At 43.3% G+C, this 118,043-nt stretch overlaps 25 protein-coding genes, 1 non-coding gene and 1 pseudogene across 30 annotated transcripts; 14 read left to right on the forward strand and 13 right to left on the reverse strand.

The window, feature by feature from the left end:
- Nucleotides 1-1,445: 1,445 nt before the first annotated feature.
- Nucleotides 1,446-3,995, reverse strand: LOC129601348 (uncharacterized). The gene is made up of 2 exons (XM_055500145.1): nt 3,697-3,995; nt 1,446-2,991 (listed from the first exon to the last, which is right to left on the reverse strand). The coding sequence occupies exons 1-2, from the start codon at nt 3,749-3,751 to the stop codon at nt 2,129-2,131; spliced, it is 918 nt and encodes a 305-aa protein (XP_055356120.1). The 5' UTR covers nt 3,752-3,995; the 3' UTR covers nt 1,446-2,128.
- Nucleotides 3,996-5,092: 1,097 nt separating this feature from the next.
- On the forward strand, nt 5,093-8,590 carry LOC129601353 (uncharacterized). Its single transcript, XM_055500149.1, has 3 exons — nt 5,093-5,645; nt 6,063-6,293; nt 7,120-8,590. The coding sequence occupies exons 1-3, from the start codon at nt 5,399-5,401 to the stop codon at nt 8,397-8,399; spliced, it is 1,758 nt and encodes a 585-aa protein (XP_055356124.1). The 5' UTR covers nt 5,093-5,398; the 3' UTR covers nt 8,400-8,590.
- A 1,270-nt stretch (nt 8,591-9,860) lies between these two features.
- Nucleotides 9,861-11,526, forward strand: LOC129601354 (uncharacterized). 2 transcript variants are annotated; one of them, XM_055500152.1, is made up of 4 exons: nt 9,861-10,068; nt 10,158-10,362; nt 10,553-11,030; nt 11,107-11,526. In XM_055500152.1, the coding sequence occupies exons 1-4, from the start codon at nt 9,914-9,916 to the stop codon at nt 11,277-11,279; spliced, it is 1,011 nt and encodes a 336-aa protein (XP_055356127.1). In that variant the 5' UTR covers nt 9,861-9,913; the 3' UTR covers nt 11,280-11,526. The 2 variants fall into 2 exon arrangements, with proteins under 2 accessions (XP_055356127.1, XP_055356125.1); XM_055500150.1 differs by having other exon boundaries at nt 10,553-11,526.
- Nucleotides 11,527-11,845: 319 nt separating this feature from the next.
- On the reverse strand, nt 11,846-13,521 carry LOC129601355 (uncharacterized). The gene is made up of 4 exons (XM_055500153.1): nt 13,328-13,521; nt 13,212-13,256; nt 12,671-12,905; nt 11,846-12,245 (listed from the first exon to the last, which is right to left on the reverse strand). Exons 1-4 carry the CDS (start codon nt 13,519-13,521, stop codon nt 11,922-11,924), a joined length of 798 nt encoding a protein of 265 aa, XP_055356128.1. The 3' UTR covers nt 11,846-11,921.
- Nucleotides 12,303-12,376, reverse strand: Trnai-aau (transfer RNA isoleucine (anticodon AAU)). The gene has a single exon. It is a non-coding gene; the product is annotated as a tRNA-Ile (tRNA).
- A 549-nt stretch (nt 13,522-14,070) lies between the features above and the next one.
- LOC129601349 (uncharacterized) lies at nt 14,071-17,654 on the reverse strand. The gene is made up of 3 exons (XM_055500146.1): nt 17,109-17,654; nt 16,032-16,957; nt 14,071-15,622 (listed from the first exon to the last, which is right to left on the reverse strand). The coding sequence occupies exons 1-3, from the start codon at nt 17,591-17,593 to the stop codon at nt 14,595-14,597; spliced, it is 2,439 nt and encodes an 812-aa protein (XP_055356121.1). The 5' UTR covers nt 17,594-17,654; the 3' UTR covers nt 14,071-14,594.
- Nucleotides 17,655-18,802: 1,148 nt separating this feature from the next.
- LOC129601345 (uncharacterized) lies at nt 18,803-21,355 on the forward strand. The gene is made up of 2 exons (XM_055500142.1): nt 18,803-19,963; nt 20,651-21,355. The coding sequence occupies exons 1-2, from the start codon at nt 19,258-19,260 to the stop codon at nt 21,148-21,150; spliced, it is 1,206 nt and encodes a 401-aa protein (XP_055356117.1). The 5' UTR covers nt 18,803-19,257; the 3' UTR covers nt 21,151-21,355.
- Nucleotides 21,356-22,682: 1,327 nt separating this feature from the next.
- LOC129601356 (uncharacterized) lies at nt 22,683-24,218 on the forward strand. The gene is made up of 2 exons (XM_055500154.1): nt 22,683-23,591; nt 23,719-24,218. The coding sequence occupies exons 1-2, from the start codon at nt 22,925-22,927 to the stop codon at nt 24,216-24,218; spliced, it is 1,167 nt and encodes a 388-aa protein (XP_055356129.1). The 5' UTR covers nt 22,683-22,924.
- Nucleotides 24,219-25,223: 1,005 nt separating this feature from the next.
- LOC129601344 (uncharacterized) lies at nt 25,224-28,955 on the forward strand. The gene is made up of 6 exons (XM_055500141.1): nt 25,224-25,434; nt 25,509-25,679; nt 25,763-25,886; nt 25,955-26,418; nt 26,744-27,562; nt 27,935-28,955. Exons 1-6 carry the CDS (start codon nt 25,353-25,355, stop codon nt 28,792-28,794), a joined length of 2,520 nt encoding a protein of 839 aa, XP_055356116.1. The 5' UTR covers nt 25,224-25,352; the 3' UTR covers nt 28,795-28,955.
- A 260-nt stretch (nt 28,956-29,215) lies between these two features.
- LOC129601336 (uncharacterized) lies at nt 29,216-31,973 on the forward strand. The gene is made up of 2 exons (XM_055500130.1): nt 29,216-29,481; nt 29,697-31,973. The coding sequence occupies exons 1-2, from the start codon at nt 29,397-29,399 to the stop codon at nt 31,403-31,405; spliced, it is 1,794 nt and encodes a 597-aa protein (XP_055356105.1). The 5' UTR covers nt 29,216-29,396; the 3' UTR covers nt 31,406-31,973.
- Nucleotides 31,974-39,180: 7,207 nt separating this feature from the next.
- Nucleotides 39,181-41,088, reverse strand: LOC129601350 (uncharacterized). The gene is made up of 4 exons (XM_055500147.1): nt 40,645-41,088; nt 40,523-40,576; nt 39,761-39,983; nt 39,181-39,664 (listed from the first exon to the last, which is right to left on the reverse strand). The coding sequence occupies exons 1-4, from the start codon at nt 40,857-40,859 to the stop codon at nt 39,401-39,403; spliced, it is 756 nt and encodes a 251-aa protein (XP_055356122.1). The 5' UTR covers nt 40,860-41,088; the 3' UTR covers nt 39,181-39,400.
- Nucleotides 41,089-43,002: 1,914 nt separating this feature from the next.
- On the forward strand, nt 43,003-44,568 carry LOC129601341 (leukocyte elastase inhibitor-like). The gene is made up of 2 exons (XM_055500135.1): nt 43,003-44,093; nt 44,221-44,568. The coding sequence occupies exons 1-2, from the start codon at nt 43,079-43,081 to the stop codon at nt 44,394-44,396; spliced, it is 1,191 nt and encodes a 396-aa protein (XP_055356110.1). The 5' UTR covers nt 43,003-43,078; the 3' UTR covers nt 44,397-44,568.
- A 9,526-nt stretch (nt 44,569-54,094) lies between these two features.
- On the forward strand, nt 54,095-55,703 carry LOC129601347 (serpin B9-like). Its single transcript, XM_055500144.1, has 3 exons — nt 54,095-54,110; nt 54,183-55,244; nt 55,374-55,703. The coding sequence occupies exons 2-3, from the start codon at nt 54,230-54,232 to the stop codon at nt 55,547-55,549; spliced, it is 1,191 nt and encodes a 396-aa protein (XP_055356119.1). The 5' UTR covers nt 54,095-54,110; nt 54,183-54,229; the 3' UTR covers nt 55,550-55,703.
- Nucleotides 55,704-58,224: 2,521 nt separating this feature from the next.
- Nucleotides 58,225-60,552, forward strand: LOC129601357 (uncharacterized). Its single transcript, XM_055500156.1, has 3 exons — nt 58,225-58,472; nt 59,272-59,447; nt 59,914-60,552. The coding sequence occupies exons 1-3, from the start codon at nt 58,397-58,399 to the stop codon at nt 60,550-60,552; spliced, it is 891 nt and encodes a 296-aa protein (XP_055356131.1). The 5' UTR covers nt 58,225-58,396.
- Nucleotides 60,553-65,929: 5,377 nt separating this feature from the next.
- Nucleotides 65,930-67,870, forward strand: LOC129601352 (uncharacterized). Its single transcript, XM_055500148.1, has 3 exons — nt 65,930-66,177; nt 66,335-66,510; nt 67,014-67,870. Exons 1-3 carry the CDS (start codon nt 66,102-66,104, stop codon nt 67,689-67,691), a joined length of 930 nt encoding a protein of 309 aa, XP_055356123.1. The 5' UTR covers nt 65,930-66,101; the 3' UTR covers nt 67,692-67,870.
- A 1,143-nt stretch (nt 67,871-69,013) lies between these two features.
- Nucleotides 69,014-71,940, forward strand: LOC129601358 (leukocyte elastase inhibitor A-like; annotated as a pseudogene).
- Nucleotides 71,941-72,466: 526 nt separating this feature from the next.
- LOC129601337 (adhesive plaque matrix protein-like) lies at nt 72,467-74,323 on the forward strand. Its single transcript, XM_055500131.1, has 3 exons — nt 72,467-72,778; nt 73,074-73,299; nt 73,681-74,323. Exons 1-3 carry the CDS (start codon nt 72,615-72,617, stop codon nt 74,077-74,079), a joined length of 789 nt encoding a protein of 262 aa, XP_055356106.1. The 5' UTR covers nt 72,467-72,614; the 3' UTR covers nt 74,080-74,323.
- A 58-nt stretch (nt 74,324-74,381) lies between these two features.
- LOC129601338 (leukocyte elastase inhibitor A-like) lies at nt 74,382-76,389 on the reverse strand. The gene is made up of 2 exons (XM_055500132.1): nt 75,149-76,389; nt 74,382-74,746 (listed from the first exon to the last, which is right to left on the reverse strand). Exons 1-2 carry the CDS (start codon nt 76,251-76,253, stop codon nt 74,562-74,564), a joined length of 1,290 nt encoding a protein of 429 aa, XP_055356107.1. The 5' UTR covers nt 76,254-76,389; the 3' UTR covers nt 74,382-74,561.
- Nucleotides 76,390-77,908: 1,519 nt separating this feature from the next.
- On the reverse strand, nt 77,909-79,776 carry LOC129601359 (alaserpin-like). The gene is made up of 3 exons (XM_055500157.1): nt 79,749-79,776; nt 78,420-78,661; nt 77,909-78,352 (listed from the first exon to the last, which is right to left on the reverse strand). The coding sequence occupies exons 1-3, from the start codon at nt 79,774-79,776 to the stop codon at nt 77,909-77,911; spliced, it is 714 nt and encodes a 237-aa protein (XP_055356132.1).
- A 15-nt stretch (nt 79,777-79,791) lies between these two features.
- LOC129601360 (leukocyte elastase inhibitor-like) lies at nt 79,792-81,689 on the reverse strand. Its single transcript, XM_055500158.1, has 2 exons — nt 80,609-81,689; nt 79,792-80,095 (listed from the first exon to the last, which is right to left on the reverse strand). Exons 1-2 carry the CDS (start codon nt 81,687-81,689, stop codon nt 79,911-79,913), a joined length of 1,266 nt encoding a protein of 421 aa, XP_055356133.1. The 3' UTR covers nt 79,792-79,910.
- A 2,803-nt stretch (nt 81,690-84,492) lies between these two features.
- On the reverse strand, nt 84,493-86,193 carry LOC129601339 (leukocyte elastase inhibitor A-like). The gene is made up of 2 exons (XM_055500133.1): nt 85,121-86,193; nt 84,493-84,852 (listed from the first exon to the last, which is right to left on the reverse strand). The coding sequence occupies exons 1-2, from the start codon at nt 86,118-86,120 to the stop codon at nt 84,677-84,679; spliced, it is 1,176 nt and encodes a 391-aa protein (XP_055356108.1). The 5' UTR covers nt 86,121-86,193; the 3' UTR covers nt 84,493-84,676.
- A 938-nt stretch (nt 86,194-87,131) lies between these two features.
- Nucleotides 87,132-88,370, reverse strand: LOC129601340 (uncharacterized). Its single transcript, XM_055500134.1, has 3 exons — nt 88,287-88,370; nt 87,538-87,614; nt 87,132-87,417 (listed from the first exon to the last, which is right to left on the reverse strand). Exons 1-3 carry the CDS (start codon nt 88,318-88,320, stop codon nt 87,184-87,186), a joined length of 345 nt encoding a protein of 114 aa, XP_055356109.1. The 5' UTR covers nt 88,321-88,370; the 3' UTR covers nt 87,132-87,183.
- Nucleotides 88,371-91,549: 3,179 nt separating this feature from the next.
- On the reverse strand, nt 91,550-94,504 carry LOC129601346 (cleavage stimulation factor subunit 1-like). The gene is made up of 3 exons (XM_055500143.1): nt 93,767-94,504; nt 92,695-93,031; nt 91,550-92,211 (listed from the first exon to the last, which is right to left on the reverse strand). Exons 1-3 carry the CDS (start codon nt 94,232-94,234, stop codon nt 91,733-91,735), a joined length of 1,284 nt encoding a protein of 427 aa, XP_055356118.1. The 5' UTR covers nt 94,235-94,504; the 3' UTR covers nt 91,550-91,732.
- Nucleotides 94,505-94,864: 360 nt separating this feature from the next.
- Nucleotides 94,865-103,998, forward strand: LOC129601334 (mitochondrial chaperone BCS1-like). Its single transcript, XM_055500127.1, has 6 exons — nt 94,865-95,613; nt 100,117-100,256; nt 101,021-101,234; nt 101,682-101,896; nt 102,386-102,503; nt 103,541-103,998. Exons 1-6 carry the CDS (start codon nt 95,135-95,137, stop codon nt 103,866-103,868), a joined length of 1,494 nt encoding a protein of 497 aa, XP_055356102.1. The 5' UTR covers nt 94,865-95,134; the 3' UTR covers nt 103,869-103,998.
- Nucleotides 95,918-99,666, reverse strand: LOC129601335 (glycoprotein 3-alpha-L-fucosyltransferase A-like). Its single transcript, XM_055500129.1, has 6 exons — nt 98,657-99,666; nt 97,915-98,021; nt 97,375-97,687; nt 97,263-97,312; nt 96,594-96,812; nt 95,918-96,333 (listed from the first exon to the last, which is right to left on the reverse strand). The coding sequence occupies exons 1-6, from the start codon at nt 99,287-99,289 to the stop codon at nt 96,213-96,215; spliced, it is 1,443 nt and encodes a 480-aa protein (XP_055356104.1). The 5' UTR covers nt 99,290-99,666; the 3' UTR covers nt 95,918-96,212.
- Nucleotides 103,999-105,333: 1,335 nt separating the features above from the next.
- LOC129601343 (uncharacterized) lies at nt 105,334-109,431 on the reverse strand. Of its 4 annotated transcripts, none has more exons than XM_055500138.1 (7): nt 109,126-109,431; nt 108,345-108,433; nt 107,759-108,082; nt 107,422-107,583; nt 107,160-107,348; nt 106,282-106,882; nt 105,334-105,784 (listed from the first exon to the last, which is right to left on the reverse strand). In XM_055500138.1, the coding sequence occupies exons 1-6, from the start codon at nt 109,143-109,145 to the stop codon at nt 106,311-106,313; spliced, it is 1,356 nt and encodes a 451-aa protein (XP_055356113.1). In that variant the 5' UTR covers nt 109,146-109,431; the 3' UTR covers nt 105,334-105,784; nt 106,282-106,310. The 4 variants fall into 4 exon arrangements, with proteins under 4 accessions (XP_055356113.1, XP_055356112.1, XP_055356111.1 ...); XM_055500137.1 differs by having other exon boundaries at nt 107,160-107,345; nt 108,345-108,436; XM_055500136.1 differs by having other exon boundaries at nt 108,345-108,436.
- A 3,480-nt stretch (nt 109,432-112,911) lies between these two features.
- On the forward strand, nt 112,912-114,767 carry LOC129601362 (uncharacterized). Its single transcript, XM_055500159.1, has 2 exons — nt 112,912-113,445; nt 114,600-114,767. The coding sequence occupies exons 1-2, from the start codon at nt 112,912-112,914 to the stop codon at nt 114,765-114,767; spliced, it is 702 nt and encodes a 233-aa protein (XP_055356134.1).
- Nucleotides 114,768-118,043: the final 3,276 nt, after the last annotated feature.

The raw sequence follows: 118,043 nt of genomic DNA on the forward strand, positions 1-118,043 counted from the left end.
ACATGATCCAGAGCGACCGATTTAGTGCGGCGCGTCAAATTTAATTGTCAGACAGCGCAAGATTGTGTTTCTTGTCTTTAGTATAGTACCGAGTCACCGACTACAGTTATAATGTGTTTTAGTTTCCTCTTGCTCTCTTTATATCTGTACAAACCGAAATAATTTACTCTTTTCACTGTAATTTTGAACGATTTTGGTAAACACATGCTCTTTAAACGTCGAAACGCACATTTGCAAACTTTCGCGTTCAGTACAAATTATACCTAATCAGCAATGCTGTACATCATATAAAAGTATGGCGTGGAACTTCTTAGCTGGACCGGCTGGCGTGTACTGTGTAGTCTGTACTACCTAGTTAAAACGTAGCTTTCAAATATAGATATTCGCTTGATATGCGGTTGGAAATAGCAGGATAAATGCAGTTTGCGCAAAAGATACTGCGGCCCTGAATATCGTGGGACACGCTAATTAAAAGATAATTGCATTGAAAAGTGCAGATGGCATCAGACCGCTGCAAGACGAAACAACCAATGATGGACTGGCGTGCCGTGCAGTGCAGATTCGGAAGATGCCGGTTATGTTATACATTCCTGCCCAGGCCGCGAGTATCCTTCGTGTTTTCGCTTGTACCTCGGGTTTTGGACTATTGTGGATTTACTACGCACCTTTTATGATGATTAAATTGTACCTATCATGAAATGTATCCGTGTTTTGCATGTGCATGCACTATTTGTACTACCAAAGCTATTCCTTATCAAAATACTGATATAGTCATATCTACGAATATTAATTTTATATTCTGCAGATATAAGGGGTAGCAAACTAAACGTGTTCCACGGTTTCCGGCCTGCTGCCGTCACCCGGCTGGAGTTTTACGTTGTGGCTGAACAGCGCTTATGTACCGCGCCAGATTTAACCATATGTGTGCCGTAACGTCACACTCCAGGCGGGTGACGGCAGCAGTACTGAGGTCGTGGAACACATAGTTTAACTATATATGATATATGTACATGAGATCATAGAAACGCTCTTTCGACTTTATATCCTAATTTGGAAGCAATAATCCCTGGTTGTAACCGTTAAAATTATGAATCGATATTGTATTCACATTACACATTAAAATTGTAGCACACTAATGTTAAGGGAATTTGGCTTGTACCGTAAATTTTTCCAGTAAAATGATAATATTATGAGCCGGTAATAGTAAGTACATATATCTCATATGCTAAATCATTAAATTTAAACGAAAAATACAAGCTCTATCTGTACACAAATAATTCCCTTCATTTAGCACGCGCGCGAATCAGATAGCGAACGGTCAAAAACGGGGGCAAGTTATTGTGAGCCTGACCTCCTCCCACCGACAGACTGGTGACATCTTTCTGGCCACTGTATTGGCTGTCATCGCCGACTGAGGGCCAGTTGTGTATTACGTCCTCATAATATTGCGCTTCTTGAGACCACGCCGGAATGGTGTGACTGTGCACCGGCATTTCGTCCGCTGTCAAGACATGACTCTTCTCACCGCCGGCCACTCCAGTCAGCTGTACTAATGGATCACTCGAATTGATACCGATGGGAAATTTCCCTTGCAAATCCGGTGTGATGGTTCGCTGCAATACAGCCGCCAGAAGCGGGTATTCCCCGTTACTGAACTCCGCGCCGTTACACTCCAACCAGCAGTCAGGGACGTTGTAATCGCGATGATACGCTACTATTGTGCCCACAGGTACTAACGTCGAAACGGTGTAGGCTATCTGAGATAAATGTTCAGACGTCTGGTTCAAGCTGCGCTTCATCCGGTGGAGGTCGTCACCCAGCTGGTCTCGGTTAACGTTGTCAATATCTTTGTTTATAGCCGACGAAAGGTCAGCATGCATGGTTTGGACTGCTCCACACCGTGATCGAACCGAGGTTCTCGTTCCCGCGGATGGCGCTCATGTTGATACAGTGCAGTGTCATCGGTTTAATGACAAACTTATCGCCGTTCCAGTGCACGCTGCCGCCAGCTTCCTTCAGCTGATTGCGCACGGCACTCCAGTCCATCATTGGTTGTTCGCCTTGCAGCGGTCTGATGCCATCTATCGCAGTGAAATTACTGCCGATCTGGAAAAAGGCTTTCATCCACTTATTTCCGTTGCCCATTAGCTCGTTTAGGCTCTTGATCTTCTCGTCTGGACGGATCGCGCCGATAGGCCAGTACATTCTTCCACTGTTCCTCCGTGAAATCTGTGGTCGTAATTACACTCGGTTTAACGATTCGTTGGAAGCGGTTGACAGCGGTGAACAGCTGACTTTCGCCGACGAATTCATCATCCGGAATCGCTCCTTCAAGGAGATGGTCCAAGGTTTCTCTCAACAGCCGGCGCAAATCCGTTTGCTGCATACACATGGTCGGCGTTTCGGGAACGAAGCTGAAAATTTCCGACGCCTCAAACGCTGTGGTATTAAGAGCCACTTCCCGCTTCATGCGACCGGGCTTCGTTAGCGCAAACGACACTTCGAGACCAAAGAGCAGCTGATCCTGAGGATTCTCCACTGCAGTTTTAATATCACTACACTCTTTTTCCGCCGAGCAGATGATACGTCCGAGGACAGTGGTCGGCTGATGCGGAATGGGGATCCATTGGTTCATGACCTTTACCGGCAGTGTACTGTCGATTAACTCCATGCGCATACTGTGGAATGGAATGGTGCGGAGATTCAGGGAGTTGGACAGCAGATCCATTTGTTTTAATTCTGTCTGGATATAATCTCGGTAACTTGCCTCCCAAAGTTGTAGCGCAAAGACTAAGTAGTTCTGATGGTTATTATAGACGACATAGGTAGAGTTGGGGACAAATGTACATGCTGGGGCGTAATAGTACGTCACGTTGGGCGAGCCGTTACTTTCTTTGTAAATTCTTGCTTGGAAATTTCTGTACGGAATGCTTAGGTAAGCGGAGGAAAGGGCCACATTAGCGGAAGACGAATCGGATTCCAGTGATAATACTATCTCGAAAGAATAAAACAAATCAATTCCTGCATATATCCGGTAATCAGTGCACACTTTTTTTTGTAGCGGTACAGGTTGATGCAACGAATACGTAGGATGACTTACTTATCGGCAGTTTGACAGATAATATTTTAATAGTCAACTCGGATGCTCTAAAATTGTGGTCTAATGATTATAATAATTTCAAGAATGTACATAATTCTGAGTGATTCAAATTCCAAATTATAAGCATACGGTATGTGAAAAGTATCGTGTATTTCTTTAATATAATTTTTTCCAAGATTTTATGAAGAACAATTCAGTAAGCAGGTTCAGAAATGAAGTGAATTTCATTAATTTCTATCATCGCTTGCAGATTTTGCTGATCAGATATAAATAAATAGTAGTAACAATTCAACTGTAAACGGCCAGCTGTGACTAGTAATAATGTTTACATTAATTATCGTATTTAATCGCTTGTCACGTTTAAAGTCATTAGAACGTAGCAAAATACTTTCAGTGCACAGGACGGTATTTCTATATTCCAGGCAGACAATTAATTTAAAGGAAGACGACAGAATTATAATTACAAACGTCGTGAAACGACACGGTAACTCCACAATCACTTTTTATCGACTTTTAGTATAAGGCCTTCTCAGACAGCTTAAATTAGGTCGATGTCAGTGTTTTATGTAGGGGCTCGGTTCTTTTACCAAACGTACCATTTTGTGGCAATATCATCCAACACATTAAACCTCCCAGTACAAATCCCAGCATTTTAAAAGATAGGATTATTGAAAAGCAAAACTGCGAAGTTGACACTCATGAGCTTCTTCCCGGGTCTGGACGGTCCGAACAGACTGACAATATTTAAGTATCACCGTATGATCCTTACCAGATCGCCATAAACCATAAAGGATGACCTGTTCGAAAAATGATGTTGCGATATTATTTTATTGTAAGGCAACGAGACACAAAACCGACAGCTGCTATTCACGCGAAGCCAGCTGGCACACGTTAGTTAGCGTTATCTTTTGTTGACTACCGGTCATTACTTGCCAGTAGTACACTAGTAAGTATGTACGAGTATGTGTACATATGCAGTATTTCTCTGTAATTCAATATTATTACTGTAAGAAACAGCCAAATCACGTTCCAAATCGCAACGCGTTGATTAGATTGAGATCGCTGGGAATTTCACATCAAGATTCCAACTTAAGTACATACATCAGATCACGTACGCACTTCAGTTACCTACGTAAGTATTAAGTTACTGGCTCTTCCGCGCGCATCTTCGTCTAACTGTATCTGTGTCATTCGTGCCTTCACGATCCGTTTCGGTGTGGCTCTTGGGCCCTTGGCATAATATTATTTTTATTAAAACATTATGTAGATATTACCAAAATTAGCTCAGGCATCTAATTCAAAGTGACAGCTAATCTTAACCGTTTGTCTACAACCTCGTGCAGGAGCTAGTCCTGATTGTTGTAGACGTTAAGCTGATTAAACAATAAACAAACAAACATATAGACCACTATAAAAGCAAACGCTGTGTCGAATGTGAATCACGTCCGGTATTGACAGAGCACGATACCGATAACGCAAACCTGTTGGATGCAAACGCTTAACCGACGGTTATTACCACAAAGAACTGTTCATTAATTCAAAGCCGTGCTCCGATTAGGATAATGCCACCATCATAAAAATTACAGAACAGGGCAATTTTCAAGAAATTTTCATAAGGCAATTTTTTCATAAGAAATTTTCATAAGGCAATTTAGGCTTGAGAGAATTCATCGTACCCTACTCATTATATCTGTAGTACGTAGATATAAAACGATGCGCACGGGCGCGGATGCAGGGTCATAGGTTACCTGCGCTCTGCAGCGGCACTGTGCAAATCGCTGTGAATAACGTTTGTTTAAGGAAGTCGTATCACCGCGCTTAAAGGGCAAAGTGTTCTTCTCACAAGTTTATTGTCCTACTTATGATTCCACAATCGCCGGTTCGTGAAAATATCGTGACAAAATGTTGCTGGTTCTCCAATCAACAGCAAACACGATGAGCAAAAGGCAAAAACTACACAAAATTGTCAGATCGGATACAGTGCACTTTGGAGGAAAACACAGCTGCACGTGATACACGACAAAACATCCAGTGTACGGACTATACCGGCATTTTACGGATGCCATCCGGTTGCGCAAAATACAGCCGCGGTACAAACCGGAAATGGTCACTTCGGACGCGCAAACGGGAAATGAGGCTTACGGATTATCAACTTCCATAACTGTCCTATTAATCTAAAAATAAGTTTGTTCGGTGATCATATTATAAAAAGCGACCTCGGCGGAGAACTGCAAATTTTCAGTTCATTTTGATTTTTTTGGCGGTTCCGATCGAGTCACTAGCTTTCTTCAATACAAAATGTCTCCTTTTTCAGTATGTTTGTTTGCGATAATGGTTGGGCATGCGTTGTGCACATCCTTTCCCAAATGTACCTTCCTCTTTGAAGGCGGCACGTGTGACTGTTCCGGTCGACCGCAGAACATGATGGACTGGAATCTCCTGCTAAAGAACACTTTTCCCAACACTACCATGATTAATTTTGACAGCACCGGACTGACGCATCTGCCGGATTCCAAGGGCATCGCACTGGCATTTCCAAAATTAGGTACAGAATTCTCATGAATATGTTGAACTATATTGAATATATGTTTTCATAAATATTATCAAGAACATTTTTACATAATTACGTAAGTTGAAATATCTGTTTTAGAATTATCTATTCAAGTACAGATAACACGATATTTAGTACACAGAAATATGTAGTATATTGTTTAATGCTTAACTAAGCGAATGTTGGTGCACATGTTTCGTATTGCGTCGTGAAATTAAGGTAAAACACCTCGCGAAATACATCGTAGTAGCACATCGTGAAATTAATTACTTAATTTAATACAGACTAATATTGTAATTTTATTAGCGGCGGATGATTTGCTTGTTATCCTTTCATCTAAAAAGCATTAGAATTTAGCATGAATCGAAGCATTAGCATTCAAACATTAGCATGAATGTTGTTGTTGTATAGAAACGATCATTGTGGATTACAAAATGGATTGCTTATACTTGCGCTTATGGATCAAGGAATTCCAGTGTAATCCCAAGCGGACCATCAGCATCGTATCGCAGTACTGCTCCGACCTGACCACCAATCCCATCTGCCCGGCGCCGGCAGCAGCCGTCCCAGACCCCAGTCCGAAAGATATCCTACCCACTACCACTGATAACGGCAAGTGCAAGAAGCCACCGTGTAAAGAAGGTAATCATTCTGTCACGAAAGGGCATATTTATACTATTACTGATTTCATGGACCTTCGTGAACAGAAGTAAGTCAATTGTGCATACAAATTACTGTGCATACCAAATTATTGTGCAAACATAATTTGGTAATTAGAAGCGCACGAGTCAGCCGAAATACTGTAGTTATGCTCGTAGTATCAATTCAAATTCAGTGCACCGTACGCACATTTTACACGAAGTTGCAATGGGAATGCCGTTTCGTACTTAATGTTAAAATCTGTTATAAATCTACATAGTAAGTCATTATTGCATTATAAATGAAAGTTTTTCTTTTCGTGCTGATTGATACTTTTTCAAATGTGTTGCATGAAGCTTAAAGTAGACCCCAGTAAACCAGGAAGCACATATCTCGCAAAAAAACTTTTATACTGATGCTTTTTTCTTCGTATCTTCAAAAATACTAATGCATTTGTCTCGTACGTTACAGTATTACAAGTATTTCCAGTCTCTTATACACAAAACTAAGGATCTATGTTGGAACTTGGAATTATAGGATTATATAAATTCGTGTTCTTGACTACAGAGTACTGTAACCTGTAGTTTTCGTTTCTAGAGTGAAATGCGTAAGCAAAGCCGCCCAGATCTCCAGTTTTGTAGTATTATTTTCCGACTTCTTAATATTTTGCTGTCATGACGCAAAACTGACTCTTATAATCATGAGAAAAGTATGGTCGTTGATTCATGGGCCTTGACTTTCGGCCAACTACCCGCTTGTACAGAGTACGTACCAAAACATATGACATCACCATTTCAACATCTAATCAATTCTGTGCTGTGTTTTGCAGATAAGCCACACACCATTGACCTTTCCAAGTCGCTTCTCACGGTGCCCGTGCGTAACTTCCAGACCCGCATCTTCAAGGATACCGCTGACGATAAGAGCGATCAGTACTATCACACCACTGCTTGCACCCTCTACCCAAACTCCTCCCAGATCTTGCTCAACAACGACACCCACGAGCACTTTGTCCTCATCGTCCTGCGCTTATGGGACACCGATTACCTACAAACCGTGCAACGGCTGCTGTCCGAAAAACTCCAGCAGAACATCACCAACATCCAGCTTATTCCGTTTCACAGTCTACGGGTGTTCTTTGTGGACAATCCCTACTCGTTCCAAGTGATGGACCAATGGGTGACGATCATCGATAAACCAGCGGAAATTTTAATTCAGCTGATATGTAATAGTGTCAGTCATTGTCAGTATATAAAGTCCTTCGTCTACGCACATCCGGTATATTTCGCATCGACCCTGGGTGTGACCTTTTCCTTAAGTAAACCCTCCCGGACGAAAACGACGGTGAGCGTCCTACGGGAACACCTCTGGACGTCGCGTCTGTACGAAACCGTAGTGCAGCGTCACGGCCACGCCTCCAAAGTGTGCATGCAGGAACAGGACATCCGGCAGATCCTCCACGAAGCCCTCCAGAACGCTCTGGACGCCACGCTCCCCGACGACGAATTCGTCAGTGAAGACCAGATGTTCGCGTTGGTCGGAGACCTCTTCCGCAGCCTCCGCCCCAAAGTAACCAACACCCGGAATTTCAACGAGGAAGCCTGGAAGGGCGTCTTCTGGAAGGACGAGCACAACCGGCCGGATGAGAAATTCCAGTCTATGCTCAGCGCGCTGGGACCGCAGAGTAAACTGGGACAGGCGCTGAAGAACATGTTCCGCCACGGAACCGATTTCACCGGACTGGATACACTGAAAATCACCACGGATACACAGTCACAGATGGACCTGAACTCGGTGGTCTTCCAGATGAAGGAGACGCCCAGTGGGCTGCTGAACTGGAATGGCCATGCGTTCGTGACGAAGCCGGTGACGCTGTACTGTCTGAATCTGACGGTGTGGCAGAATCAGACGGTGGTGGGGAACGTGACGGTGGTCAGTCGGCCTAAGTACGGGGATCTGTCGGGCACGGTGAATGTGCTGCCCATGGTGTATAAGCCGGAGGAGGGTAAGCATGATGCGTATAAGGTGAAGAAAGAGAAAGACCACGATGCCGGTCAGTCGGGTAGTAATCCGGTGCCGTCGTTGGCACCCTGGAGTCGGTATTCATGAGTGTCCATAGACTGTTTTAATTTTGCGTAGTTAATGTATGTTCCTGTGCATTTTGGCTGACCGAAAGTTGTTAGTCATAAGGTTTTCAGTGTGAATAATTTCAACCTTGATCTTTGCGCTTGCACTTTTTGGGTCTGTAAATCTTTTTTTACTGTTGTATTTTGCATTAAAAATGTGATGTGTTTAGTTGAAAAATGTTCCATTATTATGCATTATATCTTGCAGTGTAAACTAGCTTGGTTAAATGATGCAATACAATAAAAAACGTCACAATTTACAAAAAATGAAAGAAAGTTGATTTATAAGGAAAGCGACCGCGAGAAAATATGAAAGCAAAGATATAAGAAACAGAATAAATTAGTACAAAACACCATCAAGATACTCGTATCCCAGAGTGTCATAGCTAAGTTTAACTTATGTGTTGTCGCCTGAAACTTCATTTAAGTTTCCTCACGATGGTCATAAAAGAGCGGCAAAAGACTGACAATTATACAAGAAGAGAAGCGGAAAAGCGGAATAGCTGGCATGCTTTAAATTAAAGTACTACTCGTAGGCTTTTATACTATATAGTATATATAGTCATGTGTATTACTAAACGGAAAAACATCAGAAATCAAACTCCAGGTTCTTAAAAGTTATGATAATTATGTTGTTCTAAAAAAATTACGCCAAATACATTACGATGGGATGTAAAGTATACGAATGAGTAAACTGCTATTACTGTAAATCTGGCCTTTCTGTAAGAAATACTATAATACTGTGCGAATACCGGGATCTTTCTTTACGAGTAGTTGTGGGAAATCAAGTATTCTCGTTCCACAACTACCGTAAACTTACAACCCGCTACTGCGTAGAGTAACGCGCAATGACTATTATATTGTTTATTTACGAACTGCATCGATTTATGCGCTAATACTTCTGCAGTACCATCCACACAGTCATACATACCTTACATCCACTAACAAACAAGTCTCGATACGGACCGTCAGGTTGCGATTGTACAAACTGGACAGATGAGCGATATGTATTGACACTAAACGACTGCCAGCCACACTGACACACAGCCACTGCGTTACCCATTTCCCACAGCTGACAAGTTGCGCGACGGATGACCGTCGATGAGGTTAATTGATACAGCCTTTAGTCACATATCTGACAGCTACCTGGGTACCTGGGCGGACAGCTGTATGCTTGTCTTGGTCCACACCGGTTAGCATCGCGGAATATTTAGCTCCCTAATTAACCCTCTCTCCAACACCAATTAATACTGGGACCGTGTGAAGACAGAGAGAGCTGCGAGACTGTCATGTCATGTCAATGCACGGATGAACATAATTTAAACAAGCTGGCCAAGTGATTCCGCGTTGACCACCCGCCCACCCATCGCTATCTGTCGCATCGATATAGGGAAAATTAATAAAGATTCCTAGAGTGATTTATTGCGCCGGTTGTACGGTTTAGTTGGCCCAGATCGCGTCGATCATGAACGTGAATTAAAGTGGTACTTGGAAATCATGCAGTGTAATGCGGCCGTGATAGTGTTATTGTACACGCTGTTGGTCACTAACCAGGTGACCTTTGGGTATACTGCTGGAGAACATGCCGGGAAGTATGCCAGACGGGGCCATCTAATGCTGGATGATCTGGAACGGAAGAAAATCTACGAGCGGTGCGAATTCATTCTCGTATCTCGACTTTAATGTACTGTACAAGTACAGCGGCGGCGATATGTATGTATTCGTGTTGCTGTTTTTATAGGAGTCCATCGCACAGCACTTATGAATTCCTAACGCAGTATTACAGTTTCATTTGTCATCAGAAAAGTCCAGGATATTACGGTGATCCCCATTATGATTGCCGGATATTCCACGTTTGTCAACCCGATGGAAGGAGAGATACGTTCTTTTGTCCGGCATGGACACGCTTTAACAACAACGTACAGATCTGCGATTGGCAGCATAACGTAAGATTTGCTGGAATTTTTATCCTTGAATTATTTTTTGTAGAAACTCAAAGGATTTAATTAATTTTAAAATTCTGTAAACTGGTACAATTTCCCACGTAAATTGCTGATGTGAATCATAATTATGATGTGGCTGAAGATGCAATTTACGCCCAATTATTTTTGCAATGGAAAAAGCAATTTTTTGAAGGTTGATGATTACTGCACTTCACGGTACGCCCAATCGCACAGCGACAACAACCGACTTCCGGCCAACAGTTATCTCCTACAACAACCCACCGTCCACACCAGAGTGGAAGCTCTCCCGGAATCACCGCCGCCGACAGAAGAACACGACCGCTACCGCAACAAATACGAACAGCAAGAATACTACAAATCCGTGTACGACCAGCAGGAACCCAAACTGAAATTCCTCATGGACGAACGCCCGGCGGTCTACTACCCCAAACGCACCCTACTCTACCTTCCGCAACCGCACTTTAGCCACCCGGACCCGGTCGCCGACCTTCCAGTGCCGCTGCAGGAAGACAACGCGGCGAAAGAAGCCCCACCCCCGCCGCCGCCCGAACCCGTGGAGGTCCTGTCGGTGGTGCAGATGGTGGTCCCGGAGGAGACGTCGACGCTGACCCCGGAGGATCCGGCGCGGCCGCGATTCCCGAGCGAGCACAGTACGAGAGTGGTGGTGCACGTGATCCCTCGCATGTTATTCCGGTCCCACCCACAACCGACTACGCGGTTTTGCAGAGTCCTCCCGGGTCCGGAGGAGAGGTTGGTGGCGGCGGAGGAGGAGCCGGAAACGGAGTCGGCAGCGGCGGACACGCTGGCCCCGAAGGCCAAAGTCCTGCTCATGTCGCATCCCCAGAGGGAAGTGCTCATCCGGCAGAAGTGGATCATGCCGGTCTGAATGCGGCCTTTGATCTGGGCCCGGTTATTGAGTTGTGGATACCCACGCCATTTAAGAAAATTATTTAAACTAAACGTGCGGTGCAGTAGCGGGATAAAGATTGAACGAACGTTTTTGTGAATGGCGGTTGTAAGTCTGATTGTAAATAAATTTTGTGTATATAATTCTTGCAGTTAGTGTGGCGGATGTTTGTAATAATTTTATGTACACTACAGACGCGCTTGTTTATTAATGTATTTTTTTTATAAAAGCTCTACTTCGGCAGACTGAAATCGTTGACCGATTGCACACTTTACAGAATAGAAATTTCAAAAATACGGTAATAAATATGGAAATCTTGCAGTACTGTCTTTTACAGAACATGAATCATAATAAAATAATTTATTAATCTACTGACACACCGCATCACCAACATTCCGCGATCCTTCTTTTTTAATTTTTAATAGAGTCGTTAACTAAGAATACAGGGCGAATTTATTAAGAACAAAAAGCGTTTCGGTACATCGAAGCGCGTATTCGGATAATCGGATTATACTAGTGCGGTAGTGCCATGTATGATACATGTATATACAAGATGATAATATATTATACAAGTAGTTACACACGACTGACACGAGTATCCATAAAAATACAAATAATTTATGCACACGTACGACTAAGGCGACACACCAAACCTTCTCACTTTTTTATACCCTAAATACGCCGGGTATGCAATTTCGAAATACGGCAGCGCCTGCCGGGTGGTCGGTGCCTGTTTCAGCCGGGTTTGCTGGCGGAAGTAGAACGGGACCCTGTCGATCCGGTTCCGCATCCGTGCCTCCGCGAACATGTGGTACGATTGGCGGGAAAATCTATTGATATCCGCTCCTTCGTGGAAGCGGATGTCCAGTTGGATGGTGTCATTCAGTGGTTTGACAAAATGTGCCTCCCCGCGGCGGTATACCATCGATTTCTTGACGGCGTTGCACTGATCGTCAACCTGCAATATTGGCCAGCTGATGTTTACACATTAACCACGTAATCAGTGCAAAAAAAGTGGCTCCAGGGGGGATCGAACCCACGACATCCGCGTTATTAGCACGGCGCTCTAACCGACTGAGCTATGGAGCCTGGTGATGGCAGTGCAGAAATTAAGTCCTACTAGCAGAATTTGGGCTGATATGCCCGCACATGCTATATACATGTAATTAAGTATATCACAGCCGATAACAGATAATGTACAGCATTTTACCCTATTATACTGCAGGAGCTTTTATCGGTACTTATTGCTGTTATCATGATATTTTTATAATTCCTAGTTTTGATTCACAGTTTATTCATTAGCAGCCAATAAGCTTACACAGTCATCATTACTTATATAAATACGAGTCATATACTGTAGGTGTGCTCATGTAACATACTTACATTATACGGCCAGTCGCAGACGCCAACCCGATCATTAAATTTGAGACCTTGTGGGCATGGCAAAGTGTCATATCGTACGATATCTCCGTCCGACTGGCAAACATGGTATATAACGCACTCATAATGCGGATTTCCGTAGCTTCCGGCTTTCATTCTGGCACAGAAATCCGCTACGGTGGTGATAGTCTGGATTGACGGTCGGTAATAGCCGCGGTGCCGTTTCTTCACTAACTGCCTATATAATCACCCAAAAAATGTATAATATTTTTTTCTATTTAAGGGAATTCTTTACCTTAATAATGTAGTTCTAATAGTTTTACAATTCTAGATATTATTCGTAGTATTATTAAATTATTTTGTAATTTATGTCGCTAGTTTATGTTTTTTTACTACACATTTAGATTTTTTAAATAACTGATTTAATTAAAATATTCTTAATTTATGCTGTTAATATAGTTCAATCATCCAGATTTGCTATGAAAACGCTACCAAAATTGTCTCAGATATCGCAGGATCAAAATGTATGATTTTTATACACTACCAGTAATTCAGCTCGGTGGCCGCGCTGTCGTATGCCGTAGTATCCCTAGAATAAAAACGAAATTCGTCATGATATTCATAAGACCACAATGAAAATAAATTCTGCAAACTGCATACCACAGCGATACGTTTTGAGATATGGCCGGATCGGTTACAGAAGAATCGTTCTGAGGCACGACGACTTCCGCTGCCGCAGTAATATTATTCCCTATGAGTACCGTCTTTCCAATATCCCAGTACCAAGAATGCACCGTCGATAAATTAGCGCCGGATATAATCAAGAGAAAAACACACGCAATTAAGTTGCACATGATTCCTGAAAGTCATGATGTGTACAGCTAGCCAGTTCGGTGTATTATGAAATGTCCCAAGTGGCGACAGTGCAGTGTGGTGTGCCGTGCTATGTTATGTTATATTGGCTGCATTGGTGAGTGCCGAGTCGCCGACAGCTGACCGGAACTGTTCCCAGAGTGAGACGCTTATACCGGCATTTAGTGCAGCTTGGTGTGCGCTTGCCCTTGGCCTGCATTCAGTAGCGGCGTCAGCGTAGCGGTGCGTTACAATGCGGGACAGTTTACTTTGGGGGATGTCACAGCTACCGACGGTGCTGCCGACTAGTGTGCAGTAACGCCGATTGAGTTTCAATTGGAAAACGTGGAAATAGTGCGTGGTTTATATTTCAACTTTATATTGCTATTTTTTCGTAGCCCGTATATACATATAATTGAGTAGTCTTGCTTGTTCTTGTTAACGGTTACTGAACGTAAGAATACTCTTGACATAAAAAGCATCAACCAAAATCTCCGGTGCAATGCGTATTTATTGCACTTAACAAAAGTTTATAAAATTATTCTCGCAGTGCTGCAACATGAAGATTATCAGATGAAACTGATAAAACGGAAAAAGAGCAAAAAAACTGATCTTCGTATATAAAGCTTTAACAATAAAATGAAGTTAACAACCAGATGTGAAGGCCGATAGCTCCGCCTTCATGATTGGCCATTCGCTGTTGTGTTTCGCTGTTTCTGGGGATTTCCACCCTGCACATTTCTGTGGTGTTTTGACGGATCTACAGCACAGCTGCGCTGGCTGTAGGATCCGATCTCATTAGTCTAGTGTTGCTGCGCCACGGTGCGCGAGTTAGATTTCGGCATTAAAGCCTCAATCCGGGTTCGCCGCTGTTTCGCCGTCGAAGGTACGTGGGCGCCCATAAGGCCCCACGTAACACAGATCTATTAGAAGCGAGATCAGCAGCTCTCTGTGCTAGTTTTTGTGAACAGGCAATGAAAACTGATTTATGGTACTGCAAGTACTGATTCTGGATAAAGCGGTTGTCAACTACAGATGACTTGGCAGTAATGATCTTAACCGTTAAAGAGGGCAGTCAAAACTTCAGCAGATTTCGTACGCGACTGCCGGATCTGAACTGCAGTATACGCACAAACCACGGTGTATACACCCGTGAGCTGTTGGCACTTTCCTCCTCCAGCGGGCATACACGCCGCTTGGGCGCCTCACAAATCTCGTGCGGATACCCGGTGTCGATTTCCTGTGGAACCACACTGAAGAACTCCAGGACTTTGGGCTCAATTCCATCCCCGGTTAAACTCGCCGGAAGAACCGCGGCAATTAACGCCGCATTGCGGCGTTGATATTTTGGATGCGAGTGCTTCATCCGCCGCTGCAGCATCTCCGTCAAATCCCACACCGGGTACAGGAACAAGCAGCACGTGGATTTCGCGCACGAAATATGCTGGCGCCGTAATTTCTTTGCCAACCGCCAACATTCGTTCTGCATGGTCCGGTCTATTATGTTGCGGGAGTACGCATGGGATTTGAAGATCAGCTGGCACGGCATCCGCGCGTTGAGGAAGCCGGATTCGTAGTACAGGGTCATCAGGAAGCGGTACATGTCCATGGGCAGGCAGAATCGGAACGTCTCCACGCATCGGATGTTCGATAACTCGATTATGTCGGTGTTACTGATGCAGGTTACTTCGATGTCGGCTAGTACTATAGTATCGGAGCTCAGCGAGTACCTGCTATGCGATTCTACCAGCAATTCGTGTCGCAAGGCCCGCAAGCACTCAAAATGACCTCTGCACAGCAGGAAATCATCGTCGGCACTGGTCTCGATTTTTGCCAGCATTGTCAGAAGTTTTTGGACTTTGTAATACGGTTGCTCATCGAGAAGAGGCACTGTATCTACGCTCTGTGATCGGCGGAATTCGTCGACTACTGGGAAACATGGAACGAAAGAAGGAACATCGAAGTCATCGCATGTCTCGGGTTGAAACGGCTTGATGAACGTTATCCGACGTTGACCCTTGCCTTGTTCTACGGGATGTTTATGGCAGTAGGTCCACTCGCATAACCAGCAAGGTCGATATTCGCAGTATCGCTCCCGAAAAACTAGAAACCGTTTAATTGGCCAGTTAACGCTAAGTAAGTAACGCATATTTTGGCTGTTAAGCATCTAATGGCGAAACCAGCTTTTCAAATAAAAGGGAGACTAAAAGCGTTTGCCTAAAAAGCTGTAGAAAAATTAGGCTTGACTCGCAAGCTAAGTACAAGGAAAAAACAGCTTTATGCAAGCAGTCAAATGTATTCGCCTATCTTTGTTTTGATAAAAACAATGATCTGATCACTGCAAATTACAAATAACTGCGCGTGTAAATTCCAAAAAGCAGTTAGAACGCGTTAAAAGCGTTAATCGTTAAGCAGTCTTACAAGCAATAAAATAAGTACAGGCCATTTGTTGCTGTGGATTAATCAGCCAACAGTTTAATGGATCTAACTAAGATGACGTATACGTTATTACCGTTACACGAGGAGCACTTTCTGAAATGATCCCACTTATCCATACGCATCCAACAGAATTCCATGATATAGAGTAATAGAGGCAGTGAAACCAGCGCCACAATGTTGAGTCCCACCATAAAGCTAAACTGCGACGTTCCGAGCTGCGGCGCCACGGTGGTGTCATTTGACACTCTGGCCATACGTATGGCACTAGTTTCGTAGTTCCACTCCATTTTCACAACCACCACGTAAACGATGAAATTGCACGTCTGCAGGACGAATGCTAACAAGATGCCCAGCTTGGTCAGCGTGGTGGCAATCGGGATGACCAGGAAGTTGCCCACCATGTAGAACCATTTCGACACAAAAGCCATACAGTTGGCGATGATGTACGGTTCATTGCCTTCATCAAAGACCCGTTTATGTGTCTTAATCAACACGATCGCGATGACGAGCATCTCGAAGGCGGTGACGCCTAGTTGCGCCGGCCAGTTGTACAGCCATAGCGTCACGACCAAATTGTACCGGCAAACAATGTAAATAAAGTTCCTCACTGCGCCGCTATAAATATAAATATTCGGCTTGAGAAGTCCCACTAATTCGTTCCATTCAATGTAGTCCTTCTCGGAAAAAATGCAATTGTTAAAGGCACATATTCCCGGGAGATGGTTGGCCGACGGGAAATATTTCGAAATGGAGAGGAAGGAGAGAAACAGAACGCCCCATTTCCATAAAGGCGGCGGTTTCCCGGTTGATACCCAGATTGACACACCCAGCAGCAGCTGAATAATCAGTTGCGGTGCTGACTCAAACTTGATCTCATCGAGCTGCGCTTTCTGCAGAAATAGCAGCTGAAACTTGGGATCCTTTTTGTAGCCGTAGTTGTTTAAGAATTCTTGTGGGTCGTTGACTTGATGACGCCACGTAATCCAGAATGACAAACACCTGCAAAATGTCGTTGACCTTTTCATTCTTCTTTTCTATTGCAAAACTTACAAGCTACAAATTGCTGTGACCTTTATGAATGTATATATTAGAAACTAAAACATATTCGTGACATTTTGGCACTTCGTTTTCCCTGCAACGTAAAACTCACCGGCATAGGACACTAAAAGGATACACCTCCCGAATCCAATGCGCAAAAGTCGGATTGAGCCATTTTAATCCCGGCAAATCAATACTGGCGTTGATGACGTCACTCTGGGATAAAACCAGCGTTGTGTCATCGCTGCGAATCAATTGATCGGTCGTGTGTGACCAGTTCATCCGCACATTGGGAGCCTGTTTCAGACCACCCTGGAAGAATGATCGCACCAGCGACGCCATCACCGGCAGACCCAGCACGCTGGAGATGATGACCCGCCATTTGAAGCGGATCTCATACGGATTCACCGTCCACATGTTATATATGTCCCAGCAATCCGACAGCATATCCAACAGCATCAGAATGACGCCAAAGATCCCAAAGGAAAAGATCACTGTGACGATCTTGGTGCCCATGGGATTCTGGAGGCCGAATAGCCAGTGCGGAATTTTGCGGAGAACAGCGCATAGTAGCCGGTTGGATATGTGTTTTGGCATTGCATCGGCGGTGTCCCATTCGTGATGGTGACCTTTTACTATCGCCGCAAGTTGGTCTCGCCCATCAACATCATCCTACGAAATGTGTCGCTTGCGTTTTTTTTAGTTAGAAGCGCTTGCTGTCGGACTATCGATGCTCGGGTTTTCCACGTGTCAGCAGATTGCCCCGGGCAATCTGCCTGACATCTCGCTCATTTGTTTATATCGTGCGTTTCTTTCGAAGAGTGATAGTATTGTTGCCACTTTGCGCATCGTGTTTATCCAGCTGTACCGGGCGTTTGGTGAAGTGCCATGGAGGCTGTTGATCGCTTCATCTGGACCTTGACTTTGAGGGAGTGGGGAACACGGTACTACATGAAACGGCCTTCTTGGACGATTATGTGCTACGTTTAAGCATCCCTGGCGCTTATTGCTTGCCAGGTTTCTTGACGTCAGATCTGACTTATCAGAACCGAACTGTGTCTCGCGATGTTGTACGACGCAGTCCTCAGAATAAATGCACCTGCCAAATCGCAAAGGCCCTACATAGATACTAGTTTGCCGCATTTCCGGGATCGGAAGCGAAAGCAGTAAATATTGGACAAATGGCACCGGTTGTAGATACAAGCGCTGCGAGTAGGATGTTTAGGAACATTATCTTACACCACTTAATAGGGATACGCTTTAAATTTGTGAGAAAATCAATTATTTTAATACGAGTATACCGAGTATCAATATTCAACGTGCCGCCACATTCTACCACTCTGTTCTATTGTTATTTATGGAAAAACTTAAAATCGGATCAGAAGCCTTTCGTATTTGCGCAATTATGTATCTGATATATGTATAGCAAAGCAGTGCGTAAATTTCGTTAAACGTTTCTTGCTGTTGTAGTAACTGGGTCTGGAACCGATTATGCACTTTATATAGCTAATAAAGTTATCGCTGCTAAACATAACGAGATTTTCGAAAAAATCGGCGATTACTGTACAAATTTCCTCAGCCGGCGCACGTCATTCCTTTGGTGATTTCACATATCGACCAAGTGGGCATTCATTTGTACTCATTTTTCTGGCTACTGTACGCAAGTGATACCAGAGTTCGCTCTACTTTATGAGTCATAAGACTGTGCGTGCGATTTTAGTAAGATTGTTTTCAGTGGCAACCGTTAACCCTCAAGCCGGTTTTCAAGGCAATGCAGTAGACAGTAGTGCGCGACGGTAAAACCGAGTGTACGTCTGTACGGTATCTATAAATGTTGCTGCAATCAGTCGCTGCCTTTTAATACCGAGTGATGTATTGATTTTTCCGCAGACAGCCTGTGCAAGCGTGGTATGGGTTCAAACGCTGCACTTCCGGTCGCAAACTAACGTAAGCAGCAGCGTTTTGGAGAGCTCATAAACACGAAGATAACTGTATACCACTTATACTGATCTACAGTTTTACATGCTGATTTAATTATTTAAGCGTCCTAACCAATCTCATCAACAACACCTTCTGATCCGCTTATCGTTATAAAATGCCGACAAAAGCCCAGTAAAATACATTCGCGTGAAACCCCTACTGCATCCTGCGCAACTTTATTTTAATCCTCCGCTTGATCGTGCAAAATACTTCTAGTGTGCTTGGGCGGATTTCGAACTAGCGCTACGAAAAAGAGAATCCGGATTTGCAGAATATTAATTATGCCGCAACAAGAAATTCGCATTGAAATGGGACCAGGCGGCAGCCAAACGTACACCGTTACCAGCGGCACCGGGAATGCGGATTTCCAAAACTTTGCCAACCAGTTCTTCACCTCCGCCAACCAGTTCTTCGCCTCATCCGGTTCCGGAACTAACCAGACGTTCAACTTTCCCCAGTTCAGCACCTCCAGCAACGTTCCTCCTTTTCCTGGTGCATCCAGCAGCCGCGCTGACGAACCTCCATCCTATAAAGATGTCGTGGATGACGAGAAGGACCAGGTGCGGGATCCGCTGCTAAACAATAAACGGGCACCCAGTCCCGGACCCACGCCCACCCGCACTCAGCCAACCGGTCCCGTGGATGTGACCCATCTCCTGGTCGACCCGGAATCGTCTTTGGAGGATGAGGAGTGCACCGCGGATGATTTCGCCATGACGTGTGTACGGATCGGGGTGATTGTAGCGATATTGGGCGGGATAGCACTTGTTCAGTGGGAGGAGTCCTACCAGGCTAGTGTGCGGGCCATGCACAATCCGGATTGGCGGGCCAAAAAGCAGTTTCATCTGCGGTCGGGGTTCGGGTGGACGCTAATCGCCCTGGCGTTGGCGTTTTACTTTGCCGACGCCTGGGTCAATGATGTCGCTGAAATGTTCAAGAAGTTGTCGGACGTCAATTTGGAACAGCATTTGGAAAATGTTAAGCGAGGTGAGCCGCAAAACTGCTCGTGTCGATTTAATAGCTAAAATATAAACGTTTAAGTTTAACGGGAACTAATAAAAACTTTTTACAATTTTTTTAATGTTTTATTATTATTGTAATTATGCTGTAATAGATATTGTAGATAGATACTTTAATTTACTTTTTTATTAATCGTGTGCTGCTCCATAGCGCATCAAATTTGTTTCTGCACCGCACCAGGGTTCCACCCATTTTTTGAAATTTTAAAACATTTCCTAAAATATTCGAAATTCATTTTGAGATTTTAAAAAAATGGTGGATACAGCTGGCGTGGTGAAAACGATCTTTATGCTAAAGATCGTTTCTGTGCAAAATTAAACTGGAAGAAGATCGCTTTATAATAAAACTTCGGGTACACGTCCATGCGTCTAAGCTTTAGGAATTTTGTTTCCTCGATAACTCTTTAAACGGATGTTGCGCTCACAAACGGTTTCACGCCAGTGTACCGATATAATATAAATAATATATATAATACAAATCGTTTGGCAGTACTAGTAAAATGTCATAAAAAATGCAAAAGAGTGTCCGGAATCGCGCGAAAGCGGAAGACGAGCTGCCATTCTACAATGTATATTCGTACGAGTAAACAAATTTGGTACCATGTGAGCACAGGCACATGCACTTCCCTCAAGTTTGTCATATTTGTTATTTTAGGCAAACCAAAGTTAACGTGGTACATGAAATGTTTCCACCGTGACACCAGCACCACGGTGGTAACGAACGCCGATGGAACCATGCGCACCGAAGACCGCAACGACCAAATCACCACGTGGACGGGACTAGAATCCTTCCGGTTCTCTCAGTGGGCGGACGTCACTCCTGATCAAACAAAAAACTTTGGTTCCATTAACAAAATCACCTTTCACAGCAAGTACGTTCTAGCCAATGCGGCAACGCGACAAGCGTACGAAGCACAGAAGAAAGCGTTTATCGACGCCAACAAGCCTCGTGGTGCGGAGTACAGTATCGAGGAAATTTTTGAAATCGAGGGATTTGAGAAGGAAATGCTGGTGGAATCGGGAGGTTCCTGTAGAGCAAGTGCAGTTGTCTACTTTTTCTTTGTTCTCACCGGTCTGATGTATCTTTGGCGGTATGTCGTTAACAGCGGTGTACGTCGCGTAGCCTATACTCACGTCAAACAATTATCGATTTAAATTGTTGTGTATTTTAGATATTGTCCGAGATGTTTTAATGCATGTCTGGTCTTTTTAGAGCTTTTTTAAATGGTGTATTTTCTTGCCAGTTTGGAAGCATGGTGGCAGTCGCAATGCTTCGTTTAGTTATGTGGATTTTGGAGATACATAGATATATTTCTTAAATCTCTAAAGCCATTATTGGCATTGTATGTGCGCTTTGTGTTGAATTTGATATGAAAGATTTCTTAAATCAGTACCCAGTCCTCGTAAACGGAATTATGCCTTTGTAAACGGAATTGTCTTTTGCAATTAACAAAAGTCTGTCCGGTTAACGGGAGTCAAAAATCTGGTCGTTTAACACGAGCTGATACATGCATGTTATGATTCTTAGTTAAAACATTTAAAGAACCCAACACCATCGACGTTATCGTATTTTAAGCATATATACGTAATTACGTATACATTATAGTGATTACACCGTCAGGTTGTACAGATATTTTGATGATAACGCCATGTTAAAATGAAGTACAGAAATAAATCTTTGTTCTCTTGTAAAGATCTTTGTTTTATCTGTACTGCATTTGTACACTGCAGGATCAAAACTAGAATGGAGTTCACAAGGCAGTGCACAAGACTTAGTAAGCTGCGATTCAGTATGTATTACTATGTATGTACATGGTTCCTAGAATTTGAAATTTTACAAGTAATAAGGAAATGAAAATACTGCAGGCAGTACATTTTGTGGGTACTTGACAGGTCTATAGTGGTGCTACATTTGTACCTAATACAATGGATTCAGTATGCAGTGGGTACTTGCTGTACAATACAGAGGGGCTTGTACTTGAAATACCAATCTACGTAAAATGGTTAACCCCGTGACCAGTTATTGAACGCCGATATTCACAATTCCGCTAAAAAAATACAAGTAGTTCAAATACAGTAATCGCAAGAGTTCTACGCCTGATCACATGATGCACAGGTTTGTTCCCATTCTGGCAGTGCGACGGAGAAAAAGCAGCAACTGATCAATGAAACACTGTGAGGAAAAGGACTCTTAAATGAAATTTCGGGATTCCGTGCATACAGAGTACAGCAGTACACAAGGGATGACCTTTATTTACAGGTCAACATATACACTGCATCCGCTATACACTGCATCCTACAGTGTATAGCGCAGGTGACCGGTAAATAATAGCCATGTGTGTATCCTTTTCGATCTGCTCGGGGAGGCCGGATGGTCGATACCTACTTTTCTTTTCTCATGGGTCTATTAATTTTCATATGGCAGTAACATACGTGTAACAAACCGCGCGTGAAGCTACGTGAGCAGCTTAGCTATCGTCCTTCACGCTGGGCTGTATTGATTTTCCGGTTTAACCCAAGCCCGGTACACCACCACCACCGCACACTACTCTACTCTTGCGCTATCAGTCTCACCATAAACAGCGTTATGGAAAACGGAAAAATTAACTAACTGGATTACTTTATTCCGACCCAATACTATGTCGATTTAATTGTATCGTGACCAATTTTATCAAAGGATTGCGATTTGAATGTCCAAGGCGATTAGTTCCACATTCCACTGCATCAAATTTTACCCAGTCTCGTAATTAAGTGAGCCTAATCTTGTAAAAGTATTGCTTCCTGCTCAACTTAAGTTGCCGTGCCTTCATGCCAAACATCCGCTTCAGCCTTTCTGGTCGCGATCAAACGAATAGTAAGCGTGCGACGCACAGCTCCGTTGTTACTCCGCGGGAAGGCAGATAGAGCATCTCATACTTTATCTTTTACCATGCCAGAAATTCGGATCGAAAATGGACCTGACGGAAGTCACACCTACACGGTAACCGGGAATGCGGATTTTCAAAAGCAGTTTGTCAACCAGTATTTCGGTTCTGCCAACCAGTACGTTGTCTCCACCGAGTCGGGATCCACTAGCCAAACGTTCAATTTTCCCCAGTCTGGTGCATTCACCAGTCGCGCTGACGAACCACCTTCCTATAAAGATGTCCTGGATGATGAGAAAGAGCAACTCCGCGATCCGTTGTTGCACAACAATCGCGCTCCTTGCCCGGCTTCCCGCCCCACCCGCACCCAACCCTCCGCTCCAGTAAATGTGGCCCACCTGCTGGTCGACCCCGAACCGGATCCCGAAGATGAAGAGGGCGACAAATATGATTGTGCGATGGCATGTATGCGGATCGGGGTGGTTGTGTCGATCCTGGGTGGAGTGGCACTGATTAAGTGGGAAGAGTCCTACCAGGCTGATGTGTTGGCCTTGCCCGACCCGGATTGGCAGGCCAAGAAGCAGTTTCATCTGCGGTCGGGCTTCGGGTGGTTCCTGGTGGTACTTGCGCTGGTTTGCTACTTTGTTGACGCTTGGGTTAATGATGTCGCTGAAATGTTGAAAACTTTATCCGACACGAATTTGGAGGATCATTTGGAAAGCGTCCGGCGAGGTAGGCTTAAGCGAATTACAGTACCGACAACTATCTTTGTCACCAATAGGTTGTCTAAAATTCGTTTAAGCCTTTACTTCATACGCGCAGTGTAATTAAGGAACCACAACTATTCGCTTTATTATAGGCAGACCAAAGTTATCGTGGCATATGAAATGCTTCCATCGTGACCGCAGCACCGCGGTGATAACCAGCGCCGATGGATCTAAGCGCACTGAAGACCGCAACGACCAAATCACCACGTGGACGGGTTTGGAATCCTTCCGGTTCTCCCAGTGGGTGGATGTAACTCCTGATCAGACGAATGAATTCGGTTCCATTAACAAAATCACCTTTCACAGCAAGTACGTTTTAGCCAATACGGAAACGAGACAAGCGTACGAAGCGCAGAAGAAAGCGTTTATCGACGCCAACAAGCACCGTGATGCGGAGTACAGTATCGAGGAAATTTTTGAAATCGAAGGATACCAGAAGGAAATGCTGGTGAAATCTGGAGACTCGTGTACCGGGAGTGGTTGCGCTTATTTTCTGTTTGTGATTACCGGTCTGATGTATATTTGGCGGTTCGCTGTTAACGCCAGCATACGCCGCGTAGCATATACGCACATCAAACAGTTATCTGTTTAGATCACTGTGCATTTTGGGGGGTTGCCCAAGATGTCTCTCAAGTCTGATTTTAAGAGAATTTTCTAGACATATTAGTGTACCCCTTCTAATGGTGATGACGCCTCAATGGTGGTCACTGACACACTGGTCACGGTGCGAGTACCGAGTAGGTTAGTAATGAATAATGATGCTCGTAGGAATGAAACCTGCAGCATGTACAGATATGTAGTATCATCACTAGAGTAGTATGTGCATGTAGTAGGCAAAATGTAGGGTGTGCTGCGTACCGAACCGAAATAGGTTGGTAGTGCTCCTCGTAAAGAATGAAACCTACAACATGTACAGAAATGCAGTATGCACACGTTGTATGCAACCTATAGTATGTACTACGTAACGAACTGAACAGATTTGTAATGCTGAAGAAATTTTAACTGCTTTAAATAATGTTGAGTGGAAGACAGTATTGTCGCTAAAAAGTTTTTACCACGAGGATCATGTACTGTTGTTGGAAGTGTAAATACTTGTTGATTTTTTGGTGGTGATTAATATTTTCCTGTTTCTTTCTTCCTGTGACGTGTCTGCTGCCTCGAATTGGGTTTGACCCAGACCGCTTGCGAACGTTAAACGATCAAATTAAACAATAATTTTTACATTGTTTAACAGTAGATTCTGATGCAAAATTTATTTACTAACAAAATGCAGTAAAAACAGCATAAGCATCTCAAGCTAAGTAATTAATTTACGTTTACAAGTTTCAGATATGGACAAATACAAGCTTATACTAGCTCAGTTTTCTTATGTTACTAGTACTCAGCGTTCCTAAATCGTGAGCCAACAGCTAAATTAATGCAAATGTACTAGTACTATCGACTCGTTATTAGTTAGACGTGTGACATTATCACAGTTGCATCGCAATGATGATCGCATCCACCGTACAAGAAAACGATTGCGATCAACCCTACCATAAAAACACACAGATACAGTACTTACCCACTTCGTTCTTAAACAAACAATTATGTACTTACACTGCACAGTGTACGGTAAAACCAACTGCAAAATAACCAAAACTACTTGAGCATTCTCTCCACCTCGTAGAAGTGCGTTCACAGACATTGGCCGATAGTGCTGCAGCCCATCGGGATAACAACGTACAACATGTTTATTACATTATTATTCGTGCCATTACACCTTACTTTAGCGAATGCAATCGGGGAGTCGCTTTTGAATCTGCCATCAGGCAAGTTCATCCTCCAAGTGCTCTCCAGATGTATGCGATCAAGTTTAATATATGGAAAAAAAGGTTGTTTTTAGCTGCAAGAGATTCGCCGGAAAGCGATAGAAATTCGTACTTCAACGACATCATCTGGAATGATGAAGATGACGGAGAACTGCACCAATACGCCAATGCCACCGGATATCTTCCAGTGGAAAATTATTGGCCCAATAACGGAAAAAATATTCCTTATGCCATCGAAGGGTTCAGTCAGTTTTCTGTGCTGGCTCGCACTGCTATACATTTATGTATTTCCTGGGATTTAAACCGGTAATTATAACCGTTTTGACAGGTCCGGAACAGAAACAAGTAATCAAGAAAGCTCTGCGCATAATTGAATGGCGAACCAGCTTGTGCATCACTTTCAAAAAGCGCAAACAAGAACGGGAATATATACAATTCTATCCGGGAAGGAGGTACTGCAGTATTAGCAGTTTTGTAAAATGCTTTTTATATGTAAATGTTTACGCCGTAAATCGTGTAGTTGCAAAGCGCACATTGGGTACGTTTTCGGACACGCTGCCAAAGTACAGCTGCACACGGACTGCTTCTCATCCGGCATTATCCAGCACGAAATCCTGCACACGCTAGGTATGTTCCACGAACATAACCGGCCCGACCGCGACCAGTACATCTCCCTGATCGAACACAACATTCGCACCGACCTGGATAAACGGAACTATGAGATCCTGCCGCGCATGGCCACATACGGCATGCCGTATGATGTAGACTCGATTATGCATTATGGGAACGGTGTGGAAATTTCCAAGAAAGGCCGAACAGCTATTGTAGCCAAAGTGCCATCCGACAACATGGGACAGCGGAAGGGTTTAAGTGTTTTGGATGTGGCTAAGCTGCAGAAAGCCTATCGGTGTTCACTGGACGATGGTGCATTTGAAGGACGACTGTTGGAACGCATGTTGGATTTGAATTCGGATCTTACTCCAGGTTAGTCGAAAAGCTGCCACAGTAATCGCAGCAAAGGAAACGATAATCAAATTAAAAGCCAATGTCTTTTTTGCTAATGCTAACTGCAGCCCCAAAGTCCGGGAAATTAGAATTTTGCTATCGGACATCGTATAACGTCTTCTTAAGACTTTTCGTTTTTTCTTGTTTTCTTTACTTTTGGTAAACACTCACCTTTAGTCGCTAAATCACTTTACCTTTAGTAAAGTTTTTTAAAAATCTTTTAGCTAAATTGTTGATTTTTTTAAACGAGAATTTCATAATTGTCTATGTGAGAGCACTTCAAAGAAACATGACGTTTTTTTAGGTGAAGGGACGGTGATGTTGGAGCCGTTTCCGCAGTTCTCCAGAGAACCAATGGCACGCGAGCACTGTGCCCTCCAGTTTACAACCAACTGTCGACCATCGTGGCCATCCACACCCAGCAACTGCACTCACACACAGAGCCTAGATATTACCTGCAATAACCTGGCACGCGCGCATGAACTCCGGCAAATGACCGCATCTATGTCGTCATTTCCGTTAAAAGCCACAAAAATCGATGTGTACGACGGCGGCCAAATTAACGTCGACTCTTTTGCTGCCATTCGAAAGCAAGTTGTGGTCTTCGATTTACGCAACTGTACGAACGAAACAGCCACGCAAAAGCTGCTGACCATGCAGTTTACGAATTTGCTGGATTTTGGTCTAATTAATTGTTATAATTTGGAGATCAGACGTCTCGACTTCAGCTTATCAAATAAGCTGAAGATGATTGCGTTCTCCAACGTGACAATCCAGCAACTGGAAAGGGATACATTTACCGATCTCCCGGCTTTACGCTTGCTGTCATTAGAATATGGACTAAACAACATGGAAAATTTTAACAAGCCTCTACGCGAATATTTGAACCGCCTTCATTGTAGCTGCGAGTTCAAATGGTACCGGCAGTGGTGGAGTAGCAACCGGCAACTGTTGCGAGTGGCGGCCGAGGGTGAAATTTATCGAACCGCTAATTCGTGGGGAAATGTTGCAATTAGTAAGGAAATGCTGTACCTACCGATTGACTGCGATGCGGTGTCGTTTCCATCAGGCCCAGCTTCCATTAACCATTCGCAGTATGGATTTTCAATCAATGCACCGAACTGTGAGTATTCTACTTTGCATTCAAACTGAAAACATGAGATACCGTAATTGAAGCGTTTGTATAGGCGTTCATCATTCGAAATCGTTCGGTTTTACAATCGTTTTTCAATTTCTTCGATCTTAATAATCGCAAGTTGACAAAAAATATTTTTAAGCCACAACTTCTTCAGTGTTATGTTAGTATTTCTATAAAGCTCACAAAACATTCATTAACAAACACATATGTGCGTGCGGTTAACTGGAAAGCGCGCCAACAGCAGTTGCACTACGAAAATCAGTTAAAGCATTGGAACTTTTTGAACTCTGATTATGGTTAAAGGATTTGCAACCCATACACCTACGTGTATTACAGCGATTTAAATTCTGCTTTTAGATGCCTTAGAAGGAAAGCTCAGCTGCACATCCGAAAGTGGAGAATCCGATGAACCCTTCCCGGATTTTTCTACTGAACCGTTAACCAAAGAACAGTGTGACCTCCAGTTTAGCACCCACTGCGCCCCGTACGGCGGCAAACGATTCAACTATTGTGGGACTTCCGCTGGCATGGCAATCGTTTGCGGCCGGCAAGCAGATGCACAAGAAATTCGGCAGATAACTTCGAACATGGCTAAATTCCTTCCGCGGGCAACCTTGCTAGATTTGTATGACGGATCGCATCTATCCTTCGGGACATTCTCCCCAATCCGCAGACAAATTGTGCTGCTCGGTTTATTCCAGTGCATCGCTGCTCGATCCACTGGCAAACTTAAAGAAATGCGCTTAATGAATTTGCTACAGTACGGATTGTACAACTGCTATAATCTACAAATCCTCAAGGATGATTTCAAGTATTCCACGAAATTAAGGGTCATCGAAATGAGGAACTCAACAATCCGGACGTTAGAAAGCGATACATTCACGAGTTTGCTATCCTTGCGAATTTTGGCTTTGGAATTGGGGTTGAAGGACGCTACTGTTTATAACAGAGATATTCAAAACTATTTGTACCGGTTGCACTGTTCATGTGAATTTGCCCCATTTCGGCACTGGAGAAAGAATAACAGCAGGCTACTGGATCACGCTGAGGATAAGGAAGTTTATGTGATCCCGCGCGCTGTCGGTAGTTTACAGTACTCACGAGCTGACATGTACTTGCCGGTTAACTGCGCAATGAATCCATTTCCTTTCGGAGTTGGCTCCATAAATTTTAGCCAGAGCGAATTTTCGTTGCATGATGACAATCGTTACTGCTGAAATGTTTTCTACTGCCAGTTGTGCTAGAAATGTCAGTAAATTATTGCGCGTGTCCTTACTGCTGCCGCATGGGCATCTTTTTTATACCAGTTTAAGCCTTATGATTACTTCGTACCGGTTATAATTGTTCACTTGCTGTGATTTGCCATATAAACAATGTATTTCACAAGCCAAATTATTGCTTTAGACTTATGGCTGTATAAATACGAAAAAAAAACTAACTGTAAATTCCACTGTGAAAAGCGCGACGGGAAGGAAATGACGCATGGTTAACAGGGATCGACATGGTTGATAATTTGATATCTGCTTTTCTCACGAACCTATCTCTTGATATGCAAGGGACGGTCTACACTGATGCCTCTTATCTAGTGAGCGTCATCGCTTTATTAACAAAAACCGGAAGCGTCTGGTACAGATTCGCAAGATATTCCTGCTAAGCTAGCAAGCTTGGAATGCAAGTAGAAGATTTATTATCTCAAAAAATATTATCCTCGCAGCTGTCACATACTTTGCTTTTTATTTTTTGACAGCAATAAATTGTCAGAGTTTTTAGCCCATAATCCGTAAAGGTGGTTAACCTAATTCTTAGCAAAACTATAAGGATGGACGCCAGAATAGTAAGCAGAATGCTGATTGGCGTAACCTTTGGAGTGATCGCGTTGCAACAGCTGGAAGCTACCGACCACCGTAAGTAAAAGTTTTTTAGATTACAAGTACTGCAAAAAGCTTGCAAACGCGCTAGCATAATGAAATTTTACTAGTTCAGCATTTATGTGAAATATTCACAAGACTTATATCTGAAAACTTATACCAGACGGTCTCGTTCTGTAAAAGCGCAAAACAGAGCCTTATGACGTATTGCTGAATTGGTCAAAAATTAAACTGCAATCGTAAACTTGCAGAAATCGGCCAGATGGCTGTGGATTTATTTTTGCCGGTAATAACGGTTCCATACAGCAACGTCCAAATAACTATCTTCAAAAGCCCAGCGGCCATTTATTACTACGCTCCCGCATGCGCCTTAGTGCCTAATTCCACCTATGTATTCTCCAGTGTGAACTCGCATCAGAATTTTGTCGTCTTTTCCGTGAAGCTTCGCGATGCGCAGTACCAAGAATACCTGGAGGCCGAAACATCGCTGCGGCTACACGAAACCATCAACCGGACCAATCTGCAGATGATCCCATTCCAAAGCATGCGCTTCGATTCCACGGATACATTCTCCAGATTAGCGATATCCAATCAGTGGATCTCGGTGGGCCATCAACCCGGTATCGTTCTCGGCCGTATCATGTGCTCGACCAATAAAGAATGCAACGCAGTCAAAAAATCTTTGGACGATCCCAACCAGCAGAACCACATCTTTGCCAATATGGAAGTCACCTTCGCTCTGAAAAAACCCTTACAGATGCGGAAGCGCGTGACGTTGACCACCGCTTTTGAGCACTCTTCACTGTTCGGTTCAATGGAGCAGCGTTTCTCGCAGGCTACCGATTCAACGGTCTGCATGCAGGAATCCGTTCTGCGCAGTATGATGCGAGAAGTACTGAACGGGATTTTTGAAAACCAGTTAGCGCATGATGAATTTGTTAGCGAAGACCAGATGCACAAAGCGGTCAGTCACGCCGTGCGCATGGTTAAACCAAATATCACGTCCACGGATTCGTTTCGGTCTGAAGATTGGCTGAAAACGTTCTGGCCGAGGGTCACCGACCGCCCGGACGAAAGAGCCAAAAACCTGAACGCCCGTGTCGGTGGCGACAAGACCTGGATGAAGGCCCTGTTCAAACCGGGAAGCAGTTATAAAGCCATGGAGCCGGCTCGTTCGGGGCTGGACTCGCAGTCACAAATGGATTGGAGCGTTATTGCATCGCAGCTAGAAGAAGCCGATGGGTTGGTTCAGTGGAACGGCGAGTCGTTTGTCACCACACCGATAACGTTGTACTGCATCAACTTAACGTGGTTACTGACCGCGGAGAAAATTCTAGGGAATATTACCATCCTGACCAGCGTCAAATCGGGAGACTTGACGTCAGCTGTGAATATTCCGGCAGCTGCGTCTATCGACAAATTTGTGCAGCCGTGGAAGCGGGAGACGGAGCGATGGGAGCAGGCAGAGAAGCGCATGCTGGAGATGAGAAACTCGGTTACAAACTTGGTACCGGTTGGGTCTATCATAGCGCACTACCGCAATGACAGTCTACCGGAATGCTGGTTGTATTGTAATGGCAGCAGCTTTAACGATTCACTCTATCCGTTATTAGCCAGTTTCTTACCAAACAATACCACGCCAGATTTCAGAGGGCGGATTCCGGTGGGAACGGGTGCGGTTTATAGTAAGGAGATCGGATTAACTGGTGGAGAAGCTAATCATACGCTGACGGTGGACCAACTGCCTCCTCATCAACATCGCGTTAACGTTACCGGGACTAACAACTACAGTGATGGGATTTACAGACTTTACAATTCATACGTAACCGGTTACCGGGATAACAGCGACAGAAATGGAGCGTCTCATGGAACTCTTCTTACGGAACCAGTTGGGAAGGGACAAGCATTCAACAATCTACAACCGTTCTTAACAACATCGTTCATTATTCGCGCTTGTTGATACCAACTGCTCTGCAAAGTCTGTAATACCTGGGTCACGGATTATGCTCTACAATTGCAGTTTACGCATGTTTACTGTATGCTAGTGCTGCGGATACTTGTACCGGAGAACCAAATACCAGTATGTGGACGGCAGAGTTTAACTGATAAACATACTTGGCTATTCTGTTGGTCGGGTGTTACAAAATAGTCTGTTGTTAACACTTACATGTATAATATTTTAAACTTGTCCGCTTCAGAAACACAAACTTTTATGCTGGTATCGAATTTTGCGTTTTTTTTTAACGCTGACAGGAAACATGAAGATGCAGTATACACGAGTATGTGTCTTCAAAACTGAACCCTTGCAAAACCGACCCGATTTAACACGATAACCCGTTTATTTTCTGTCTTAAATAAAAATCTTCTGACGTGTAAGATTTTGGTAAGGAAATCTGTATATTATTTGGACGTACAAGATCCGCCTTTGGTCTGTTTGGTCTGTCGTGTGGTTTGCTTAGCCAGTATAAGCGTTGAGTATAAAAGGCCGGCGTACTCTGTCATTCCCCTTCGCATTGCTGTCATTTGCAGTTCGCAAAAACACCCAGCGAAAGTATAAGTATCGTTGTTGTTTTTATTTTCAAGAAAATCGCTGCTCAAAACGCGATTGTGAATTTCCACACTCGTGCGGCGAGTGTAACGGAAACCACCGCGCCATGAACTGTGGCTCTATTAGAGCCGGAAACGGTTCGCATAATATGTGACTGGATTCTGTAGAGAGCGAAAATGTTTCTTGTGACCTTGTTAATTTTTCGTTAGATTCTGATTTGTTAACTCGCTGTTCTCTAACAAAGTCGTTTGCTAAATGGGTCAGCGCACTGGGCGATGATCCAGATGCAGACTTTATTTTAAATGGCATTGCTTACGGATTCAGGTTGGTGCCCGATTTGTCTCTTGTTTCGCCAGTAGACTGTCCCAATTATCGCAGTGCGCTAGATCCCGTTGCCAACGCGGAACTGAATAAGCTCTTTCTCGAAGAGTTAGAACAGGGCCGTATAATGGAACAGGACATGAAGCCTCTGCGCATTCAGTCAATAGGCGCCGTTCCCAAGAAGGGCAGTAGTTCATATAGGCCAATCACTGATTGCAGCAGGCCAGTTGATTGTTCTCTGAATTCATTTACTCAGTCTGAGACGTTCGCCTTTGAATCTATTGATAACGTTTTGGAATTTAGCACACCTAACTGCTACTATGCGGTAGTGGACATAAAAGCAGCATATAGGTCAGTTCCTGTATATCCACCGCACAGGCAGTTGCAAGGTTTCTGATGGTCCTTCGCCGGAAGACCGCCAGATGTTTATTATGTTGATTGTTTTCTCTGTTTTGGCCTTTCTAACGCACCATCGATTTTTCAAAGGATCTCTACTGCTATTGCTAGAATTTTGAAAAAGCGCGGGAGGAAAGTGGTTGTTTATTTGGATGACTTTCTTGTTAAAGGCGACACTTTTGAAGAATGTGAAGCCATAAAACAAGAACTCATTAATTTGTTAATTTTACTCGGTTTCTTCGTTAACTGGGAAAAAGTGCAAGGGCCGACACAAATCATCACCTTTCTAGGTGTTGTTATTGATTCAGTCAGACAGCGTCTTCTGTTGCCTGATGATAAAATTAATGAGCTTGTCGCACTTGCACATAATCTCAGTGAGCGGAAAAAAGTTACGAAACGTGAAATTCAAAGTTTTGCGGGGAAAACGGCATTTGCCGCAAGGGCACTGTACGGTGCGCGTACGTTCTCCCGCATATTTATCGACTGCGTTTGTGTATTAAAGCAGCCAACCGATCGAATGCGAATTACAGATAAGTTGCGCAATGAACTAAAATGGTGGACAATTTTTGCGCCAACCATGAATGGTTTATGCATGCATCGTTTTTCGTGCGAGCGCACAGTTAAAACCGTAACCACAGATGCTTCGTTTTCGGGATTTGGTGGGTGCACACAAGGAACCTGGCTGGCAGGAACTTGGGATGACTCCCGGAGTGTGCCGCCGGGGTTCACACAGAATTGGGTGCCGTCACCTGAGTTGCACAGCGCGCTTGTTCGAAACATTAACTTTTTAGAATTAATTGCTGTTTGTATTTGTTTAGTTGTGTTTGCGCCGCTGCTGCAGGGATGTAAAGTAATCGTTAAATCTGACAATACGCAGACAGTGGCCTTTATAAACCGTGGAACTACAAAAAGCGCCCCTGCCTTGCAGTGGCTTAAACTGGTACTGTTCGCCAGTATACAGTTCAATTTCCGTGTGTTTGCGGTACACTCGGCGGGAGCACAGAATGTAGTGGCAGACGCCCTCAGTCGCCTGACAGAAAGTGTAAATTTTAGTAAAATTCTTTTTGAAAATGTTAATTTTTTATTTCCTGGGACACGCTTACCGATCGGTTCGTTTTGCAGCTACCCAGTTAAAGGCACTGGAAAGCGAGCTGACGAATTTACGCCATGGTGCAATGGCGCCAAGTACCAGGAACACTAGAATGTCCCAATGGAAGCGGTTTATTTTATTTTGCGACGAATTTTCTTTAAATAACTTGCCAGCAGAGGAGTATACTGTTGCCCTTTATATAGCTTACCTTGCACGCACACTTGAATATAATACTATTCTTAACTACGTGTTTTCGCTCTCATCTTATCACCAAATAAATAACTTCGTCTCGCCCGACTTGAATAATTTTCTGATCAAGCAAGCGTTAGCAGGTGTACAACGGTCACGTTATAAACACCCAAACAAACGCGCACCAATTACGCTTGAGCCTTTGTACTCTATTAATTCCCACGTTGGTTGTCTTCCAAATAAATACAGAACAACATTTTGGGCTGCCTGTTTAGTCGCCTTTTTCAGCATGTTACGCAGCTCAAATTTGTTTTTTAATGACACCGGCATGCATTTAAAAGTTTCTGACGTTACGCTTCGCCCATGTTCTCTTGTGCTCTCTGTGAATGTACTTAAAACAGCCCGCCATCTTTCGGAGCGTATTTCGGTTCCGATACCGCGCTTAGCAAAAGGTCACGCTTTGTGCCCTTACCGTGCTATTAGGGACATGCTGGCCAAAAGCAAAGCTAGTGGTGATGATGCTTTGTTCAGTTATTGTGTTGACGAAATTGTTATGCCCCTCTCCAGTTGCAGGTTCAATGAATTACTACGGCTTGCCCTATCCTCCGCCTCCATACCCGCCAAGAAGTTTTCCGCGCACAGTTTTCGCGGTGGCGCCGCCACATATGCCGCCGAGCTGGCCATTCCCTCCGATGCACTAAAGGCACAAGGGAATTGGAAAAGCCAGTGTTTTGAAACTTACATTCAACGGACAGACGCCCTTCGTCGCGACTTCGCTACTCTCATAGCCAGTGGCGTTAACTCCTCCTAGCTGCTCTTCCCTCTTGGGGGTTTGGGTGTTTCGGCTCGGCGTGTTACCTCGCCCTGGATGTTTTGGCAATAAAATCCATTCCCCCTTTTACATAGTTATGTGTTGTGTTTAAGCGCGATACCACAAGTACAAATAATATGTTGAAACTGGAGGAGGTACAGTGAATATGGGCTCTCGAACATGGTGAACTACAGTATATAATATACAGTAGCTGCAGGGCAGAACGACATGTAGAGTTCAGTACGCAGAAAATTGCAGATGTCGGCATCAGTATGGCTGCTGTGAATTTACCTATGAGCTGCAGTCCAAAAACCATACAACTGTGTGGTTTTGTAGAAGTACACGTACGTACTCGAACGCGTAATGCATGAGTTGAATTGCCGCAAAAACTTCCGTAAAAACAACACCTTGTGGCTTGTGGCAACATAATTGCGCCCTGAAGCAAATTACATTTCACACAAGTATCAGCAACGCCAGAAACGATGTAAGGGAAGAACGCAGGAAGCGGCTAGTACGTGCTATAGTGCAGAAAAGGTTTCAGATTCAAAAGAAAATGAATACAGCGTGAAAGTTTAGCCAGCTTTTTTAAAATGCGCATTTCAAATTATTTATTGTGTACCATTTGCAGCAAGATTCCTCATTGGCTGCTTGGCCTACAGAATCCCACGGAAACCAAAGTTGTTACGGTTATCGTATCTTTCGGAATTTTCACAATTTTTTCTGATGATACTTGACATGCTGTCCGACTGTTGGGATATCTACAATATGTGGAAAGCCAATCCATACAAAATAATATTTAAATGGCAGATTCTCATTTCCACAGTACTCGGTCTACCGGTTCTGGCATCGCTAGTTCGCGCGTTCCTTCTTGCACGCTTGCGGAGCGCACCGAATGTCCGAACGAACTGGGGGAATACTACGGATCGACTGATCAGGAATGAAGAAAAAGTACTGGTGTTTTCGGAAGCTGCAACGGTGAACCGTGGTATCAAGGCTTGCGGACAGAGCTGCCAGACTGCAGCATTTTTCCAATCTTTTTGGGAAATATACCCATTAAGTGTCATAAGCAGGCAAGTTAGTTTAGTCGAAGCTTGTACTGTATGCTTGCCTGGCCAATAATGTACCAACTGTAGCTACTAGCTATTCTCGCATTTTGCAGTCGCTCGTACCGTTGACTGATTCTTTCATGTACATGTACAGTGTATATACAAATTACTTGTACAAATTACTTATACACACAGACCTGCGCCTTATACAGTTATGCATGAAGAAGTAGTCCGTATTCACTCAATTATTCGTGTTACTCTTCGATGCCAATAAATTGTTCACGTAGATGTTGGACGTTTTGGACCGTATGGAAAAACCAGAAAAACAACCCTGAGGAGTTTCTACATTCATACAATTATAAAAAGGATCCTAAATTCCAGCTTCTTCTCCTGCAAAAAGCTCAGCTTGATGAAATTAAATTCGAAGCCGCACCGCAGCTGGTCATTCAGTTATTATTAGGCGCTTCAATCTGGGTGGCCACTCAGACGGCCCCGCCCGTTTGGAAATGGGGTGTCCTATTCCTCTCGTTCTTGTCCATCTCCAAATATTTTCCCTCTGTCAACCATTTGCCGGGAATCTGTGCATTCAACAACTGCATCTACGTCGAAAAGGATTATATCGAATGGAAGGAGCTGGTTGCGATGCTGAAACCAAATATCTATATCTACAGCGGAGCCTTTAGAAATTTTATTTACATCGTGTGCCGGTACAACCTGGTGGTGGCGTTGTGGTTGTACAACTGGCCGGCACTTGTGTATGTGACGGGGTTTCAAATGATCGTCATTGCGGCCGTTTTGTGTGCGTTGCACAAAAAGGAGTTTCATGAGGACAGCGAACCGTACGTCATGGCGAACGGTATGGCCTTCTGTGCCGAATGGTTGTACGTGGTGGGCAACTTTCTGGTGACCCCGATTGCCACGACTATGACGAACCTCGGCATTCTTCTGGCTTTATTTTGCAGGCGTGCAATTTCGTGGTGTACGCTGTTTTGTTTAAATTAGGATGGGGCCATCAAACCAGTGCAGTCCACATATCGGCCGATGTGGCTGAAGACCACACGGTTTCTCTGCAACAGAACAGAGACTCGGATCGTGAATTTTATTTTATGGTGATATTTAATACCATAACCCTCATATCACTGCCCCTGCTATTGCTACTTATGGAGTGCTGCTGGAAACGTATGGATCAGTGGAGTCACTTCGACAATTGTGAACTCTGTAAAGGTGCGTAAGGCCGTCCGCTGGAGGCAGTTAACGTTATGTTAAGTAATCAGTGGTTGACCGTATCGAGCCTCAGATGGGATTAGTACGGGTAGACCCTTCTTTACCAAACTCCAGGAACAAGCAGATGCACTAACGTGATGAACAGGCTATAAAACAAGGTTAAACGAATTACGAATATTAGTTCAGTTTGCTTGAGAAAGTCTCTATTTATACCGTACTTCGGTAACTTCGCGTGGCTTTCTCCCATTACACAAGTTTTTAGCGTTCTTGTGTTTGCCATCTGCAATGCAGCGATCCCATATGGACGCAGTTTTGAGGGAATTTCTTGTGCTGCAGGTTTTCGTGCTCAGTTCTGTCAGTATCGGCCGTGCTGGTTGTGTGAATGGACTTATTGCCATGATCATCCTCTAGAGCAAAGTAAGATCCAGCGTAAGATACCTTTTATGAGGCCGTTTACACGGCAAGATGTGGATGATGTTGATTTTCCTGAACGGCGAAGCAATGAGGAAGGCGTGCAACTGCTCCCGAATTCTACATACTCCAGCATATGTAAAATCTTGAAAATGCTTGGAGATGTACAGGTTACCGACGATGAGGACTTTCTACTGTGCCGAGGTCATTATAGGCACCTGCAACAATTGAAAAGCGCAAATTTAACAACGACCGTTAACGATAGCTACCGGTTTGATAACGCAAGTGTGGTGCTGGCAAATGTGCAAATAGATCACTCACGGGGAAGTAAAGTTATGGAGTTAAGAAAGAATGGTGAGGAGGAACCTTGGAAGTTTAGGCTGGACCCTTTGGATATGTACAATTTTTTAGTTACGCTGTACTCGAATGAGCAACTATTGAACGCGCACATACCATATCAGTTGTTATTTAAGGCCCACGCTTACACGCAGGGTATTACAGCTGCTGTTTGCCAGAATGAGTGCTGGCGTCTTGTCAAACGGCTTCGGAAGGAGCATGTGTCCTGTTCAAAAGTCGCTTGCTGCTTATTTGTGCGCCCTGTTGACGAACTGATTGCACTGTTGCCGGCGCGGCTCGAGTTCCATCCTGTCTGCAGTCTAGAATACAAAACCCTGCTTGTTCAAGGAATTCTTCCTCCCAGCTCGGAGCTGACCCGGTTTGATTCATTCTACATGGATCGGCCGGGGATAGATCATAGAGCACTGGGGTATTTCGAAATAAAAACGGACGAAATGGATCTGGATACGGATCGCAGCATAGGCGAGATCATCAATGAAATTAGAAGGTTTCCACGCAGAATAGTATGTCCTTTGGAGCAAGTCTCAGCAAGAGAACGACAACCAGTTTAATGGACAAACACGATGGTATATGCCAAGACGATGCAACACCGGCAATAATAATGTAATAGTTTAATGGGTAATTGTTTTGAACAACGTTACCAAATTGTTTTGAACAACGCTACCAATACCAACAACAAAGGTTTTTTGTACTGGTAGTGGTGTCGTAAGTTTTTACAGTAACTGCAGTACTAAATTGCAGACTGATGAAATTAATATAATTCTGTTTTCTTAGAATCTTTGTGTAGATATCATTATTTGTATTATAATTATTACGGCACAAGGGCCGATGACCCCATTATAAACCGATATTAAGCCAGTAGCAGCAAGCCTATTTACAAACATAAGCCTTACTTTCTAGTATGTGTACCCTTGGATGTTTCAATTACCTACATAGGTAGTTAGCATTTTAATAAAAGCAAAACATCTAATGCTGCACATTCTGTATAAAAATGTGTAAAATGGTTTCACCGGTTTACAGCAGAAACTTCTTGCATTTACAATACTCTAATCTTTGTCAAAAACAGCCCGGAATTACAACTGTCCGAACTGTATTAAAGCTAGAAGGAATTCACTGTACTACTCCCAGTTTTCCAGTACTCCAGCACTACTGTAGTGTAAAGAACTCGCATAGATACTTGCAATTTGTTTCTATAATGCCTCGTAAAAGCACTTATATACAAAACATAAGATTTGCATTCACTTGTATATATTTATATATTGTCAGTTTGTCACTTACATAATGTATATTTTTGTTTTTTTTGAAGTGCGCATTTAGATACAAGATTTATTGCTTTTATAATAGAAGGCAGATACATCGGCAAATGATTTTGTTACTAAAGAAGTCGAACTGTTACGATTTAATACGCGTACCACAGCAGCTGTACTGTATAGGCCATCTTGTATTTTACATACTGCAAACCATATCCATACAAAATTTAAACATTCCCCAATTCCTTCTTGATACTGTATGTATTCACAACCGGTGGCGTTGCATTTGTGCATAAATTATCCCAGCATTCGTCAATGTTCGGAACTATAATCGCCTTTAACATTATCCTTTTGCTTCTCTTTCTTTCCATTTGGCTCCTTTTCTTTCTCTTTGGCTTTCGTCTTTACCGCTTTCGTTTTAACCGCTTTCGTCTCCGCTCCGGCATAGTACAAATCCTGATCGTAGTGATCTCGCGGTGCATCGTAATAATACGACCGTGGGCTGTCATAATTATAATTGTAGCTGTTTCCGTAAAAGTTTTGGTTTGGATACACGGGATTGCAGTAAGAATCCACCTTTATCAATAAACTGTACATGCATCTTTGTACCAAACAAATTAAATCACAGGACCGCAAAATTAATCCTGTTGACATGCGGAGTCGCGGACATACCTGATTTGGCCAATCGCACACTTGGAGATAGTTGTTGAACTTGAGCGAGGCCGGACAGTCCATCTTATCGAAACGTCCATCGGCCTGGCAGATGTGGAAGACACGGCAGTTGTACCCGGGATTGCCGTACATTCCCGGTGGGTGTCCGTAGCAACCCGGAGACTCGTAGCGGTAGATGGGACGGTTGTATGTCACTGGCCGGTAAGCCGGTCGATATTCGTACCTAACATAATTCAAAGTTTTTAGTGAAACAGTTTTGTCATGAGACATTTAAGTTCGGTCAATCTATTTGTACTGCTCGATCAGGAAAATGAAAAAGTCAACAAAAAAAGCTACTCGTATAAAATGTTAAGGCAACCGTATAGAAACAGTATACTGAACAAGTATTTTGAGATATTTGCTAATCAGGAGCCCCCATAATCCCTTATCATACCAAATACGTATTTCATAGACGCAAAATCGAGCGCACAGAACAAATATTATACAGCAGAAACAAGTAATCCGCTTCTATTGAATAAAAACTTATGAATACGGGATCGACCACCTTCAAACGGAGATTCATAAATACCGTAGATAGGCGACGGATTTGTAAACAGATATTAATATATAAGATAGGTTTATTGCTTATGCAGAGATTATCTTAAAATTAGCCGGCAAATTATGATTGCCAAACATTAGCTTTCCTGCCTTGGATACAAATACTTTATGCTGCACGTTAAACTGGCAAATTAGCTTCCGAACTTAACATGTTACAGTGTGTACCTGGCATATCTCGGTCGGTAAGCCGGTCGATAAGACGGTCGATATAAACTGTAGCTACAAAACAAATCAGCTTAATCCTCATCCAGCATGAACCCAACAACACGAACACCGGCACAACATACTGCCTTAACGGATATCCGCTCTCCGCTGCCTCGAAGAACCGGGCGCTACTCGAGGCATTCCGCTTGGCCCCAGGATTCCCACTCCGGCCCACCTTCTTTATAGAGAACGCCGGATTTTTCCTGACCCGTTTAAGTTGATCGGCCCAGGAATACTTGGCATGCACGGCATTCCACGACACCATAAACAACGCCAATGTGGCTATTCCACAGCGCATGATGGAGACCGATTAATCCGCTATCTGATAAAGAAGGCGCTACAATGTATCAGACAGTGGGCTTAACATGCCAACAGAACACTAGTCCGCTTAGTCGCACACTAACCATCCCCGCTCTTCTCGCCTCTCTAATTTATAAAATGCCAACCAGCTCCGACGGTTACCACTGCAGGCACTGCTGTATCTTCACACCCCGCGGCCCACATTCGCCATTGTGGGGGGATTGTTAGTCCGTTTGGTCGGCGCGTCGGTGTATTAGGCGATAACGTAATCAACATTGATGGGAATTATGTCCGAACGGCTGTCTGTATTAATAAGCGAATAGCCTACGCACCGCAATAATCAACAATTATACATATACAACGAGCCACCACCGTCTTTTCCCCCGGCATCGCTGTTGTCCGCGTAAATGACCTCCAAGGTTTGGACAAAGATGCGCTGATGCAGCAGACGGCGTCACTTGTAGTGGACACTCATAATTAAGTTGACTTAAAGCGATTGCTGCCGCTGATTGTTTGCTCTTTATTGATGCGACGTGTTGAGTGGTCAGGTGCCGGTTTTGTTGTGTGGCTGGATATGAGACCAGGCAGATGCTGTACCGGTTCTGTGTCAACACCGTGGTTAACGTGACTCGAGTAATCGTTGTTTGTGGTTATTGTTTAGGCAGCTGTTCAGGACTGTAGTGTGTTAAGCTACCTAAGTTTGTGTGTGATCATAATTAAAATGTACTTTTAGCCATTCATTGGTCGCTTAACAGTAAAATTAATGGCACCTGTACCGGCTTTTCGTAAAGACTGTTAATCCTGTCCATGCAGAAACTTCGACTGCAAGAGAAAAGATATTAAAATTATTTAGAAAACAGGGAGGTGGCTTAAATACATAAATTAACCACTGCGAAACTCTGTACTGGCGTATTACGTAAAGACTAATTAATGTATCGGTAATATCATTATTATTTATACAAACAAATATAGGATTATGATTATAAGTGGTTTTGCCGGGTAAGACAAAACCAGACAAAAGTGTATCATCAATTTTTAGGTAATCACTTACACCTGAAAGGCCACGCCACTTTGAACCCTGCTTGCACATTTGAAAAAATCTGGAACAACTACCGCGCTCGCTCTCTGTCCGAGAATACGTTCGTAAAAAATTTCACGAGACTGTGTCAATAGTGTAAACTACTGATGGTTTATGGTGGTGAATGGCCTTTACTAATTGCTAACTCAGATGCGACGCTAACCCAATCGACCTGACCACGTTGACCTTTATTAGCTAACCAAAACACAGTCACTGAACCACTGAACTACTATCAGACTGTAGAAAACCTTCCATAGAAAATATTCCACTATCCAACAGCTAAAAGGCGATAACTAACTCTCTTCACATTTGCTCTTCTTCCATCACACTCAACAGTGATCTTCCATGCATTTTACAAAACACACAAATGACACGCCTCTAAAATAATATGTACTCGTAGACAAAACATTGGACAAGTTTTTATCGACCACTTTTTAGGGATTAAAGTCCACTTAACACGGACACTTTCTGGCCACTTCCTTGGTCTTCTTCCTGTGGTTTCTCATAGGACAATCTCAGCACCCTTAGTCCCTTACATATGTACTCCGATTATTGCTGTCTGTTGTCTGTCCACAATGTACTTATACCAATCGATAAGGCAATGAAATGATTCATACACACTGATCCCTTCCGGCCATATCACGATATGACTGTCCATACAAACTGTACTTCTACCAGTCATACATACTCATGACAACTGCATTTTAAAATGGGTGATTATTAAATCAAGATTTTGTACAAATGAATTTGTACAAAATTAATCTTGGAGTGTGTAAGGCAGCTGTTAGCTGGATTTATCATGCAGTAGCGATCAGTTTCGGCAGCTAGCCAGAACTCTATCTCTTTAATCAAAATACACGTAACGAGATGTCTTTTGCAGCAGGTTTATCAAAATCCTGTTTGTACCTTCTGTTAAGCTTTAAACGTTACGAGATTCTTTCTGCTGATAATGTCCCCAGACATCCAGTTTATGACTCATGGGGGCAACAGTCGAATTAAATTAATAAACTATCTCGTTTCGACGCCGAAAGGTATGTACTGTATATCCGACTGCTGTCTGCTGGTATAATATGTAAAAACATGTTGTAAAATTGGCCAGATGGAAACACCGTCTCTACCAAAGTGGCATATCGTTCAACATGGCAAGCCGCAGTATATCGGTGAACCTGCCAAGTCTGGCGTTTAACCAGCTGTTAGACACCAACGTTGCCCAGCTGTACAGCGCGGCCACCGCCCTGAAACCTGATGGAAATCTGGCGTTGTCCCCTCTGTCCATTCTGTATGCGAGCGCGCTGATGTACATTGGCTCATCCGGATCCACTAAATCCAATTTGGACAAGAGCTTCCATTTCGACCAGTATTTCAGCAGCAATGCCGACTCCGTGCTCTCCGCCTTCTCCACATCCATGGCCAACTTTACCTCGGTCAAAACTGATGGTGATCCCTTCGTTATCAATTTGGCTAACGGTATATTTTTGCAAAAAGGCGCGCCGTTTGTCAGCAAATTCAAAGATGCCGCTGTTTCCAAATTGAAATCCGAAGCTCAGTTCAAGGATTTCCGAACCGGCGCCGAGAAAGCCCGAGGAGAAATTAACACGTGGGTGTCAGACAAGACAAACGGGCGCATTAAAGATCTGTTGCCTGCTGTCTCAGCGGATACCATTGCGATACTGGTCAACGCCCTGTACTTCAAGGGCAGCTGGGAATCCTGGGCGAAATTTGATCCCAATCTCACCGAAAAGAAGGACTTCACGCTGCTTAACGGACAGAAGACCAAGGTGGACATGATGCAGAGTTTTCAATACTCGCTTGCGTATGCTGAAGATTCTGCTTTAGATGCCAAATATATTGAGTACACCTACACGAATAACCTCGGCGCCATGCTTTTCTTGTTACCCAATAAGAAAAACGGAGTGCGCGCACTGGAAAAAAAACTAACGGCCGGCATTTTCAATACTCTGAAGAAAAAAGCTAAAGAAGAGCGAGTGTCCCTGCAGATCCCCAAGTTCAAAGTGGAAACGAGTTTCGATCTGAAGATGCTTTTGCAGAAGATCGGCGTAAAGGAGGCTTTTGATCAAAACAGCGCTGATTTCTCCAACATGACTCCGCAAAAGCCGGTGTGGATTGGCACTGCCTCGCACAAAACATTTGTCGGTAAGAGTGCATCTGTTTTAAAGAAACCGGTTACTGACAGCAAGTTATTTAATTTATTCTACAGAGAAGCCGGTTGTTGCTTACTTAATTCTGGAAATAATTAATGTATGTCTGTTTTGTTTGACAGAAATTGATGAGCAAGGCACGGAAGCCGCGGCGGCCAGTGCTTTCGAAATGATGGCCGGAGCATCATTGCAAGAAGAACCACCGAAAGAATTTATTGCCGATCATCCGTTCATCTTCGCCATCCGCCACAATCCAACCAATGCCATACTTTTCCTCGGTCGCGTGGAAACATTTTAGCGTGCGTTTGAATAGCCCGCTAAACAAATTGTTTTTTTCCAAACTTTCTTTAACGCTGGCTTGGGTAGCAAAAAAGCTTGATCAAATATTCAGCCGTTGAAAAGTCCTTAAAATTATTCGTAACTCCCTCAGCTGGATTGCGGCCATCAGCAATAAAGAATCTTAGCGTAGACCGACACCATATAATAATTGTGATATAAAAGATACACTGGCAGCAGTAAATCGTATCCAGCATAACTGATAACACGGTCATCAGACACACGGATAATGCAAAGTGTGAGCAGTAAACATTTGTAAGAGACAGAAAAGTGGATGGTGGGTGTCCCGTGAAATCGCATCCACCAATAATAAGGACCACCATGCTGCCAAAATCCGGCAGAAAGATAGATGACGTTCGGCAGAGATGCAGAATGCGGGATGGTGTGCAGTTATGGCGAGCGGCTGGGGTAAAAAGACAGTCACCTTCATTTTGATCGTTTTATTCGAAACTTCACTTTCTTCACCTTTCTTTCTTCATTTTCTTCGCTTTTTTCATTTTCACTTCCTTCACTTTCTTTACTTTCTTCACTTGCTTCGCTTTCATCACATTCTTCACTTTCGTCGCTTCACTTATTTCAGTTAGCAAATTTCTTCATTTCTTTAAGTTTTTCGCTGCTTCTCTTTCTTACGTATTGCTCCTGTGCGATACCTAACTAAAGCAAAGTGAGTTGCTCAGAATCAATTACAGAAACCTTGGTTAATGCAGTAACAAGCAGCAGTAAACATTTTGCAAAAGTGCAACACTTAACAGTACGTCGCAATAACGCAACAATAACATCTGAAAATTTGCAAATTTATATTCCTCACACCATTTTATTCTCGGCATGGAAGAAGTCGACGAAGGAACAGATCTCAGTGTCCGTTTCTTGGATAATATACCTGATGTCATGATGACAATCCGAAATCTTTGAGACGTGCTTTTCTCCCGATGGCTCGGCAGTCGGCACAATTACTTTACAGTCTACGATATTTATTAAAGTTAAAAAAAATTTATAGGCACCCATTTTCATCCCCGTATACCTTGTTTAATATTTTTTTTATTATTGTAATCCTTTATTAGTAAAATGTCAGGCCGCTTTGCAAATTTTTTCTTGAAAATATACGCTTCCTACTTACGTACATGCCGGCTTCAAAACTCTGCACTGCTTGCTGAGACATAAGTACCGGTAATCGTGTTCAGTCGTTAACAGTTTATACTCGTAAATTCTGGACAGTTGAAAACAAGTAATATCGTAATTTACTAATAATCTCTTCTGAACTTTTTTTAAACACCAACTTTTTCCCCCAGAGAGATTACTTCCATTCTTTGGAAGACGCCTTTTAACATACAGGTCTATGGGAGGCTGCTCTTGTTTTGAAGTCATCACGAACACTGATAGCATAAAATTCTTTTATTAGCCAGTAACAATACCTCGGGGTCTGTTAATAGCTTTGAAAAAGTTTGCACTAAAACATCTGCTGCTGGATTTTTTATGGATATCGTTATCAAATCGTTATTAAATGACCGCTACCCCCTTCCAATGAACACCGCTTAACTCGATACTGGCACATCAAAACGCAACTATTATAGTACTCGTATTTATATATCCGCGAGAAAAAGTTCATACAATGGAAAAGTAAGAAAAAGAAAATGACATATGTATTTTATAATTTATTTCCAAAAGTGCCCGACCTTGCCGAAGCAGGCCTTTAATCCTTGAAATACTGTACCGGTACCTATTGTACTTTACTTGTTGAAAATAGCAGTTACATTCTGTCGGCTGTCCATTCGCAAAACTAGTTACTATTATCATAAAGGTATGCAAAAAATACGGCTGGGTAAGTACGGATCGTTATTTCTAATGAAGTAAGTGAAACAAATGAAATAAGTAAAGTAAGTCAAGTAAGTCAAGTAAGTAAAGTAAGTAAAGTAAGTAAAGCAAGTAAAACAAGTAAAACAAATAAAGCAAGTAAAGTAAGTGAAGAAAGTGAAAGTAAAGTGAAGAAAAAATGAAGAACAGTGAAGAAGGTGAAGTCTCGAACAGAACGATCAAAATGAAAGTAACTGCCTTTTTACCCCAGCCGCTCGCCATATGCAGTTGTGTATCACTGCCGAACCTCATCTACCTTTCTCTTTCTGTAGGGCTTCGGCTGAAAGATGGATGCGATTTCATTGATTATCCACCGTCCTGCCGACTACAGATGTTCATTTCTATTGTGCGCATTATAAGTATGTCTCGTCTGAATGATCATAACTTTTTTTAGTCATGCAAGTAACTAACCAGAATGTTTTACCGTAGTCTAGCCGACTCTATCTGAACAGACAAGATACAGAGTAGAGAGGTCCAGCCGCGCATATGTTAAAGCCTTCGCCGATCAAAATCAGCTAGACTACGGTTTTACCGATCCAAGCATACGACTGCTACCCACAGTGCATGACAATGCCGCACGCAAATAGTGAGTGAAACACTATGATATTTTCACTACATACACTGAAAGTCTGAAGCTGGTTAAACAGTTTTAAAATGTAAATGTCACTGATCAAAAGCCGTTATTTTCCGGAAGCAATAACAATTCAAGCAGATTTTTGGCGCACTATCCTTGTCGAATCTTTTGGCTCTAAAAATTTTCAACTGCAACAACTTGATTGTTGCAGTTGAAAAAGGTGCGAAGAACGACTTCGCGACTTTTAAACATATTAAATTCCTGGATTTCTTCCTGACATCCCTCGCATCCATCGAGCCGAATACGTTTACAACCATCCCTAATCTGAAATCGCTCTTACTGGAGGATCGACTTGCATGGTATCCGCCAAGTGTAAAAGATACACCCGAATCGAAGGCGGAGATAGCGGCAATCCGCAAAATCCATTGTGACTGCGACTACGCCTGGCTGCGCAGCTGGTTGGATACCAATCCGCATCGCATCTGCTTAACGATAGGGACGAAGGCGAACTGTGCATTATCGCCAACCACCTGAGTAAACGCGTGTTCAGGTCGACAGCATTTTACGCTGTTGACTGCGCCTCGCCGACATTGTTCACGCAAATGAAGACTACTACTATAACAACGCTCTCAAGTTTTCTGTTAACGCCGCATGCAAATAACCTGTTCTTGCGACGGCCTTTAGCGGTATTTTAGATGTGGTTCTTCCTTATGCTGGTTAGAAAAATCTACCGTAATACTCTGTGATTTTCCTATGCCATAATTTATTACCATTGAAGGAGTGGTTACATCAGTAGTATTAGCCAAACCTATACAGGAGATTTAGATTTACACAGCAAGAGAAACAAGGGTATTTGGCGCCAAAATTTTTGATAAGTGCAAAAATCACCACGGACTCCTGCAGTTTAACAGGTCACATATCAGCACCGTACACTGTTCACAGTCAACGTTTTGCAGACAGCATCGGTAATAAGTTGAAGTGCAAGTAAGAAGGCTCCGTCGATTCTGTTAAAGTCATGCATTCGATCTAACCTTTTGCTGATCCTGGTTCTGCATAAGCGGTTTATTCGTTTGGGCCGAAACGCGCGTGTAGCCGGCAGGAAGGTTGACGGGTTGATGGTTGACGTTCAATGAAGGTCATCAACCTTTCTGCCAGACCTCGTCAACCTTTCCCTAAAGGTCATCAACCTTTCTGCCAGACCTCGTCAACCTTTCTCTAAAGGTCATCATCCTTTTTGCCCGAGCACAGCAACCTTTCTCTAATGGTCATCAACCTTTCTGCCAGAGCTCATCATCGTTTCTCTAAAGGTTGTTAACCTTTCTGCTGAAGGGCATCAATCTTTCTCTAAAGGTCGTCAACCTTTCTGCTGAAGGCTTCGTCTTTTAACAGAAGTCGTGCACATGTTTTGCTAAAAACACAGCACGTTTTGGCTAAACGTTTATTGTTACTGCGTTATAAAAAAATTATTATTTCGGTATTTCATTTCGACAAACTGTTGTTTCGTTTGCTTAATATGCAAAATGGATATAAGGGTAAGGCTACCAAGTATCATCCTGGCGTCGTAGCTGATTACCGCACCAGTATCCGGCAGGAAAGTGGACGGGTTGATGGTTGACTTTTGTAACCGAGAGGAAGGTAGATTGAAGAATGGTGGGCAGACAATGAAATCGCATCCACCTTCCTGCTGAAGCCAGGCAGAATGTTGGACGACTCATCCACGAATCAGCCCAAGCGCGTTCACCTTTTCTGCCAAATCATTGTTGGTTTCAACTGATCCAACAACGATGCCATTGTTTGCATTCTGGCCCATTGTGAGATGAGTGCTTGCCGCCACTTCTTCGGCAGAAAAGTAGACGCAGACATGTCAATCTATCGCTCTGCCTGTACAGCTTATAATTATAATACCTAGGGTAGTCGCTTTCTCATATCCCGAATGAATTATTTATTTCGGATATTTAAACGGAACGTTTACTAGGTACTTGAGATGTACGAAGAGCAAATTATTTACTAGAAACAAATTATTTCGGCTTGCCATGCACCTACTCAGCTGACTAATTAGTTTTTAGTAAATATTTTGTTTTCTCGCACAACGCAATGGTTAACTTTCAATTTAAATTCCCGAAATGTGCACAATTCAATTTGGATATAGAAAAACGACTAATATGGTATAGAAACTGTACAAGTAGAACAATAGACATATCTACGTCCACCTCTCTGCTAGAGCAGTGACGGCATGCATTGATCTCACAATGGGCCTGAATGCACACAATGGCGTCATTGTTCGATCAGTTAAAGCCGGCAATAATACGGCAAACAGACAGACGCGCTCCGGCAGATTGGTGGATGCGATTTGATTGTAAGTCACCTATCATTAGTGCGGGTTAAGGACGTTCAATGAAGGTAATCTACTTTTCTGCAAAGGCAATCAACCATTCCGCCAAGGTCAGCAACCTTTCCGTAAAGGGCATCAACCTTTTTGAAAGGTCATCAACCTTTTTTTAAAGGTCATCCACTAATCTACTGGCGGCATCCATTGATGAGTATGAGGCCATTGTACTCCTTTTGTTGTTTCATTGTGAGTAACACCACTGAATATGACTGTCTCGTGTACTCTCGGCTGTATGAATGATAAATATTTGCTTACACATTAAGCCTGCTGCTTGTATGTTTGATTAAACAAGCGGAATGGTTTTTCTGATGCAAGAACCAAACTAATGATATCAGTGATCAATGGTGCAGTACTTCGATCAAAGAATGCTGTCATTTGTTCCGCAGACATCACTGTTATCGTCAGTTCGAGGCGGGGTCTGGCAGAAAGGTTGATGACGGGGTCTGGCAGAAAGGCAGAAAGGTTGACGAGGTCTGGCAGAAAGGTTGATGACCTTTAGAGAAAGGTTGACGAGGTCTGGCAGAAAGGTTGATGACCTTTAGAGAAAGGTTGACGAGGTCTGGCAGAAAGGTTGATGACCTTCATTGAACGTCAACCATCAACCCGTCAACCTTCCTGCCGGCTACAGACGCCCATTTACGCATAGTAGTAGTTTGACGATTGGGAGCACCCGTATGCCAACCGCACGTTTGTCGCTGCGGATCCGCAGTAGATACTGGATAGTCTCGGTCACCACGGCCTGGTGTGTAAGCTGGCAAAGGGAAGACACGGTACTCATGCTGTGTTGAACGCTGCAACAAAAAGAGCCCTGAATTCCGCTAGAGTGCCGTCGACGCTTGAGCCGTCGGGACTGGATAGAGGAGATGGGAAGAGGCCGGACGGAGTTACTGCTTTTCCCTGGCGCAATGAGAAACCGTTGGTATGGGATGACACTGTTGCCGATACCTTCGCCCAAACCTACATAGGCAACGTCAAGTGTTCCAGGAAGTGCAGCGGAAGTAAGAGAGAATCAGAAGTTACGGAAGTACGATAGACTCGCGGATCGCGACGTAGTACAACCACTGGCTTTTGAAACTACGGGAACCTTTGCACCGCTACCAAAGAAATTTTTCAAAGATCTGTCAAGAAAGATTTGCGAATGTAGGGGAAACCCTCGGTCGGGAGAGTTTCTGCGTCAGAGAATCAGCATTGAGATGCAACGCGGAAGTGCTGTGTATGTCCTCGGAACATTAAATGAGATGCGAGACAACGAGGACGTTTTTCTAGCTTTTAGATTGGCTGATCGGGAATGATTAGTTTCCGATGTTGTTTTTCTTGGCAGCCCTGCTGTGATTCTGTTATTATTGTAATAAATGTTCAATTACAAAAACATCCTGGTTTTGTTGTGTGACATAACAGATATATGTGACGATCAGAAATTCTGCATCCTGCTGATTTGCCCACTAAAGGTGAGGAAAGCCAGCAGGTGTGAGGGATACCGGAAATTAGTTCCAGGAATATTAATGAAAGCAATATTTTTTTGTTCTGGTGCATAGTTTGTACTCGTACCCTGATACTTTATTAAAGGTTTATCGTATATTTTAAAAGATTTTAAAACAAGAGTAGATTTTAAAACCAGAGCATACAAGCAGCCAATAACGTTCTTTAAATTCAATAATTTACTAATACGGGTATCTCTGGTCGTTATTTCTCCAAAAAGTTCGTGTCAGATACGGTATATTGATAAGCGCCGCGCAAAGTGTCTTCGGCAAAAGTATCAGCAGCAAGCTAACAAAGATCTGTCGTTGTGATCTTTTGCTGAAAGTGTAGAAATGGCTTATCCAGTTTGTACCCGAAAGCCAGCACATCGCCTTGCATTAATATAATGAAAAGCAGAAACCCGATGCGATTGCTAAGTTTGCTAGTCGGGTTGCACGGCTTGTGGAATTTCGCTGTTGGTTAGTGATGGAATTGGACAGTAATGTAGGTTTGACCGCGCATGTCTCACGAAATTTCGGAAATAACCTCCGGTTGGAATTTTTGTAGCTCAAAGTGATTACCCTGTATTCGACGGGCAGTCCGTAAGTGAAGCAGAATGCCACAAATTACCGAAAAACCGGTTCTGGGAAAGGATGAAGATGTGAAGCGATTCCCATGAAATGCTGACCAAAGTCAATGCTACTGTTAATTTGTTGGAGTGCAGTTCGACTACAGCTGACCAGGTAAAGCGTAAGCTATTTATTAAAGCGTGGCTGAATTTTTTAAAGATTAAAATTTAATCATACCAATACTTTGATTTGACCTTAAAACTTTATAGTTCTTTGTACGTATAAATGAAGATCTACCTCGAATAACCTACAATACGTTTGCAGTAGTTTTGAACACAACCACAAGTATTTCGCGTGCAAACCCAAACTGTGCAGTCATACTCACTGCCAGAGTGTCCCACAGTGAAATGTTTTCAGTGCATACAAACTGTGTCCTGAAGCGGTCGATCCCATTAAGAAGCAAATCATTGAATTGTATTTTAGGCAATGCAGAGATGAGTCAAGTACATCTCGTATTGGTGCTCTACCCTTATCGAATCTTTTCCACTTGCAACTCTATGGCTGCAATGACCTGGTGGTCCGGAAAAACGACTTTGCACCTTTGAAACACTGGAAATTCCTAGATTTTTTGCTGACTTGCATCGCATCCATTGAACCGCTGTGTAATGTGTCACTTTCGGTTTTATTGGACTTGTTCCGCGGCGACGGCATTAACACAGCCCGAAGACTGTTCCACCAGAAAGGTTATACCAGAAAGGTCTTTCATGTGCAACTGCACGTGTTTACCTTTCTGCAGTAGTGGCCCATCACTTAATAAACGGACATAGCGATCCCGTTCCGGACAAGCGTTTTTGGCGTTCATGTTTTCCGGGTGGATGAGAATCCGTGGGCAACCAATTCGTAAACGAGACGGAATTACTCTGGACAAGCTAACTCTTCTACTGCGCTATATTTCTTCTTTGCCTGTTCCTCCGCACACTATTGCTATGCTTCGCGCTGCCTGATCACTCAGCCCTGATGTCTTTCTTTCTATGGCTTTCTTCGAGTTTCCGAATTTTGTGCACCAAAGCAAGCAGTTGTTTCCAGTTCAACTCTCCTAAGATCTGACATAGTTTTTTCTGATCGCTGCATCCGGATTTTTTTTAAAGATCTCGAAATCTTCTCAGCTGACTCCTGTCACCGTTCTCATTCCTAGCCTGCACAACGAAACCTGCCCAGTGCTTAACTGTCGTACTTTTCTTTCTTTTCGCGATCGTGTTCATACTCCTACGTCTCCTTTATTCCTTTTCCCTGATGGATCATTTCTAACGCGTCAATATCTGTCTTCATTATTGAAACGAAGTCTTGGCCAAGCGTATTCTTCTCACTAGATAAGAATTGGTGCAGCCTCCACAGCAGCCATTGCCGGAATTCCTGCAGAGCAAATCCGCATGCTCGGACGTTGGTCGAGTGATGCAGTTTATCGTTATATTAAGTCTGATGTTTGTCATATTTCCAGATTGCTTATTCGGATGTCGTCTGTGCAGTAACCGGTCTACATTAAAATATTTTCCTCATTCGTTTTTTCTTCCGCTCCGGGTTGGGGGTTGCGTTCCGTTTGGGGTGTCCGGTGCGGTTTGTGTTGATTTGCCAAGCGACCTGCGGTTGCCTTTCGTCGCCAGTGCACCGTACGGACATTGCGCGGCGTAGACGACAAGCCCCGGTATCCTCAAGCGGCAAAGGTTTACTTCCGAGAGCTCGATAAGCGTTAATTTTCCATTAACGCGCCATGCAACTGACCTTTACAGTGCTCACAACGTGTACGTTGTGTTTGAAGTGGCGCTTTCTTTTGGTAATTTGAAAAATTAAGTTGTCTCTGTGTAATTTTTCAACGTCATCGTTTGTAATCGATAATTTTACTCCCCTATTGTCGGCTTGCTGCATTTATGAGGTTTCTGCAGTATGAGAAATAAAGATACTGTAACTCGGTGCCGTTATACTTCCGGTACGTGAAACAACCTCGAGAGGTACAGAAGATTTGCGCACTTATTTTACAATTATATCCTTACAATCAACTATAACCGTTCTACCAACTACATCTGAAAGTAATTTATTGGGCAAAAGCCATCAGTGTAACAAAAAGTGCATTCGCGTAATAATACTTAAAATGATAGAAATTTAATGATATACTACATCTTATACATATCTTATACATTATACTACATCTTGTATATATCTGTTTGCGAGAGGTCCCTGATTATTCTGAACCAGCAGTTGTTCCTGATGGTACGAGGACCACACACATGGCAAGGACCACACAAGGCAAGGACCACACCACACAAGGCAAGGACCACACTCGTATCCAGACAAGGCAAGACCTCGCATATCAAAGTCTACGAGACTCCGACAAGAAAGATGCCAGTGCAGACAAGGTCACAACATCAAAATCTATCAAATTCTAACCACGAAAATCAGTCATGAGCCGACATGTCAATTACTCGATCGATAAACCGGCTAAGAGAGGAGAAAGCGGATGTTGCGATGAATAAGCAGATAAAATGGAAACGCAAAAAAATCAAGGCGAAAAAAGACTTTCGCAGGCAGGAAAGGTGACAGACGTGGTTGATAGTGCTGAAGCTGGTGGACTGTCAGGGAGAAAGATAGCGCTGCAGTACTGCAAATCACCCCTTGCGAACCGTTGGGACTCAACGTAACGAGATGTCTGGTTTATCCGGTTTGTACCTTTAATTAGGCTTTAAAAGTTACGAGAGTCTTTCTGCTGATAATGTCTCAAGACATCCAATTTGACTCATGGAGGCAGCAGTCGAATAAATTACCATGTTTCGACGCCGAAAGGTATGTAACACCTGTATATTCTATTGCTGTCTGCTGGTATAATATGCATGAACATGTTGTAAAATTGGCCAGATGGAAACATCGTCTCTGCCAGCGTGGTACTCTGTATATCGTTCAACATGGCAAGCCGCAGTATATCGATCAACCTACCAAGCCTGGCATTCAACCAGCTGTTAGACAACAACGTAGCTCAGCTGTACAGCGCGGCCACCGCCCTGAAACCTGATGGAAATCTGGCAGTGTCCCCTCTCTCCATCCTGTACGCCAGTGCGCTGATGTACATCGGCTCATCCGGATCCACTAAATCCAATCTGGAAAAAAGCTTCCATTTCGACCAGTATTTCAGCAGCAATACCGACTCCGTACTCTCCGCCTTCTCCACGTCCATGGCCAACTTAACCTCGGTTAAAACCGATGGGGGTCCCTTCGTTATCAACTTGGCTAATGGAATATTTTTGCAAAAAGGTTCGCCGTTCGTCAACAAATTTAAAGATGCCGGTGTCTCCAAACTGAAATCCGAGGCACAGTTCAAGGACTTCCGAACCGGCGCCGAGAAAGCCCGGGGAGAAATTAACACGTGGGTGTCTGACAAGACTAACGGGCGCATTAAAGATCTACTGCCTTCTGTCTCAGCGGATGCCATTGCGATACTGGTCAACGCCCTGTACTTTAAAGCCAGCTGGGAATCCTGGGCGAAATTTGATCCCAGTCTTACCGTAAAGATGGATTTCACACTGCTTAACGGACAGAAGACCAAGGTGAACATGATGCAGAATTTTCTATACTCGCTGGCGTATGCTGAAGATTCTACTCTGGATGCCAAATACATTGAATACACCTACACGAATAACCTCGGCGCCATGCTTTTCTTGTTACCCAATAAGAAAAACGGACTGCGCGCACTGGAGAAGAAATTAACGGCCGGTATTTTCAATACACTGAAGAAAAAAGCCAAAGAAGAGCGAGTGTCCCTGCAGATCCCCAAGTTCAAAGTGGAAACGAGTTTCAATCTAAAGACGCTTTTGCAGAAGATCGGCGTAAAGGAGGCTTTCGATAAAAACAGTGCTGATTTCTCTTACATGACTCCGCAAAAGCCAGTGTGGATTGGCGCTGCCTCGCACAAAACATTTGTCGGTAAGAGTGCATCTGTTTTAAAGAAACCGGTTACTGACAGCGAGTTATTTAATTTATTCTACAGCGAAGCCGGTTGTCACTTACCGATTTTGGATAATTAATGTTTTTGTTGCCTGTTTTGTTTGACAGAAATTGATGAGCAAGGCACAGAAGCCGCAGCTGCCAGTGCCTTTGAAATGCCGGAAGGAGCATCAATGCAAGAAGAGCCGCCGAAAGAATTTGTTGCCGATCATCCGTTCATCTTCGCCATCCGCCACAATCCAACCAATGCCATACTTTTCCTCGGTCGCGTGGAAATTTTTTAGCGTGCGTTTAAATAGCCCGCTAAAGAAAATGTTTTTTTTCCAAACTTACTTTAACGCTGGCTTGGGTAGAAAAAGCTTGACCAAATATTCAGCCGTTGCAAAGTTCTTAAAATTATTCGTAACTCCCGCAGCTGGATTGCGGCTATCAACAATAAAGAATTTTAGCGTAGACCGACACCATATATTATGATATAACAGATACACTGGCAGCAGTGCAGCAGTCACACACACACACACACACACACGGATAATGCAAAGTGTGAGCGGTAAACACTTGTAACAGACAGAAAAGTGGATGGTGGTTGTGTATCACTACCGAACCTAATCTACCTTTCTCTTTCTGTCGGGCTTCGGCTGAAAGATGGATGCGATTTCATTGATTACCCACCTTCCTGCCGACTACAGATGTTCATTTCAATTGTACGCATCAGTATGTCACGTCTGCATGATCATAACTTTTTTTAGTCATGCAAGTAACCAGAATGTTTTACCGATCCAGGTATACAACTGCTGCTCACAGTGCATGACAATGGCGCACGCACATACTACAGTAATCAGTATCTTCGTTATTTATTAGATACATTTTCTGTGCTGTACGCTTTTATGTTCATTGTGCGCCCGTATACCACAAGAAACGCCCAAAACATCCTATGACTTTATTGTAATATCATTATTAGTATTTCGACCAGACTTGAAGTCCCTTCGGGGTGGTCTGCTCTTGTGCCGCAATAATAATAACAATAATTATTATTATTAGTAATATCATTATTACTACTATTCGGAGTCTTGGATCAAATCCATATCGATACATCACGCTGTTTATAGTTTTCTTTGTAGTGGGACTCACGTTAATCCCTCCTCGGACATCCGAAACGATTTGGCATATTTATAACGGCACTTCTTTATCTAAAAATACAGTTCCCACAAGTCTGCACACTGAGTGCACTTTCCTGTACTGTGTACTCATGTACAGTACATAGGGTATGCGATTCCCGTAAACATTAAGACGAGAGGTACCCAACATATGGTTAAATTGGTACACCCCCCGTGCTGCATATTGTTGGAAAGAGCGTTTCGTGATCTACAACCCGACACCAGCATAGTTTATTAAAATTTTAAATTGAAAGAGCTATTTGGACGTTAAACAGCAGTACAACAGAAAGTTGCCAAAAGCGCTCCGTTACAGCAGTGGCCTGTCGGTCAGTTTAGTGGGCAATGGGCAGCGATCGGGCCTGCCGCCTGCTAGCGCTCCTGAACTCGTGCGTCTTCCTGGTTATCTCTCTCTCCCCGCTCACAAAGAATAAGTAGGCCATCAAACTGGCAACGATGCGAGTAGTGATGCACCTGACAACAAATATCCTACACGGCAAGAGTTGAACCAAGGTTGAACTTTAAAATAAGTATTCTAAGTTCATTGGCATTTCAAAACAGGAGTAGAAGTTTTCACAAGAAAGCAATTAAAGGTATGCTTATATTCAAGTGGCTTATTCACATTTTAATAACAAAATACGCGCTTTGTGCCGTAGGTCAAAACCTTGCTTAGTTCATTCGAAACTTAGGAATTACTCCTAAGCTAACAAAAATTATTACATCCGTGCAGTCTTTCCTGTTAAAGCCAGTAGGTAGCGAATTATTTGATACGTTTTGATAGTACTTATTACATTGTTACGTTTTGCTTGGTATTATTGGTAAAAAGTACTAAGGCACGAAAATGAGATGACAACAGGTTTGCACTTAGCAAGCAGTTTGCTTCGGGTCTATTCGCTATCGTAGTTCGGGAAAGACACTGAAAAGAGATGAAAAGGTTCGAGCAGGATACACAGTATGCGGGTTTCTATATGACGCGTCTCATTTGCTTTTCGCCACATGGCCCGGTTTGTATGCAATCGGCCATTGTGGTCAAACAGTCTTCGTGGTCTGACCGGCTGACCGAATGGCTACCGGCAGGCTGGCAGGCAGAATACTCTGTGCGTGGCTTCAGTGGTCACTTGCCTGTTGTACTGAACTTTGACGCGATAGTGGCTTCCAATTTATCAAGTCCAAGAAGATATTCCTGTTACAGTGTACATTGTCGGCATCAAAGTGAACAGGAAGACAACTACTCGCTCTATCCGTTGCACTAATTTTCATCTCGATGTGACGTCGGGTTCGCCCGGAATTTCGGTTTAAAATTTTGTTTTTGATATTTCAATGGCGTTTTTTTCGAATTTTTCAAAACCCTACCAGCAACGGATAGTCGACATCAAGATCTATCATAAGACGACATATCGTCCTAACCGGATGTATAGTGAATATTTTCACCGGGGTCGAAGCTAAAAATTAATTTCCCCATTATTTTGTTAATGACCCTACAAAACTTCCCAAAAATATTAGTAGATGATAGCACAACATCTTGGTGGCGTACGGCAGTAGTTAAATTGACCGTACATTTACCACCGCGTGCACACAAAAAATTAGCGCAAGGGGACCATATGCTGGGTACCCCTCGTCTTAACCGCTTTACTGTCGCTGGTTTTATCAAGCAGTAGCAATCAGTTTCTTCAGCGAGCCAGAACTCTATCTGTTAAATCAACTTCACCATGCTACAATATACTCGATATACAACTAGTATTTTGCTTAAATGGTTTACTCATTTATTTGCTCAGGCTGATGTTCCTGTAAAATAGTGTGTCAGATTTAAGCACCGGGCACTGGTTAAAGTCGCGAGTGTCGAAAAAATACTAAGAGTACGGTTTAAGCCACCAAAGTTCCATTGTTTTTTAAGTTTTCTTTCGGTCTAACTTTTTGCTGATATTGCATTAACGGTTTAATAAGCAACCGAAAACGCAGAACAACTTTTACATTAAGATGGTGAAAATCACGGTGTCGTTGCGATTGTTAATTTTGCTAGTCGGACTGCAGTTATTAAGGAATTGCGCTGCAGGTCAGTCATGAACACGTATCGATGTTAAATTTACTCGCACTACATATTGAATACTGGCACCGCGACATTTCGCCGCCGACAACTCGTCGCAGGACTTTTGGTCGCTGAGATTTCGCCGCAAGGTCATCACGCCCTGCGACGTTTCGTCGCCGGACATTTAACCGGCAGGACATTACGCCGCGAGACATTTCGTCGTCCGGCCGTTTCGATGCCGAGACATTTCGCCGCAGGGCTGTTTTGACGAAAAGTCCATTTTAGCAGGAAAACATTTAAAATACGAAGGTTAAGAACCATAAGAAAACCTTAAGAAAACTAAGAATAACCTAAGAATATGTAACCTCAGAATAACCTAAGAATACCCTAAGAATGACCTAAGAAACCTAAGAATAACCTAAGAAACCTGAGAATAGCCTAAGAATAACCTAAGACTAACCTAAGAATATCCTTAGAAGAACTTAAGAAGCCCAAAAGACTTAAGAAAACCTCCCAAGAAACCCGGAAAACCTGCAAAATTAAGCGTGTCGAATGCTTTTGCGGCGAAGTGTCCGCGACCAGAGTACGTCTTGCGTCAGAATGTCGCAAAGTCAAAATGTTTCAATGCTAATTGTCCCTAACCGAAGTGTCCCAGCGTCAAAATGTCCCGCGGCGAAATTTCTTCGCGGCGAAAAGTCGTGCGTCGAATTTAATTGCGGCGAAATGTCACACTCCCAAATGTCCGGGTGCGTGAATACTACTGATGCAGTCGCAACGAAAGGTTGAATTTTGTCAGCGTACGACTGATATTCGCGTTTTGTCGTAGCTGAAGGAGACTTCCCTGTATTTGAGGGGCGGCCTATTAGTGAAGCAGAATGCAACAACTTACCGAAAAACAACTGCTGGAAAGGGATGGTGAACTGTCGTGTATCGTATGCAAAACTGAAGAGGGTGATAGGAAGTGTCATGACATTGGAGTGCTACGGAAATGCAACTGATCGGGTAAGGCGTACGTTACAAAGCGTGATGGAATTTTCAAAATGCAAAATCGTCTGCCAGCTCTGCCTGGTCTTTAAGCTATCTATGCAAGCTATGTATACGTATTGTACACGACGCTACGCATATTTCAAAATATACTGTATTATTTTGAATTGTAGTATGAAATACGATGAATATATCAAAACATTAAGGAGTCTATCAAAATTTATTGTATGATGATCCTTATTACAATCTATGACTAGAAACTTTCTCTTGAGAACTTTTTGTTATCCACATGGGCGTAGCCAAAGAACGTGCCTTGTGTACAGGTAGCAAATGCAAATCTGCTACCAAGTTTCCTTGACCGCTTGTATTGTAAAAATATTACTGATAGCGCCTGTTATTCATTTAAATTGTTAGACCGCAGACATTGTATTAAAAGATATACGGCGTGATGACCATTGACCAATGACCTTTTGTATTTGTACAGGAGTATCTGGACACAACCACAAGTATTTCCCTCTCTAACCGAAACCGCGCAGTTGAAGCGTTCTACAGCGAAAAGTTCGATTCTTACAAACTGTCTTCAGAAGCTGTCGCACCCATCCAGAAGCAAATCATTGAGTTGCATTTTCTGAATTGCAAAGACCAGTCAAGTACATCCCGCATTGGCGCACTACCCTTGTCGAATCTTTTGGCTCTACAAATTTTCAGCTGCAATAACTTGATTGTTAAGAAAAATGACTTTGCGCCTTTTAAACATATTAAATTCCTGGATTTCTTCCTGACATCCTTCGCATCCATCGAGCCGAATACGTTTACAGACCTCCCTCAGCTGAAGTCGCTCTTACTGGAGGCAGAGTCGAAGGCAGAGATAGCGGCCATCCGCAAGATCCACTGTGACTGCGATTACGCCTGGCTGCGCAACTGGCTGGATGCCAATCCGCATCTGCTCAGCGATCGGGACGAGGGCGAGTTGTACATCATCGGCAACCACCTGAGCAAACGCGTTTTCAGGTCGACAGCATTTTATGCTGTTGACTGCGCCTTGCCGACATTGTTCATCGCGAATGCGGACTATGACTATAACAACGCTCTCAAGTTTTCTATTAACGTTGCATGCAAATAACCTTTTCTTGAGCCTGCCTTTAGCGGTATTTTAGATGTGATTCTTCCTCATACTGGTTAGAAAAATGCAATACGTACTGTGTGATTTTTCTATGCCAAGAATTTATTGCGACGGAGAACACCAGAATTTAATCTCAGTTCGCTTATCTTCTTCTGCGTATGACACCACACCGTTTCCCGGTTGGCTTGTATCAACCTCCGTCACAGCCTTATCAGTATGCATTGTAATTTCGTTGCTGTAACTTCAAACTCAGAGACCGCATCTTGTGGCGGAAATTAGTAGCATATGGGTCTCTGCGGGTCACGCTGCAAATTGTGTATATATAGAGTGTAAAGATTCAATCGATTTAACTGGATTTGTCATGAAGTGGTGATCGGTTTCGGCAGCTAGCCAGAACTGTATCTTTCAAATCAGTTTATACACAGTGCTATAATACGTACATAACTACGGTAGCTTCCTTTTGAAGTTTAAAATTTAGGGTGAGACTGCAGGCACCCCTTTCACCCCGGTTTGCTATAAGCACCCCCTTTTGCACCCTGTTTTACTATAGGCACCCCTTTTCTATTAGATAATTCTCGCACCCCCTCTTTTTCCGCGGACTATAGGCACCCATTTTTAGTTTTTTTCCCGAGCAGTGACTAAAATTTTTTGAAAGTTTTTTTTTTGTTGACAAAGATTTTTTGACGATCTGATATGACTTGGTCAGGTATCACATAAAAAGGTGTACTAGCCTACTAGGCACTCCATCCGACAATGAGCCGCCTTCAGATCGTCTGATAACGGGGGTGAAAGGGCGTGCCTATAGCCATTTTCTAAAATTTAACGTGGTACTCGTACATACGTTCTCGGTGACTGCCAAAACAACGTATCAGAATGAGATAAGTTCTGGACATTGCAACTGTTTAAAATCATAAAAAAGTACCTCTTTTTGGCTAACAAGGTTCCGTTGCATTTTTAGAAGTTATTATATGGTCCAAGTAAAAGATAACACCATGAGCTATAACCTGCGGAAGCCGGCACGGATCGAGGTTGCACGGGCAAAGAGAGTAATCGGAGAGAAGACTTTGGAAATGCGTATAAGGCGTCTTTTTGATAAAATTCTTGCTGTTAACTCTAAAATTCTCGATGCCAGTTCTGTACCTGCCTTTAAATTTCTACTCAAATCTGTGGATCTGTCTTAGTTCTTCACTTGCATTTAAAACTGTTTTTTGTTCGACCAGACTTGAAGTCCCCTTGGGGTTGTCTGCTCTTGTGCCGTAATAATAATAATAATTCTTTAAGTGCGACCTTTTTCTGACATTGTATAAATAACTTTCTATACATTCAGTTTATTACTGACCGTAACATACCCTATACCTGACCACCCCATACCGTAACATGATGGAAAGCAGGGTGTCGTTGCGATTGTTGATTTTGGTTGTTGGCCTGCAACTATTACGGAATTGCGATTGCGGTTGCTTTCACAATGAACTTGTTACATAATATTATAATATTGCAAATATTAATCCATACACAGAACTAATTTCAAAGCTCGTACCACATGACTTCCTTGTGTCTACTTGTACTACGTACATCTGCAGAAATGTTCGCGCTAATACAGAATAGTTTGTAGCAATAAATCATGCAGGCCTTTTTACGAAACAACTTTACGATCTCATTGTCAGCTTTGTAGTATTGCAAGACGTCAGCAAAGGTAGCAGTGTATAAAACGACCTTTAAAATTCGGCACATCTACATCACACGTTATCTGTATACTGAACGGTAAAGGCGTGTTGTCTAGTGGCATTAATTTGTTTCTGTAGTTTCTGTAATAATAATTAAAATCGAAAATATTTTTACAAATGATACGAACACTTGTCCGTTAATTAATAGTACTGCAACCTTGCGAGAGATTGGACAAAGTACCGACCTAAAAACAGCGGGAATATAATGGTAGTGATGTGATTAGCCTGGAACTGTTTTTTACACAATCGGTAATGCACGAAAAAAAATTGAATAAACTTCGGAGACTTTTAAATATTTGAAAAGCCGGGAGGCATATGGGCATTGCTGCCAGTTAGCTGGGCTGATCACAAGAGTCCAAGAGTCTGATAATCCTCTTCGAATATACCGTTTAATCCAGTGGGGGAGCACACTTACAATCTTGCATACATATTATTTATGCTAATACGGTGCTGCTAAGAATTTAAAATATTCATCCAGTTTCGCGAATCCCTGTATTGTATACTAGTGACACTACCCTTTCCAGTACAGTACATACACTGAAATTCTGTCATATACTGAAATTCCATTCATCAGTTATTTAACCTTGGTGACCCTTTTCGGCACCGCGATTTATGGACTGAACTCGTTTCTGCGCAGACTTTTCCTTAAAACTGTACAGAAATCACAAGGTAGACGTAACAAACAAAACAGCCGTCTTAATGCTCCGCTCCTTTTTAGTAATTAAGGGAAGTGGCCCGGTACATGGTACCAAATTCGTGTACGTGCACGAAAACTTTCGCTTTCGCGCACTCCCAAACACATTTTTGTTTCGGTTTATGACGTTTTGTAGCCAGAAGATTTGTATACACTGGCGTAAAAACCGTTTGTGCGCGCAACATCCGGTTCGGGAGTTATGGCTGTTAAAAAATTCCAAAAAGTGTAAATGCATTCAGGTGTACCAAAAGTCTCATTATGGACCGATCTCCCTCAAATTTTGCACGTAAATGCGCATGTCTATGAAGATCGTTTTTACACCGATCCAGACTTCCATGATTTTTTTCAAATTTTAAAATGAATTTTAAAATTTTTGAAATTCATTTTAAAATTTGTAAAACATGCTAGAACAGTGGATCGGTGTAAAAACGTTCTTCGTGGTTACGTGCATTTACGTGCAAAATTTGAAGGAGATCGGTCCATAATGAGACTTTTGGTACACCTGAACGCATTTAAACTTTTTGGAATTTTCTAACAGCCATAGCTTCCGAACCGGATGTTGCGCGCACAAACGGTTTTCACGCCAGTGTATGCAAATCTTCTGGCTACAAAACGTCAGAAACCGAAACAAAAATGTGTTTGGGAGTGCGCGAAAGCGAAAGTTTGTGTGCATGTACACGAATTCGGTACTATGTACCGGCCCACTTCCCTTAAGTGTACCGTTGATGGTTCCGGTTCCTGGGCAGTTATGCTAATCGGATATCCCAGCGATAGGAAGAACAGTTATAACGTTATAATCCGCATGTCCATTCTCAGTTTTCATCAACAGTGTCAGAGTGTTGTGCGTAGTGCACAGGATATTGGCGTGTTCGCCTCACCATTACTGGATCGGCTCACCATTTGCCATTCTGCGCACATGCTAAAGCATGTTTTGCCATTCGAGTGCCAGCCTAGGAACCGTTAACATCGTTTCCTAGCTTTCTATGGTTTCATGCCCTTTTCTCGCCTTAGATTTGTTTCTGATGTCCTTTTCTAGACTTTATTTCTGTGAAATAAAGTGATCTTTTCGAGGAGTCGTGTTTTCGTTGTGTTTTCTCTATGCAGCGCGAGCGCTTCTCCGAGAACAGTCTTCGCTGTAATCCTCATAACACAATATTGTCGCCCCAAACGCAACACTAATCCCTGAATTACGGATCGGCTTCAGTTAATTTTTCCCTAATCCCATTTGACAACCGTTTTCCACTCCACTGAAAGACTGTTTACGCCACAGCAGTTAGGAAAAACAAACCAATGCTTGCGGTTTGCGATCATTAGGCGGGACAAACTGTTTAGAAATAGAAGAGCACTTTCCAAAAAAGCCGACTAGATGAATCCCGTTGCGGAAAACATCATGTCCTCGGGTTCTTGGACTGCACGTGCACCGTCATACAAACGGAGAAGCTCCAGCATCTGCGCGTGTTGGGCGCGTTGCCGTCCGACTTCCAGCGCCGGCGCACTTGTTGCACGTATCCATGCACCGTATTTTCACGTCTGGAGGAAGCTGTATGTAAAGCTGTTCTTACCGAGTAGCATCATTGGAATTTAGTATAATGGAAAATTAGATTAAAATTAGAATTTATTGGGATGGAAAAGAGCAGAATTGCTTACTCAGTTCTCTTTTCCAAGTTTTCTTCTGCGTATGACACCGCGCCGTTTTCTGGTTGGATTGTATGATCAACCCGATTCATCCGTCAGTTTTTTTTCTTTGTTTCTGATTGTTATGGCTTCGGGATGCTCGGCATAGTTACCCAAAGGAATTAAAGTTCCGAGCCTACCTTCGGTTACTCGCGTGGCGTGTAGGAGTAATTAGTAAGCCTGCATATGGTACAGACCTCTGCATGGCACGCTGTAAATTGTATATAAAGTGTACAGATTCAATCGACTTAACTGTAATTATCATGTAATAGTGATCAATTTCGGCAGCAATTCAGAACTTTATCTTTCAAATCAATGTATACACCATGCTAGAATACGAGTACATGACTACCTACTAGCATTCTTTTCGAAGCCTAAAGGTATTGATCATACATGCGTTCTCTGTGACTGCCAAAACAACAATAACAAGCGTCAAATATAAGCAGGCCGTTAGTATCTGCTGCATGACTGCCGCGTACGTATCCCTTATCTATGCACAAGCAATGACTAACAGCAAAAAATTGAAAACAACACCAGCCATTAATAATCGATACATATGATGGGAAAACGTGATAACTGAGAGAGGGATGAATCGCGTCTTGTATGTTTATCTGAATTTCATTTGCAAATGCATACAAAATATCATCCTGCAGGCCGTTCTAATTAAGTACACGGAGCTAGCAAGCAATCATGAACGCCAGACAAGCTGCAATTAAGGCTGCCGAAGATGCAATGGTCAAAGTGATTAATATTAATCACTTTGCAATGGTTGTGGCAGCCGTGGAAGAATTATTGAATTCTTCTTCTGACAGCAGCGCATTTCTATCATCCGAACAAGAAGTGGACGATGAAGACAAAGAGTATTCTTGGAGGGTTGTTTAAAAGTTCATTAATTGGTACAAATTTAGAATTATTTCTGATGGTTACTACGACTAAATCGTACAACGACAGGATGCTGTGAGATGACTTAACGAGACCGTGGCAGTTGAAGAAATAAGCGCCAAAAATGTCCGCTAGAATGCAAGTCGATGCCTGATATTGGCCATGAATGTGTGTATGATTTATAAAACCGAGCTCTTTAGCTCGGTTTTATAATTCAGCTGTGTATCTGCTATTTGGCCAATGGTGGCGTTGTTATGATTCAGTTTTTTGTGACTCAGAATCAGTGCATGATAGCCCGCGCACCGGAGCGTTTTTGGCCTAGATATTGCCGGCAGACGTGTCTTCATACGTGCATATTTGACACTCAACAATATCAGATATATTCTCCGGACACTGCAACCGTTTGAAATCACAATGGTGTAGAAACAAACATCTTTTTTAGGCTAACACCGTTCCGTTAGTTTTTTAAAAGTTATTCTTAGGTGCGACCTTTTTCTGACATTGTATGAATAACTACTATTATATTCAATTTACCACCGAAAGCGCAGATCAGCCCCAATACACTATACAGTAAAATGATGGAAAGCAGGGTGTCGTTGCGACTGTTGGTTTTGCTAGTCAGCCTGCAACTATCAAGGAACTGCGCTGTAGGTCAGTGATGAACACATGTACCTATACAGTATTTTGAATTTACTGTATATACGTTACCTATATATATGTTACATATATGCTACTGGTAATAATATACTACTCGTAATATGCGACGAAATTTGAATGTTGTCAGCATGTTATACACATTTTTCCGCAGCTGAAGGGGACTTCCCCGTATTTGAGGGGCGGCCCATAAGCGAAGCAGAATGCAATAATCTACCCAAAAACAACTGCTGGAAAGGAATGGAGAATTGTCGTGAATCGTTTGCAAAAATGAAGAGAGTGAATGGGAGTGTTATGGCGTTAGAGTGCTACGGGAATGCAACTGATCGGGTAAGGCATATCCATCAAAACTTAATGGAATTCCAAAGATGGAAATGTCCTACCATGGCTTTCAAAGTGCCTAGTGAATAGGTTACTAGGTATTACTAGGCATAAAGATAGCTGAAAGTAATTCGTATTACAAAGTACACTGCGTTTCGATTTGAAGTACGAAATACAATAGATACCATTGCATTAATGCGGTGTCTATCTAAAAGTATAGCACATTCTGGATGTATGACTGCAAAAATGGTTAAATAATGCCTTTCCCAGTAGGACTGAGACTTTTTGGAAGTACAATTTGCTATCTACGTAAGTACAATTATGTATGTTGCAATGTTGGTAGCCAAAGAACTTGTCATGTGCAGCAGTTGCTTCGTTAGCGGATTTACTAGTCTTGACATCTGCAGTAGTTTAAAAATTAATGCCAGTATGTACTCCTTATTTACAATATTTAAATTATTACTCTAGACCATAGACACTACAAAGACTTACGACCTTTGGTAATTTTACAGGAGCTTCTGGAGACAACCACAAGCATTTCCCGAACCAGCCCAACTCGTGCAGTTAAAGTGTTCTACAGCGAAAAATCCGCTTCTTACAAACTGTCTCCAGAAGCTGTTACACCCATTAAGAAGCAAATCATTGAGTTGCATGTTATGAATTGCAAAGACCAGTCCAGCACATCGCGCATTGGGACGCTACCTTTATCGAACCTGCTGCATTTATACTTTTTAACCTGCAAGAACTTGATTGTTAAAAAGACCGACTTTGCACCTTTTAAACAGATTCGAATCCTAGATTTCTTCCTGACATCCATCGCATCCATCGAGCCAAATACGTTTACAGACCTCCCTCAGCTGAAGTCGCTCTTATTGGAGGATCGACTTGCTTGGTTTCCGCCGAGTGTAGAAGATACGCCAGAATCACAAACAGAGATAGTGGCAATCCGCAAGATCCACTGTGACTGCGACTATGCCTGGCTGCGCAACTGGTTGGATGCCAATCCGCACCTGCTCGGCGATCGGGACGAAGGCGAGTTGTACATCATCGGCAATCATCTGAGTAAACGCGTGTTCAGATCGACAGCTTTCTATCCCGTTGATTGCGCCTTGCCGACATTGTTCATCGAGAGAGAGGACTACCAAGACAACACCGACCTCAAGTTTGCTATTAACGCTGCATGCAAATAACCTCTTTCTGTGCTGGCGTCTGGGGTACGTTAGATTTGACTCTTCCCTATGTTACAGTAATATAAAAAACCCTAATAATGTGATTTTTCCATACCATAATTCGTTACCAAAAGAAAGGGTTGCTAGCCAGCCATATAAAGCGAATTTGCAGTACACTGTTAGAGAAGCCAGGGTATTTGGCGGCGATATTTCTGACGAGTGCAAAAATGACTACGGAGTACAGAATCTACAGATGCGCCCGGTGTGTATTTGCTTAGTGTAATCATACATGGATCTGGGTGCAAGATCACAATGTCACATCAGCAAAATATTTTCAACTTCTGACAATCACGGAAAACAGTTACTGAAAAAGCAGGTTAATAATTATACTGTATCCAAATTCCAGCTAAATTCAAGCTCCAGGAATGCACATAGAGAAGGTGCTAAGCGGGAGCTCCGATGAGCTTACCAAGTACGAGTAGACTTTGCGCAAACAGTTATTAGGCTTCTTCGAAGAAGTTATCGGTAACTTAGGACGCTCTACGGTTAGAAGGAACACAGGTTAGTAGAACAGTACTGTGTCTCTCCATAAAGTGCTAACAATCGGTAGTTCACAATTATCGAAGGAAGACATAAGCAAAAGCGTGGTGAAGATGATTCTGTTGTCGGATAGCAAAGGTGATAAACAAACTGTTGTTGTCAATACTCAAACAGAAAAAGGGCAGGTGCCGCTCCTGTAAGAAGATTTAGTTATGTTCGGATGGTGCTGTAACTATAGTCTATAGCATCTCAGTTGACCGACTTAGTGAAAACACTTTATTCAGGATGTATGTATTAACTTAAGCAATCTCTCCAACGAATGGCAGTCTTATGGTTAGTTAGATTTTACTGAGATTTCTGCATTCAATGCTCTAAAAGATAACATCTCCCGAAACCGTAAAACTACGCTTTTTTACAGGAATGATTTTGATATCGGGATGGCCAACCAAAACCTACAGAATCTGTAAGTACATCCTTGCTGATCTTCCCTTTAAAGAATAAGCAAATTCTACGCATAAAAGGTTAACGTCACAGAAGACAGTTTGGCTCACTTTTTATCATTACAAGAGAACACGTTGCGCAGCACTTACGCCTTTTGCAAAGGACAATAATGTTATTATTTCTACGAGTTATATTGTTATCTTTCACCCCTGGGCTAAGCTACAAATGTTTAGAAATGACGAATATGCGGATCGCTAGAGGATGTGAATCGGATATGCTTGTGATACGAAGGCTACGTGATGCTACCCAGTAAGATGATATTATCGGAATTAACTATGTAGCTGCGCGAATAACTGGTTTAACTGGTTCGCACCGCATTGGACTACAAAATTATCAAGACTGTTGTTTTGCTGATTATATCACAGTGGTACTGAGTTTATTAGGAAGAAAAACAATCGCCGAATCAAAATAAAATTCTCGACGCCGAAACGTTTGCTGGGTCTACCGCGGTGTGCTCGTTGATTATAACGTGGTATATCGTTCGGCATGGCAAGTCCGGCGTTCAGCCAGCTTTTAGACACCAACATCGCCCAGCTCTACAACGCGGCTACCGCAGCGAAACCTGATGGAAACCTGGCAGTGTCCCCGTTGTCCATATTATACGCCAGCGTGCTGATGTACATTGGCTCCTCTGGATCCACCAAATCTAATTTGGACAAGAGCTTCCATTTTGACCAGTATTTCAACAGCCGACTCCGTTCTCTCCGTCTTCTCGACGTCCATGGTCAATTTTACCTCCGTTAAAACCGGTGGTGATCCCTTTGTTATCAACCTGGCGAATGGAGTGTTCGTGCAAAAAGGCGTACCCTTCGTTAACAAATTCAAAGACGCCGTTGTTTCGAAACTGAAATCGGAGGCGCAGACAGAGGACTTCAGAACCGACGCCGAGAAGGCCCGGGGAGATATTAACACGTGGGTGTCAGACAAGACTATAACGGGCGCATTCAAGATCTGTTGCCGGAAAATAGTGTCTCAATAAATACCACTGCGGTGCTGGCCAACGCCCTGTACTAGTACGTGTTTTTATTCGGCTTCGGCCAGCATACATAATAAATCGCCTGCGCAGGTTTACACTAATTAAAAGCATCAAATTTTTAAACATTAAAAAAACATCCAAAATCGTTAGTGTCACGCATGATCTTGGGACGTGCGTTAAGTGAACCCAAAACAGCTGCTGCATTTCCACGGACTACCGCTAGACTGAAACGTTGTCTTAAAAAGGCGGTAGACCGAGGTTCTCCGGTAACTTCACGAATCTTTCTGCCGACGAAACGGATCAGCTCGGCGAAAGGCGTTCCGAAAGTCCCGAACGTCTCGACTGCCAGCGGGTAAAACAGAAAACCCATATCTTCGATAAAATCGTACGTCCGACGCTTGCTTGCTTCCGCCATTTGTGCTACACTTCCCGCTTTCTTCGAGCTAGCATGCACATGAGATACAGCCACCGTGTCCCAGCATGTCGCGTCCCATACAAGCGCCTTACCATCGCGCACCGGAATCAACGTCATGCCGTCCGGCCGCTTGTTGTTGCGTGCAGACAATCCCAACGGTTCGTTTTGACAAGGATAACCCGCAATTTCTAGTCCTCGCTTGACCTCATTGTTTAACTCGACATGCCGCGACCATCTGCCTTTGCTGCTTGAACAGGACAAACCATGGTGACCGTTCGTTTCCACTCGGCTTCCGCAGTTTACGCAATCGTGTTCCTCGACTACGGGTAGACCAAATCGAAGGGCGACGCCGATTCTCACTTCTTCGTCCCGCAGGAAAGTATGCAGATTTGGTTGCTGGGAGAGCATTCAACCAAGCGCCGGAGTCGCGCTGAAAAGCGGCCAACAGTACTGCTTTATCCGTTTCGCTCGTAGCGGCTGTCGTCAGCGAGGACACGATGCCGTCTATCGTCGGTCGATCCCATGTCCACTGAAACTTCCTGCTCTCTTCAGCTGGAGGTTCGCATTTTGTCTGTTCAGACCACTGCTGTATAACAGGATCCAGAAGATCTGCCGTGGCGGGTTGGTAAATTTCTGAAACCAACGAAACCACTGAATGCGCCGATGCCAAAAAGGCAGGAAAAACTAGCGATTTAGTGGTCCGCAGTCCCAGTCCTCCATCCCTGACAGGCAGAGTCATTTGGCTCCACTGAAGATCGTTGGCACGTACGTTCAAGATGGACTGCATGCCCTGTACTTCAAAGCCGCCCTGTACTTCAAAGCCAGCTGGGCAGACTATGCCAAATTTGATTCCGGAGACACACACACGGACACCTTCACGTTTCTTAACGGGCAGACAACCTGGGTGAGCATGATGCAAAAGACTGTTTCTCATCTGGCGTATGGCGAAGACTCTACTCTGGATGCGAAATACATCGAGTACCCTTATACCAATAACCTCGGCGCACTGTTGATTCTCTTGCCCAACAAGAAGGACGGACTACGCGCGCTGGAAAGAAACCGACGGCCGGAATTTTCGGCACTCTGCAGAAGAAAACCACAGAAGAGATAGTGGCGGTCAAGATTCCCCGGTTTAGAATGGAAGCCACTTTAAATCTCAAGGCTATGTTGCAGACCATTGGCGTCAAGGATGCTTTTGATCAGAACACTGCCGATTTCTCTAAAATGACTGCACAGAAGCCGGTGTGGTTTAGCGATGCATTCCATCAAACATTTGTCGGTACGAGAGCAGTTATGCTTTTGAGAAACCGATTAAGGACAGAGGATTACGTAACGTAATGGAATTTGATGATTAATCCAGTTACTAATTTCGCCTTTGTCGTGTATTACTAGTACGCTTCGCCTATTTATGACGGTTTGCTTTACGCTACTTTGCTAATAAACTTACTGCTAAGCAGGTGACCTTTGGTCCATACTTATTTAGCTCTACCTAATATTTAGGTAGCAAGTAATAAATTTTACTTGACTGGAATCCGATTTTTACTTTCGTAATTGTTGCTTATTAACGTTTGCTTGGTTTTTGTTTGGCAGAAGTTGATGAGGAAGGAACGGAAGCCGTGGCAGCCAGTGCTCTCTCTGAAATGCTAGTGACGGCATCTGAGCCCCAAGACCCAACGAAAGAGTTCATCGTCGATCATCCGTTCATCTTTGCCATCCGCCACAATCCAACCAGTGCCATACTTTTCCTTGGTCGCGTGGAAACCTTTTAGCTTGCGTATGCACAGTCCGCTCGACAGTGTTTTTTCCCAAGCTTACTTTAACGCTGACCTAGTATACAATAATGCTTGATTAAATATTCAACCGCTGCAGAGCTCTCGAAATTAACTTCACAGCTCAATTGCGGCGATTGTTACGCTCTCTCAACAGTAAACAATCCCAGCGTAGACAAGCACCGTATAACAGATAACAGCTCGGCAGCAGTGCGGCATCCATGATCAGCACACCGATGATGTGAACAGTAAACGTCCATAACGCACGCGGCTGCCGGTATCGGCGATATTGTTAACAATATGTATATTGTCCAAATATTACGCATGCCACACATTCATTGACCAGTTAGTTAACACTCGCTCAATTGTCATGTCGCCAGCCGGCCGCCCCAAACAATGCCGGTGAACGCGAGCGCCTGCACCGATTAGCACCGCCGTGACCACATGATGTCGACGGTCAAGCGCATAATGGCCGATTTGTCTTGTTAATAAGATGGACTAGCCTATTGTTCTGGCGGCGGTATTAGTGCTGCGTATGCGTCAAGTGTACATATTGGGCCATAAAATCAGCGGTAGGTAAAACACCACCGGCCACTTGGTTGATTAGTGACGGACATAATGACCACGACGGATAGTGTGTTGTTGTTGCTGTTCGTCTGCTAGCGTGTTCGCCTGCATTTTCGTTGATTAGACGCTTTTGTTAATTGTGTCTGTTTTGAGGAAATTGTTCAGATTCAGCAACAATGTTTAAAGTTGTGCTGGGATTTTTGCCCTTGATATCCCCATTATGGGCCGATGTGCGTAGCAATAGCAATGCTACCAACGCACAGCAACCAGCTGTAATAGCCGGGAATTCAGCGGAAGTGGAGCCGATTGTCGCGGCTGCTTCTGGATACGGATACCAAAGGTCGGTGAATATTTTTAGGTACTTAAAAACATAACGTTATTTGCTTTACTTAATAACTGGTGAAATACAAATTTAGATCTATATCAAGCAATATTATTTTCTGCTTAATTTTTGAAAAATTTTAACTGCATACTGTAAGTATACAAATTCAGTTCCATCTTCCGGTTCTGGAAGTTTAGCATAGAGGCGTATTAGTTGCCATCGTGCGATATTTAAATTTTCATCTGCCATATCTTACGTTGTATGTAATGCAAAATCATTACTGTGATTTCTTTATTGCTACGATTGTTTTTAGTAAGCCATACAGCAGTTATTATGGCTCATCGTATTCTGGCGGACTGTATTCGGATAGCCAGTATGGTGGTGGATGTTACGGAAAACCCGTGGGTTATCGCGGTGATCCATCGTACGACTGTAAAGTGTTCGATGTCTGCCAATCAGACGGACGGTTTGATCGATTTTATTGTCCGGATTACACCAGATTTAATAACTACTTATCAATCTGCGATTGGGCAGACAAGGTAAGCGGATAATAAACAATACAGTGTGCCAATATGCCATAAGCACGATGTATCACAGAAGTACTAGCACGTACATCATGATTATTAATTAATTGTAATCATGGTTTTAATATTATTCAAATTTAATACATACTGTACGTTTGTAGACTACAGACGTGCATAGCAGTATCGTAGACCATGAGCGTTATAACGTGTAACCCAATGTGGCAGCTTAATACTTGCGTCCGCTAACAATATCTGTAAGCATGCGGTATCAGCAAGAGTAGAATGAAATTAATAATAAAACAATTACGCATTATATTATATTATTGCAGTAAAACAATACAGATGTTCTGAAAACGATTCGTAACAGCTGCAAAGCGTGCTTTGCGTTTTATCCAGGTTGACAGTTATTGCAATCCGATTTACCCGTATAACAACGATGACTACTCGTACGGATATGAAACCCGCTACAACGGTTACGAGAAGCCCAAATACGGAAGTTCCTACAAACCGTCGTATGAGCCACCCCAGTATTATCTGCCCAAATTCGAATATCCAAAGTACGAGCCGGTTTACGCTTACAAGGAACCCCGCCAAAGTTCCTACGGAGAATACAACAGCCCGCCCAAATATGAGCACCGTTATGCGGACTATCACAAAGAATCCTACGCGCCGGTGGACTATGGGAAGTACACTGATAACACGTACAGCGCCGAGTACAAGGTTGGATATGACAAAGTGTACGAGCCTACGTACGATTCACCGTACGTACCAAACTTCTTGACGAAGAAGTATTAAAATAATGACTTCTTTTACGTGTGGGTATACATGTTGTGGAATTGAAAGAAAGATTGGGTATCGGATGTTCAGTATTTCCAAATTGCACCGGAATTGGTGTTTGTTTTCAAGTGCAGATAATTTATTTTAATTTAAATGATGGTTTTTAGACTTTAAGGGGATGTTGCTCATTTGATCGTGTTGTAAGCGGAAGCAGAAATGTCCAACATTAAATTTTCCTTATTCAACGAAATAAAAATGCGAGTTTCCAATAAAAATCCTGCGATGTATTATTTAGTTGAATAAGTATGTAAAGAGTGACGTCGAGAATCGAGATGTCTTTATTTACTTTCACGCATTTGGTGATCCGATCCCATTCTGTCAGGAAATGTAAAGTAGCGTTTAAAGTAATCACTACTTAGCATTATCATGAAGTACTGTTAAACAAAGTCAAGGTAGTCACTAGTTGTACTTCCGGTTGTACACTGGGCCCAGCAACCAGTTTACAATTTCTCAACTCGGCCAATGAAAAGTATGGCGTTGGTTGGATTGTGGCGAATGGCAAAGATGAAGGGATGGTCTGCGATGAAATCTTTGGGTGGCGCTTGTTTGGGAGCAAACGGAGATGCCCCAGCCATCATCACGAAGGCGCTGGCAGCGGCAGCTTCTGTGCCTTTTTCGTCGATTTCTGCAAATGCACAATTGTATTATAAGCAGAACAACAGGATGAATTAGATGTACATGTGCGGTTTGCTAGTAGACATATAAAGAATCAGATGGAACTGACAACTTGCATCACACATAATTGATAATAATTACACCATCATTACTATGTAGTATTTGTACGTGCATAATAAGTATAGATATTAGCATAGAACTACACTTGCTCCTATAGGAGTAGAATAATTACGTGTAAGTACTGGATCATAAACCGGCAGTTACCGGCTTCCGTTTTTTACGTGCACTCGAATCAACCATACGCACTCGTACATCATGATTGCATGATTATACAGAAATTAAGTACTAGTACCTACTAGCTACAGGCTACACATAAATGTACGCGTATAGGTTGTATTAAACATGTACCTACCAACAAAGGTTTTATGGAAAGCGTCGCCGATCCACACCTTCTGTGGTGTCATGTTGGAGAAATCGGCACTGCTCTTCTCGAAAGCCTCCTTCACGCCAATCTTCTGCAGCATGGATTTCAGATTCAAGTCCGCTTCGACTTTGAACTTGGGAATCTGCAGGTTCACTCGTTCGCTCTTGACTTTTTTCTTTAGATTACCGAAAACATTCGCCGTTAATTTTTTTTCCAAGGCGCGCAGTCCATCTTTCTTGTTGGGGAGAATAAAGAGCATCGCGCCCTGGTTATTAGTGTAGGTATATTCGATATATTTGGCGTCCAGATCAGCATCCTCCGCGTAGTTCAGACCGTGAAGGAAATTCGACATGGTGTCCACTTGGACTGTTTGGCCATTCAGCAGGGTGAAGTCTCGTTTCTTGGTGTCATGAGGATTGAATTTCAGCGACGATTCCCAGCTTGCTTTGAAATACAGGGCGTTGGCCAACACCGCAACGGTATCCGGTGAAACAGCGCCACTTGGCAGCAGGTCTTTGATCCGCCCATTGGTCGTATCGGACACCCACGTGTTGATTTCACCGCGGGCTTTTTCGGGATTGCTTTGGAAGTCTTTCGTCATCACTTCCGATTGCAGTTGATTTACCGCACCGTTTCTATACTTTTCCGTTAATGGTGCGTTCTGCTTCACGAAAATGGCGTTGGCTAAGTTGAGGACAAATGGCTCATCGCGGCCGGTGGATAGAAAAAATACGGGTGGTTCCAGTTCAATTTCCATCGCGCCATTCTGCGAATTCGGTTTCCTGGGTTTCGGTTTCGGAGTTTTGGACATTGTGAGGTTTGGCATGGCCGTGGAGAAGGCGGAGAGCACGGAGTCGGCATTGCTGTTAAAGAACTGGTCGAAATGGAAGCTCTTGTCTAAATTGGATTTGGTGGATCCGGATGAGCCGATGTACATCAGCGCGCTGGCGTAGAGGATAGACAACGGTGACACTGCCAGATTTCCATCAGGTTTCAGGGCGGTGGCTGCGCTGTACAGCTGGGCGACATTGGTGTCCAACAGCTGGTTAAACGCCAGACCTGGCAGGTTAACGTTGATCGAACGACTTGCCATGTTGGTGGTGCCACGTTGGCAGAAAAGATGTTCGGATGTGAACAAAGTCCCTTTACTGTATGTTGCAGCCGGCTTTATAAGGTGACGCGGCCCTGGTTGTTTTAAGAATTTTATTACAATCCGGCTTTTGTGCCCGCTAGACATTAAAGTGAATGTCGACGCGCCGTTATTAGCAGGAAAATCGCCACATTCGGTAGCCCTATTGTACATAGGCATTTGTTGTTGTATTAATTTTGTACATTAATGCCTGAGTATGAGTCACTAATAACTGGTTTGAGTACGAACCATGCGCACTGAGATTGATAGCTGTATGGGGAAATGATGATAATGTCATTGGAACTCCAATATCATTGTCATTGAATGCATACAACGTGTCTATCGTCTGATGCCGTAATGTACTCGTAACAACATCTTTAGACGATAGGCTTACACCCTCCGAGCAATGGGCACTGGGCGCTGCACTGAGTAAAATATGGCATACGTGGACGATGGAAATGTTTTCTTAACTCAGGAAGCTGGGAAAATTGAATGAAAGGAAATCTAAATCCAGGAAAATAAAAGGAAATGCAGATCCAAATTTTAACTGCGCAGTCAAAGTATAGTTGTATTCGCACAGCTGCTCAATACTTTTAAAGACATCCGTTTCAGCAGATGGATTGCTTAACTTTTGTGAATTCAGTGATGTATTGTAAGCCATCCTTCAGCACGACTGCTTTTACTGTTCAGAAAGAGTACGCGGCTTTTGTGGTCTTGCAGATTTATTAATTTATATTCGCTAGCTACACCGAAGTGTAAAGTACGGCCGATCTCGTGCACGCTAATATGAAAAACGTCCATAACATCACACTTAGTCAGTTACAATATGTATGCAATGTCACGGCAAGTGTTATTTGGAGCGCTTGCATCGAGTAAGTAGGCAACTTCAGCACAGTATCAAGTATGTACAGTAGGTACTTGTACGGCACATACATTTCTTCAAAGCAGTAAAAGGTAAAGTGTTATTATTACTAACAACCTGACACTCAGAAAGGAACAATGGGAGACCCTTTTCTAGGCACCATTTTAAAAACTCTCAACACGGCCAATGAAAAGGATCGCATTGGTTGGATTGTGGCGGATGGCAAAGATGAAAGGATGGTCAGCTGTGAACTCCTTGGGTGGCGCTTGATTGAACGCTGATCCGGCTAACATAACAAAAGCGCTCGCAGCGGCTGCTTCCGTGCCTTTCTCATCGATCTCTGCCAGCCCATAATTTTTTTATCCCTTAAACCAATATGCATTCCTGTGACACTATCTATAGTTCTATACTAGGTAGCACTTAAAATGACTGAAATTTATGTCCATAATTGAATGAAACAATGCATACTATGGTCTTAAAAGCAGAAAAAGTTAAAATACTGGTTCCGGTTACACCGGTGCAGTGCAATTACCGACACATTAATGTTTTATGGAAGGCATCACCAATCCACACCGGCCTGAGCTTCTGCGAGGTCATACCGGAGAAATCCACACTGCGCTGCTCAAAACCTCGTTCACACCAATCTGTTTTAACATATCCTTCAAATTCAGATCCGCTTCTACTTTGAACTTGGGAATTTGCAGTATAACTCGCTCGCCTGTTGCTTTCTTCTGCAGATTACCGAAGACATTCACTGTCAGCTTTTTCTCCAGAGCGCGTAGTCCATTCTTCTATTGGGCAGCAGAAAAAGCATGGCGTCCTGACTGTTAGTGTAACTGTATTCGATATATTTAGCATCCAGGTCGGAATCTTCAGCGTACGGTAATCTGTACGCGGAATTCGACATTGTGTCCACTTGGATGTTCTGTCCATTCAGCAGCGCTAAGTCTCGCTTCTTGGTGTTACTGGGACTAAATTTCAGTGCAGTTTCCCAGCTTGCCTTGAAGTATAAAACGCTGGCCAACACTGCAAAGGAGGACGGTGATACAGCATCTGTTGGCAGCAGGTCTTTGATCCGCCCGTTGGTCTTGTCAGACACCCAGGTGTTGATTTCCCCGCGGGCTTTTTCGGCGTTGACTCTAAAGTCTTTAAACTCGGCTTCCGATTTCAGCTGGTTAACCGCGCTTGACGAAGGATGCGCCTTTTTGTAAATACACGCCGTTAATCAGGTTAATGACAAACGGATCATCCCTCCTGGGCGTTTTAACCGACGTAAAATTGGCCATGGAGGTGGAGAATGCGGAGAGTACGGAGGCATTATTCATAAAATACTGGTCGAAATGGACGCTTTTGTCCGAATTGGACTTGGTTGATCCGGATGAACCAATGTAGATCAGCGCGCTTGCGTACAGGATGGACAAAGGGGAGACTGCCAGATTCCCATCGGGTTTCAGGGCGGTGGTCGCGCTGTACAGCTTGGCGACTTTGGTGTCCAAGAGCTGCTTAAAAGCTGGATTTGCCGTTTTATACACGCTTGAAGCATTGTTATCTGTAGAAAATTTATCGGCCCGCGACGTCTTTGCCACACTTTACAGACGATTATATGGCAAATTTTTGCGGTTCAGCGATAATAATCGCATAGCCGGCTTCATTATGCAGTTATCGATTTCTATGCTAGTGAGTTTGTGTAGAATAGCATGAATGCAGTGTACGGCGTAATGCACTTGTACTCTGGGCGGAAGTGTCGGAAAGGTCATCAAAACAAGGGTCGTCTAAAGGGTTTTTGCTGATAGACTAACCGGTTGTTAACGGGCGTAAAGCCTTCTAGAATACAGCAGTTTACTCTGTATGAGAAATTACACGAAGATAGCTATCATGCTGCACAATCTCCACTTTTTATCATAACCGTTTTGAGTTCGCTACATGTACTACGAGTAACAGCGTATAGCAACTACCCTAGTTGAAAAACAGCAGCCCTGGATTTTGTCGCCTCAGTATTACAGTATCTGCCCAAACTCGAATATCCCAGGTACGAGCCGGTTCACGCTTATTAAGAGCCCCGACGAAACTCTTACGGAGAATACAACAGCCCGCCCAAAATATGGGCACCGTTATGCGGACTATTTCAGGGAATCCTACGCTCCAGTGGACTACGGAAAATACACGGATGACACGTACAGCGCCGAATACAAAGTTGGATATGACAAGGTCCACGAGCCGACGTACGATTCGCTTTACGTACCACATTTCTTAACGAAAAGTATTAAGTTAATTACTAAGATACTTCTTCGACGTACGGGTTCACATGTCTCCGGAGTGGAACGATAGATTTGGTATGGGTGTGCAGTATTTGCCAATTGCACAGGAGTGCTGATTGTTTTCACGCGCAGATAATTTATTTTAATTTAAACGATGGGTTTAGACATTTAGCTTATGTTGTTCATTTGATCGTGTTGTTAACGGAAAAAAAATGTCCAACATTAAATATTCCTTATTCAGAGAAATAACGGATGTGAGTTTCCAGTAAAAATCCTTTGATATTATGACGTCGTATAGTTTAAGTAATCAAAGGCTGACGTCGAGACTTCCTTATTTACTTTCACGTATTTGGCGCTCCGCTCCCATTATACCAGGGTACTTATGTAAAGTAGCGAGTTGTTATGTACTTACTACTCACAATCAGCATTATCTTGATGTAATACGTTAAGCAAAGTCAAGGTAGTAATACTTTCGGTTATACATCGGGCCCCACAACCAGTTTACAATTTCTCAACACGGCCAATGAAAAGTATGGCGTTGGTTGGATTGTGGCGAATGGCAAAGATGAAGGGGTGGTCAGCGATGAATTCTTTGGGCGACGCTTGTTTGGGAGCAAATCGAGATGCTCCAACCCACATTACGAAGGCGCTGGCAGCGGCAGCTTCTGTGCCTTTCTCGTCGATTTCTGCAAGTCCACAATCGTATTAAAGTAATAAGCAAAACCAAATGAACTGTTACTGGCTGGTTCATTTTCAGTTTGTTAGTCGATAATAAACAGAATCGCAGTTATAACAGGAACACATCATACGTCATTACAACACCATTAATTTTGTTAATGTAGTACGTACCAGTACATACTGTACTATGCCATGCTAGCAACAGAAATACTAAGTATACGAATAGAATAATTAGTACAGACAATGTATTGAATGTCAATTCGGCTTCCGTGTATTACGTGCACTCAAATCATACAGAATTGTTATTATGTATCTTATTATGTTACGTGCTGTGAGTGCAGATTTTTGCGCAGTCCAATCTCATGTTAATTGGGACAAATTCTTCATTTGAGTATTCCCGTTGAGCGAAGCTCGCCAATGTTCATTATGTATATTATGTTACATAATTATTATGTATCTATTGCGTGTCTTATGGTTATATCATTAGGTACTACAAATTACAGTATATAGACTGTGCCTACCAACAAATGTTTTATGGAAAGCATCGCCAATCCAAACCGGCTTCTGTGGTGTCATGTTGGAGAAATCAGCACTACTCTTGTCGAAAGCGTCCTTCACGCCAATCTTTTGCAGCATAGACTTCAGATTCAAATCCGCTTCTACTTTAAACTTGGGAATTTGCACGCTAACTCGTTCTCCCTTGACTTTTTTCTTCAGATTACCGAAAACATTCGCCGTTAATTTTTTTTCCAAGGTGCGCAGTCCATCTTTCTTGTTGGGGAGAATAAAGAGCATCGCGCCTTGGTTGTCAGTGTAGGTATATTCGATATATTTGGAGTCCAGGTCACCATCCTCCGCATACGCCAGATTGTGAAGAAAATTCGACATGGTATCCACTTGGATGGTCTGTCCGTTTAGCGGGGTAAAGTCTCGCTTCTCCGTATTTCGAGGGTTGAATTTCAGCGATGATTCCCAGCTTGCCTTGAAATACAGGGCGTTGGCCAGCACCGCAACGGTAGCCGCTGAGACAGCACTTTGCGGCAGCAGGTCTTTGATCCGCCCATTGGTCATATCTGACACCCAGGTGTTGATTTCGCCGCGGGCTTTTTCGGGATTGCTTTGGAAGTCTTTCGTCGTCACTTCCGATTGTAGTTGATTAACTGCACTGTTCCTAAACTTCTCCATCAGTGGTGCGTCCTGCTTGACGAAAATGACATTGGCTAGATTGAGGATAAATGGTTCGTCGCGGTCGGTGGACAGGAACATTACGGGTGGTTCTAATTCGATTTCCATCGCGCCATTCTGCACCTTCGGTTTGCTGGGTTTCGGTTTTGGAGGGTTGGACATTGTCAGGTTTGGCATGGCCTTGGAGAATGCGGAGAGTACGGAGTCGGCACTGCTGTTGAAGTACTGGTCGAAATGGAAACTCTTGTCTAAATTGGATTTGGTGGATCCGGATGAACCGATGTATATCAGTGCACTGGCGTACAGGATTGACAAAGGAGACACTACCAGGTTTCCGTCAGGTTTCTGGGCGGTGGCCGCGCTGTACAGCTGGGCAACGTTAGTGTCCAGGAGCTGGTTAAACGCCAGACTTGGCATGTTAACGCTGATCGAACGACTTGCCATGTTGATTGTACCACGTTGGAAGAAAATATGTTCGAACAAAATTTCTTTCCTGCACTGTATGTTGCAGCCGGCTTTATATGATGGAGCGGCCCTGGTAGTTTTAATAATGTTTTTATTACATTCAGGCTTTTGTGCCCGCTGGACATTAAAGTGAATGCTGATGCACCGTTACCAGCAGGAAAATCGCCACATTCGGTCGCCCAATATTATACTGTACAAGAAACAGCTGCGGCTTCGCCTCCGCGTTTCCCGTGATCCACGGCCCGAATCAACGAATAGCTCGGTTATACATTCACGTAGCGATCTTAATCACTGGATAGTGGTGGTAGCTCGGTCACTTACTGAGTCAATTAGCGATTTTGCTCATTGGACAATAGTGGTATCTCGGTAACTCAATCGCTCAGCTAATGATTTTGCTCACTGGACAGTAGTGGTAGTTCGGTAACTCGCTCACTCAACTAACGATTTTGCTGACTAGACAGTAGTGGTATAGCTCGGTAACTCGCTCACTCAGTTAGCGATTTTGCCCATTGGAGAGTAGTGGTAGCTTGCCCATTGGACAGTATAAACTTACAGTACTTACTTATAACGCATTATCCGTATGGCTAAAAACCTACCATTTTTTTTACAAATGGGCCGGCAACGAAGATCAATAAGTTACCTTGTGACTGCTTAATTTTTTGGTTGGTGTTGCAAGAAATAAGTTCAATTTATTCCGCTCGATCTGCGTATTTAATAATGTGTGCTACGAATTGTTTACAGTCAAAATTTTTTTGAGTTTCAAGGTCACCTTGAAACTGGGTTGGATCGTTTGCGGCATTAGCAGACCTCAAGCATATCCAGCTTTACCATTCACAGCCTGGTATTGCTTTAACAATTTTTTTGGTTCGAAGTCCAAAGAGATAAGCAGTAACCAATAACAACACATACCGATGGACTTATGCGAGCGATGTTTGAATGCTACGCTTACTAGTCACGCATCATCGGTAAAATGCATTATAAAAATATAGTTGACTGAAAACTTGTACATTTAGCTTATACACAACAGTTAACATCACAACGCAGTACACTCAATCAGCAGAAAGCAGCCTCGGGAGGTCTAAGAACAGAGAACAACTGATCTAAATTTGCTCCCGGCATTTATCGTAAGACGATTTGCATAAGCGGCACCGGAGACTCGGGGAGCACCGAAGGGATAAGGAATGAGAAATAACAGGAAAATTAATGATACTTAAAGAATTTTGACTAAAAGAACCTCATATTTTTCTTACAAAATAATTGTCGCTTTAAATTTTCTACAGAGAAGCTACGTGGTGCATTGTTCATTGCAAGTATAAGAGGGAAACATTTAGCGTGATGGGTCAAAATGTTTTGGACCGCTCTTCTAAAGAATGTGCTAGGATATTTTTCGAAAAGAAGGTTTCGCCTTTGTCAAAAATTGATTAATCAAGCAGATCAATTAACTAATTAAGCAGATCAGTTGCTAATTAAGTCTCAGTTCATTTTGTGGCGCTGAATTAAACTGGAAACGTTTACCGTTGTTAGCCGATATGGACAGTATTTTTGAATTAATTAGCGTTAATTAGCGCAGTGTAAACTGTAATTGTAATTAACGCAAGCAGAAAAATTACCTAGTAGTCTGATAATACAAATGATGTCTGTAGATTAATTTTTAATTGCTCATTTAGACGCCTAAATATGTACTATTAAAGTGTATGTGCGTAGTAGACTGTTGTTTTCATGGCCTGCGTGCCTGATGGCGTGATGCGTATTTGCAAAACGGAGCTGTTCACGCGGGTATCTGTAAAACGTGCCGTATCTTTCCTTCGACCAGTTAAAAAGCAGATCGGTTCGGAACGTTATGAATCATAATCCTGGCCAAAACAAAACCAGACCAGAGATAAGAAAGCCAGAGGTGACTGAGGACGCGTATTGTGCCGGCACGATTCTGATCGGACGTATTCAAAAGCAAAAGCCATGTGACGCAGTTCTGGACCAGGCCGATCTAACTGTGGTGTCAGATTTTTTTAAAAGTTCTTGGTTAGAGAGATCTCCAGACTATGGGGAGACCGCGCGTAGTATTGATCTTTTTCTTAATATATCTGTATTTGTGTACTATTACTCACAAATAACTGGTATAATAACTGCTTCGAGCACAAACCATGCGTACTGCGCTTGATAGATGTATCATGGTGCTGATAATGTCACTTGTTCGGGTTGTTCCCCAAAATCACTGGCGCTGCAACGTAACATCTCATGCTGCATTATTGCGAAAAAAAGGGGTTTCCCGACGTCACATTTTTACACAGTACCTTATTCCAACAAAATTAATGCAATAAACAACCTTAAACCATGGAAGTGTGGTTTTCGTTTCACCGGTGCTGTGACCTGCACCCTTTGGACATTGGTCACTGCGTTGAGTAAAATATGGCGTAAGCAGACGATGGGAATGTTTTCTGGATTCAGGAAGCTCCGGAATACAAGGAAATATTTCGGAACAAAAGTCTAACGGCGCATACAAAATATAGTTGTACTCGCACAGTTGCTCAGTATTTTTAAAACATCCGTTCAGCAAACGGATTGTTTTACGATTTAGAACTCTGTAACGTATTGTAAGCCATCCTTCAGCAGGACTGCCTTTACTTTTTAGAAAGAGTACACTGCTTTTGTGATCTTGCAAATTTATTTATACTAGCTAACTACGAAATGTTTCGTATGGTCGATCTCGTGCTCATAATTATTTGAAAAGCATCAATAACATCACAGTTACCATACCTATGTACGCATGTCACGGCATGTGTTATTTGGATCACTTGTATTGGACAAATAGGCAACAGTCAGCATAAACAGTACAGTGCTTGGACATGTTCTTCAGTTATGTAATCAAAGGTGACCTGTCATATTACTATTAACCTGAAACTTAGAAAGCAACAATGGGAAACCCTTTTCTAGGCACCATTTTAAAAACTCTCAACACGGCCAATGAAAAGGATCGCATTGGTTGGATTGTGGCGGATGGCAAAGATGAAAGGATGGTCAGCTGTGAACTCCTTGGGTGGCGCTTGATTGAACGCTGACCCGGCTAACATAACAAAAGCGCTCGCAGCGGCTGCTTCCGTGCCTTTCTCATCGATCTCTGCAAGCCCATAATTGTTTATCCTTCAAACCAATACAGGGTGAAATCGCGTGACACTACTCAAAATGATTGAAATTTGAAGTCCACAATTGAATTGCGATTAATTACGATTTGAATTAATCCATTAATTAATCCACAATTTGAATTACGTTTAATTACGATTAAGTCCACAATCGTATTAAATGCATACGCGGCTTAAAAGCAGACACAATTAAAAGACCGGTTCCGGCAAACATCCTGGGTGTCGTGATCGACCAGGTGTACTTACCGACGAATGTTTTATGGAAGGCATCGCCAATCCACACCGGCTTCTGTGAGGTCATACCGGAAAAATCCGCACTGCTCTGCTCAAAAGCCTCCTTCACTCCGATCTTTTTTAACATGTCCTTCAGATTCAGATCCGCTTCTACTTTGAACTTGGGAATTTGTAGTGTGACTCGCTCGCCTGTTGCTTTTTTCTGCAGATTACCGAAGACATTCGCGGTCAGCTTCTTCTCTAAGGCGCGCAGTCCATCCTTCTTATTAGGCAGCAGGAAGAGCATGGCTCCCTGATTGTTAGTGTAACCATATTCGATATATTTTGCATCCAAGTCGGCATCTTCAGCATACGGTAGACGGTAGGCGAAATTTGACATAGTGTCCACTTGGGTGTTCTGTCCATTCAGCAGTCTAAAGTCTCGCTTCTTGGTGTTCATGGGGTTAAATTTCAGTGCAGTTTCCCAACTTGCCTTGAAATACAGGGCGTTGGCCAGTACTGCAATGGAGGATGGTGACACAGCATCTTTTGGCAGGAGGTCTTTGATCCGCCCGTTGGTCTTGTCAGACACCCAGGTGTTGATTTCCCCGCGGGCTTTTTCGGCGTTGACTCTAAAGTCTTTAAACTCGGCTTCCGATTTCAGCTGGTTAACCGCGCCGTCTTTGAACTTGTTAACGAAGGGTGCGCCTTTTTGTAAAAAGACACCACTAACCAGGTTAATGACAAACGGATCGTCCCCCCTGGGCGTTTTAACCGAGGTAAAATTGGCCATGGACGTGGAGAATGCGGAAAGTACGGAGTCGGCATTACTGTTGAAAAACTGATTGAAATGGAAGCTCTTGTCTAAATTGGATTTGGTGGATCCGGATGAGCCAATGTACATCAGCGCGCTGGCGTACAGGATGGACAAGGGGGACACTGCCAGATTTCCATCAGGTTTCAGGGCGGTGGCCGCGCTGTACAGCTGGGCAACGTTGGTGTCCAAAAGCTGGTTAAAAGCTGGGCTTACCATTTTATACAAACTCGGAGAGCTGCTATCAGTAGAAAATTTACCGGTCTTCACTGCCTTGCCACACTTTACAGGCGATTATATGGCAAATTTCAGCGGTTCAGCGATAATAATCGCATATCCGGTTTTATTATGCAGTTAGTCATCGAATTCTATGTTAGCGGGTTTGTGTTTGAAGAGATTGAATGCGGTATACGGCGTAATGTACTCGTACTTTGGGTGGAAGTGTCGGAAAGGTAATCAAAACAAGGATCGTCTAAAGTGTTTTTGCTTATAGACTTACCGGTTGTTAGCGAGCGCAAAGCCTACAGTAGTCTCAGTAGTCTGTACGAAATTACACGAAGATCAGCTATCATGCTGCATAAACTCCAGTTTTTATCATAATCATATCGGGTACAGCAACCAGCAAGAAACCGTCACCCTGGATTTTGACTTACATTCCTTACCATCAATAACAGAGCCGATGTCTGTCCGACAAGATCAATCACCATATAAAACGCTGAATACCCGACTAGACCGAGGCGATTATAATCATCGGAGACTATCAGCAGTTATTAGTTCATCGATAACTCCTTAACAGAAGAATCAGATGCTATTTGCAGAGTTGTTAAGTATGAATTAAATCATACAAAATTATGCCACGATCATGTACCTAATTAGGAACTATTGGGTGTTCTAAAGAGCTGGAAGAGTTGTTTTACTTGTTCTGCTTATCGGAGATTTTAGTTTAAGTGTGAATGGCATTGCTGGTACATAAAAGTTTGAAAGGGTTTGATTAATTAGTCGTACCAAATCACACCGTATACGTATGCTCGTCTAATGTTTAGTATCTTTTTGTATGACCTGCATTTAGGATAAGGCTGTTTTTGGAAATCTCTTTAGGGCTGTCAGCGACAGACATACATTTTGTGTAGTTACGTTGCGGAATTTTTTAATGCAAAACACAGAATTATGAACATAACAACCGAGTTCGAAACTGAATACTACTTCGCTAAACATGTTGAATCTGGCGAATACTTCTATTGGACAAATATACACACTACAAGGTCACAAAATAAGCAGTTGACTATTCAAACGAGATACATGGATGCGAGTGACATTTCTTCCCATCGCCCTTCTTGCAACAATCTTTAAACCGTTTGGAACATTCTGCATCTTTTCCATCCTTTTTCCCTTTGTATTTTTCAACCTTTCCACAATTTGTGGCGGTCTTTTTGTCAGCATGGAATATGTCCTTCGTCCAGCAGTAGAAACATCCATCCATCGCGTCGTCGATTGCAGCGCGCTTGTGCCGCGAAAGCTGTAAATTACAACTTGTTGCACTGATCAATATCATAACCATCAACGATAAGATTAGCTCTCACTGCACCAAAGAGAACAGACTTCTTAACAAAAAACAGTGTAAATCAAATGCGCATACCTCCTCGATAGCCGAAATTTCTTGAACAATTAGGACGAATGCCAAGAGAGCAGCAAATACGCGCTTTGCCATGATATCTACAATATCAAAAACGCTCGCTTGCTTTATTAATGCTGGTGCTGGCCGACGAACTTTTCAAAGGTCAGAGCGAACAAAACTGAAGTTTGCTATCGTGTCAAGTGGAATTATCAACTTAAAGAGTGACAACTTCGAAATGAAGTTTGTACTCGTTTATATCGGCCTCGCGCTAACCGCAAGGCGCAAGGGGTAATTACCGGATTTCTTAGAGTTTATTTTCTTGAAAACAAAGTATTGTTACGTTGTGGTCGCCTGTAATGAAAAGTAAAAACACACTACGAACACAACTGCCCTAAGTCGCCCGGTAATACCTACTGTACTTAATGCACTGAATATATTTCACCGTCAAGCGTGGAATGCCGGTACGTACCAGTCGGTAGGTGTATGAACTTTCTGTTTTCGTTTTGAAAGCGGTTGTACGATTATACTCGTGTTATAGACATTGTAAATATTATTGTGTATCCCACACCAGTGTTTACGTAATATAAATTGTTACAACATTTTGTACTACTTCTTTTTGAAAACAAAGAAGTTTTTAGTGCATTCTGCATATTATTAGTGCATACTGACATGTGGTACAGTGGCAAAGTCACAGTATCACAAACGGATTGCGGCTTGATTTCCTTTCCTGGAGACAAAAAAATAATATTATCACTGTACTGATTACTTACTTCTAGGCGATACGCGTACTTCGCAGCAGACCATTATGAATTACAGCGTTTTCAGAAGTTCGGGTAAAAGCGAAACACTTATCATCGTTCAGAAACGGAAATTTCATGCTACGTAAACGTAACAGTGCTTAAAAACTTAAGGGGGTAGTATCACAGAAATTTTTACAAGAAATCGTTGTAAACTGTGCATACGAAGCAAAGATTTGTTGTTCGTGCAGTGTGAACCGTTTCCTGATACAAATGCTATTATAGTAATATGTCAGGTGCGGAAATCAAGAAATTCAAAAAAGCAAACCCAAGTTTTTTACTGTAAATTTACCATTATCGATTGGTCAGATGTTGCTAGCGACTACACAACTTGGAAACTCGAAGTAGCCGTCGAATCACTCGGATATTTTCAGGCGCTTCCCGCATGGTCACCGAAATCGGGCAGCTGATACACAAGGAAACGGGCGAGATAGGGGCGATCGAGTATTCGCGCTAGCGGTTCAGCATCGAAATCCAACGCGGGAATGCGGACTGTGTCATGGGAACAGCACCAACATCGGCTAATTTAGGTGAGATGTTCTGTATAATTAATTAGGCCGCCTATTTTTGCTGTCGGCTAGGAATGATTAAGTACTAGTACATCTTTACTATGATAGAAAAATTGTGATACCGCCAAATGCCAATTAAAACTTTTGTATACCGCCAGTATAAGTTTACATAAAAACTTTTCATAATAATAAACAACCACCATGCGCTACCATTTAATGCACGCTATCATTATAAGTAAGTAAGTAAGCTAAGTACGCTACCATTTAACCCACGGGTGGATAGAGATTTTGGTTGTTTTTTCAGTGTTTAAAATTTTAACAGTAACGTAGTGTGCCTGCGCTTGCACTTCTTGTTACTTTGACGGCTATTGCCTATTAAAGTGAAAATATAAACAACCATGAAAATCGCATAATAATATTATGCGATTTTCATGGTTGTTTATAATCGCTTTGCGCTACGATCGCGACAACCGGTGCGCTACGACAACCACCGATGTACGAGTAGCTTCGTCACGCCACGACCGCTCGGCGGCGCCTGATTCTGACAGTCTGACAATGGAAATTTGAGCGGTGAAAAATGATGAATTTTTCACAATTGTTGTGTAGCAGTTCTTATAGTTGTGAGTTGTGGTTTTTGGTTTTTTTGCGGGAACTCAACGCGACGACGACGACTGGGTCCTTGATCCCAGGTCCTCAGTGCTCCCGTTAATTCCACGCGCACTGATTGAATGTTTGCGGGAAACTGATTTATATGGTCATCATCTGAACTTGCTAGAAGCTTGATTATGAACTGCACCTTGAACGAGACACCATCCTCTGCAAGCGACAATTTCCTTGACTTTTGCGCCATCGCTCGCTATCTGCAGGATACCATGAGTTCCATCTGACGTTTCAAGGTGCCCGTTGCAAGATTTCCGTCACTTTCGTTCGTGTGCTCTCTGTAAATTATGACTGCAGCGGTGTGAGCAGAGTTCTGCAGGAGCTGTTTTTTTTATCGCTATCAAGCAAAACGCTACAATGGTCCTGCAAGCGATTGTGGAGCAGTTATTAAGACCTTTCGCCGCCGTCAGTGTGAAACAACCGTTCCCTGCTCTAAGTACTCCAGCTCCCGATAATCTCGCTGCTCCCTACTCGAAAGCATCCATTGCGGGGCATCCACCGCCTCATTCTCCTTGTGGCGATAAAACTGATAGTCCACCAACGAAATCCCCGCAAGATGTGTTGCAGCCTGTTCCTCTACAGTATCCACTGCTCGCGAGCCTGCTGAGGAACACTAAGACGGTGATTCCGCCGGTTCTTCCTGAAACTAAGAAGCCACGACCACCTCCCTATCGTCCACGCGTTCGCCGCTCCTCCCGGAAAGTCAGTCAACGAAAGCGTCAGCAGTGCGTGAAAGCGTCCAATCGCTATCGCGAGAAAAAGCGTCGCGAGGAGGTGGAGAGTGTGGAGGAGCACCAGCTGCTGCTGGATTTGCGCGCTGAACTGCTGGAGCGCCGCAAACGCCTGCGGAATAAAATCAAGATGGTCGTGGGGTTGCTGCAGAAGCGTCTGCTGGATGTGCGTTGAATTCCTTCGCTCAGTTCTATGTTTCTATATTGTGGGTGCGTTCATCATCTCGTAAGAACGTTGGACAATAACCGTATTACGTTTTGCTGTTTAAAACTGTCAGTTTATAGGTTTTCATTGCGTAGTTCTTTTATTTACTTCCGTTCGGTGTTACTTGTATATAGATTATAGAGTAGCTGGTAAACCGTAAAATGTGTCAAGAGTGCATGGAGGTTTTTCAAATTGTGATGCCGGTTTGCCGAGTTATTATCGACTGAAATTTGTGTGTGCGTAAAACAGTTGCGACTTTCTCTTTCATCCTCAGTCCTCAGCAAGTTGTTTTTGCATGTAGAATGTGTCTACAGCTTCTGTACTATTTGTGCCTGATTAGGTAATGCAAACTAAACCTGCAAGGTATCTTCACTTAAGTGAAGTGAACTTAGTGAAGATACCTTGAAACCTGTCTACAGAACCTAAACCTGGATAACCTCTGTACAGTTATCCATCATAACTGCAAGTGACGTTAAGGCATTATTACAATCAAATTATATATTGTACAAACTTATTAATTTGTACATTCGTATTTCTATTGATGTTGTCACACAACAAAAAGACCGATTTAGCTCACCGGATTTTATGCAGAACACTGAACATGTAAAAACACACATGAACTTTTAATACACTTATGTAATGACAACAAAAGAACTTTTCGCCAAAAAAACGGACTAGGAAAATGTCAGTTAAATTCGATAACGTCAACCCGAGTGCGTATTTGAACAGTATTTAATACTGACTGAAAGTGTGAAACAAGCTCCACCATGTGGCCGTATCGTAACTGTTAACCACTGCTCTACGACATCTCGATATTTGCTATGTATGTATTATGTATTTGCTATCTGATTCCGCCGGCAGCAGAAAGTCTTAAGCGTCGATGTAAGCGCCATTTTCGTCCTACCGTTTTCCATGTACCCAGAATGGGGCTGAATTCTGTTGTCAATAAAGAAAACGACATAAATTTCATTAGAATCAGTTAAATGACAGGCAACGCCATGAATAATAACACCACATTGTGTTTATTCATATGCTCCAAAAATCGCGAATAAATACCATAATATCAATGTGTTTTTTATTTTTCAACTAATACCAGTATTTCGGAAATCTTTCCCCGCACCGAATATGGCGTTTTATTTCGTTACCATCCCTTGAATAACGTTATTCTCGCAAGTTCATAACAGAGATAATACAAATCTGACGTGTTATAATACTTACAAATAGAATATTAAATATTGCGTACTTCATACCCGATCCAAAGAATGCGCAACATAAACAGGAGAAAATCTCTAACATGACATAAACTCCGGCGTATTACGCCCGTATCTTCGCATAGAACCGCATGCGTCCATCCTCGCCCGCGGTCAGATACGCCGGCTCCGTGGTGGAATGACAGAAGCGCTTGACGGCGCCGTTATGCGCCATGGGAATACTGGCCAGTTTGGCCGCGTTGCGACTGTTCCACACCATCAACTGGCCGGAGAAGCCACTGGGACAGATCACTTGGTCCTCTTCGTGGTTGAACTGCGCCTGCGAGCGGGGTGGGGGCGGGGTGCCCGGCGGCCCGCCCAGGCCGGTGTAGTACATGAGCGGCCGGACGGCGGCCACTTCCCACAGTTTGACGTTCTCGTCTTTCCCGTAGGAAAGGATGTACTTGCCGTTCTTGGAGATGGAGACCGAGTTGATCTCCTGGTTATCGTGCGCGGCCGGGATCGTCTGCATGCAGCGGTTACTCACACCGTCCCATAACTTGATGGCGCCGTCTTTCGAACCGGAACAGTATATCGATCCGTCTACAACAAGAAAAATTAGGATGAGAAGTGCAAAATTAAGCCAGTCATTTAACAACATGCTTAACTCAAGCTTTGCGATATGCTTAGCTAAAGAAACAGCAGACAATTGATGCCAACAATTAGAAAATACATGTCTCAAAATAGGCAGTCAGGAAATTTCGAAAACGCTATAAAACGTGGATGAGCTACGCAAAAGCCTAATATTATATTATTGATAAATCCCGTATTTTTGTTGCGTTCGTTATACATTTTAAAACCGAAGGTCGTGACATGCATGGAAACAATTTTGTACGAGCAAGGATTGCTTCTTCATATTACGATACGAACAAAATTTAAATTCACAAAAAAATATCGACAAAAAAGGCTCCAGTACATTACTGTGAAAGCACATAATATTATCAAGGGTAGGTACCAGTCAACCAGGATGAGCTAAATATTACAGCCGTAACACTACGATAATTCGCAACTTCTGGACGGTCATACCTCGCGCATATGATAAACTGGTGATGGCTTTGGTGTGCTGATCGAGTGGATTGGAGGAGACAAAGGATCGTCCCGTCTCGATATCATACAGCCGCAGCGTGGGATGCATCGTCCCGAAGAGGGCATAACTGCCCGAGGGATGGAACAACACCTCCCGAATCTTCTCCGCCTCGTGGAATATCCTCAAGGCCCGCTTGTAGCCGGATTTCTCAAAGGAGAAGAGGCGCGCCGTGAAGTCGTGGCTGCCGGAGAGCAGCAGCTGCCGGTCGGGATCCGGATGGAAACACACGGAGGCCACGCTGTCCTGGTGGTCTTGGATGATGCGGTATATCACGCTCTACATCCAACAGTACAACATGAATTAAAGATACGCAAACGAAAAACAAACAATGTCAAGTTCTAGGGCAAATGTTTTTTTTTACAGTTTACAGGATCCGCCGACACCGACACGCAAGAGAAAATACGAATATGAGCCCATCATCTACGCTATAACATTAACCATATGCTATTGTCTATCACTACGAGTAAGTACTCAAGCAATTAGGCTGGTTTTTCGCATTTTCAAACATGTTTTTCCAAATGGGGGCACGAAAAGTATAAAGGCGTCCATCTGCAAAATTATCCAGCATGAAGTGATTAACTGACTTTAAAAAATGAGAGCTTCTACTTTACAACAGCATTGTAAAACCGCATTAAATGTCAGGTTGAGGTACATGTACATAATAATCGATGCGTATTAAAATCTAGTAAAATCAAAAATTAGCGCAAACACTGAATTTTAATACCTCAGGGACAATAACGCCCTAAAATAACGCCGAACAAAAATAATATTAACAATTGATAATAGTGTCAGTTTAATGATGCCATTAAAAGGCATTAATGCTAGTTTAAATATTTAATGCTGCCATAAATCGAATATTAAGGCTAAACCGCTAAAGCATTACTTAACTTAGAAGACAATATAAGCAACCCGATGCTTTCAAAGTGAGAAGTCTCGTGGAATGCTTTAATGGTGCACCAGCCCAAAAGATGGTGTACCAGCCCAAAAGGTTGCAAGTACAGTAATTCCTACCTGTTCGATCTGATCGGGCGGCAAGCGCTGAAAATCCAGTCCCCGCTGGATAATCTTCTCCACATCGTAAATCTTAATAAACCCATCTTGACTGCCGGTGGCCACCAGTTTCCCCGTGGAGCTGAAGGCCGCGGCGTGGATGGGACCCCGGTGGCTGGTCGTCACGGCGAACTCGTACACCGTCAACGGCGGCGAGCTGATCTCGACCGAGGAGTCCACATTGAGATCCAGCGTCTTGGCGGCCGGGTCAGTGGCCGGCGTTTTGCGGGGGGTCTGGTGGTAGACGAGGTGGAAGAGCTCGTCGGACGGGGGACAGGGGGGATCCATGAGGTTGAGCGCGTTGGCCACCTGCACCCCCACGGCAGAATAACCGTCCTGGAACAGCTGGCTGATCATCAGACGGTACATGCGCTCGCGCACCTGGTGCGATTGGAATTCCATGTGGTGGTTAGGCGGCTCCATGTTCATGGCGACGGCGGCAGCGGGGAATATTGGTTAGTGAGGATGGCAACGATGATGAAGAGATCAACATGCGAATGATGCGATGCCACGCGGTCTCAGCGTTTTCATATCGCTGCAACACTGCCAACGCGATGTTACTACTTTTATGAACGCACAGTGTAAAAGCAGTGTATGCTTTACAGTTTTCCAGTCGAAAACTTCTTTTCTTTGTACAAAAGTAAAACACTAAACAGTGATAAAACCAAATAAACAGACTTAGAAAGACACAAATTTACAGGTTTGCATCACACTAACTGCAGTGCATTGTAAACTGAATCAGAACCTACTGGTGAGGCGAGCTATTTACCTCTAATTGTTAGCGCCAGCATAATTTCCACCCAGGGAAAACACATTACATTTCCATAGTTCCAGTTTTTTTTATTTTCTCTTTTAAATAACACTATTCAATTGAGAACATATAAGTTTTGTTTTGTATGATATAATTTCTGCCGCGTGGATTTCTTGAAATGTAAATGCTTTTTCAGCCGCCCTGGTTTCCCTTCTAGGACAACCGGAAATGCCCCAAGCTACCATCAACTCGTCACGCTACTTCATTTGCAAACTTTTTCACTTGTCAGCCGTTTCGACAGTCGACACAAAGACTTTTTAAAGTTTTCTTTGGTTTCTCTGTTTCGGGAATTTTGCTGCAAGGAGTGCAAGCCATCGACAAAGACTTTTATTTTATAAGTGGTAACGTTTTGTGTATTTTTTAAAGAGTCAGACGATAGATTTATGTACTACACTGTTGAATCTGACGTTTGAGAGCCTTGCTGGTGAGGCGAGCTACTTGCCGTTAACTGATCCCAGTCAGTCTGAGTCAGACTTGGTTCTTCATCATGATGCTCGTTCTCCTGAGCCTGACGCAATATGGACGCCGATCTCCCTAAACCCACCATCACCTCCCCCATCATCTACGCATCCGAACCGTGGTTTCTCTCACCCACCTTCCTCCTGACCACCACCGCCGTCGCCGCGGGGACCGCGGTGTATGTGTTCAACAAATCCGAGCTCTCCGTCAACATGGTCGTCGCGGACCTCCTGGGTTCCCTCAAAGACAACCCCTACTTCGGGGCCGGCTTCGGACTGGTGGGGGTGGGCGCGGGGCTGGCTGTCCTGCGCAAAGGGATGCAGTTGGGGACGGTGATGTTTAAGCGGCACTACACGGTGACGCTGGAGGTGCCCAGCCGCGATCGCAGTTATCAGTGGCTGCTGCAGTGGATCACGGCGCGGGCGGCCCGCAACACGCAGCATATCAGTGTGGAGACGACGTACTCGCAGGAGGAGAGCGGGGGCAAGGTGCTGACCAAGTTTGATTTCCTTCCCGGACCGGGTGTGCATATTTTTCGGTGAGTGTGTTGAAACTTTGTAACACAGTAATGAGTAACAACTTAAATTTTACTTAACGATTGGTTTGGTGCTCGTTGAATATTGCTTAATCAGTGAGCGGGGGCAGCTTTTCGTGCATTTGCTAGAATTATTAATACAGTAATTTGCTGCGAAATATATTTCATTAATTTTTTTAAACTATGAATTTGTCGTTTGGGCAGTTTTCGGGTACTACGAACTGATCGAAGCTCTTCCGAATTTAGCATGTCGTTTCCGATCTTATTCCAAAAATGTTCGGTTCTGCGGCTGATCGTTTCGCTGATCTTTATTTGATCTTTGTTTAATTTATATAATATTTATTTCTATCGCTTGGACAAATGATTGTCGATGAGGATTCGAGACAGAAGTCATTCGTCGTCGTTTGAGTTTGTAGAACTTTGCTTTGGTATCTATTCGACACAGTCAGGGTGATGCAATAAGTTTAGAGTTTTCTAATGCGCCTGCGCATATCCATTTATACTTTATGCAAAAGCCCTGCATCGTTGCAGTCAGTGCGATCGGTCGTTGTACACCTCTTTTGCATTCCGATTTCGCGAACAGAATCTCTTCATCTCCGGGACTATGGTCCAACGCGTGCAAGAGTGAAATTGTTCTTGTCGTTGCTGCATGCCGTCCCGCCCATCTGCCACCATGTCTGCACATCTCCATAGCTCATCCTTGGATATTCCGAATGCATTAAACTGAAAACAATTAGCAGTGATAGTGGGTTTTGATGCAAAATGTCTTGTACAATACATGTGCAAGTATCTTATATATATATACACCGCATTGCCGATATCCGGTGCATCTGGATCATGGTATAATTATAATGAATCGTCTACTGATGCTTGGCCGGCTAGGTTTTGTGCTGAATTTTTAGAAAGTGACTTAATTTTGCCTAGTACAGAGTATAATTGTGTATGGAGAATTATACCAATAGTTTTCAGTGCCTGTTTCTTACGTGCACAATCGGCAGTAGGAATATGTGTTGATCAGCTCTCCCGTGCCAGTCCACCGGAAGTACTCGTTATATTCAGCGTCGTGTGCGTCCAGATAATGCAGATACTCCGCTAGTTGCTTGGGATGGGCATAATTGTCTACATGAATAAAGGAGCCGTACGGGGCGACCGCTTCGTAGTCGGAGACGGGAGCTCCCATGACAATTGGCACCACTTCCGCCCTGTTTAGTACACAGAGTATCTCCTGTACTTGTATAGTAGTGCATACTTTTTGAACTGCTTACAGTTTATTTATTGTAACTTGTAAGTTGTAAGCGATAATCATTTTTGAAAGTATCGCTATCGCGTGAATACTTCTATACTTCTTTGTATAGCGTTATGCACAGATACCTACGAAAAAACGAATCAAAATTTATAACATTCAATCAGTCCAAAGATAAAATTGCGTAAATAAAAATTAAAGTTATAAAATATGTCCGTAAAATAGCATTTCTGTGTGACTTTATTGGATTTAAGATAGTAATATATCCGCCTGACACAAATTACTCTTCATTGCAAACCGAATTTTCTTTGCTGTATGGAAACCCAGTACGAATTTGAAAATAATTGTAAACGCGCATAAATTTCTCGTACGGGATCTCGTACATATCAAATAACAATAACGAGCTTACCGTAATGCTATCCAGAATTTTTCTGTGATATACCATCGGCAGTTGCTGTTCTATAAATAGCAAATTGACCGGTAATGCAATCGTTTTTGATTGATTTTGTTGTCTTTCTAACCTCGAAGGCTAAATAATACTTGTAGTCTTTTTGGAGAATACTGAGGCATTTCTCTTGTCGGCTCAAATCACATTTGTGTGGTCCACAGCGGCCGAAGATGTCCACGGGATAATACTTGGCCAATTCCTTAGCATAGGCCAAGCGGTTGTTGGGCGCCTCGCAGTTGGACACGAACCAGGCGATGCGACCGGGCTGATGCTTGAATCCGCGCTTTTTAGCGGCGATGTTTTCCGTCTGGTTTTTCGATTTGATGTTGCGGTCGTAGAGCACGAATTTCTCATACGGCGTCACTAATTCGCTATCGTGCCGGTATCTAGATGAAAAATAACAAAAAACTAGTTTTCGAAATCGCGCAGTGTTGATGTTTTTTTTATCCTGTGTATTTTTTTAAAAATTATTGAACAGAAGATTTATTTACATCTGTTTACAACGCGCGATGCGGCTTTGGCTTATAAGTGCGAGCAGTTTACTTCTCAATAAATGAGTAAATGTTATGGTTTTCTGAGGCATCGCTTAAATACGTTGCCTTCCAAAACTTACGTTGCCGTCCAGTTGATTCTGTCCTTGTATGGATTGAAATCCTTGGAATAGTTTGGTGGCTCCAAAAGGGACAACATCCAGATTTGGTTCAGTGGACGCTTGTATCCCTGTTCAAGTGGCATGATATTAATGTTGGGTTCCGGTGTTTAAATTTCTGTGCTATTCATTACTGGAAAACTGTATATGCGCCGACTCCTTATTTGCCTTTATGCAAAATGATTAACTAAAATTATTAATGTAATAGCTAAAAACCTATTTTTGAGAAAAACTGTGGATAAAAACATGATTCCTTTCTCATTATATAGATATGACGGACAATTTTATTTTATTGTGGACACTTTACAGGTTGTCAAGTTCTCGCGTTCCCTCCCCCAGTTGGCCAGTGTACTACGAAGTTATTCCCACACTGTACTTGCTAACCCTCGCAGGCAATACGCAGTAATATTATTTTTACATACTGTTGCTGTTTTGTACAGTTATACGCTATCACCGCTTATGGCTGATGGTGAACGCGCTACTTACTCAGAACTTTCGAATTAATTTTCAGAAATAAGGTTTGCAATAAGCTTTAGGAAAAATCGCCTCAGATAAAGGTTCTGCATGATCAGATTCCTATGTTTCAGGAGTATGCAGATATAATATGTGCAGCTGATATAGTGCCCGTAGTCTGCGCTGAGCAAACTTTTTGTTAATCAAACACTGTATGTTTTATTGGAATTTTGCTTTGTAAAATGTTTCTTACTTCGATAAATTCCCCGTTAACATAATCTTTAAAAACAATGGCATCGGCCTCCTTAGCCTTGTCCAGGTCGTACGTCAGCCGGCAGTTCTTTACCGGGCATCCCGTTTTATAAAAGTATGCCTTCCCAACCGGCAGCCGCTTGCTGCTCTTCACTTTTTGCCCCGCGAACAAGATCGTTTTGGTGCTGTGAAAGCGGTAATGCCCGCTGAGCATATCATCGGAATATTTAGAATATAAGAGCTGATTCTCCACGCGATCGTTCACGCCGTGGTTTTCCGGCCAGATCTTGGCGATCTCCTTTTTGCCCTCACCGAGGGATAAAGTGAAGGAAGACGTGCGCAGAGTGGCGTTGCTCATGTACCAGCGTTCATAGGGAATATCGGGGAATTTTTCCCGAACGGGAATGACGTTTTCATTCACGACGGAGAATTTGGGAATGGGTGGCGTCTCCGCTTCCGGTGGGCTGGGTGGGGCTTCCGGTTCATTGTTGGGCGCGAGATTGCGCAGTTTACCGTTGAAGAAGATGAGGAAAAGTAGGGCGTATAAGGAGATTATGCGGCCAGCACGGTTGACGGCGAGTTTTCGCCAGAGGATTTTGAGTGTGTAATTAATGGTGGTAGCGACATTTCGCATGGTCGCAAATAACGGATAAGACGGCGAAATGGATATATCCTAAATATCCGGTGCGAATGCAACGAGATTATTTTGAAGATGCGAATTCCCGAATTGAGAAAATCCGATAATAAACGGATAATATTTTTACAGTAGTTAAATAAACAGAAAAAATGTTAGGAAGTTGTTCCCATAAAGTGTCCCCTAACCTGAATTGTGAGTTTGATTTGTACCCGGACTTCGATGGTGAACTTTACAATTATCAGTACTGAAAGCTGAAGCAGTTTTTAATAAATTAATTGAATCATTAATTCCTGAGTAAGAAGATGAGCTTCCTATACAGGAAGTTTATACAGGCTTTTAGCGAGAAAAAACATACGTGAAACCACAGTCGAAAGACTCTTCGCAGTGCATTCTGTACATTGATGACAACCGGTTTCAACGGTGCAGAATCCGAAGATATTGATGTATCAAGTACAATGAACTTCGGAAATCGTGATGCACCTGCAGTTATTGTACGGCACAATTTGGAAGGCCTGATAGACTAATTTTTGCCAGCCGCAGGCTTGAAATTGGATGTACGTTATAACTTATAACATTATGTGGCATTTTGCAAACGCCGTAAATGTGATTACATAGGTAGTTTACATGGATCTGTTTTGATTTGGTGGTATATGTTTCTGAAATTTGTTATTTGGGTTTTCAGTGTAATTTCTGAGCCATATTCAGATTAGAATTAATTATTTGCATCAGTTGTATTAATTCAGATACTTTTCGAAATCAGAAAATGAAGTGCAGTGTAGGTTGTTTACTAAACGTACAGTTGCAGCATGCTGTGTGTGATCTAGATACAAAAACAACTGGATCCGCGTGGAGCGCAACCGGGAACAGCAGGCGATGGATTTCTCCATCGGCGCCCCGATGGAGACGGTGACGTTGACGTCACTGGGACGGGATCGGCAGATCTACCTGGATATGCTGGAAGAAGGTGAGCGATTGTTCAGGAAACACGAAGAACAGCTATAAATCCGTTATCTAGTCGCTCGGTTTAATAATTTGTTATTCTCGAATCGTGATGACTTGTATTAGTGAACGAGCCTTTTTAACCGATAAAAACATACATGACCGGAAAACTTTTTATGTATTTTTTCTTGTATAAAAGCAAGCCGTATCGTTTATTTCGAAATTCTTCGACGCTCTGTATGCTCCTGATATTGCACTTACACATACGTTTTACCGAATGTAAGAATTATATAAGTTTATATAAATTTCATGAATTTTTATAATTTCTGCTGTATAAATTTTCGATAGATAATTCGATCATCTGTACGAATATCCGTAATTCGGGATACAATTGTAGTATGTGGGCTAAATATCCTTGCGCCGTGGGTCCATGCCATCATAAGTCCTGAAGAATGGCGCTTGAAAAAAACGCTGATTAAATTTGTCTTCTCGATTTAGAATTTGTAACTGTGCATTTTTTGCTCCGTTGGATTTTTTCGTTCGTTTCCTTTGTTAGTTTTGGATTTCCTTGTACCAGAACAGATAAATTTACTATTGCATATAATATATTGCAAATATGGTATCTACTACTTTGTATTACTGTATTATATGCCTTGCATACGCCATTCTCTTTTGCACTGTTTTGTATTTGTTCGTCGCACTCTTTTCAGACTCTGTGCTCTACGTATTATACAAAGTTTTTGTTATGAATACGTAAACCAATAAGAATAATATTTCTTTGTTCATCAGCCCGGAAATTGGCTCTGGAAAAAACCGAAGGGAAAACTGTGATCTATACGGCGATGGGATCGGAGTGGCGGCCATTCGGTTATCCCCGGCGTCGACGCCCCCTGGATTCGGTTATTCTGGACAAGGGGGTGGGAGAACGCATTCTGAAGGATGTTACCGAGTTCATCAATTATCCCGCGTGGTACATTGATCGGGGAATACCTTACCGCAGAGGGTGAGCATAAGCAGCTGGTTACTTTCTTTTCATTGTGTTTATCGTTCGCATTCACAGATGCCCGCCAGTTTCACTCGACGAGGCAAACGGATTTCACTATTCTATTTAAATATTTAAAAGCTAGAGAGATCTGATAAAAAAATTTTTGCGCTAGAATAATAGTGAATTCAATTTTTCGACAATAATTTTAAGACTTCGCATCGTCTGGCGGACACATGAAAATGTTCGTGCCATTCCACTACGATGTGCCGTTGTTTTAGTGTACGTGCATGTGCACTACTGCTTTCGATGGGGTACATGGTTCTCGCTTTGAGGCATCGCAAATATCCAGTACTTGTTTGCCTTTTAAGACACTTTTATCAGGTACATATTGATGCGATGGATTAATCGTTTTCCGGTGGGATGTGACGTTCGTTTAGTAAAATACAAATTCTTTGTTCTTTGCAGGTATCTGTTGTATGGACCCCCCGGTTGCGGCAAGAGCAGCTTCATAACGGCCCTGGCCGGCCAGCTGGAGTACAGTATCTGCATTCTCAACCTGAGTGAACGCGGACTAACCGACGACCGGCTCAATCATCTGCTCAATGTGGCCCCGCAGAACAGCATCATTCTTCTCGAGGATGTCGATGCGGCCTTTGTTAACCGCGAAGAAAGCCATCAAGGTACGTCATCCGGTCACATTTATCCATTTGAACAACTCCAATGCTTCACTATTGACAAAGTCCTAAATACTAAATATAGTGTACTAAAAACTGGAATACAATAATTGAAGATTGTTGTTTTTTTGCGGGAATATCATGGTTATAGAGTAATTTTGCTTTTAAAGCAGCATGTTCCGTGTGCGATTCTCAGAGCTTACGCCCGTTCTCTCGCCGTACTTTAAAGTTTAAGCAAATGAACGAATATGATATTATATATTCAAAAATATGTGGATATACGAAATATAGATATTGAATAGGTATGTGTATTAAAATAGTATTTTGTTTGTTTATCTCCCAAAATGTTGACGCTATTTGAATGGAGCTTCTTTGATTGGATATGAAAATTGAGTGAATTTGATTGGAGAGAGTTAATTTTGATTTTTGATTTCTTTATTATTGTTTGATTTATGCCGTAAACAGAATAAAGGGTTTTTGATTATGCTTGTGCAGTTGGCGTGGCCTACGACGGATTGAATCGGGTGACATTCAGTGGACTGCTGAACACCATCGACGGAGTGGCCTCGGCGGAAGCGCGCATCCTCTTCATGACCACGAACCACATCAACAGGTGAGATTCCCTCGCCGATGAGACGGGTCGTTGATGTGTGCTTGCTTGATTAATAATCTAATATTATTTTGTCATTTCGAAATAGTTTCGCTACTCTTAACGAATCACCCAATCAGTCGTAATCACCGTCCGCCGGTTCACATTCAGATAATAGCAGTACGTGTACAGTTTACAGTGAAATCGTAGTACAAGCCATGTACTACGATTTCACTGTAAACTTTTCTTTGAAGCTTCATGATAGTGCCGCGTTCGTCTACAGAGAATGCGTATTGCTCGGTGTAACTCTTGTGGAGAGGTTTCTTCGGAGCATATGAACAATCCGAGTAAATTTTTTATGGGATTACGGCGTTTCCGGCTACCTGTTGCCTGCTTTTGAATTCCCGTATATCGCACAATTTATACTTTTAGGCTTCTTGTTTTTCGTAAATTTATTTGCGCTTCTGTCTAAAGTCCTAAAACTTCACCGGTGCAGAATTTTTAAATAGCTTTTTGCACAAAAGCTGCAGTTGCATCCAAATATCAGCACTAACATTATCCTGTAAAATTTGTCAAATACATCCATGTTTTTACTAGTACATCGTTTTTACTAATTTGTCAACGAGTTCTTAACTTTTGAATTTTGTGCTTTCGAAGTAAGTTCAGTAGATTAACATTATCGCATACTTGCCACTTGAATAAGAATTGTTCTAAACAATAAAATTTTGAAATGTTACTCTTTCCGAGTTTGTGGTAACGTTAACGATGTTGAGATCGCTGCTCTCGGATTAGGTAAACGCTATATTAGGCGCGCCCCATGGCTCTTATACTTCGGTGATCTATCAATAATCGTAACGATCCAAATACTTGTACTCGTACAGATTGCTGTATATTATTGCTACTTTTTTCTTTTTCCCAAAATATTGAGTAGTATTCCTTAATATTTTTGCGAATGTTTCGTTACATAGGCAGAGCTTTATTAAAAGAAATTAGACAGCGGGACGCCAGATGATCTTGGTGTTTTGTTAGTGTGCTACTTGGAATGTGGATATGTATTGCAGGTTGGATCCGGCGCTGATCCGCCCGGGCCGCGTGGACATGAAGGAGTACATTGGGCATGTGTCGGAGTATCAGCTGCGCCGGTTATTCCACCGTTTCTACCCACAGGAATCCGCCAAACGCGCGGAAGCCTTTGCGCAGTTGGTCCTCAGTCTGGGCGTGCCCATCAGTGCGGCGCAGATCCAGGGCTTCTTCCTCATGTTCAAGAACAACGCCGAGGAGCTCTTCCGTAACGTACAGTTTCTCCTGCCCACGGCGCCGCTGCACGCGCAGCCGGCGGTGGGGCAGGCGCCCTTCCACGGGAAGATGGAAGAGCGAAACGCCGTGTAATGTGTGCGAATGAGTGAAATCGTAGTATCCAGTTGTGATATAATTGTTTGCTGTTTTTCGTATCCAATTTTTTGCGGGCGATTTCTGTGTCGGTTTGTTTTGTATGTATGAAAGCACAAGAAAAGGATGAAGAAAACCCTATTCTCGTTGCATTATCAATTATTTTATTGTAAGTATAATAGGAAAAGAAAATATGTTTCCGTGGTATCGATAGCCACCGCAACAGATATCAAATGATTGTAAATTTCGAAAAATTTTCTGATCATGGTTCAACCGCGGATTTGTGTTTACTAAACGTAGTACTATAGATTCGTTCGAGATAATAATTTATATACCAACAGGTGTAAAATAATGCAGATTTTACAGTGCACAATTTGTGATTCATTGCACTTTGAGTTTAATAGAATGAAAATTTTATTGGCCGATAAATGATAAGCAAGTCAAGCATGACACGATAATCACGTGGATGCGGCGGCACATAATGCGGCATGGTACGTGTAGATGTAAAACAGCCTTATCGCGATTACTCTACTTTTAGCTCATTTGGCATTTTGTCACAAAATTATTGATAGTGTCATTGCTGCGGGAGATAAAATTATTAATTATGTTTATTACTTACTACAGTGCTACTCCAAGATTGCAATAAATTAGTGTCTGCTTGTACCGCGGGGGTTGCATTTACTGTACTCCCGATAAGAACAGTGCCAGTCAGTGGCAGTCACAATGACACTAACAAAAGCGTCCGCATCGCATATAAAAACAACGTAACCACCAGTGCTAACAGTCGACAGCTCCAAATTTCCGTACTCGACTACACCACAGCCACAATGCATTCCCTGGCCGTTATTTTCACCGTTCTTGTCAGCGTGACCTTTGCCACCGGTGCCTTTCCACCGGCGCAGCGCTCGTCCCTGGACTACGCCATCCCGTCGACCCCAATAAACCACTACTGCAACTTCAGCGTCTACCAGTTCTGGGATGACTTCAACAGCGTGGAGCTGTCCTGCGGCAACACGTGGGACAGCCCGCTGGATGACCTGAGCTTCGACTGGGACACCACCAACTTCTACGAGGCGATGTATCTGCAGCCGGGCCGCAACCTGTCCAACGCCGTCCAGGACGCCCTGCAGCAGGTGAAACGCCGCTTCCACAACGGGACCCTGTTTGTGGACGTGGAGGTGGACGGGTACCATCCGCGTTCTCCGCAGATTGTCTACAGTAAGATTCTGGCGGTGCTGGAGATCGGGAGTGGTTGGGTGCGACCGCTGCGGGGCGAGGATCAAGTACGGATCCGGGTGTCGCGGGTTGGGTTGAAGATCCAGCCGGATGTGGTGTTGGGGAAGCAGTTGAGTGTGATGGCGGTTCATACGGTTATTCCCGTTACGCATGCTTGATATAACTGATTTTTACATGCTTGCGCGAGGTAATTGTGCCAATACATGCAAAGAATGCCAGCAACACCATCCAGCTAATTAATTTTATTCTGTCAACACATGCAGAGATTGCGAAATGTTCAAACTATTAAAAACCGCTTTGATAGAAACTTAAAAAGCGCATGCTTTCCTATGAAAAAAATTGTAAAAAAAAACAGAAGACCAACTATGGAATTGAAAACCGCATGCACCCCTCATGCAGATGCAAAGGCACAATCTAAACTCTGCTCTATTTCACCAGTGGAAGTGTCGTTCATTCACAAGGCGTCTAGACAAAGTTGGCGCATTCCGCACCGTGCGCCCGGTAGGCGGGGATAGTCGTTTTCGATGCGAAGGAGACCATCGGCGTTTTCACCGAAACCGGCGTGTCGGTCAAGAGGCAGGTAGCGGACGACACCGACGGCCGGCGTGGCATCGGGGTGTACACGTTCTCCACCGCTTGACGCCGGGTCGGATTAACTATGGGCGACGATGACGGTGTTCCTGTCGACAGTAAAATGCACAGTCAGTACAGCAGGCACACAGCAAATTATCCAGAAGCAAAAGCATAGTATTATAAATGCTTAATGCATTCGAGCACTGCCACGAAGTATACTTAGTAATCATAACCGAAAGCGTAAAATTTTTAATGCTTGATATAGTCGAACACTGCATCCATGAATCCATAATCAAAAGCGTAAAATTTTAAGTGCCTAATGCATTCAAATACTGCATCTCTAATAATGCGAAGTACATCTGAAGACGAAATGGTGACTAGTTGGTCACTGGTTAGGGCTATAATACAGGCCAACTAATAAACCAGCCAAACCGATTTCTGCAGGGCAAGCTGTACAGGATGTACAGTGCGCTGCAGGATGTACAGTTAGAAGTACAGTACATACAATAAGTGCAGTTATGAGACGGATCAAACCAAGATATTATGTAACCGAGGCAATTTTTAGCCGTAAACTGTAGGTAATACTCAGATCCGCAGGCTTTACCTTGCATCCTGCGCCGTCGTCTGTCTGGATTATGGCGTCTTTTCTCCCAGACAAACATGATCACAAAACACACGGAGAGCAGCGCAATACCCACGCACACCGTCGCGATAGCCACCAGCAGCCAATCCGGGATGTAAGGAGAAGGCCGTGGTAGGGGACTTCTTCACATCGTCCAACGCCGTACGCGGACCGGTAACTTTCGGAACGATGGCGGCGTCCGCTTGAACCGGTGACAGCGTAACAGCACCCTCTGCGTCGATGGTTTTCCACTGTGGAACTGGCCTCTGTGGACTCCACCAGCCGGCCAACGTGGAATCCACCGGAACCGCACTGGGCGCTGTTGTTGACGTGGCAGTTGAGACGGGACGGTCAGGATCTGCAGTAAACTCCGACGCAGGTTTATCTGTCGCTAATGCGGTTGCGGGTGACGGTTGGCTGAATGGGGTTGTTGCTGTGGTAGTTAATGCAACAGGATCAGGATCTTCCGCCACTGGAGATGCAGGAACCACAGTCGCTTGTGCGGCTGCGGATGACGGTGTGTTAATTAATGGATGTTGCTGTGTTTTTTTCCGTTTGGCAGCAATTTTAGTTCTAGGCCGAGCTGCAAAATTAGTTACCAACGTCAAGCGATGATAGCAAAAGCTTTCTGCATCACGGTCAATTTACGCTTAAGTGGCTTGTCGATTCAAACACATCTTTAGTAACATGATGTAGTAGACGGCAAATTATCGCACAATCTTTTTTGATCCAGATCGCTCGTTACAGTATGAGAACAAAAATGAAAAGGGGACAGGCCACCTTTCCGCCGTAAATTGCTTCTCGTATTCAAAATCCGTAGGCGTATCTTAAAGTAACATATAGGTATTATCTTTGATTACCTTTAATATTCAGCTGGAAATATGGCAGCGTAACGACAGGGCCAGCAGTGTTCCCCAGTCCTTCCGTGTCATCTTGAGCCTTGCAGGTGAGGTAATCCTCAAACAGATTCTCCGTAGCCTTAAAGCGCCACGTAACGCGACCGGTCTTGTTATCCTTCGTCAACTGACAACCTTCAGGAAATCTGACTACTGCCAGAAGATAACTGTTGATTAAGCTGTACGAGACTGCAAGGGTAATGCGAAGGAGCTGAGCAGTACGTACTCGATGGCTCACAATCGATGTCTCTCATTTCGATGCGGTTGCGGTACCATGCCAGGGACGGTAAAGGCTTCCGGCCTCGGACGGAACACGCCAAACTGACACGGTCTCCGGCGGTAACTCGCACGTTCTCGGATGTAACTGGTTTTCCGTTAATCGTATAACCTGCAGCATTCGTCCACAGCTAGAATTTTGATCGCGGTACACTAACCCTTTTTCAAATTTTCATTTGCTTGACACTGAGACCCAAAGCATGCAACAAACTCGACTGGCAGACGGTTTATTTGATTAACTCCGCAACAGTATCGTAGAAATGTTTTTTTTTAAACACAGCACTTACTGACAACTCGTAGTAGTGCCCAGACTGTAGCGTTTCTCTGGTCCGGCTTCACAGGATCGGCCACACAGGTAATTCTGCCGGCATCCTCCGGCTGCACATTGCTAATGGTCAGCGTGTGCATTCCGGTGTGCTTGTGCGGATAATTCGGAGAGGTGACAGTCCAGCGCGGCCTCTCCGTGAAATCAATCGGCTTATCCTTGTGCCGCCAGTGTGTGCCGTTGCTTTTCATTACATCGCAGATGAAAGTAACAGTGTCGCCCTGGGCGACGGTGCGGTCGGGGAGTAGTGATGCGATCATGTCGCGGGCGTGTCCGCCACCACATTCTGCCAAAAATAAGGCAAATAAAGTATGAGACAAATGGCATGCTGTGAATAAAACGCGAAAACTGCACACTGCAAACAAGGAGAAGTCTGAGAAGACAAACATCTATCAGGAATGACCCATAATTCATGCTAACAGCTAACTCTTATGGAAACTGCAAGAAATTATTAAACAAAGAAATTATAGCTGTAATGCTCAAGAAATTGCAGTACGGCAATAACATTACGTCAATCCAATTTCAGCGCATGCACAGGTTCGCCTTACCGATAGCTGGAAGTAGCGCAAACAGTAATCCGGAAAACCAGGCAGAATCGAGCCACTTTGATTTGAGCATGGCAATGTGATAGTGAACCCTACTAACGGAATAAAAATATTCGATCATCAGCAGGTTAAACGAAATCACATTCTTGACAACAGTTAACGACAGCTTTGTCAATGCTTCCACAGATTCATTGAAACTGACATGTGTTGCCACCGCTAGGCTGGAGTTGCGCAGTTTACACATTTGTCAGATGCGTCCATACATCTTTTCACGCTTTACCGGTTACCCAAGACACATATTCCAAAAAGCCTGTAAAAGTTCAAGAGCCACGAGCATGCCCAAAAGCGCGCGGCGCAAGTGAAGTATCGGTAGCAAATTCAGGGGGAAAAAGGGTTTGTCTCGCTTTGAATTAGGGATAAGTTTGGGAATTGCTACCGTGTCCAGCTCCGTGATTCGAGGTTTGACTTGGATGAGTCAAGCCTCCCGTAAATCATTCTTAAATTTGGGATTGCTCTGCTGCGAGTATTTGCAGAATTGCAGGTAAATGCAATTTTAGACTTTGCACTGTACAGTACAAAAAAGCGGAATGAGGGTAGGAAACAGGAATTAATAAAAGTCGGTGGTCCACACCTGATCGCGACGCGATAGCAGGCACTAGCATCAGCAGCACTACCATCACAAGAATTTCATCGTTCTTGGATCGTGCTCAAGGTATCTCGCCTTGGAATTTATGACAGAAAGAAGTCTTGCAAATAGTATTACCGAAGTCGACAAAGGAGTCACCTGGATGGTGCCAACGTCATAGATGCCGCTCGCGGCACGATCAAATATCCTTCGTCAACGGCGGGTTTGCCACGGGCAGATTGGCAGAAATGCACTCTGACTAGAAGTCCTGACGTTGCTGATAAGTTGATAACAGAAGGCAGAAAATGTTATAAATACCGAATTACCAATTAACAATAAAGCGAAAACGAGAGCCAGAAAATTGGCTTCGATCCAACGAACCGTAATTGCTTATTAGCAGGTTAAAGTAGGTTCGCAATGCAAATTTGCGTTTGCTCATAATGGGTATATACAGTGACAGCATTAAAACCAATTTACAGATCATCACGCGTAACGGGCAGCTCGCGCAGCGGTCGGGGAAAACGAAAATTGTTAATATACACTCTGCTCCCTGCCAGAAGGTGTACCTGCTCTGGTGTTTGACGCAGTGCCTCATGACGTTTTTCCCAAATCGATTGCGTTTTTCCGATCGGTAGATCTTATGATTCTTATCTTTTAAAACGATCTTCTGATGTCTGGTTGAATTAATGGAATTGACGTTGTAAAGAACGCCACAGTTCAGAAACTCTATTGTAATAAACTTGTTTAAAAAGAGATCGTGATTTTGTGCACCAAGTCTTGTTTCGTCACTGACATCTCATGTTCGTCATTCTGCAGTAAACACGCAACAGGTACTCTAGTGGTTCTTTAACTTGTAGTCATTCTCTTCTACCTTTTTTACCATGTGCATGCACACTAAACCACACTGTTTACCAGTGTCAATATTTATAAACACAAAATGCATGCATTTTGATGTTTATATACTTGAATGCACTGAGAGAAAGAGGGCATCAACAATTTTTTTTAAAAAACACGTGACCAAAAATCACGAGGCAAAAATTACGTCATCCATACCGTACACCGATGCCTGCAAGGGGAAATCGCTTGCATAATATGGCCTTCCCTGTACTGTTCAAGTCATCCGTATGGATTTCCACGTCATAGCTGAACAGGGATTTTTATAAGCGCTACATTTATAGTAACTGCACATGTTGCTAGTTAAAAGTCGAGTTAGCAAACGTATCTCGAAATGCGTATAAGTGATTACACTCACGCTGCTCTATATTCCTGGTAAATTTTTTACTGTTTTTTTACATGAAGAATTCACAAAGCCATCAGAGCCAGACGTTATAAAAAACGAATTTCAAAGACTTGGCGCGGGACGCAGGTGGCACCGCCCAGGGTGGCACCGTGATTTGGCTTGTGTGGCACCATTTTAACAGATTTCAAAATTTTTCATCCTTTTAATTTTCAATTTTCGGGCGCAACTATGGTTGCAAAAATCCATACGGTTGACTGGACAGCACAGCGAAGGTGTGTAGTATGCAATCGATTTTCCTCCATATTAAACAATCAGGTTCAGGTGCAAATTTACTACTGGCCAGCATTTTTCCTGATTAACCACCATCCGCACCATTAACCACCTAGTTGTGACCCTGGATAGCATAAAGAGACTTTCAACCGAACTCCTCGCCGAAGGGCTGCTTTGCGTACAAACGAAGAATCTTAACAACGATATGCAGGAGGTAATACTTAACCGTGCAAGTTGAACGTTTTCAAGCTTTTACACGATGCTTGGTTTTTAGAGATACTTCGCACAGTGTCGACAACTCGGTGGATCTTGTAATAATCCAACTGTTGAGAACATGCTGGCAATTTTTCGAATTCTGTCGTGCCACAATATGCAGAAAGTGTGCGAGCGATCAAAGACGAACATCGAACCAAGTGACGATGAAGTTGTTATTGGTTCAATGAATATTCTGGATTTGTCCGAAGAGTTTTCAAAAAAACTCGAAGCTGCTAAAACCTTGGCCCTGATTTCCCAATCTGATCCAGTCACTCCAGAACTTGAGCCTTTACCGGAAGGTGCTCAACTGGATAGCATTGTGAAAAATGTGGTTTACTATCTGAGCGGATTCACAAATAAAAGAAAAGAGCTGGAGGCTGAAGTTTGTGACTCTTGTCGTTCGGAGTTATTTTGGTTAGATTCCTCGAATCAAACTCCTGATTTTGCCCAACTGACCGAAATGAAAGACGATGGAGGTTTGAACTTCGTTGGAGTTGTTTTTTATGAAATGATATGCAGTCTGGAGCAGATAATTCAAAAACACATTGACGAAGTCCTCTACTTTTCTCCGCGTCAGTCACTTCTCGCATTCGCTGAAAGATATGTCATGGAGGATTTCGTTGCCAGAAAAAGTAATCTGCGGTCTCCATGCCTTGCAGATTGTTCGTGGAGTGAAATTTTTCGTAAAAGTGCATTTTATTATTTCCAAATAAGGATCCATTTCTATGTTAAGTTGATGAACGATAAGGTTGGCAAAAAATGGTCGAAAAGTGCCGAATCTAAGAAGCGAAAATTGAAAATTCACACGGGTTCATAATTAGTTGCAATGAATGTTGCGGGTTAATGTTAGTTGCAATGAATGTTTTGGGATTTGTTTTCATTCCTTGTAAATAGTTATTAAAATCGGCAGACGCGATACGTAAAGTTGCGTGCGTGAAATAAACTCCGTAGGGTTTACGTAGCGTAGCGTATCGATCAGCGTATCGATTCCCCGACCGCTGCACGAAGTGCCCGTTACGCTTGATAACACGTAAATTCTATTCAGAGCTGTCACTGGATATACCCACCTTGGTTTGCTGCTGTCCCCAATCGCTCGCGAGCATTTCATCAGAACTGCCAGTGCCAGGATAGACTGATCACTGATGAAGTCACCGGACCACCGAAGCCACTGAACTCGTGTTGCACCACAGAAACTGTGGCTGGCACTGGCTGCCACCCGGGAAGAGAGCGGCCCAAACCGTTACGGCTTACAAAAATTGTTATACTGTATCGTCATAATTTTGCTAAATTATAGTAATTATTGTTATGCAGTTTGTCCATTATACGAGCATAGAGTCTATTGTTTTTCTAGTACTACCGTAATACTTCAAGCAGAAAAAATCTACAAAATACTTTTTAATTTTTCGTAATAGCCAAATCTTCTTCTGTATTCGGCTCATCGGCTGTAACATAAATAAGACTCATGCTTTCGCATACTATATACAAAACTAATTAGGTAATTATGCAGCACAGCAGTACTAACCAATTACAATTGTTCGTTACGCACGCACGAGCCAAACACAGAAAGAACTAAACCAAAAAGGTACTGCCGGTTTTCGGGTATACGAGTCTCCAAGAGGTCTCGAATCGCTACTCGTACTGTAGCAGACCGCATTTTGCTTTTGCCATGGATGCAGGAACGCTTGTTATAATACACCGTGCGCTTCCGCGTAAAAATTGTGCTTGATTGGTTTAGTAGGACAAGATAAAACTGAAAAGAACGCCTCAAATGCTTTCTCCTTTTGTGGACAACACAATTATCTATTTATTTGTAAAAAGGTAGAAATGTATCGCTATATTCGCCGGCCCAATCATCCGTGCACCACTGCCGCACGACTGAGCACAAGTAATCAATCGGAAGAAGACTCGGAACCAAAAATCGTACAGCAGAATAGTAACGATCTAGTCACTTGACAGTAACTTGATCATGACATACATAATCCGAGCGCGCAATGGTTGTATTTTGCAGTTGCAAATAACCACAGATAGCGACGCAAGGCGGTTTGAAGTTTGACAAAAATCAGAGAATGTATACATTGACCGCTTCTTTCAATCTGTCTCCGAGTAATAACTCTTCGGTGTCGGAGCGTTTAAAAAACGCGACCTATACACAAGCGCCTTGGCCAGATGAACTGATCGGGATGACGGCTACTGCTATCCTTCTGAACATCGCTGTTCTATGGATTCTGCTAAAGGAGAAATCTCCACGAACACCATTCAATGTGTACATTCTTGTGATGACATTCAGCCACTTGCTATACCTTGCCCTCACCCAGCTGATGACCATTCTCACCATTCGCTACACCAACTGGCTATTACATCCTCCTGTGTGTACGCTGCATCTGTATTGTCGCTACGTCATCGTGGTCATCACGGTGCACAATCATGGGATTATTACGCTGAATCGTCTGTGGGCGCTCTTCTGGCCGCATTCATACCGTCAACATCACACTTACACAGTAGCGTGGTTAATCTGCTTCACTATGGTAGTGTACGTCCACGTTATCTCCTTGCCGGGAATCATTCTGGATGCGGTCTATTATCGTCCGCCCGGTAGTGTGTGCCGGATCAACGCCGCCGCGCAGCATGGTTGGACCATCTTCACGGAGATTGTCGCGTTTGATGTACCAAAACTATTCGTTCCGCTGTGCTATCCGCTGCTGTTATGGAAGTTTGTACAGCGAGCGCGGCAATTTCACCAGGGGCCACGAATGAACAGTAATCCATCAGCGTCCAGACCCGACCGGCGATACGATCACTTTACACGTCCGTTTGCCATTCTGACCTTCTACACGAGCACGGCTACGGTGTGCTGGATACCGGGCATTGTGTGTTACACCCTACTGGATTTCATGCCTAACGCAAAATCCCGATTTCCAACCTTCTTCACAGCCGAAGCGTTCATTTACCGGCTGCAGTCGGTTCTTGATCCGATATTATTTTGCTTAAGCTTGGGGGCAGTACGGACGTATATAACTCGCCGTTTGTGTTGGCAAAAGCAGGCTTCCACAAGCGTTGTCCGTCCATTGAAAGCAAGTATCCCGGCAGCGTCACAATAACGTTCAGCCTGGCTTTCTTGCTAGTGTGTTTTCTTTGCTTCAAAGTGCGGTAAAATGGCATTGCGACCTTCGAGTGTTCGGCCACTGGTTTTGTCTGGACCAGTCATACGTGTTAGTAGTTTCCGATTTGCGGCAAAGTAATTAGAGGAAAGCTGAGGCGAAACCTAAGCGCAAACGCTATAAATACTGTATCGACCCGAATTCTGTCTGAATCCAGTAATTAGTTTCCTGTTTCCGGAAACGAGAAGGTTATTAGTTCGGAATCGTTGCTTGCCGGTGGATGATTAAAGTGTATAACGAATTAGTTCACTGGCGTTTAAAGACACGCAACACCGTTCTTTGATTTGTAAGCACAACCCAAAGTACGAGTAACATGTCAACGTCTCAATGACACTGCAGTTTGGCATAGTACCGAACCGATATCTCGTGTGCCGCGGCAAAATCAAAAACTCGTGTTATCTACCGTATAAAAGTGGACGTTGTACGCTTGCTTTGCGGGACAGTTTAATTACAGGTTCTGATTAGTCTATCTGTGTCTTGCAAATACTACAATACTTCTACCGTCTACACATTAAGTCAAGCACTTAATTGGAAAGTGCAACAAAAAGAGCGTTTTTGGATCAGACATGACATTTTCTTCTCATTGTACCACACTATAGCGTGCTGGCGGTGCTGCAGATTGTTAACTTGCGAAAATTATTACTACTAGTTACTACTTGGCGCAGTGAGTGGAAAATAATTGGGTACTTTGCTTTCAATTTGCATTGTAGGGTAATACTATTCACGATCAAAGCTATAACCGCATTTACGAGCAAAAGCTTGACTACCATGCTATTCCGCTGTATAAGTACCCGTCTTTCAAGAGGAATGTTCTTATTCTTAAAGAAAACGGCGCCGTAGCGTACTGCAGCACTCATTCGGAATCTACTTCGAGCTAATATTACCCACGACCTTTAACTGTGTCGTGGTCAGATCTGACATTAATTAGCTCAGAATTTCCGTCATGATTGCATTTGGTCCCAGTTATGCATACCTCAGGTACAGTTCTAAAGTATTTATATTTCTTTTCCTTATCCGCCGTATAAGACCGCAATCAGGCAAACCGAGACATTCTTCAGGCAAACCGAGGCACTACAGGTAATTTCGAATTCGTTGGTAGCCTTACCAGTGAATCGAATCTTACCAGTGTTGTTAAATCTTAGTCTTACTGAATTTTAAAGCGTTCAGTCGCAAGGTCGAAGTGTTTGGAATTCGGGTTTAATTGACTGTACACCAAAAGCGTACAAAACCTGTTTTCTCTAGAAAAGCTCGTTCAAAGAATAACCTCACACCGTTAATGTCTCCATGCAATGCTGGTGCCTACTACAGGCGTTCGCATTAGATATAAAAACGGTTACATGTAAAAATGCACCGGTCTTCATGTTTTCATTTCAAGAAATTATTGTGAATCACGCTACATTATCCGCCGTCACTGCGCTGCAAGGAATTTCACATTTCATGCAGTTTTATATTTCATTTAATTTCATCCCTTCTTCGCATTTTGCGCAAGGGATCACAGGGTTATGAAATTAATTAAACTCAAATGAAGACTGAAATATGAGATCACACAAGCATGGTTTTAACCTTAATTTAATTTCCGTGGAACGGCAAATTTGGAAAGACTTTTCGTCATGCGCGTCCGCGGTAGCCAACAATATCTGTAATCTTAGAAGCGTGTTTAGCTTGTTCAATCATCCGGTACGATTGCTATCCGAAGTTCGGTCCAGCATGGAAATCGGTTTCAGAAACTGACCATGGCCGCTTCCTCCAATATGTCCTCTAATTCTGCAGAACAATTACACAACACCACAGTGAATGCACCAACGCCTTGGCCAGACGAAATGATTGGGATGACGATCACCACTAATGCCATCATTCTGAACGCCATCGTCGTCGGGATTTTACTGAAGGAGAAATCCCCGCGAACACCGTTCAACGTGTACATTCTGGTCATGACATGCAGTCATCACCTGTACCTCGTTACCCAGGTGCTAACGCTGCTCACCCTGCGCTACACAGCCTGGCTGTCATATCATCCCGTGTGCACATTGCGCCTATACTGTCTATACGTCATCGTGGTCATCACGGTGCACAGTCACGGGATCATCACGCTGAACCGTTTGTGGGCGCTCTTCTGGCCACACTCATTCCGGCACCATCATACCTACACTGTGGCATGGGTGATTAGTTCCGCGATGGTAGTGTATGTGCATATTATCCAAATGCCGGGAATCATCTTGGATGCGGTGTATTATCGTCCGTCCGGCAGTGTGTGCCGCATCAATACCGCCGCCCAGCACTGTTGGATCATCTTCTCGGAGATTGTGGCGTTCGATATACCTAAATTATTCGTACCGCTGTGCTATCCGCTTCTGTTATGGAAATTTCTCCAGCGAACGCGAGAGGTTCGCCAAGGGTCAAGAATAAACAGCAATCAAACCGCGCCCCGAGCCGACGTCCGTCGATACGACCACTTGTCGCGTCCGGTTGTTATTCTGACTCTGTACACGGTCACCGCGGCGGTGTGCTGGATACCCGGGATCGTCTACTTCACTTTACTAGATTTCATGCCGAACGCATGGTCACGATTTCCATCTCTCTTTTCCGCGGTAATGTTCCTTTACGGGCTACAGCCAGTGCTAGATCCGGTATTCTTTTGCTTGAGCTTGAAGACACTGCGTAGATACGCAACCCGTCGTTTGTGTTGTGAACAACCGGCTCCGCGGAGTGCTTTCCGCCCATCCGCAGTTACCTCAGCAGTGCATTAAATCCGGTCTGCCTTGCGGACTGATTATGTTGTGGCCTTCCATTATTGTTAAGTGCAATGACACTGCCACGTATTAAGGTACGTGCTCTTCTTTTGTTGAGATCTAACCACGCCTAACGCAGCCGGTGGATTACGCGTGTGGAGTCGGGGATTTTCAATTTGCACCATATGGTACAGGACAGTACTTAATTAGGAATATGAGTAGGCTCGATGTGCATGTGCAACGATTCTATGACCCTGTGATAATTCTTCGTAAATATGATAGCTACCATTCTGTTTTTCTGAAACTGAACATTGGCTGTGCTCAAAATGAATCACCAGGGGAGAGTAACCTATTTCACCGATTCGTTAACTGCTCGGTGAATCTCGGAAAGATATTCTCAGTTTTATCGGACGTCACATCCGTGTTGATCTGAGAAAAGACAAGCTTTTCATCCTTCGCCATTATAGTATATGCGATAGCGCGGCCACTGTTTTCCCTAGTTCTGGAACCTTCCGTTAATAATTATTATCTGTGCGACAACAGCGCATGTGGTAACGTAAATAATATCCCTTTTGATAAGAGCTGACGCCGGTCGGTGGTTTACTTTTATAGCGCCCGCCAGTTCGCTACTGCCGGCTGCAGAATTGTGCAAGCGCAATGCAACCAATACTGAAGTTAAATTATTGCAGCAGTGAATCCGTTTAGTTTCATATCCATATTCCATAAAAGGTTTTCTATGCTAGGAAAACATGCTTGACCTCTGCAATGGCATCTTCGATAGGACGGGCCAGTGTTCGATTATCTGCCTGCATGTAAATAGTAATGGGAAATAAATCTTCGTACTCGTGGTTATCATCCGGCGTACTGTTACTGCCAACGTCATAGATGCCGCTCGCGACTCGATCTGATATCGCTCGTCAACGGCGGATTAGCCGCAATTAGATTGGAAAGGCAAAACTGCACTCTGACACAGGAGTCGTAATGTTGATGAGAAAACCGAGAACAGATGACAGAAAGCGTTTTCCTTTAACTGTACTTCCAATTAACAGTATACCGAGCCAAAAAGTTGGCTTTGATCCAATGAACCGTATTAGTGCTAAACAGTTCAAACGTAGTTCAGAACTCGTTAAATCTGGGGTTGCTGCTGTCCTCAATCGATCGCGAAAATCTCATTCGGACGAACTCCTTGGTATGTAGTACTAAAGTTAACGAACCACTGAAGCGGTTAACTTGTGTTTTTTCGCAGAGGCTGCAGCTGCCATCGGAAGAATGCGGCTCAAACTTCACAGAATTGATAGTCCTAAATTAGGACTTGCTGAGCATATACTCTAAATTAGGACTCCTAATTAAGGGTATATGTTCAGCAATCGTTTATCAGATTTGTCTGCAGTCGTACTTCTACAACAATAGCGTGTGAGACCGGGA

This window comes from Paramacrobiotus metropolitanus, unplaced genomic scaffold (assembly GCF_019649055.1).
Source record: "Paramacrobiotus metropolitanus isolate TYO unplaced genomic scaffold, Prichtersi_v1.0 Parri_scaffold0000230, whole genome shotgun sequence".
NCBI lineage: Eukaryota > Metazoa > Tardigrada > Eutardigrada > Parachela > Macrobiotidae > Paramacrobiotus > Paramacrobiotus metropolitanus.

Coding starts and splice junctions, on each gene's coding strand:
- LOC129601346 (XM_055500143.1), bottom strand. CDS start 94,234: ATGAACATGGAGCCGCCTAACCACCACATGGAATTCCAATCGCACCAG. Junction 93,032..93,766: donor CGCCCGATCAGATCGAACAG/GTAGGAATTACT, acceptor TGTTGGATGTAG/AGCGTGATATACCGCATCAT. Junction 92,212..92,694: donor CAGTTTATCATATGCGCGAG/GTATGACCGTCC, acceptor TTCTTGTTGTAG/ACGGATCGATATACTGTTCC.
- LOC129601357 (XM_055500156.1), top strand. CDS start 58,397: ATGGTGAAAATCACGGTGTCGTTGCGATTGTTAATTTTGCTAGTCGGA. Junction 58,473..59,271: donor ATTAAGGAATTGCGCTGCAG/GTCAGTCATGAA, acceptor GTTTTGTCGTAG/CTGAAGGAGACTTCCCTGTA. Junction 59,448..59,913: donor ACGGAAATGCAACTGATCGG/GTAAGGCGTACG, acceptor GTATTTGTACAG/GAGTATCTGGACACAACCAC.
- LOC129601339 (XM_055500133.1), bottom strand. CDS start 86,120: ATGGTAAGCCCAGCTTTTAACCAGCTTTTGGACACCAACGTTGCCCAG. Junction 84,853..85,120: donor CTTCCATAAAACATTCGTCG/GTAAGTACACCT, acceptor ATGGGCTTGCAG/AGATCGATGAGAAAGGCACG.
- LOC129601341 (XM_055500135.1), top strand. CDS start 43,079: ATGGCAAGCCGCAGTATATCGGTGAACCTGCCAAGTCTGGCGTTTAAC. Junction 44,094..44,220: donor CTCGCACAAAACATTTGTCG/GTAAGAGTGCAT, acceptor TTTGTTTGACAG/AAATTGATGAGCAAGGCACG.
- LOC129601348 (XM_055500145.1), bottom strand. CDS start 3,751: ATGCTGGGATTTGTACTGGGAGGTTTAATGTGTTGGATGATATTGCCA. Junction 2,992..3,696: donor GATGATATTGCCACAAAATG/GTACGTTTGGTA, acceptor CTTTCGAGATAG/TATTATCACTGGAATCCGAT.
- LOC129601362 (XM_055500159.1), top strand. CDS start 112,912: ATGACGGCTACTGCTATCCTTCTGAACATCGCTGTTCTATGGATTCTG. Junction 113,446..114,599: donor CGCTGCTGTTATGGAAGTTT/GTACAGCGAGCG, acceptor TTTGCATTGTAG/GGTAATACTATTCACGATCA.
- LOC129601349 (XM_055500146.1), bottom strand. CDS start 17,593: ATGCCAAAACACATATCCAACCGGCTACTATGCGCTGTTCTCCGCAAA. Junction 16,958..17,108: donor CCTTTTAGTGTCCTATGCCG/GTGAGTTTTACG, acceptor GACATTTTGCAG/GTGTTTGTCATTCTGGATTA. Junction 15,623..16,031: donor AAAGTGCTCCTCGTGTAACG/GTAATAACGTAT, acceptor AACGGTTTCTAG/TTTTTCGGGAGCGATACTGC.
- LOC129601345 (XM_055500142.1), top strand. CDS start 19,258: ATGCCGCAACAAGAAATTCGCATTGAAATGGGACCAGGCGGCAGCCAA. Junction 19,964..20,650: donor TTTGGAAAATGTTAAGCGAG/GTGAGCCGCAAA, acceptor TTGTTATTTTAG/GCAAACCAAAGTTAACGTGG.
- LOC129601360 (XM_055500158.1), bottom strand. CDS start 81,689: ATGCCAAGTCTGGCGTTTAACCAGCTCCTGGACACTAACGTTGCCCAG. Junction 80,096..80,608: donor TTTCCATAAAACATTTGTTG/GTAGGCACAGTC, acceptor GTGGACTTGCAG/AAATCGACGAGAAAGGCACA.
- LOC129601353 (XM_055500149.1), top strand. CDS start 5,399: ATGTCTCCTTTTTCAGTATGTTTGTTTGCGATAATGGTTGGGCATGCG. Junction 5,646..6,062: donor ACTGGCATTTCCAAAATTAG/GTACAGAATTCT, acceptor GTTGTTGTATAG/AAACGATCATTGTGGATTAC. Junction 6,294..7,119: donor GAAGCCACCGTGTAAAGAAG/GTAATCATTCTG, acceptor TGTGTTTTGCAG/ATAAGCCACACACCATTGAC.
- LOC129601343 (XM_055500136.1), bottom strand. CDS start 109,145: ATGACGTTGGCACCATCCAG. Junction 108,437..109,125: donor ATGACGTTGGCACCATCCAG/GTGACTCCTTTG, acceptor TTATTCCGTTAG/TAGGGTTCACTATCACATTG. Junction 107,584..107,758: donor GGCACTACTACGAGTTGTCA/GTAAGTGCTGTG, acceptor CGAATGCTGCAG/GTTATACGATTAACGGAAAA.
- LOC129601335 (XM_055500129.1), bottom strand. CDS start 99,289: ATGCGAAATGTCGCTACCACCATTAATTACACACTCAAAATCCTCTGG. Junction 97,688..97,914: donor AGAATCAACTGGACGGCAAC/GTAAGTTTTGGA, acceptor TTTTTCATCTAG/ATACCGGCACGATAGCGAAT. Junction 97,313..97,374: donor AGTATTATTTAGCCTTCGAG/GTTAGAAAGACA, acceptor TGCTATTTATAG/AACAGCAACTGCCGATGGTA.
- LOC129601355 (XM_055500153.1), bottom strand. CDS start 13,521: ATGTGCAACTTAATTGCGTGTGTTTTTCTCTTGATTATATCCGGCGCT. Junction 13,257..13,327: donor TCTCAAAACGTATCGCTGTG/GTATGCAGTTTG, acceptor TTTTTATTCTAG/GGATACTACGGCATACGACA. Junction 12,906..13,211: donor GCCACCGAGCTGAATTACTG/GTAGTGTATAAA, acceptor GTGATTATATAG/GCAGTTAGTGAAGAAACGGC.
- LOC129601344 (XM_055500141.1), top strand. CDS start 25,353: ATGTTTATTACATTATTATTCGTGCCATTACACCTTACTTTAGCGAAT. Junction 25,887..25,954: donor CAATTCTATCCGGGAAGGAG/GTACTGCAGTAT, acceptor TAAATCGTGTAG/TTGCAAAGCGCACATTGGGT. Junction 27,563..27,934: donor TTCAATCAATGCACCGAACT/GTGAGTATTCTA, acceptor TTCTGCTTTTAG/ATGCCTTAGAAGGAAAGCTC.
- LOC129601334 (XM_055500127.1), top strand. CDS start 95,135: ATGGACGCCGATCTCCCTAAACCCACCATCACCTCCCCCATCATCTAC. Junction 100,257..101,020: donor CCTGGATATGCTGGAAGAAG/GTGAGCGATTGT, acceptor TTTGTTCATCAG/CCCGGAAATTGGCTCTGGAA. Junction 102,504..103,540: donor ACCACGAACCACATCAACAG/GTGAGATTCCCT, acceptor TATGTATTGCAG/GTTGGATCCGGCGCTGATCC.
- LOC129601338 (XM_055500132.1), bottom strand. CDS start 76,253: ATGGCAAGTCGTTCGATCAACGTTAACCTGCCAGGTCTGGCGTTTAAC. Junction 74,747..75,148: donor TTTCCATAAAACCTTTGTTG/GTAGGTACATGT, acceptor GTGCATTTGCAG/AAATCGACGAAAAAGGCACA.
- LOC129601354 (XM_055500150.1), top strand. CDS start 9,914: ATGCAGTGTAATGCGGCCGTGATAGTGTTATTGTACACGCTGTTGGTC. Junction 10,069..10,157: donor CGGAAGAAAATCTACGAGCG/GTGCGAATTCAT, acceptor CTGTTTTTATAG/GAGTCCATCGCACAGCACTT. Junction 10,363..10,552: donor TCTGCGATTGGCAGCATAAC/GTAAGATTTGCT, acceptor AATTTTTTGAAG/GTTGATGATTACTGCACTTC.
- LOC129601356 (XM_055500154.1), top strand. CDS start 22,925: ATGCCAGAAATTCGGATCGAAAATGGACCTGACGGAAGTCACACCTAC. Junction 23,592..23,718: donor TTTGGAAAGCGTCCGGCGAG/GTAGGCTTAAGC, acceptor GCTTTATTATAG/GCAGACCAAAGTTATCGTGG.
- LOC129601352 (XM_055500148.1), top strand. CDS start 66,102: ATGATGGAAAGCAGGGTGTCGTTGCGACTGTTGGTTTTGCTAGTCAGC. Junction 66,178..66,334: donor ATCAAGGAACTGCGCTGTAG/GTCAGTGATGAA, acceptor ATTTTTCCGCAG/CTGAAGGGGACTTCCCCGTA. Junction 66,511..67,013: donor ACGGGAATGCAACTGATCGG/GTAAGGCATATC, acceptor GTAATTTTACAG/GAGCTTCTGGAGACAACCAC.
- LOC129601336 (XM_055500130.1), top strand. CDS start 29,397: ATGGACGCCAGAATAGTAAGCAGAATGCTGATTGGCGTAACCTTTGGA. Junction 29,482..29,696: donor GCTGGAAGCTACCGACCACC/GTAAGTAAAAGT, acceptor GTAAACTTGCAG/AAATCGGCCAGATGGCTGTG.
- LOC129601350 (XM_055500147.1), bottom strand. CDS start 40,859: ATGCGCTGTGGAATAGCCACATTGGCGTTGTTTATGGTGTCGTGGAAT. Junction 40,577..40,644: donor AGCGGATATCCGTTAAGGCA/GTATGTTGTGCC, acceptor TTTGTTTTGTAG/CTACAGTTTATATCGACCGT. Junction 39,665..39,760: donor TGTGCGATTGGCCAAATCAG/GTATGTCCGCGA, acceptor TTATTGATAAAG/GTGGATTCTTACTGCAATCC.
- LOC129601340 (XM_055500134.1), bottom strand. CDS start 88,320: ATGGTCTGCTGCGAAGTACGCGTATCGCCTAGAA. Junction 87,615..88,286: donor AGTACGCGTATCGCCTAGAA/GTAAGTAATCAG, acceptor TTGATATTGTAG/ATATCATGGCAAAGCGCGTA. Junction 87,418..87,537: donor AAATTTCGGCTATCGAGGAG/GTATGCGCATTT, acceptor TGTAATTTACAG/CTTTCGCGGCACAAGCGCGC.
- LOC129601347 (XM_055500144.1), top strand. CDS start 54,230: ATGGCAAGCCGCAGTATATCGATCAACCTACCAAGCCTGGCATTCAAC. Junction 55,245..55,373: donor CTCGCACAAAACATTTGTCG/GTAAGAGTGCAT, acceptor TTTGTTTGACAG/AAATTGATGAGCAAGGCACA.
- LOC129601337 (XM_055500131.1), top strand. CDS start 72,615: ATGTTTAAAGTTGTGCTGGGATTTTTGCCCTTGATATCCCCATTATGG. Junction 72,779..73,073: donor TCTGGATACGGATACCAAAG/GTCGGTGAATAT, acceptor GATTGTTTTTAG/TAAGCCATACAGCAGTTATT. Junction 73,300..73,680: donor TCTGCGATTGGGCAGACAAG/GTAAGCGGATAA, acceptor CGTTTTATCCAG/GTTGACAGTTATTGCAATCC.
- LOC129601359 (XM_055500157.1), bottom strand. CDS start 79,776: ATGGGAGCGGAGCGCCAAATACGTGAAA. Junction 78,662..79,748: donor GGAGCGCCAAATACGTGAAA/GTAAATAAGGAA, acceptor CGGCAAATCCAG/CTTTTAAGCAGCTCTTGGAC. Junction 78,353..78,419: donor CCATGGCCAATTTTACGTCG/GTTAAAACGCCC, acceptor ATTTACAAAAAG/GCGCATCCTTCGTCAAGCGC.